The 121700-nt window shown below is 48.3% G+C and overlaps 2 protein-coding genes, 1 long non-coding RNA gene and 1 pseudogene across 4 annotated transcripts; 3 read left to right on the top strand and 1 right to left on the bottom strand.

The window, feature by feature from the left end:
- The first annotated feature begins 6579 nt into the window (after positions 1-6579).
- ARFGAP3 (ADP ribosylation factor GTPase activating protein 3) lies at positions 6580-68698 on the top strand. 2 transcript variants are annotated; one of them, XM_054542944.2, is made up of 16 exons: positions 6580-6755; positions 16290-16408; positions 22945-23017; positions 28471-28602; positions 29641-29724; positions 32310-32397; positions 38315-38374; positions 41735-41781; positions 43001-43140; positions 47559-47687; positions 48149-48271; positions 54517-54648; positions 56532-56655; positions 58262-58352; positions 66102-66223; positions 67203-68698. In XM_054542944.2, the coding sequence occupies exons 1-16, from the start codon at positions 6687-6689 to the stop codon at positions 67254-67256; spliced, it is 1587 nt and encodes a 528-aa protein (XP_054398919.2). In that variant the 5' UTR covers positions 6580-6686; the 3' UTR covers positions 67257-68698.
- LOC129052772 (cytochrome c oxidase assembly factor 1 homolog) lies at positions 7133-11848 on the top strand (annotated as a pseudogene).
- An 8552-nt stretch (positions 68699-77250) lies between the features above and the next one.
- On the bottom strand, positions 77251-78457 carry LOC134761173 (uncharacterized). The gene is made up of 2 exons (XR_010139477.1): positions 78334-78457; positions 77251-77687 (listed from the first exon to the last, which is right to left on the bottom strand). It is a non-coding gene; the product is annotated as an uncharacterized LOC134761173 (long non-coding RNA).
- Positions 78458-88393: 9936 nt separating this feature from the next.
- LOC100431484 (large ribosomal subunit protein uL18-like) lies at positions 88394-89335 on the top strand. The gene has a single exon (XM_063723100.1). It carries the CDS (start codon positions 88412-88414, stop codon positions 89303-89305), a length of 894 nt encoding a protein of 297 aa, XP_063579170.1. The 5' UTR covers positions 88394-88411; the 3' UTR covers positions 89306-89335.
- The last annotated feature ends 32365 nt before the right edge of the window (positions 89336-121700 follow it).

Below are 121700 nucleotides of genomic sequence, written 5' to 3'. Positions count from 1 at the left end.
AGCCTCTTGAGTAGCTGGGACTACAGGCGCCCACCACCATGCCCAGCTAATTTTTGTATTTTTAGTAGAGAGGGGGTTTCACCATGTTGGTCAGGCTGGTCTCGAACTCCTGACCTCGCGATCCACCCACCTCAGCCTCCCAAAATGCTGGGATTACAGGCGTGAGCCACTGCGCCAGGCCAAATACACTCCTTTTAGTGTACAGTTCTTGAAGTTTTGATGAATGTATACAGTTATGTAATGTACTAGTCCATTCTCATGCTGCCATAAAGAACTGCTCAAGACTGGGTAATTTATAAAGGAAAAAGGTTTAATTGACTCACACATCTGCATGGCTGGGGAAGCCTCAGGAAACTTATAATCATGGCAGAAGGGACAGCAAACACATCCTTCTTCACATGGCAGCAGGAAAGAGACATGCTGAGCAAAGGGGGGAAACCCCCTTATAAAACCATAAGAACTCATGAGAATTTACTCACTATCATGAGAATAGCATGGGGGTAACTGCCCCCATGATTCAGTTACCTCCCACCAGGTTCCTTTCATGACACATGAGGATTATGGGAACTATAATTCAAGATGAGATTTGAGTGACAAATGAGGATTATGGGAACTATAATTCAAGATGAGATTTGAGTGGGACACAGCCAAACCGTATCACATAACCATCACCACAATCAACATATAGAACTCTTCCATCACCTCCCCAACAGGTGGATCTTTGTAGTCAACCCCTCCTTACACCCCCAGTCCCTAGAAACCACTTATATGTTTTCTGTTTCTACCTTTTCCAGAATGCCATATGAATGCAACCGTGCAATATGTAGCCTTGTCTTTTTTCACTTCACGTGACTCATTTGACATTCATCTGTGTGGTTTCATATGTCAGTATTTTGTTTCTTCTTCTTCCTTCTTCTTTCTTCTCCTTTCTTCTTTCTTCTTCTTTCCTCCTCCTCCTTCTTCTTTCTTCTTCTTTTTTTTTTTTTTTTTTGAGACAGAGTCTCGCTCTGTTGCCCAGGCTGGAGTGCAGTGGCACGATCTTGGCTCACTGCAAGCTCCGCCTCTCGGGTTCATGCCATTCTCCTGCCTCAGCCTCCCGAGTAGCTGGGACTACAGGCATCCGCTAATTTTTTGAATTTTTAGTACAGATGGGGTTTCACCGTGTTAGCCAGGATGGTCTCAATCTCCCATGTTGGCCGGGCTGGTCTCAAACTCCTGGCTTCAAGTGATCCGCCCACTTTGGTCTCCCAAAGTGCTGGGATTCCAGGTGTGAGCCACTGTGCCTGGCCTTCTTTTTTTATTTTTTTGCTGATAGTGTCTCGTTCTGTCACCCAGGCTGGAGTGCAGTGATGTAATCATAGCTCACTGCAGCCTTGAACTCCTGGGCTCAAGTGATCCTCCTGCCTCAGCCTCCTGAGTACCTGGGACTACAGGCACGTGCCATCATGCCCCGCTAATTTTTTAATTTTTTGTAGAAATGGGATCTTGCTATGTTGCCCAGGGTGGTCTCAAACTCCTGGCCAGAAGCCATCCTTCTGCCTCAGCCTCCCAAAGTGCCGAGATTACAGGCATGAGCCACCACGCCTGGCCCCAGTAAGTTCATTTCAAGTGTATCTGGCCTATACAGAAAGAACATGTCAAAGAGATAGCATTCACTTGTTTTCGCTTGGCACTAAGCAAAGTCCACAGGTGTTGTCTTCCAGGGGCAAGGGACAGGATCTGTGCGTATTCTCACTTGTGATTCATCATATGACTATGTAGCTATGTCTGGTTTCTCTTTAGGGTGGGATCTGGCTTTCAGCAAGCTCCTATTAAACAGTAAATGAACTAAATAAACACAATGCTGCTTCACTCGGCCATAGCTATGCCAGGATCTCTTCATGAAAGACGAACAGCAAAGAGAGTTAGAATGCAAATACTCTACAAGAGGGACAATACTGGGCTGGGTGGTGGCTCACTCCTGTAATCCCAGCACAGTGGGAGGCCGAGGCAGGCGGATCACTTGAGGTCAGGAGTTCGAGACCAGCCTGACATGGTGAAACCCCATCTCTACTAAAAACACAAAAATCAGCTGGGTGTGGTGGCGGGTGCCTGTTAATCCCAGCTACTTGGGAGGCTGAAGCAGGAGAATTGCTTGAACCCGGGAGGCAGAGGTTGCCGTGAGCCGAGATCATACCACTGCACTGGGTGACACAGCCAGACTCCGTCTCGAGAAAAAAACAAAAAAATGTGTAGCCCAGGATGCTCAAGGGTGGGGCTTTCTCAACATTCCTGCCATCCTGATGGTAAACCCCCGGATTGTAGAGGGATTCTGCTTCTCTTTCCCCTCCTTTTTTGCATTTGAATTTGGATTACTGGGTTTTGTTTCTTCCTCTCCCCTGGCAGCAACAGATCTTTGCCCATTCCCTGAGACAGACAGAATTTACTGCTTTTGCTCTTTTTCTTTCTCTTTTCTTTTTCTTTTTTTTCTTTTTTCTTTTTTTTTTTTTTTTTTTTTTTGCGACGAGTCTCCCTCTGTCGCCCAGGCTGGAGTGCACTGGCTTGATCCTGGCTCACTGCAGCCTTCACCTCCCGGGTTCAAGCAATTCTCCTGCCTCAGCCCCCAAGTAGCTGGGACTACAGGTGTGTGCCACCACGCCGAGCTAATTTTGTATTTTTAGTAGAGACAGAGTTTCACCATGATGGCCAGGCTGGTCTCGAATTCCTGACCTCACATGATCTGCCTGCCTTGGCCTCCCAAAGTGCTGGGATTACAGCCATGAGCCACTGCGCCTGGCCTGCTTTTTCAGAAGAGTCCAGAGGAAGCAGGTGGGGTCTGTGCCTGTTCCTGAGCAGCTGGATGCCTACCCCACGGAAAGGTCTCTCTCCAGGCTCTTTGTCAGTCCCCATCTTCCTTGTGAAGTATGGTTTCTGATGGAGGTTTATTCAAAAGGGCTTATGAATGAATGTGAACTCCCTTTGTATCTGAGGCCCCCAGCTAGTCCAAACTCACATGCCAACCTACACTTGGCCTTTAAGACTTAATTAAAATTACAGCTGATTTCCTGTTGCCAACTAGTTTGGCAGTAACCTCTTTCTCCTGCGCTCTGCCAAAGGTGAAGGGGTTCTCGTGTTCTGTCTTTGGAGAGGCTTCTGTTGTCTCTCTTTGGTGTTGAGGTTACTTGGTTGCCTTGCAACCTCAGCGTTCTGATGGGCTCAACAGAAGTTACAATTTGGTAGATTATCCAGCTTTTCTCATTATGATATTGGGAGGGATAGCCTTTGTAGCTTTCTACATTCTAAGCCCATTCCACAAATCTTTATTGAATGCATACTATCTGCCAGGCATTATTCTAGGTGCTGGGGATAAAGAAATAGAAAAAACAGGCTGAGCACAGTGGCTCACACCTGTAATCCCAGCACACTGGGAGGCCAAGGGGGCGGATCACTTGAAGGAGTTTGACACCAGCCTGGCCAGCATGGTAAAACCCCATCTCTACTAAAAATACAAAAATTAGCCAGGCGTGGCGGCAGCTGCCTGTAGTTCCAGCTACTCGGGAGGCTGAGGTAGGATAATTGCTTGAATCCACGAGGCAGAGGTTGCAGTGAGCTGAGATTGCACCACTGTACTCCAGCCTGGGTGACAAAGCAAGACTCTGCCTCCAAAAAAAAAAAAAAAAGTAGAAAAAATAGATCTGATTTCAAGAAATGTATATTCAATTGAGGAGAGGCAGATACAGATAGATAGAATATTATATATTATAATATTAGATGCCAATAAGCTCTATGAAAAACACTTAAGCAACTGACAGATAAGACAACCATAGTATATTGGCCAGGTGCTGTGGCTCACGCCTGTAATCCCAGCTCTTTGGGAGGCCGAGGTGGGCAGACCAGCTGAGGTCAGAAGTTCGAGACCAGCCTGGACAACATGGTGAAACTCCGTCTCTACTAAAAGTATAAAAATTAGCCAGGTGTGGTGGCATGCGCCTGTAATCCCAGCTACTCGGGAGGCTGAGGCAGGAGACTCACCCGAACCTGGGAGGCAGAGGTTGCAGTGCATCAGGATCGCACCACTGCACTCCAGCGAGACTCCACAAAAAAAAAAAAAAAAGGAGAAAAAACATTTGATTTCAAGAAACATATATATATATATATATATATATTTTTTTTTTTTTTTTTTTTTTTTGAGACAGAGTCCTGCTCTGTCACCTAGGCTGGAGTGCAGTGGTATGATCTCGGCTCACTGCAACCTCTGCTTCCTGGGTTCAAGCAATTCTCCTGCCTCAGCCTCCTCAGTACTTGGGATTACAGGTGCCCACCACCACGCCTGGCTAATTTTTGTATTTTTAGTAGAGATGGGGTTTCACCATGTTGGTCAGGCTGGTCTCGAACTCCTGACCTCGTGATCCACCCACCTCAGCTTCCCAAAGTGCTGGGATTATAGGTGTGAGGCACTGCCCCCGGCCAGAAATATATATTTCTGTATTCAATTACAGCCAGGTACATAAAGATAGAATATTATATATTATAGTATTTAGATGCTAAGTTCTATGAAGAACACTTAAGCAACCATAGTGTATAAATGGTACCTCCTACCCCTTCCTCCCCTATTCGTGTAGATACTGTCTATAATTTACTGCTATTCGTGTAGATACTGTCTATAATTTACTGCTTTTGTTTCCCTCTCTTCAATCTCTATGGTGGAGAATGGGCTAGACTGCCCTACTCTGATAATATAACTTAGTAAGATTTCAGCTCCAAGTAGTAAATGGGACCATCATTCCCATTCCCATCAGGAAGGATAGAATTGCTGCTCATAAACATGCCAGTCATCCTGCATAAGGCCAAACTAGTACCTGGTGGACACAAAGCACAGATGTTATACTTTGACTCAATACATGAAGAACTTTTAAACCATCAGAGCTGCCTGCAAAAGTAATGTACTTTTCTGGAAGGTAATCAATTTTCCTTTCTTGGAAAAGTTGCAGCTTTGGGTTGATAAGTTACATTGTCTGCAAGCTCCCAACTGCCCCCGAGGGTCTCTAAGCAGATAGGGGGAGTGTACATTTCCTGACTTCTAACAGTAGAAAGCCTCCACCAAAGGCTCTTCAGGATATCCCTAGGAAGCTGCTCGCCTGTGCTACTCAGCACTGATTCTTTAATTTCTTTGTACAGATGAATAAACCATGGTTTATTTCATTTTACTTTTTGAGACAGGGTCTTGCTCTGTCGCCCATGCTGGAGTGCAGTGGTGCGATCTTGGCTCACTGCAGCCTCGACCTCCTGGGCTAAAGCGATCCTCCCACCTCAGCCTCCCGAGTAGCTAGGACTACAGGCCTATGCCAGCATGCCCAGCTAATTTTTGCATTTTTTGTAGAGACGGGGTTTCACCATATTATCCAGTCTGATCTTGAACTCCTGAGCTCAAGTGATCCTCCCGCCTCAGCCTCCCAAAGTGCTGGGATCACAGGCATGAGCCACTGAGACTGCAAATAAACCATGCTTTAGAGAAGGCAAGTGTCTTGACCAACGCCACAGAGCGAGGAAGCAGCTGGCTGAACTGGAATTGAGGCCAAGGTAGTGCCTTTGATGCCAAAACCTGCTATCCCTTCCTCACTATCACCCAACCTCTTTCCAGTGGCTCCACACCCATTGTGGTGACAGAGGCACCTTCTGCTGAGTGTAAACTCTTCTGGCTGGAATTGTTTCCCAGAGGGTAGGGTGCAGCCCCAAGGGCTGCGGTTAAAAGTCAAGTTTCTCATCTGGACTCATCAGTTCTGACTGAGCACTTCTGCCTCAACCCGCACTGCCATCTCTCCATGAACGTGACACAGAAACCCTTGGTTTCAGAAAGCCAGTTTCCGGGCAAAGAAAGCTTTCCACCCAGGGCCTGGCGTGAGCTGCGGGCAAGAATAAAAAAAGTCGAGCACAGCGGCTCACGTCTGTAATCCCAGCAATTTGGAAGGCCGAGGTGGGTGGATCACCTGAAGTCAGGAGTTCGAGACCAGCTTGGGCAACATGGTCTCTACTAAAAATACAAAAATTAGCCGGGCGTGGTGGTGTGCGCCTGTAATCCCAGCTACTCGGGAGGCTGAGGCAGGAGAATCGCTTGAACCAGGGAGGTTGCAGGGAGCCGCAATCGCGCCATTACATTCCAGCCTGGGGGACAAAGCGAGGCTCCGTCTCAAAAAAAAAAACAAAAAAGGAAGGCAACCAGCTAAGGTCCGGCGTCGAGGCGCGGGCCCTCCGTCCGTCTCGTGCCGAAGGAGGGCACGTGGGCCCCTTCCCCTGCCCCTGAGCTTTCCATGGAAGCAGCCCGTTAGGCGAAATGGCGATCGACCAGGCGAAAGGTTGGTGGATCCTACGGCAGTGCGCGTGGCAGCCAGCCACACCCGGGCCCGGCTTCGCCCAGCGCTAAGGGCGTGGAGACGCGCCGCAAATGGCGCGCGAGCCTCCTGCGCACGCGCGTGCAGTGTCCGCGGTCGGGCCAGCGGCGCAGCTGAAGCGAGGGCGGGGAGGGAAAGCGAGCGGCGCCTGCGCCCCGGCGGTGGGCGGGCCCGGCCGTGGGCGGGGCTTGGGGCGGAGCCTGACCATCACGCGCAGCCCCGCCCCCGCGGCCTCGTCGCTCCTGGTGAGGCGGTAGCCGCTTTTCGTCGGCTCTTACCGGCTGGCTGGGCCAGCTGCGCCGCGGCTCACAGCTGACGATGGGGGACCCCAGCAAGCAGGACATCTTGACCATCTTCAAGCGCCTCCGCTCGGTGCCCACTAACAAGGTAGCGGCCGCGGGCGAGTGCGGGCCTGCCTGGCATCCCTGCGGGAACCGGCGGGAGGCCCCTGCGGGCGCCAGTGGCCGTGGCGTGGGAGGCGGGGCCGGCGCGGCCTGTGACACGTCGCACTGTGGGGCCGCGGCAGCCTGGCCGGGACGGGGCGGGCGGGGCCGGGCAGCTGAGAGGCCCGGGCGGGAGGCCGGAGCGCGGGGGTCTTCACGCGGGTCGGGGAGCGTTCCCTGGGGCGGCGGCGCGGGCACACCCCCCAGCGAGCTCTTGGGGCGGGGGGCGAGCACCGGCGGCTCTGAGCGGGGGCGGGGACATCCTCGGGGGCGCTGCGAGGAGGGTGCTCCCGGCTCGGAAATCCCGGCTGCTGGCGCCGGATGCGGGGAAAGCGCGGCTCCCCCAGCGCCACCTGGAGCTCGACCCCGCCTGTTGGAGCCGGCTTGGCTCCTCGGGCCTTGCGGTGCCTGCCTCAGTTTTTCTTCTGATAAAGTTGCCGAGTAGTCTACGCTCTGGCTTCCAGCTTTTGTCGCTTTGGCCAGGGAGGCTCACCACAGCCTCCTCCCTCTCCTCGGTTCTCTTTGGAGATGGAGGTTTCCTTTTTTTTTTTTTTTTTTTTTGTCTCCAGAGGCTGTTCTCTCCCTGGAACTTTTACAGCTTTGCGCAGCTGGCTGGAGGTGTTGGGGTGACGCAGGGGGCTAAGCTGACACGTCGGGTCGGAGAGGGACCTGGAGAGTGCAAAGGGCTGTCGCGTCAGCGTGGACTCTCCCCGCCCCTCCTGTGACACGAGTTTTTTCTGGTCCCCACTGTCACTTCCCGAAGGGAACAGCTGTTATTGAGCGTGGTCATGAACCTCGACATGCTGGCATAGAAAGTTCCCGAGTGTTACAAAATAGGTGTTTCTGTTGGTTTTAAGTCTTGATGGTTCAGGGGAGCCCATATTTTTTCCAGCCTAGGTGAGGAAGGAAACAGTTTATTGGAGGTGATGTCTGATGGATGTGGGAAAGTTAAGAGAAAGGCTCCAGGAATTCTCCAGTGCCCGTTTCTTTACTGTTTTCTTGATTTTCACATTTTTATTTATTTATTTTTTTAGAGACAGGGTCTCACCCCGTCACCCAGGCTGAAGTGTAGTGCCTTGATCCTAGCTCAGTGCAGCCTTGACCTACCCAGCCCAAGCCATCCTTCCTTCGCAGCCTCCTGATGAGGCTGACACCACAGGTCTGCACCACCACGCCCAGCTAATTGTTATTATTAATTAATTTATTTATTTATTTTTGTAGAGACAGGGTCTTGCTATGTTGCCCAGGCTGGTGTCAAATTCCTAGGCTCAAGCAGTCCTCCTGCCTCCTCCTGCCTTGGCCTCCCAGAGTGCTAGGATTACAGGCATGAGCCGCCATGCTGGCCTTAATGTTCTTTCTTTTTTTTTTTTTAAAGTTTTAATTTTAATTTTTTTGAGACAGAGCCTTGCTCTGTCGCCCAGGCTGGAGTGCAGTGATGCGATCTCAGCTCACTGCAACCTCTGCCTCCTGGGTTCGAGCAATTCTGCCTCAGCCTCCTGAGTTGCCAGGATTACAGGCTTCCACCACTACACTCAGGTAATTTTTATATTTTTAGTAGAGACGAGGTTTCACCATGTCAGTCAGTCTGGTCTCGAACTCCTGGCCTCAAGTGATCCGCCCACCTCGGCCTCCTAAAGTGCTGGGATTACAGGCGTGAGCCACCGCTCCCAGCCTTGGTTTTTAAATTTAGATTGATGTGTTTATAAAGAGTGGGTCCTGTATAACTAGTCAAGATTAGGATCTGCGGTTAGCAATGTGTAAACTATATTTTTTTGTCACCTTTATCTCAGAAACATCAACATGTATTCTCTTTGATTTAATTCAAATATAATTTTAAATAAATCAATGTCTTTATATCAAGAGGCTTTTGAGAGACAGGCTTGTATTGTCCAAACTGCTGCTTTCTAGGTATGTCACCGTTGGACAGGTTACTTGACCACTTTGTCCCTTTTTTCCTCGTCTGAAAATGGGGCATGAACTGGACCTGACTCAGAGGGTTATTGTGAAGATTAAATGGAATAATCCAAGAAAAACACTTAGAGTAGGAACTGCATATAATAGTCTTCAATAAATGGCAGCTGTTTTTATGATGAAGAACACACCTGTGAAAAATTTTATATTCTGTAATAAGATTAATGAAAGCAATGAGCAAAAATGTTTCCTGGTAATGTTTCACAGTAATGTGCTATATTTCTTGGTTGAGACCTTTTATTTGATCATTGGTTTGAAACTCTTACCTAAACAAAGATAACAATAGCATTTTAAAATTGGGGTCATAAAAGAGAGCTCTAAGATACATGAGCCAGGAAAGGTAATCAAAGAAAAACAAGTCGGCTTACTTTTAGAACGTGGTATCCAATTTCTTCCTCTCATGTATGATGATTTACTCTAGATCAAAGGTCATGAGGATCAATTCTCTTTTTTCTTTTTCTTTTTTTGAGACGGTCTAGCTCTGTTGTCCAGTCTGGAGTGCAGTGGTGCGATCTTGGCACACTGCAACCTCCTCCTCCCAGGTTCAAGCAATTCTCTTGCATCAGCCTCCTGAGTAGCTGGGACTACAGGCGTGTGCCATCACGCATGGCTAATTTTTGTATTTTTAGTAGTAATAGAGTTTCACCATATTGGCCAGGCTGGTCTCAAACTCCTGACCTAAAGTGATCCGCCTGTCTCAGCCTCCCAAAGTTTTGTGATTACAGGCGTGAGCCACCACACCTGGCCAAGGGTGAATTTTCTTGTTTGTGAAATCCTTCTTTGTTGCTATACCATTCCTTACTTTTATATAGATTGGGTTATTCATTCAACAAGTATTCATTAAGCACCTATGGTGTGCTGGGCACTGTGTAGAGCATTAAAGGTATGTACACTGATGGTATGTTCCTGTCCTCAGGGAACTTATAGTCTAGTGGACAGATGAAGGGCAGATGCAGGACAGCAGGTGGTATGTTTTCTGCTCTGAAGCACAGTGTGGTGGAGTGGGAAGAGTGGCTCTGGGAACAGACTGCATGGGATCCAGTCCCCATTGTGGACATTTCCACTAAGGAATTACTAAGAAGTGGCCACTTCTTATCTGTCATACTTAATTCAGTAATTCCTTAGTTTTCTTTAAAATGGAGATCAAGATTTACCGCCGCCATCCCACGCCGGGAAGGACTCCTCATGCTCTCTGCAGCATGGTGCTTCTGTTGCTTACAGAACAACTTGCCTTTGATGATTTTCAAGAGAGTTGTGCTGTGAGGTGGCAAAAGTATCCAGGAAGCAGGATGCCAGTGCCTCAAGGAAAAAATGCCCCTTTTCGGCAATGTGTTCGGTACTAGGGGCTTGGCCCTTGTGTATTACCTCATACAAAAGACTTTTTCCAGGGCTTTGTATTACCGGTTGGCATTGGAGCAGGTGCATAGCCATCCCAAGGCACAGGGAGCTCTGGGCCCTCCTCTCAACATTCACTGTCTCAAACTCACCAACAAGCACAACTTTGTGGACATTGCTGATGCCAAGTTGAAGATTCCTAGCTCTGGATCCAAGTCAGAGGGCCATCTCCACGTCAGCTCATCCAGAAGTGCCCCTTTCAGAGGTGGCACCTTGATGAGGTCTTCCTAGAGCCCAAGGATGGCCAGCAGATTCCCATGTTCAAGCTCAGTGGGCAGAATGGTGAAGAAGTGAAAAAGCAGTAGAGACGATCCAAAAGACCAGCTTTCTTCTAGTCTGGCCTTCCCTTATCTCCACCATGTGCCCACCAGGGGTGATGGCCCATCTGAGTGACAGACACTCCTGTAAGCCAATTTTCCAGCCACCAGTGGAATGATTGTATGTGCTGGCATATGGTAATTTTGGTATAATTCTAACTTGGGCACAACGAATGCTATTGTCATTTTTAAACTGAATCAGAAAGAAACTCTTATTATAAGATAATTCATGTGAAAGTTCTTTGTATAAGAAAGCACATGATAAAAGGAATCAGAATTAAGAAAACATTCGTTGATTTAAAAAACAAATAAATAGGCCGGGTGCGGTGGCTCACGCCTGTAATCTCAGCACCTTGGGAGGCCAAGGCGGGTGGATCACCTGAGGTCAGGTGTTCAAGACCAGCCTGGCCAACATGATGAAACCCCGTCTCTACAAAAATACAAAAATTAGCTGGGCATGATGGTGAGTGCCTATAATCTCAGCTGTTCGGGAGGCTGAGGCAGGAGAATCGCTTGAACCCAGGAAGCAGAGGTTGCAGTGAACCAAGATCACGCCACTGCACTCCAGCCTGGGCAACAGAGAGTGACTCCATCTCACACACACACAAAAATAAAATAAAATTAAATAAATAAAAATAAATAAATAAATAAATAAAATGGAGATCAAGACTAGCTACATAATTTGTGAAATGTACAAAATGAAAATGTAGGGCCCTTGTTTGAACAGTATTAAGAATTTCGGCCAGACACAGTGGCTCACGCCTGTAATCCTAGCACTTTGGGAGGCCGAGGTGGGTGGATCATCTGAGCTCAGGAGTTCGAGACCAGCCTGGGCAACATGGTGAAACCCCATCTCTACTAAAAATACAAAGAATTAGCCGGGCGTGGTGGCATGTGCCTGTAATCCCAACTACTCAGGAGGCAGAGACAGGAGAGTTGCTTGAACCCAGGAGGCGGAGGTTGCAGTGCACCAAGATCACGCCACTGCACTCAAGCCTGGGCGACAGAGCGAGACCCTATCTAAAAAAAAAAGAATTTCAAGATGAGGCTGGGCACGGTGGCGCCTGTAATCCCAGCACTTTGGGAGGCCGAGGCAGATGAATAGCTTGAGCTCAGGAGTTTGACACCAGCCTGGGCAACATGGTGAAACCTCATCTCTACCAAAAAAAAATAAAATTAGCCATGCATGGTGGCTCATGCCTGTGGTCCCAGCTGCTCGGGAGGCTGAGGTGGGAGGATTGCTTGAGCTCGGGAGGCAGAGGTTGAAGTGAGTCGAGATCATATCATATACTCCAGCATGAGACCCAGTCTCAAAAAAAAAAAAAAAGAAGAATTTCAAGATGAGACAGCAGAGCGTTAAGCCAATCACACACTCTTTTATTCTAAGTGTGGGGCCCTCTGTGACTGCATAGATCACACACACGCCCAGGAAGCTGGCCCTGATGGGGATGATCGTAGTACCTTCTACTAGTACCCTACTAACGAAAGCGTTGTTAGGAAGATGGAATTGACTAAAGTGCCAACAATAGTGCCTGACTTAAACACTCAATATTAGCTGTTATTATTATTTGTATACTAATTATTCTCATCATTAAACAAAACAAATTGCCAGTCAAAAGCTATTTCTTACTCATCACCATAAGAACTGATGTTCTGCTTCAAAAGCCACATCTTGACTTTGGTTTGGGATTGTATATCAAATCAAAGCGCAGTCCCTGCTTCCAAAGCATAGCCTCCTGGTATAGCAGGAGGATCAAGGCAGCATTTATGGGAGCCAGACCTGTATCTCTCACAACTTCTGACCTCCACATGTCCCAGTCTCCACTTGTTAGCTCCTCTGTCCCTGTAAACTGCTCCACCATGTGCATTCGCATTTAGTGAGCACCTGTGTTGTGCCAGGCATGGTGCCAAGCTCAGGTAAATAAGGTAGACATGGCTACCCCTCATGGGGCTACGTTTTAGCAATCCCTTAGCTTAGGTGATGGGTCAGGAGGATGCCAAAGCTGCCTCCCTCATTAGGAACCTCACTGCTCTCTTCTTGTAGCCAGTCTGGTGACCACCTCAGAAGTGATTCTCAAACTTGGCCTGCTCTGGGCTGTGTACCCAAAATCTCTGCCATCACCTCTACCAAAAACCCTTTGCATCCTGTCCTTGCTTACTAGGAAACAATCTTGTAACTAATTGTTTTGCCCACTGGACTGCTAGACTGTGGGCTCCATGTGGGCAGACTTCCTGAACCACGCTGGTCTGTCCACTTGGTATGTGCCAGGTACACTTGATAGTAAGTGCACAGTAACTGGTAGTTGAGTGACTAGGTGAGAAATTACAAACAGCCTGACGGGGAAGAACAGCACCTTTTGGCAGAGTCTGTCATTTTGTTTGATGCCCCACAGAAGAGGGTTCCCCAATGGCCATCACCACAGGGCATTTGAATTTGCATGTCTGTCTTCCCCACTTCTCAGTGAGCTCTTTAAAGACTAGCACCAATAAGGGTTCAGCTAGTGTTTGTGCTGCTACCTTTTCATACCTCATCACCTGTCACATGTCTGACATACAGCAGGTGATCAGTAAACACCGAAGTGAATCCCCGGCCTCTTTTTGTGTCAGTTGTCACTCCACCCCCATTATTCAGTGTGTGATCAGTGTGAGCGTATCGTGGTGAGGGGCTTTGGAAAACCCACTCGTGTTTACTCTCTTGTATTGCCCTCAAAAGACCAGAAGCCAGATCTTGCTTGATAATGATAGGTTGGACAACCTTCACATAAGTAGCTCTGCCTATAAAGTATATCTTTTTTTTTTTTTTTTTTTTAATAGCAGGGTCTCACTGTTGCTGAGGCTGGAGTGCAGTGGAGTGGCCTCTGCTCATTGCATCCTCCGCCTCCCAGGCTCAAGCGATCCTCTCACCTCAAACTCCTGAGTAGCTGGGACTACAGGCACGTTCCACCACGCGGGCTAATTTTTTTTATTTTTTGGTAGAGACAGGGTTTCGCCATGTTGCCCAGGCTGGTCTCAAACTCCTGAGCTCAAACGATCTACCTGCCTTGGCCTCCCAAAGTGCTAGGATTACAGGTGTGAGCCACTGCACCCAGCCTATATATCTAATATGTATTTTTTTTTCCTGCAAAAAGATTAAAAACAATTCTATTAGAGGAATTTTTTTCCTATTTGGAGTTTAATGAGTTATAAATACTACTTTACACAACAAGCACTGTATATTTTACGGGCCCAGCACACTTCTGATGTGTGACTCTGCTAGTTAGCACTGTGTATTTTAAAGTACTTTTATGCTCCTGTTGATGAAGAATGTTGGGCTTCAGTGTCAGTGTTGAAGGGGCTAGTAATAATTTTTGAGCTGGCAATACGTGTTTAAAGTTATTCTTTTGATTAACAAATATTTACTGAATGCTTACCATGGGTAAGCCTATTTTTCAGGCTGTGTGTGAGATTAAAAAGTACACAACTATTCAGCAAACACTTATTGTGCATTTACCATGTGCACATTCTGTACTAGTGGACAGGAAAGCAAGGTGACAGGAGCCGGACATGGTGGCTCACACCTGTAATCCTAGCATTTTGGGAGGCCGAGAGGGCCCAAATTGCTTGAGCCCAGGAGTTCAAGACCAGCTTAGGCAAAATAGCAAGACCCCCGTCTCTACAAAAGAAAAAAAAAATATCTGGGCATGGTGGCGTACACTTGTGCTAACTGCTTAGGAGGCTGAAGGGCGAGGATGGCTTGAGCTCAAGAGTTCGAGACTGTAGTGAGCTAGGACCATGCCACTGCATTCCAGCCTCGGTGACACAGCCAGACCTTGTCTCTTTAAAAAAAAAAGCCATAAAGCAGTGAGCTAGGACTGTGCCACTGGCACTCCAGCCTAGGTGAGAGCCAGACCTTGTCTCCTTAAAAAAAAGAAAAAAAGCCATAAAGATTGTCAAAAGGGAAAGATTGTACCCCTGTAAGAGCTCTGAGTGCCCTCAGTGGGCAGGGGACGTAGTCCTCGGTTATGAACGTGCATCTAAGAGTTATCAAAGTGACCTGGACAGAGTGAGGCGGTGGAGGTAGAGAAGGGTACAGCATTTCATAAAGGAATATCTCTCCGTGTTAGTTATCTATTGCTGTGTATCAGATCACCCCCAACTTGGCATCGTAAAACAACAGTTCTGAGGGTCAGGAATTTGGGGGTGACTTAGCTGGCTGCTTCTGACCCAGAGTCTTTCACGAGGCTGCAGTCAAGCTGTTGGCCAGGGCTGAGGTCATCTGGGAGCTTACTCACATGGTGGTTGGCAGGCCTCCTCTCCTCACTGGCGGTTGGACTGAGGGCCTCCGTTCCTCAGCACTTCACCCTCTCCACAGGGCAACCTGAGCGTCCTCAAGACATGGTACCTGGCTTCCCCTAGAGCCAGTGATCCAAGGTGGGGAGGGAGAGAGGGGGAGAGAGAAAAAGAGAGTAGGGGACAGAGGAAAAAGCCATAGTGTCATTTGTAACCCAGTCTCAAAAATGACATGGTCATTTCTGCTATACACACACACAGACACACAGATCACCTTGGTAAACTGAGGGTGGAGATTACACGGGATGCAAATACCAGGAGGTGGGTTTCACTGGGGCCATCTTGGAGTCTGGCTGCCACAACCTCTTCCTCTGGCTGGGGAGAGAAGCAATATGCACAACAGCCTGCCATCTGGTATAGCCACTGCCAGGAAGGATGGTAGGGCTGGAGTGTTTCCAGGCAGGGCTGCTTCCCTCACTAGCATTCCTTTACATGAATGGTAGGATCCCTGCTGATGCTTCAAGGATAAGGCATGTTTGAGATGGTACACAAACCTAAATTCTCTTCACTATGTATAGTGTGCATTATTAAAATATATACATGATAGCCCGGGTGCAGTGGCTCACGCCTGTAATCCCAGCACTTTGGGAGGCCAAGGCAAGTGGATCACAAGGTCAGGAGGTCGAGACTATCCTGGCTAACACGGTGAAACCCCGTCTCTACTAAATATATAAAAAATTAGCCGGGAGTGGTGGCGGGCGCCTGTAGTCCCAGCTACTCAGGAGGCTGGGGCAGGAGAATGGCATGAACCCGGGAGGCGGAGCTTGCAGTGAGACGAAATCGTGCCGCTGCACTCCAGCCTGGGCGACAGAGCGAGACTCCGTCTCAAAAATAAATAAATAAATATATATATATATATATATATATATATATATATATATATGTATATGAGATAATCTGTAATATACTATATAAATCGTATAGTAAACTGGGCACAGTGGCTCGTGCCTGTAATCCCAGCACTATGGGAGGCCGAGGCTGTCGGATCACCTGAGGTCAGAAGTTCGAGACCAGCCTGTCCAACATGGTAAAACCCCGTCTCTACTAAAAATACTAAATTAGTTGGGTATAGTGGTGTGAGCCTGTAGTCCCAGCTACTCCGGAGGCTGAGGCAGGAGAATCAATTGAACCCGGAAAGCGGAGGTTACAGTGAGCCGAGATCACACCATTGCACTCCAGCCTGGGTGACAGAGCGAAACTCTGTCTCAAAATAAAAAAAGTACCTAATATAGTAATTAACTATACTAATTTATAATTAATATAATTATATATAATGTAATAATAAAAGAGCATGAAATTTGAGGCTTTTAAAGAAACCTAGGTAAGATATTTTCTAATAATATTACAATCCCAAAGTTTACATTATAAAGGTTAAACAGTTTTCAAACTAAGTCATTTACTGTATCTTATCGGATAATTTATTTGGCTAACATAAATTAGTAACTGAATTTAACATTTTTTTTCAGGTGTGTTTTGATTGTGGTGCCAAAAATCCCAGCTGGGCAAGCATAACCTATGGAGTGTTCCTTTGCATTGATTGCTCAGGGTCCCACCGGTCACTTGGTGTTCACTTGAGTTTTATTCGGTAAGTGAATCTTCTCTCATTGGGGTGAGATTGATTACATTGTTACATGGGTGTTTTTTTCCCTTTTTTCTTTTCTTTTTTTGAGACAGGGTCTTGCCTTGTCACCTGTCACCTTGGCTGCAGTAGTGCCATCATAGCTCACTGGGCTCAAGCGAACTCAGCCTCTACAAAAAATAAAAAATGTTGTGGTGTGATGATGTATAACTGTAGTCCTAGTTACTCAGGAGGCTGAAGTGGAAGGATCACTTAAGCCCAGGAGTCAAGGCTGCAGTGAACTATGATCTTGCCGCTGCATTCCAGCCTGGGCGACAGAGTAAGACCCTGCTCTTAAAAAAAAAGAAAGAAAGAAATGTGATTTTCAGTGTTGCCATACAGTATTAAAAGGCGAGGCCTTTAAGAATTGATTGAGCCCTCATTGGTATGGATTAATGGGTTATCATGTAAGCAGCTTTATAGGAAGAGGAGGAGAGACCTGAGCTAGCACGCTCAGCGTTCTCACTAGGCGATGCCCTGTGCTGCCTCTGGACTCTACAGAGTCCAGCCAGTAAGAAGATTCTTACCAGATGTGGCCCCTTGACCTTGGACTTCCAGCCTCCTTAACTGTAAGAAATCAACTTCTTTTCTTTATAAATTACCCAGTTTCAGGAATTCTGTTACAAGCAATGAAAAACCGATTTATGACAATCATCTTCTAATAATTCAGCAGTACAAAATACAGACTCATGGGAGAAGGGGAATCAGGTGCTGTGGGTCTGTCCTATGTCCACCAAAGTGGAGAGTTTATGTCGATGATGAGACACTCTCCTTGTATCAGGGCTTCACTTCCAGTGTAATCTTACAGCTCTGGCTTCCAAGGACACTAATATCACAAAGCCTGAGTGAATGATTTTTAGTGGCAGTTTCAAATGTTTATAACATGAAGGTCTTTTTTATCCTTTTATCTGAAGACTTGGGCGCATTAGCCCCTCTGGTGAGTAAACCGTCTTCTACTTCTGATACTCTATGGCAATAGCCCATATGGGGCCTTTTACGTCAGAAGAAGACACCACCTTTGGACTGACAGTCTGATGGGATAACCCCACAGTCCAGTGGGAGGCAGGACTATTTATGAAATGAAATAAAGTGAAATAATAAAAGAAATAATGGAAAGATCCCCAGGGCTTGGAAGCCAAGCAAGGCCTGCATGTCAGCTGCCACAGGCCCTTGCCAGGACAACTTCTGCAGGGCGCCCTCAAACAGCCGTGGCTTAGTCATTGCTGCCTCCCCCAGACAATTTCCAGAGATTTCCCTACTCCATCTTTTCTAGGGAAGGAACCAGCTAGGCTGCCCATTTGGAATTGTGGCAAGCAATCTTATATTATGACTTAAGGAATATTGAAATATTGATAGAACGTGATTATTAAAAAGGAGCATTTGTTTCTATAGGATAAAATCTATTATAATTCTTTGTCTTTTTTTTTTTTTTTTTTTTTTTTTGAGATGGAGTTTCGCTCTTGTCGCCCAAGCTGGAGCGCAATGGCGCAATCTCAGCTCACTGCAACCTCCACCTCCTGGGTTCAAGCGATTCTCCTGCCTCAGCCTCCCGAGTAGCTGGGATTACAAGCGCACACCACCACACCCAGCTAATTTTTGTATTTTTAGTAGAGATAGGCTTTCACCTTGTTGGCCAGGATGGTCTTGATCTCCTGACCTTGTGATCCACCCCCCTCGTCCTCCCAAAGTGTTGGGATTACAGGCGTGAGCCACTGTGCCTGGCCTTGCCTTCTGTTTTCTGCTAAGAGTTTTATAGTTTTAGGTCTTACCTTTAAGTCTTTGATTCATTTTGAATTAATTTTTGTTCATGATGTCAGGTAAGAGTTCAACTTCATTCTTTTGTATGCGGATACCTAGTTTTTCCATCACCATTTGTTGAAAAGACTGTCTTTTCCCCATTGAATCAAACTTGGGTTTTTTTGTTGCTGTTTTAGGTTTTTTTTTTTTTTTTTTTTTGAGGCGGAGTCTTGCTTTGTCACCCAGGCTGGGGTGCAGTGGCACGATCTTGGCTCACCTCAACCTCCGCCTCCCAGGTTCAAGTGATTCTCCTGCCGTCAGTCTCCTAAGTAGCTGGGATTACAGGCATGTGCCACCACGTCTAGCTAATTTTTGTATTTTTAGTAGAGACAGAGTTTCGCCATGTTGGCCAGGTTAGTCTCGAACTCCTGACCTCAGGTGATCCGCCCGCCTCAGCCTCCCAAAGTGCTGGGATTACCCCGGCTAAAGCTTGTTTTTAATGTACTTTGTTTTCCAGATTGATCATTACCAGTTAACTTATGGTAACCTACCCTGCCCAGAGCAGATGAAGACTAGACTCAAGGCAATACCTAGTTGCTTCTCTTCCTTCTGTCTTTACTGTGTTCTTTCCCTCTTTCGTTCTGTTAAGTCTCGCCCATTATAACCTGGCTCTCCTTCTTCCTCATCACTAAAGAATACTTCCAGTTTAAGCCATTCCAGGAAATCGGGTAGTTTTATGATGTGTTCCTCCCTGAGGGAAGGACTGACCTAGAGCCTGAGGGGCGGTACAGCAGGATCTGTTTGGGCCATTGCAGGTTTAATCACTGACCTTTTAAAAGTCGGATAAATAGAACTGTATGAATCACAACACTTGTAAATGATTCAAAAACAACAATTAAAATTCATGATACAACCTTAGGGCAGGAATCCAGGATTTGGGCAAGAGAAAGTCAAGGATGAGAAGGTACTCAGTATTGTTTTTGTTGTTATTTTTAAGGCAGAGAAGAGCTCTTCTTTAAACATTTTTATTCCTTAAAAAAAACTGGGGGGCCAGACACAGTGGTTCACACCTGTAATCCCAGTACTTTGGGAGGCCAAGGTGGAAAGATCACTTGAGCTTGGGAGTTTTTTGGGTTTTTTATTTGCTTTTTTTTTTTCTTTGAGACAGAGTCTCACTCTGTCCCCTTGGCTGGAGTGCAATGGCATGATCTCAGCTCACTGCAACCTCCGCCTCCCGGGTTCAAACGATTCTCCTGCTTCAGCCTCCCAAGTAGCTGGGATTACAGGTGTGTGCCACCACACCCAGCTAATTTTTGTATTTTTAGTAGGGACGGGGTTTCACCATGTTGGCCAGGCTGGTCTTGAACTCCTGACCTCATGTGATCCACCCACCTCAGCTTCCCAAAGTGCTGGGATTACAGGCATGAGCCACAGCACCTGGCCGAGCGTGGGAGTTTGAGGCTGCAGTGAGCTATGATCTCACCACTTCACTTCAGTCTGGGTGACAGAACAAAGACCCTGACTCAAAAAACAACCACCACCAAAAAAAAAAAAAAAAAAAAAAAACCACTAGCTAATTGGGAAAAAATCCAAGCAGTCCCAAAATATATGAAGTCTCTCCTCTAGAATACTTTCCCCTCTTCTTCCCCTCCCACTGCCAGACACACACACACACTGTTTCCTGTGTGGCATGGGTGGTGTGCATATTTAAGTGGAGTTTTTTTTCTTTAACTAGAATTTCAAGTCAATAAATTTACAGAGGAAAAATAATTTATAAGTTATGGCTTTCGCCAAGTGAAAGGGGGAAGGCAGATTAAGAGTATATGGAGAGGGCAAGCTGCATTGGTTGCCGACTGCTCCCAGAGTGGACTTGATTGAACTGACCTCTGCACCTTTTCACCTCCATTGCTGGGATCTCCATGTTTCAGGCTGCTCCTCCCCTCTAGCTCTGTTTCTTCTCAAGTTTGCCGTTACGTATTTTATGAGCTTATTAAAGGTGAATGGGATCCCTGCATCGATCTTGTTGGCCTGGGGTTAGGAACAGGCTTAAATACAATGTAAATAAGAAGATAGACTGCAAAGTTATGCATGAGAGATAGAAACTAAGTCCTGTGCCCACCTATGGTTGGAAAATAAGGCAAAGTTTAAAAGAGGTAACGTTTGCAATGAACTTGGAAGGTTTGGTGAGGTTTTGATAATGGAGACAAGGCCAGGCATGGTGGCTTGCGCCTGTAATCCCAGCACTTGGGAGGCCGGGGTGGGAGGATAGCTTGAGCCCAGGAGTTTAAGACCAGCCTGGGCAACATAGTGAGACCTCATCTCTACAACAACAAAAAAAGATAATGGAGACAAGGGAGGGAAAATTGAGGTCAGCACTCGGACCTTCAGATATAAAAGCAGGAAAAAGCGAAATGCTTCGTAGCGAGTTTTTGTATGCATAGGAAAATAAAAAGAAGTAAGGGTGGAAGGAGAGGATCTGTGTCATATTGTGAAGCGCTTTAGCTGCCAGGCTGGGAGCTAAAAGTTCACTCCTGAGGCCCTGGAGGGGTGAGGCATGTGGGGAGGCTGACTCAGCCTGGGCACAGCAGGAGACAGCATCAGGAAGAGGTGAGGACCGAGGCTGAGGATGCAGGAGTGGGGGTGCGGTGAGGGAGTCAGTGGGGAGGCAAATCTGAGCAGTCCTTTCCTGGCCTTGGGTGTGTTCCTTACCTCTGAATGTCTTACTTTCCTTCTCTTGAAAGTGAGGGTGAGAATACTAGGACCTGCCGTATAGGGTGTTGGCAGGAGCAAGCAAGAGAGCCCCATACAGCCTGGCACATAGTGAGCCCTAGAACATGTTGATGATGACCAGGACAGAATCTGGGCTCCTGCTCGGTGGACACTGGGGAGAACCTTTTTATGATGTTAGTGTAGAAAGGCAACGCTTTTCATGACCTTATAGAGGTAATCAAACAAGATATAAACAAAGGGCTGCTGACAAGTTGTTACTGAGATTGTCTATAAGTAAAACTCTAGATTAATAATGGTATGCACTTTGGGAGGCTGAGATGAGGGGATTGCTTGAGGCCAGGAGTTCGAGACTAGCCTGGCCAACATGGCAAAACCCCGTCTCTACTAAAATTACGAAAATTAGCCAGGTGTGGTTCCGCACGCCTCTAATCCCAGCTACCTCTGGAGGCTGGGGCACAAGAATTGCTTGAATCCAGAAGGCAGAGGTTACCATGAGTTGAGATTGCATCACTGCACCCTAGCCTGGGCAACAGAACCGGGCTCTTGTCTGAAAACAAAAAAAAGGTATGGTTCACTGGGCATGGTGGCTCACACCTGTAATCCCAACACTGAGAGGCTGAGGTGGGAGGATTGCTTGAGCCCAGGAGTTCTAGACCAGCTTGGGCAACATAACAAGACCCTATCTCTATTTAAAAAAAAAAAAAAAATGCCGGGCACGGTGGCTCATGCCTGTAATCACAGTACTTTGGGAGGCCAAGGCAGGTGGATCACCTAAGGTCAGGAGTTTGAGACCAACCTGACCAACATGGAGAAACCCTGTCTCTGCTAAAAATACAAAAATTAGCCGGGCATGGTGACACATGCCTGTTATCCCAGCTACCCAGGAGGCTGAGGCAAGAGAATCACTTGAACCCAGGAGGCAGAGGTTGCGGTGAGCCAAGATTGCACCATTGCACTCCAGCCTGGGCAACAAGAGAAAACTCCGTCTCAAAAAAAAAAAAAAAAAAAAAAAAAAAAAGCCCAGCGTGGTGGCCACCATCTACTTGGGAGGCTGAGACAGGAGGATTGCTTGAGCAATCCTGGTTGAGGCTGCAATGAGCTGTGATCACACCACTCCATTCCTGGGGGGTGATGGAGTGAGACCCTGTCTCAAAAAAAAAAAAAAAAAGAAAGAAAGAAATTAGTAAATATAAGGGCAGCACAAAGGAAAGTTTTGGTGGACCTGAAGCTTCTTTTCTTTTCTTTCTTCCTTGCCCATTTTGTAAAAGGTCTTCTGCCTATACGCATTCTAAAATACCCACATTCCTTTACAGTGAGTGTAGGGCAAGCTATTACCGAATAACAGCCTCTGCTTTTTGCTCATTTCTGTGGATTCAGTATAAAGATTCTAACATTGTTGCTTTACCATCAACCCCTTGGTGAATGTGCATTGTTGAGGCTGTACTCACTGCCTTTACTTGTTTCAGATTTGATCTTACACTGGAGAGAAGTCAGGCATAAGGTCTGGCAGGGGCAGGAAGTGCTTGTAGCTTTCACTTCAGGAGCATGAAATCTTGTGTTTTTTCCTCTCTCTGCTGGTCATGATGTTGGGTAGGTCTCTTCTACCTTGTGATAAGAGAATGAGCATCCTCCAAGCTTCTGGTAGGGATCAAACTGGACAAGTAGATCACCGATCTGAAAACATCCAAACAGTGCATCTGTTTCGAGTAGAGACACATTACCAAATTTTAAATCATATCCAACCAAGGATGGGAGGCAAAGAGTTGGTGTCGTTCCAGCAGCCCGCTGACACTTGTCATGTCCCCATGCGCTGCATTCCGGGAAGGACGAGAGGAGCTAGGGGTTGCTCGCGCCAACCATCATCCACTCTGGAGTCCTAGCATCCCAAAAATGTGGGTCCCAAAAGTGTGGGTCCTTGTTGACACAAACTTAGAATTCTTTAGGATCCTAAAGCCTAAGGAAACCTTGTTCTCAAAAGCTCACTGATTTTGATCCCGGGGATAAAAAATATTAACAGTAATATTCTTTCCATTTAGATCTACAGAGTTGGATTCTAACTGGTCATGGTTTCAGTTGCGATGCATGCAAGTTGGAGGAAACGCTAATGCAGTAAGTTCATCTCAAACTCGTCATTTTCCTTCTTGTTTAAATATTTCTTATGCTATAACAGTAAAGAAGCTCAGGCTAGGTGCAGTGGCTCATGCCTGTAATCTCAGCCATTTGGGAGGCCGAAATTACAGGCGTTTGGGAGGATCACTGGAGCCCAGGAGTTCAAGACCACCCTGGGCAACATGGCCAGACCCTCTATTTATAAAAAACAAACAGGTCGGATGTGGTGGCTCACGCCTGTAATCCCAACACTTTGGGAGACTGAGTCGGGCGAATCACTTGAGGTCAAGAGTTCGAGACCAGCCTGGCCAACAGGGTGGAACCCCATCTCTACTAGAAAAAAAAAAAAATAGCAAAAATTAGCTGGACATAGTGGCACACACCTCTAATCCCAGCTACGCGGGAGGCTGAGGCAGAAGAGTTGCATCAACCTGGGAGGCAGAGGTTGCAGTGAGCCGAGATCACACCACTACACTCCAGCCTGGGTGACAGAGCGAGACTCCATCCCAAAAAACAAACAAACAAAAAGAGTTCAATACTTGAAAGTTTGGGAGGCCCTATGAGAAGAAGCAGAGAGCCTGATGGGTTTTGGAGATGGACAGACCGAGTTGACTTGTTTATTCAAAAATCTGTTAAACACCTAATAAATAGGAAGCGTTGGCTAGCTGCTGGGGATATAGTGACAGACAAGACAAGCAAGATCCCCAGCTGGGCACAGTGGCTCATGCTTGTAATCCTAGAACTTTGGGAGGCTGAGGCAGGCAGATCTCCTTGAGCCCATGAATATAAGACCGACCTGGACAACATGGCAAAACCCCGTTTCTGCAAAAAATGCAAAAATTAGCAAATCATGGTGATGCATACCTGTAGTCCCAGCTACTCGGGAGGCTGAGGTGGGAGTATCTCTTGAGCCTGGGAGGTAGAGGTTGAAGTGAGCTGAGATCGCACCGTTGTGCTCCAGCCTTGGTGACAGAGTGAGACCTTGTCTCAAAATAATAAATAAAAATAACCAAGATCCCCTGTTATAGACAGAGGCAGTCAGAGAGTAATCAAAGAAATATGTTCACAGGAAAATAACAGGAAAATAACAGGCAGTTATAAGTGCTTTAAGAAAATTAAAACAGGAAGTAAGGGTACAGAGAAACTGGAGGCTTCTTTATGACAATAGTTTTTTTTAATAACTGGGGTGACTTTTGTGGTTAGGATGGAATGTTTGTATTTAAATTAATATTTAACTTCTTAAATCTACAAATTAAAAAACCCATTCTTTTTTTTTTTTTTTTTTTCTGAGATAGAGTCTGGCTCTGTTGCCCAGGGTGGAGTGCAGTGGCGCTATCTCGGTTCACTGCAACCTCCACCTCCCGGGTTCAAGAGATTCTCCTGCCTCAGCCTCCTGAGTAGCTGGGACTACAGGCGCACGTCACCATGCCTGGGTTTTTTGGTATTTTTAGTAGAGACGAGGTTTCACCATGTTGGCCAAGCTGATCTCAAACTCCTGACCTCAAGTGATCCGCCTGCCTTGGCCTCCCAAAGTGCTGGAATTACAGGCATGAGCCACCGCGCCCAGCCAAAAAACCTATTCTTCATGTCTTTAAATATAGCAAATGTTGTGTGTTAATTTCTAAACACAAATATAAATATCGTGTGTTAAGTTCTGTGAAAAAATAACCTTAAAATATTCAATTAATTTACAGTTTTGAAGAACTGATTTCCTTAACCCCATTTACAAACCTAATTAAGGATTTTCTTTTTTTTTTTTTGAGATGGAGTCTCGCTCTGTCGCGCAGGCTGGAGTGCAGTGGCACGATCTCAGCTCTCTGCAACCTCCACCTCCCAGGTTCACACCATTCTCCTGCGTCAGCCTCTCGAGTAGCTGGGACTACAGGCACCCGCCACCACGCCCAGCTAATTTTTTGTATTTTTAGTAGAGACGGGGTTTCACCATGTTAGCTAGGGTGGTCTCGATCGCTTGACCTCGTGATCTGCCCGCCTCAGCCTCCCAAAGTGCCGAGATTACAGGCCTGAGCCACCACGCCCGGCCTAATTAAGGATTTTCAAACATTTTAAACTTGATTTACAAATTCAGTATATTTGATTATCTCAAACACTGAACTGGCAGCCTTACAAATCTAGCCAGCCAAATCTTGCACAGCACTGGTAACCTATTCATCAGGCCAAAATGGTGTAGATGGAGTAAATGGAATTCCTTTAGGCGTTTCTTATACGCTAAAGTATAAGAAATCAAATTTGTGTGCATTTCAAATAAAAATTATGGCCAGGCATGGTGGCTCATGCCTGGAATCCCAACACTTTGGGAGGCTGAGGTGAGAGGATCACTTGAGTCCAGGAGTGTAAGACCAGCCTGGGCAACATAGTGAGACCTTATTGTACAAAAGACTTAAAAATTAGCAAGGCATAGTGGAACCTTCCTATAGCCTCAGCTACTCAGGAGGCTGAGGCGGGAGGATCACTTGAGCCCAGGAGTTCAAGGCTGCAGTGAGCTGTGATCATGCCATTACACTCCAGCCTGGGTGACAGAGCAAGACCCTGTCTCAAAAAAAAAAAAAAAAATTATATATATATATATGTGTGTATATATATATATATATATATATATATGTGTGTATATATATATATATGTGTGTATATATATGTGTATATATATATGTGTGTATATATATATGTGTGTATATATATATATATGTATATATATATAGTTGAAGTCAGAGGTCTAAAATAGCAGTTTCCAAAATGCTAGTTTCTCAATCTTTTTCTTCATTGTCCCTAAGCATAAAAATCAATTAATTAGATAATTTTCCATTTAAATTGGATCCAATATTTCCCTAATGAGATAAATTAAATACTAAGAAATACAATTTTGTCAGGTAGAGATGACCTTTGGAAGGCCATAAACCATTGTAATAACTAAGATTTTTTTTTTCACTTTTCAAGAAACAATTTTTGCCCCTCTTAATTAAAAATAGATGCCTGGCCAGGCATGGTCGCTCCCACCTGTAATCCCAGAACTTTGGGAGACCGAGGCAGGAGGACCACTTGAGCCCAAGAGTTCAAGACAAGCCTGGACAACAAAGTCTACAAAAAAAAATTTTAAATTAGCCAGGCATAGTGGTGCATGCCTGTAGTACCAGCCACTTGGGAGTCTGAGGCAGAAGAATCACTTGAGTCCAGGAGGTTGATGCTACAGTGAGCAGTGTTCACCGTGCCACTGTACTCCAGCAGACTGGGTGACTGGGTAATCAAGCAAGACCGTCTCAAAAAAAAAAAAAAAAAAGTATGCCTTAGATGTTTCAAGTTTGTTGTTTTTTTTTGTTTTGTTTTGTTTTGTTTTTGAGATAGAGTCTCACTCCTATTGCCTAGGCTGGAGTGCAGTGGCAAAATCATAGCTTACTGCAGCCTCAACTTCCTGGGCTCAGGTGATTCTCTCACTCAGCCTCCCAAGTAGCTGGGACTACAGGCAAGTACCACCATGCACAAGTTTTTTACATTTTTAGTAGAGACAGAGTTTTGCCGTCTTGCCAGGCTGGTCTCAAACTCCTAGGCTCAAGTGATCTGCCCACCTCTGCCACCCAAAATGCTGGAATTGCAGGCATGGGCCGCCGGGCCCAGCCAGTGTTTCTTACTAATTTTTTATTAATTTTCTGTTTTTTTGTAGAGGCGTGGTCTCACTTTGGTTCCCAGGTTGGTCTCAAATTCCTGGCCTCAAGCAATCCTCCTGCTTTGGCTTCCCAAAGTGCTAGGATTACAGGCATGAGCCACTGTGCCCAGCTCAAGCATCTTTTTAGAAACCTTTGCCCATTATCATGATGTTCACAAACTTGTTCCTAAACTTAGCACTGATGGTTTGACTTACCTCTTCTTATTTCTAAGCCTTCCCAAGTCCAAACTCCAGAAAGGAGCTTTCTCATCTCAAGCCATCAGGGGTCGGGGGACATGGGGAGGGAAGGCTCAGATGAGTGGTCATTCAGTTTACCCAGTGGAGCTGTGAGTTATGTGCTTGGAACCATCCTTTTTGTATTTGAATCCTAACTCTGTCCCTTGCTACCCATGTGACCTGGGGCACGTTGTTGAACCTCTCTGTGCTTCATTTTCCCCATCTGTAAAGTGTAGACAGCAGTAGTGACTGTCTGATAGTGTTACTATGAGGGTTGAATGAGGTGATGCCCATGAAGCATTCACAACAGGATCCGGAACATGCGGGTGACCAATATCATTATCAGTCAAGTTAGGTTCATCAAAGGATCACTTGTATAGGTTTTTAGAAGACCTGTTTTAATTAAGATATGAATTCTATAATTCATGTCTGTACATGGATCCTCATGAAGTGGGTAAAAGCAATTTCTTTTAATTGTTTAAATACTTGTTTTATCATCTTACCTATATTGTAGTCTCTGTTAATGATAAAATAGTGTTGAACGAGGTAAATGTTAATGTAGCCCCTCACTAATTTGTCAAAAATTCTGATTTACTGGAATCCATTTTGAGATTGATTGTGGACGAGGTGTAGTGGTTCATACTTCTAATCCCAGCACTTTGGGAAGCCACGGTGAGAGGACTGCTTGAATCCAGGAGTTGGTGGCTGCAGTGAGCCATGATCATGCCACACTACACTCCAGCCTGGGTGACAGAGTCAGACCATCTCAAAAAACAAAGAAAAGGGCCAGGAGCAGTGGCTCACGCCTGTAATCCAGCACTTTGTGAGGCCAAGGCAAGTGGATTCCTTGAGCTCAGGAGTTCGAGACTAGCAACATAACAAGACCCCATCTCTACAAAAAATACAAAAATTAGCCAGGCGTGGTGGCACACACCTGTAGTCCCAGCTACTTGGGAGGCTGAGGTGGTGGGATCACTTGAGCCCAGGAGGTGGAGGTTGCAGTGAACCGAGATGGAGCCACTGCACTGCAGCCTGGGTAATAGAGCAAGACTCTCTCAAAAAAAAAGAAAAGAAAAGAAATGAATTGCTTATGAATTAAAAGTAGTCCTGAGTAGAAAGCTTCTCCCCAAATAAAGTTCACAATGACAGAGATGGTTTAATGAACAAATGAGGACTAGTTATTTCATTTTGTAATGCAAGTCTCAAAGCTAGTTTTTGTTGTTGTTGTTGTTTTGAGATAGAGTCTTGCTCTGTTGCCCAGGCAGGAGTGCAGTGGCATGATCTCAGCTCACTGCAAGCTCCACCTTCTGGGTTCACCATTCTTCTGCCTCAGCCTCTCCCAAGTAGCTGGGATTACAGGCACCCGCCACCACGCCTGGCTAATTTTTTGTATTTTTAGTAAAGGCAGGATTTCACCATGTTAGCCAGGATGGTCTCGATCTCCCGACCTCGTGATCTGCCCGCCTTGGCCTCCCAGAGTGCTGGGATTACAGGCATGAGCTACTGCGCCTGGCCATAGGTAGTTTTACCAAAATATTAATCTGCATGCTTTTCTCTGTAGTCTTCCTTTTTTCATCAACATGGGTGTTCCACCAACGACACCAATGCCAAGTACAACAGTCGTGCTGCTCAGCTCTATAGGGAGAAAATCAAATCGCTCGCCTCTCAAGCAACACGGAAGCATGGCACTGATGTAAGTCACTGGAGGCTGGATTGTTTCCTTTAGATACATGTTCACTTAGTAGAAAAAGTGATTTTTATCCTGAATAGTAAAACTTTTCTACCTGAGTTGTCTTACAAGGAATTAGTGTACAGTAGATTGTTACTATTTGAAGTAGTTATGTTCTGTGAATTCATCATGAGTACTGGATTAGTGAATACTAAAACATTGCTCCTAGGAGAAATACAGGATTAGGTTCTTATAAGCTCTTGTCTCATTTTCATCAACTGATCAATACATAACCTTATTTAACATGTGTTTCTATTTAAAGACACCTTTTTAAATATATATTGATGGCTCATGAATATTGAACTCACAGCCAAGGACTATAACTCAGCCCAGAATGAAGCTTATTTAATGCCTGGATTTTCTCCATGAGGCACATCACAGCCTTCATGTGCTTCAGAACATTAGATAGCCCTTCAGTACTGCACTTGAGGGCATCTTAAAAAACGACATCCTCAATAAAAAGCATGGGAATATGAAGAACATAGCACGAAATAAACTGCAGAAAGGACATTTGTTATGAGAACTGAAACAAGAAGGCAGAGTAGTGTGTCTTGTTCTTCCTCAGCTGAGAACGTGCTTCTCTGGCAACTCATTTTTCGCTGCACTATTCTCCAAATGACTGAAAACACCACGAGGACTGATTTTGGGTTAAAAGTAAATTTTAGCAAGTAGGCAAATTCATAAATATGGAATCCATGAATAACAAGGATTGATTATCGTTTGGAACCTGCATTTAGATATGAAGTCTTTGATCTTTCCTTTTCAGAAATGGTTTACGTGTTTGAGGTACTTGACTTCCTCAAGGTTTGGAAGCAAAATTTACTGGACGATAGATTACTGAAGTGCATGCAGAGGTCCTCTGTAGGGATGTTACTGATTTTATAAGAATGGAAAGCACCAATCTTTAGGAAACAGGTCGCTATAAGGGAAGTGAAAGGTATCAAATAAAATCCTTTACAGGCCGGATGAAATGCTCAGCCCTACATTGTTTTTTTGTTCTAGCTGTGGCTTGATAGTTGTGTGGTTCCACCTTTGTCCCCTCCACCAAAGGAGGAAGATTTTTTTGCCTCTCACGTTTCTCCTGAGGTATGTATTATGCTTCACATCATTTTAAAGTGTGCTTACTCTGACAGTTAACAAAAGGTACATATTTAAAATGTTAGGATGTAGGCTAAGCTCTTGTAACAAGAAGTCCTGAAACATAACTACTGAAGAGAGAAATGACATTATCAACAATTCCAAGGTTAGGCTGTCTGCCGTTGCCTGATGGACTTCCTTTGCTGTTCTCAGCATGTGGCTTCCATCTCAGGGTCTAACGCAGCTGCTCCAGTTTAAGACTCCCAGCTTAAGAGAAAAGGACAAGCATCCTTGAGAGCTAATGCCCTGTTCTTTTATTTATTTATTTTTGGGGGGACTGAATCTGGCTCTGTTTCCCAGGCTGGAGTGCAGTGGCACGATCTCAGCTTATTACAGCCTCTGCTCCCTGAGTTCAAGTGATTCTCCAGCCTTAGCCTCCCGAGTAGCTGGGACTACAGGTGCGCACCAACACACCCAGCTAATTTTTTTTTTTGAGATGGAGTTTCGCTCTTGTCACCTAGGGTGGAGTGCAATGGCGTGATCTTGGCTCACTGCAATCTCCGCCTCCTGGGTTCAAGCGATTTTCTTGCCTCAGCCTCCCGAGTAGCTGGGACTACAGGTGCTCGCCACCACACCTGGCTAATTTTTGTATTTGTAGTAGAGACGAGGTTTCACCATATTGGCCAGGCTGGTCTCGAACTCCTGACCTCAGGTGATCCCCCTGCCTTGGCCACCCAAAGTTCTGGGATTATAGGTGTGAGCCACCGTACCCCACCACAAATGCCCTATTCTTTTACAGAAAAAGTCTAGAGGTCGCTCCCATCCCTTCTACTTATGTTCTATAAGCTGGAATTTAGTTGCATGTCTTATCTAGCTGCCAGGGAGAACTGAGAATTTATTACTAGTAGTGTGCCACAGTTCAGTTCAGAGCTCTGAAACGGACTAAAAATGAAGACATTTTTAATAGGGGTTTCATTCTCAGTGCCCCAGTTTTGCTGTTTATGTAGTATTATCTCAAAGCTATTGGGTGAATTAATGCAGGTAAAAGTACTTAGTACCTGGCACAAAGCAAGCCTTCAATAAGTGCTCTAAATATTGCTGTCTTCATCTTCGTGAGCTGATAGCGACAGTGACAGCAATCCATAGTACTTCTGTGGCCTCTCCTCGCATCGCTTAGATCTATAGGGAGAGTAAAGCCTAAAAGGCCACGATATTTACTATTTGGCCCTTTCTTTTCTTTTCTTTTTTTAAAGACGGAGTTTTCCCTCTTGTTGCCCAGGCTGTAGCGCAGTGGCGCGATGTCGGCTCGCTGCAACATCCGCCTCCCGGGTTCAAGCGATTCTCCTGCCTCAGCCTCCCGAGTAGCTGGGATTATAGGCATGCGCCACCACACTTGGCTAATTTTGTATTTTTAGTAGAGGCAGGGTTTCGCCATGTTGGTCAGGCTTGTCTCGAACTCCTGACCTCAGGTGATCCACCAGCTTCAGCCTCCTAAAGTGCTGGGATTATAGGCATGAGCCACCACACCGGGCCTACTATTTAGCCCTTTAAGGTAACGTGTGCCTACCTCTGTCTTGGAACGTCATATGTTCTGCCAGCTACTCTAGCTCCGCCCAGTCCCACTGGGTAAGGAGCACGATTTGTTGAACTCTTGCTCAATCTATTGTTTAATTTTCTTTTTTTCTTTCTTTTCTTTTTTTTTTTTGAGATGGAGTCTTACTCTTCTGTCACCCAGGCTGGAGTGCACTGGCACAATCTCGGCTCACTGCAGCCTCTGCCTCCCGGCTTCAGGTGATTCTCCTGCCTCAGCCTCCCAAGTAGTTGGGATTACAGGCCCACGCCACCACGCCCGGCTAATTTTTTTTATAGTTTTAGTAGAGACAGGGTTTCACCATATTGACCAGTCTGGTCTCGAACTCCTGACCTCAGGTGATCTGCCTGCCTCAGCCTCCCAAAGTGCTGGGATTACAGATGTGAGCTACTGTGCCCAGCTTATTCCTTAATTTTCAATTTAAAACTACGTAAAGTTGTACAAGTTGTTAAAGCTTGTTTTTTTTTTTTTTTTTTTGCTATTATAATTTGCACATACTTATTAGCATTGTCACAGTCAGTAGTTACCAAAAATGGTTATCAAGAAAGAGGAGAACAGGCCAGGCATGGTGGCTCATGCCTGTAATCTCAGCAGTTTGGGAGGCCGAGGTGGGAGGATCACTTGAGCCCAGGAGTTTGAGACGAGCCTGGGCAGCATAGTGAGACTCCTTCTCTACAAAAAATTTAAACTTTAGCTGGGCGTGGTGGCACATGCCTGCAATCTCAGCTACTCAGGAGGCTGAAGTGGAAGCACTGCTTGAGCCTGGGAGGTCAAGGCTGCAGTGAGCTATGATTGTGCTTCTATACTCTAGCCTGGGCAACAGAGCAAGATCCCGTTTCTAAAAAAAAAAGAAAGCAAGAAAAAAATAGATATGCCTTCCTTTCCATTAACAGGGACTCAGAACGTGGCTGTTTAAATTGTTAGGTTTTTCCCGTGCTTTGATTTGTTTTTTATGGCTGTTTTCTTGCTTTGTCTGCTAATGACTTTTCTTACCTTGTTTCAGGTGAGTGACACAGCGTGGGCATCAGCAATAGCGGAACCATCTTCTTTAACATCAAGGCCTGCGGAAACCACTTTGGAAAATAATGAAGGTGGAGTCCTTAGAACTGTCATGTAATACTATTCTATGGTTCAGTGGCATGCTATGAAACTATTAAACAGTAAGACGGGCCAGGCACAGTGGCTCATGCCTGTAATCCCAGCACTTTGTGAGGCTGAGGCGGGAGGATCACCTTAGCCCAGCAGTCAGAGACCAGTGTGGGCAACATAGTCCCCATCTCTACCAAAAAAAAAAAAACTGAAACCTAAAAATATTAAAATGTAGACCCCCTTCTGTCTTTTTTTTTTTTTTTTTTTTTTTTTTTGAGACAAAGTCTTGCTCTGTCGCCCAGGCTGGAGTGCGATGGCATGATCTCGGCTCACTGCAACCTCCACCTCCTGGGTTCAAGCAATTCTCCTGCCTCAGCCTCCCTAGAAGCTGGGATTACAGACATGCACCCCACATCTGGCTAATTTTTGCAACATGGTTTCACCATGTTGGCCATGCTGGTCTCGAACTCCTGACCTCAAGTGATCCACCTGCCTTGGCCTCCCAAAGTGCTGGGATTACAGGCGTGAGCCACCACACCTGGCCGACCCTTCTGTCTTAACAGGAAGAAATATTCATAATAGACTATAAAGTGGGGGAACAATATTACTGAACATGGATAATCATTTTTGTAAAAGAAGAAAAACATACCAAAAACATTCTGGAAAGCACATAGCAAATTGTTAAATAGAGAGTGAAATTACTGAGGATTTTTAGTTCTTCTTGATACAGTGTTGAAGTGTCTGAACTTTTATAATGAGTATGGGTTACTTTTATCATCAAAAACAAAATTTCAATTTAAAAACTTATAAAAATAGTTGATACATAATGATTCACATTTGGTGACTTTCTTATAGGATTACATTTATTGTAAATATATCAGTTGCTTACATATTACAAATCACTTGTGACATGAGTAGTCAGCTCTTTCTGTTTTAAAATTGTGCATCCTTTGTTAGGCCAGAATGTTAGTGTAAATTAACAACAAAAATATAACTTTGGACAACTAAGCAGTGAGTTCATGGGTTATGATACCATAAGAAGTGCTGGCTTATATAAACTGAGCCTTGAACAATTCTAAGGAACATAGCGTAACAGGAAAGATGAAGCAGTCACCAACCGTGGGTTGGGGGATAGTATTGAGAAAATTTCTGGCAAGGATTTTGCTGGACGGTAGGAGAGTAAGTGGTACTTATCAAGAAAGTAGTCCTAGGAGAGAGAGGCACTCAGCTCTGTCCCAGAGTGGAGTCATGTTGTAAAGAAAAGGAGTCGCATAGCCAGGCATGGTTGTGCATGCCTGTGATCCCAGCTACTAGGGAGACGGAGGCAGGCAGTTCTCTTAAGCCTATGAGTTTGAGGCTGCAGTGAGCTATGATTGCACCACAGCACTCTCCAGTGTGGGTGACAGAGAGAGACCCTGACTCTAAAAAAAAAAAAATAAGAAAAAGAAAAGGAGTCACTTCCTTTGTATTGAGTTATAGGTGTAAGGGTGGGAATGTCTGAGATTTCCATCAAACAGTAGAATGCTGATTTTTCATTTTACTGGTATAGGAGTAGACATATCAGTGAATCAGGATAAGAACATTTCATATCCTGGGTAACAATGGGTTATTTGATGAACGGAATTTGGACAAGTGTCTGGCATTTTAGAAACAAATAATAAAACAAAGTAGAATTTCTTCTTTATTCTTTACACCAGGCTAAATTCAGGTAGTTCAAAGATTTACATGAAAATATGATTATCCTAGAAGAAAACATGGATAAAGCTTTTTTATTATCCTGAATTGGGGAAGCCCTTCTATGCATATTCAAATCTCATAAAAGGAAGAGGCTAATAAATCTGGTGACATAAAAATGTAACATTTCTGTTTTGAAAAAGTACTTTAAAGTGAAGACAAATGATAAACTTGTATTTGCAATTCATATGTAGACAAAAACGGCTTGTTTCCTTACTATGCAAAGAACTCTGATGTGGTTGTTTTGTGGATGATTTGCACCGTGTGATTTTTTTTCATATTGTTTTTTAAGACATATGACCGTAGATGCCTGCAAAGAAGACATTTATACACCTCTAACTGGAGTTTAGTTTTTTTATTTCTTAGCCTTACACTACACTGCGGCCACATTTGCCCTTGGGTGTTTTTCTGCCTGCGTTTGCTTTTTGTTTTGCTTGGAGTGTGGCTCTGCCTTGATTGGCATGGGCTGCCTCTTTATTGGGGTTCAGCTTTAAGACCAGCCAGCGAGCACTCCCAGTCACAACTGCATTTGTGCATTTTTTCTTCCTCACAGCATAGCAAACACCAGTTCTGGAAATTACTGCGTCTCCTAGTTTGCATGTCCACTGTGTGTCCCCTCTGCTGAGCTGTGAGCTCCTCCAGAGAGAGATTGTTTTTTAAGATGAGAAATCTACCTGAGCCGTTGATTGATTTACCGTTATCAATCAGAGAGAAGAGAAGAAAGAATTCCCACAATCTCCTAACTAACAAACAGGAACAGTGCGTTATATATCTTTTGTGAAAGTACGGATAATTTAACTATTTTCACTATTATAATTTATTAGCATAAAAGGGCTTTGAGGCCAGGCGCAGTGGCTCATGCCTATAATCCCAACACTTTGGATGGCTGAGGCGGGTGGATCACTAGAGGCCAGGGGTTCAAGGCCAGCCTGGCCAACATTGCAAGACCCTATCTCTACTAAAAATACAAAAATTAGCCAGGCATGGTGGTGCATGCCTGTAATCCCAGCTACTCAGGAGGCTGAGGCAGGAGAATCCCATGAACCTGGGAGGCGGAGGTTGCAGTGAGCCGAGTTTGCACCACTACGCCCCAGCCTGGGCAACAGAACAGGACTCTGTCTCAAAAAAAAAAAAAAAAAAAGGCCGGGGGCTTTGAGATTGAGGGTTAGCCACAGGAGATGTGTGTAACCTCTGAAGTCCAGATGTCTCAATTTGTTTTAACAGAAACCCTAGTAACTAACACAGAACAAGAATTTTTTTTTTTTTTTTTTTTTTTTTTGAGACAGTTTCAATTTTTTGTATTTTTAGTGGAGACAGGATTTCACCATGTTGGTCAGGCTGGTCTTGGACTCCTGACCTCTAGTGATCCACCCGCCTTGGCCTCCCAAAGTGCTGGGATTGCAGGTGTGAGCCACCACGCCCAGCCAGAACAGGATTTTTGAAACTTTTAAAAAAAATTTTTATAGGGATGGGGCCTCACTGTGTTGCCCAGGCTGGCCTCAAAGTCCTGGGCTCAAGCAATTCTCCTGCCTCGGCCTAAGATTTTTTTTATTGTAATCGTCATTCATAGCTGAAGAGTTAGTTTATAAAAGTTTATTGTTTAGAATTTCATTTCCTTTTGCACCTGCAACAGTACTTTCATCTTCTGTGCCCAGAAATTTTTTAAGCAATCAGGAAGACCTGTTGCCTGAGGCTTCACCTAGGATTTCATGCTTTAGCACTGGGTGACTTAGTGCAGTCTTGAGTGAACTTAAAGATTACAGAGTGAAAAGGAGAAAACAAAAGAACTTTCACAAATAGAGATATGGGACATGACATGCTCTGCTTGTATGTTCTTGTTCCCTCCTGTTTCCCCAGTGCCCAGAGCAGGTCCTGGCTCCAGTAAACGAACATGTGGTCAGTTGTTTTTCTATAAAATATCATTGTGCTCAGTCATCCTGTTTTGCCTATTTAAATGCCTTAACCAGAGTTTATCTTTTAAATATGTGCAGAAATGAAACAGTAGAGTTTCCTGTAAACCACTGTTGAGCCTGACATTTTAAAAATAATTGTCCTACCATAAAATTCACCCTTTTAAAGTATACAAGTCAGTGGTTTTTAGTATATTCACAAGTTTGTGCCACAGTCACCACTAGCTAAGTTCAGAATATTTTCAGGCTGGGTATGGTGGCTCACACCTGTAGTCTCAGCACTTTGGGAGGCTGAGGCAGGATGATTGCTTGAGCCCAAGGAGTTCAAGACCAGCCTGGGCAACATGACAGGACCCCTCCTCTGAAAAAAAAAAAAGGAGTATTTTCAGCAGCCCAAAGAAACTGCATACCCATTAATAGTCACTTTTTATTTCCCTCTGCCCCTGGCAACCATGAGTCTCCTTTCTGTACCTATGGATTTGCCTATTCTGGATGTTTCATATATATGGAACTATACAATATGTGGTCTTTTGTGAGTGGCTTTTTGAGCTTATAATTGTTTTCAGGGTTCAGTCCTGTTATAATCTCTGTCAGTACTTCATTCCTTTTCATAGTTAAATAGTATTCCGTTGAATGGCTATACTACATTTTGTCTTTTTTTTTTTTTTGAGATAGGAGTCTCACTCTGTTGCTCAGGCTGGAGTGCAGTGGTGCGATCTTGGCTTACTGCAACCTCAGCCTCCCGAGTTCAGTACTCTCCTGCCTCAGCCTCCCAAGTAGCTGGCATTGCAGGCTTGCACCACCATGCCCAGCTAATTTTGTTTTGTTTTGTTTTTTGTTTTTTGTTTTTTCTTGAGATGGAGTCTCGCCCTGTTGCCCAGGCTGGAGTGCAGTGATGCTATCTTGGTTCACTGCAAGCTCCGCCTCCCGGGTTCACGCCATTCTCCTGCCTCAGCCTCCTGAGTAGCTGGGATTACAGGTGCCCGCCACCACGTCCTGCTAATTTTTGTATTTTTAGTAGAGACAGGGTTTTACCATGTTGGCCAGGCTGGTCTTGAACTCTTGACCTCATGATCCGTTCCCCTTGGCCTCCCAAAGTGCTGGGATTACAGGCGTGAGCCACCGCGCCTGGCCCTCATCTTTGTATTTTTTAGTAGAGATGGGGTTTCACCATGTTGGTCAGACTGGTCTCAAACTCCTGACCTCAAGTGATCTGCCTGCCTCGACCTCCCAAAGTGCTGGGATTACAGGCATAAGCCACCACAAGCCCAGCCTACACTTTATCTATTTTTAAAGTAATAAATAAAATAAAAGTAAAATAACAAAGTATGGTTGGGCACGGTAGCTCACGCCTGTAATACCAACACTTTGGGAGGCCAAGGTGGGAGGTCTCGAACTCCTGAGCTCACGCAGCCTGCCCAACTTGGCCTCCCAAAGTTCTGGGATTACAGGTGTGAGCCACTGTGCCTGGCTTTTAATGAAGGCTTCATAGAGTTGCTAACTAGGATCACTTTTTAGGTAAAATAGAATAAACAAGGCAGATTTCTTGGCAACTGAAAATTTAGATTTCTATCATTGATGTAATTGGTATTAGAATTTCCACATATTAGGCTGAGGGCAGTGCCTCACGCCTGTAATCCCAGTACTTTGGGAGGCCAAGGTGGGTGGATCACCTGAGGTCAGGAGTTCAAGACCAGCCTGACCAACATGGAGAAACCCCGTCTCTACTAAAAATACAGAATTAGCTGGGCATGGTGGCTCATGCCTGTAATCCCAGCTACTCGGGTGGCTGAGGCAGGATAATGGCTTGAACCTGGGAGGCGGAGGTTGCAGTGAGCTGAGATCGTGCCATTGCACTCCAGCTTGGGTAAGAAGAGTGAAATTCCGTCTCCAAAAGAAAAACAAAAACAAAAACAAGGATTTCCACATATTAACATACATTGGGTATGTATAGTCCACAGAGGTACTAAGTATCTTTTGACAGGTCACATTAAATCACCAGATCATAAGGGAGAATTTTGAATCATATTAGTTGAAGAGACCACTAACATTTTTATTTGATAAAGCCACTAGATGAAAAATACACTTCTACTTTAATGAACTTTTAAGTCAAAATTCTTATAACGTGAAAATAGAATATACAGCTAAAAAGGTAGGTGATCATTTACAAAATTGGATAAGATATGTAGCACTGAGCAAGTTGAATTATTGTACGTTCAAAAGCAAGTTAGCTGAGTATATTTTCTGCACTAATATCAATGTTTTGAATTTTCAGGTGGACAAGAGCAAGGACCATGTGTGGAAGGTCTTAATGTACCAACAAAGGCTACTTTAGGTAATATGCTTAAAATCCTACATTCTGATTTAAAGTGTATGACTCATTAAGAAAAAAATAAATCGTCTTGCATTTCGCCTAGGCCTCTCACCTGATGGAGTAATATAATCATGACCGAATCTGTTAATAAGATTTTATTAAGCAAAAGATGCTCTCTCTCTCTCTCTCTCTCTCTCTCTCTCTCTCTCTCTATATATATATATATATATATATATATATGTTTTTTATGCTCTCTCTCTCTCTCTCTCTCTCTCTCTCTCTCTCTCTCTCTATATATATATATATATATATATATGTTTTTTATTCATCTCTCAAGCTTCCAACGAAGATGTTACATTTTAACCAGCTTGATAATATAAAATGCAGCATTTGTGGCTGGGGGCAGTGGCTCACACCTGTAATTCTAACACTTTATGAAGCCGAGGTGGTCGGATCGCTTGAGCCCAGGAGTTCGAGACCAGCTTGGGCAACATAGCGAAACCTTAGCTCTACAAAAAAAAAAAAAAACAAACAAGCAAAAAAAAAAAAAAAAAATTAGCTGAGTGTAGTGGCACACACCTGTAGTCCCAGCTACTTGGGAGACTGAGGCAGGAGGATCACTTGAGCCTGGGAGGGTGAGGCTGCAGTGAACCATGATCACACCACTGCACTCTGGCCTGAGTGACAGAGTGATACCTTGTATCAAAAAAAAAAAAAAAAAAAAAAAAGCAGCAATGTGCACATTTAGCCAATATGGCTGCTGATGGTTTTGATTTGTGGGTTTATGTTGGGCTGGCTCACCTTACCGAAATAAGCAGTGGTCAGAACATCTACACCATTCCTTTTTACTCAAGAACTCATTTTCTTCTCTTTCTAATTTTATTACAGGTGAACTTAATCTTAAATTTTTCATTATCAAGGAATTGTAATTTGTAATTGTTATATATTCCATTGCATTAGTTGGAAAGCAGCTGCTTTGGTGAAAAATAACTAAACTGTTAGAAGTGTTCCTGACATTTTCATCATGTATTAGACTCGTCAGAGTTTGGGAGCAGGTTATGTGACTGCTACAATACAAATCTGAAAGAAAGTGATGAAAAGGAAAACTCCCACAAGCATCTTTTTCACACTTGAAATGTAATGACGTTATTCTCTACTCACAGCTAAAGATTGTGATCTTTTGCTGTTTGTGGCTTTATGCTGTCTTTTCCTATCAAAGCACATTCTTATCTTTATATGAAAAAATAAAGACTTTAATTTTGCTGGGTTTCTTAAACATAATTCTAAAGACAATATATAACCTGTAAGTAAAATGTACTTAGAAAATGATTTTTAAGAAACTTTCTCTAAAAGTATTTTTGTGCAATTTAGAAAGTACTGTTATTAAAATAAGAGAATGCTTTATGTTTCTTTTTTTTTTTTTTTGGAGGCAGAGTCTCACTCTGTCACCCAGGCTGGAGTACAGTGGCACGATCTCAGCTCATTGCAACCTCCGCCTCCCGGTGCCTCAGCCTCCCAAGTAGCTGGGATTACAGGTGTGCGCCACCATGCGCAGTAAACTTTTTGTATTTTTAGTGGAGACGGGGTTTCACTATATTGTCCAGGCTGTTCTCAAACTCCTGACCTCAGGTGATCTGCCCGCCTTGGCCTCCCAAGTGCTGGGATTACAGGCATGAGCCACCATGCCTGGCCAAGGATGCTTTATATTTATTTTGGCTAATATGATAAAATCTATATATAAGCCAAGGTGAAAAAGCATGTCACTGGCTGCTTTAGTTGCATACATAATGCCTAGCTAACTTTATTTTTATTATTCTTACTACTTTTTTGAGATAGAGTCTTGCTTTATTGCCCATGCTGGAGTGCAGTGGGTGCAATCACAGTTCACTGCAGCCTGGCCCAAGGGATTCTCCCACCTCAGCCTCCCAAGTAGCTGGGACCACAGGCGCACACCATCACACTGGGCTAATTTTGTTTGTTTGTTTGTTTGTGGAGATAGAGTCTCCCTATTTGTCCAGGCTGCTAACTTTATATTTTCAAATAAGTTTTATGCAGCCATTAAAAAGAACAGTCATGTCCTTTGCAGCAACATGGCTGGAGGCCATTATCCTGAACAAACTAATGCAGAAACAGAAAACCAAATATCACATGTTTTCACTTATAAGCGGGGGCTAAATCTTGGGTTCATACGAACGTAAACATGGGAAGAGTACACACTGAGGACTCCAAAAGGGGGGAGGGAGAGAGGGGAGCAAGAGCTGAAACACTTCCTGTTGGATACTGTGCTCACTATCTGGGCGATGGGATCAAGAGAAGCCCAAACCTCAGCACCACACACAATATACCCTTGTAACAAAACTGCACATGTACTCCCTGAATCTAAAATAAAAATGGAAAATTATAATGATTTTTAAAGTTTTTGGGCTGGGCATGATAGTTCATACCTGTAATGCCAGCACTTTAGAAAGCCAAGGCAGGAGGATCACTTGAGGCCAGGAGTTCAAAACCAGACCGGGCAACATAGTGAGATCCCCTGATCTCTACAAAAAAAAAAAAAGAAAGAAAACCAGGCGTGGTGGCATATGCCTGTAGTCCCAGCTACTAGGGAGGCTGAGACGAGAGGATCACTTGAGTAGAGGAGTTCAATGCTGCAGTGAGCTCTGATCACACTACTACACTCCAGCCTAGGTAATGGAGTGAGACCATCTCTAAAAAAATTGTTAGATTTTTAAAAGTTTTTTAAAGTTTTTGAAGAGTAGAGCTTAATAAAAGAATTGTGGCATGGTGGCTCATACTCATAATTTCAGCACTTTGAGAGGCTGAGGCAGGAGCATCAGTTGAGCCCAGGAGTCCAAGACCAGTCGTGGGCAACATAGTGAGACCCCCATCTCTAAAAAAGAAAAAAAATAGCCAGATGTGGTGGTGCGCACCTGTGATCCCAACTACTCAGGAGGCTGAAGTGGAAGGATCCTTTGATCTGGGAGGTAATGCCACTGCACTCAGCTAAGGTGACAGAACGAGACCCTGTCTCAAAAAAAAAAAAAAAAAACAGTTGTTTTAATATATTTTTTAAAATGCTCCTGAAGAAAGTACTGAGAGGGACAAGTTCAGGCTCTATTTCTCTTCATTGTACTGTTAAAAAAAAAAAAAAAAATGCATTTTCTCTGAGTTTGGAGACTGCATGGAAATACTGAGGACTCCATTTTGACAAAGCTCTGTCAATCTAAAATATGCTTCTCAACTTGAGTCTTCTGGATGACAAACTAGTGTGGAAAATGTTATCATCTCTTAAATAATAAAGTGCAGTATCTTAGAATTTTAAAAGACACATAAAAAAATTACTTCTATTGGTCTTACTTTTTAATTTTTATTTTTTGGCAGAGGTTTCCTCTATCATAAAAAAGAAACCAAATCAAGCTAAAAAAGGCGTGAGTATTATGTACTTTATATATAAAAATCTGGTAGTTAAGCTTTAAAACTAAAAAGCCACTTTGTCATTTTAGTTTTATTCTTTTGAACCATCTTGTAATAAATGTGGCTTTGATATAAGGAGTCTATATTTTGTTCAAAGAGATTAATGTTATACTTACTGAATTTTTTCTAGAATGATTATTTAACATTTTTTCTGTCCGTGACAAGAAAAATTAACAAAGGTCCCCTAGGAATTTATCTCCTGCTTGCGTAGATCAATAAACAATGACATATTGTGAGGCTTAGAGAGTAGCCATCTGGTGAGCTTTCAGATACAGCGATGCATTGCAGAGCACCAGCTCTGGAGGCAGGTGCAGGGTTTGAATTCTGGCCTTGCTATTTATTGGCTGTGTGATCTTGGCCACACTGTTTAACTTGTATGAGCTTTACTTTCCTCAGCCCTCTGTATCCAGGGGTTCTGCATCCATGGATTCAACCAACTGCAGATCAAAAATATTTGGGGGGGGGAAAAAAAACAATAGGCCAGGCGTAGTGACTCACTCCTGTAATCCCAGCACTTTGGGAGGCCAAGGCAGGTGGATCACTTGAGCCCCGGAGTTCAAGGCCAGCCTGGGCAAAATGGCGAAATCTCATCTCTTTAAAAAATACAAAAAGTAGCCGGATTTGGTGGCCCGTGCCTATAGTCCCAGCTACTCGGGATACTAAGGTGGGAGGATCGCTTTACTACAGGAGGCAGAGGTTGCAGTGAGCTGAGATGGTGCCACTGTACTCCAGCCTGGTCAACAGTGTGAGACCCTATCTCAAAAAAAGTAAAAAAAAATGTAAGAATACAACAGTAAAAACAACACAAATAGAAACACAGAATTAGTAACTATTTTCATAGCATTTACATTATTTAGGTATAATAAGTAATCTACAGATGATTGAAAGTATACTGGAGGCTATGCATGGGTTAAATGCAGATATTACGCCATTTTACATAAGGGACTTGATCATCGCAGATTTTGTTATCCACAGGGTCGTGAAACCAATTCCCCCATGCTGAGGGACTCCTGGAATAATACTAACTTCACAGAGTTCTGAGGACTAAGCCAGAGAACAAATGTAAAGTGCTTGTCACAGTGCCTGGCAGGTCCTAACCATTAGGAAATGTTAGCTGTAGTCACAAAAGCTTTCAAACAGCTCGTGTAGACTATAGTCTTATATATCTTTTAGCTTGGGGCCAAAAAACGAAGTTTAGGAGCTCAGAAACTGGCAAACACATGCTTTAATGAAATTGAAAAACAAGCTCAAGCTGCAGATAAAATGAAGGAGCAGGAAGACCTGGCCAAGGCGGCACCTAAAGAAGAATCAATGTAAGTTTAATTTCATTATATTAATACGTTTTCAGGGAATAAAACTATTAACTCCAAGATTTGCTTTCCAAATGCCATGTATTTTTGTGGGGGGGGGGAGGGGAGGGTACTGCAAAATTTAGTTTTATGAAAACTGATATTGCATTGGCATGTGGATTGGAAGGGAAAGAGACGATGGGGGCAGCAACACTTTCTGCTGAGGCTGTAAGGGCAAGACTGGAGTGGCGTCAGTGAGAAGGGAAAGACAGAGATGCATGGAGGTGTTTACACTTGAAACATGCTTCACATTATTAGAGTTAGGGAAATGCAAATCAAAGCCACAATAAGATACCACTGTGTACTCTCTAGGGAAGCTATAATAAAAAAATCAATAACAAGTGTTGGCTAGGATGTGGAGAAATTTGAACCCTTGTACATTGCTGATGGCAGTGTGAAATGGTGCCACTATTGTGAAAAACAGTTTGGCAGTCCTTCAGAAAGTTAAATGTAAAGTTTCTATGTGACCCAGCAAATCTACTCCTAAGTATATACTCAAGAGAAATTAAAACTTACATCTATGCAACCACACACAAACTCGTGCATGAATGTTCATAGTGACGTTAATCCTAATAGCCAAAAAGTAGAAATAACCTAAATGTCCACCAACTGATAAATGAGAAAGAAAATGTGGTATGTCCATACAATGGACTATTACTCAGCCACAAAAAGGAATATAGTCCTGATATGTGCTACAACGTGGATAAACCTTGAAAAGTTTATGCTAAGAAAGAAGCCAGTCATAAAAGATCACATGATATGATTCTGTCTGTATGCAACGTCCAGAATAGGCAAATCGGTAGAGACAGAAAGCAGCTTACTGGTTGCCAGGGCCTAGGGGGAGGAGAGAATGGAGAGTGGCTGCTAATGGTCCAGGCCTGCTTTTTGGACTGCTGAAAATGTTCTGGAGTTAGTGGTGATGATGGTACAACTTTGTGAATGTGCTAAAACCACTGAACCATGTACTTTAACAGGGTGAGTTTTACGGTATGTGAATTATATCTCCATAATGAAAAAAGTATTTATAATCTGAAGCCCTGTTGGACTCTGTGACTAAATTCTAAATACATGATGGAAGACTATGGCTCTGGTGGTGTCTCCAGAGGTTCTGAGCCTGGATCTTGGAGAGGGAGAAAGAAGAGTTTCAGAGAATGAAGAAGGTGGAATGATCGTGTGTGTCGGGGGCCTGCCTGAAGTGGAGGAGTTGGAACGATCATGTGGAGCACCTTAAAGTCAGGCTGTGGTTGTCCACTTACCCGAGAGAAACAGCTCCTTCAGCGGTGCTGTGATGAAGGGGCGTCTCAGGAAAGTGAGTTCGGTAGTGATACCAGGCCAGGAAGAGGGGAGGGAACTGGAAGCCAGGAAGCCAGTGAAGAGACCGGTTTTCTGTAGACATTTGTAAGGCTCTTGAGAGGTTTTCATTTGTGTTGAAATCAGAAGAGAAAGATGGTCTTCTGGAAACTGTGACTGTACCAAAGATCAGGAGAGAAGAAGGGTGGGGGGTGCATGCCACACAGAAAGGAAAAGTAACCTGGATCCCTATTTTTTATGTGTGTGTTTTTTAATGGTGTTTTCTCTTACTTTCATGTGTATTTTATCTGTTTTAGCTTGAGTTACTATAGACTGTATGATGAAGAAAATAACACCTATTTTATGAGGTGGTTTTAAGGATTAGTTTAATAGCTTAAATGCTCATTGAAGTGCATCAAACAGTACCTGGCACATAGTAGGTGCTCAATAAATGCAACTACTTTTCGTACTGTCTTACAGTTCATACTGACAGTTCGCTAAGATGGAGTTTATAAGGTAAACCCAAATAATTTGAAGTTGATAGTTGTTTCTCTTTGTCATTTAATTCACAGAACATAGGGGGCAGCACTGAACTGTATTTAGGTCGAATATGGTTTGAAATGCTTTGTGTAAAAATTTACGTTGACTTGTCACAGACTTTAATTTCTCTTACTAAGCTAAGTTTTTGATCCTGGCAAAGGGAAAGGTTAGATTTGAGTCTTTCGATGGCTTCTCTTGGTATTTGGGAGTAGGCTCTGTCCAGATTACTCATGCTTGAGGTTTTTCCAGAGCGTGTGTAAAATCGGGCCCTGGTCAGCTTCCTTCCTGCAAGTAAGCTGGATGGAGAAGCTGCAGGTAAGCTGGATGGAGTGAAATCTGGTTGTTACTTCTAATATTAACAAGCTAATCTTCCTGAAAACAGGAAGCAACAACCAGACTTTACTTGTATCTTTCATTAGGAGTGTTTAATACATCACAAAAACAAAGATGCAAATCAGAAGATTTATGAATTTGATTTGAGAAGCCAGTTTGGCAACTTTCATGGCCTTGTTCAGAACAGCCACACCACTGTGCCTTAACGACCACCACTGCCACTCAAACCCGTAGAAAGTACAGGTGTTTTATCCTTAATACATGAGTGTTATTTTGCAAGTTAGTTTTTTTAATGGCTGTAAATAAAGTTATTTCAGCTCAGTAAACTGTCAGAACAGTGTTGTTCTTGTACTGTCAGAGTGTGAAACTAAATGGCCCATGCAGCATCCTGGTCTCCTTCTAGCAGTTTCCCAGCCCGTCCTCAGAGGCTCTCTGTGTGCCCATTTGGTAGGAAGGAAGGAAGGAAGAGGCAGAGCTGCCTTGAGCTGCTCCGCTTGTTTGATCTGTGTCCTGCAGTCCTCCTTTGAGCCAGTACCTGTAAGCCCTCCTGAAGTTCTGAGAAACGCGGTGTTCTGACTTCTTAACTCTGTTGGTGCTTCCAGAGAGATGTTCTCGTAAGCATCAAAGTGCATGCTTTTAGTGAGTGACCCAGTCCCATGTCAGATTACCTGGGAAGGAAAACTTTTCCATCTCTTATCTTTCTAGTAGAACCTTTTCATCCCCATGCATCTTCTTCAGAAGAATCTGTTGCTGTAATTACATGTATTCATGATTTTAAACAGAGCTATTGTATTCCTCCAAAAGAAAAAGTAGTATTTATTTGTTAAGGAATAAAATAGCCATAACCTGTTCTGTAGGAAGAGTAAGGAAAACAAACTGCCATGTGAAAACCAAAGAAATCTTGCTTGACTCATTAAAGAAAAGAAACAGCAAAAGCAAGATTACTTTTTCCTAATAAGAAATTCTGGCCGGGCGCGGTGGCTCACGCCTGTAATCCCAGGACTCTTTGAGGCAGAGGCGGGGCAGATCGCCTGAGGTCAGGAGTTCCAGACCAGCCTGGCCAACATGGTGAAACCTCGTCTCTACTAAAAATAGAAAAATTAGCTGGATATGGTGGCAGGTGCCTGTAATCCCAGCTACTTGGGAGACTGAGGCAGGAGAATCGCTTGAACCTGGTGGGTGGAGGTTGCAGTGAGCCGAGATTGCACCACTGCACTCCAGCCTGGGAGACAGAGCAAGACTCCATCTCAAAAAACAGAAAGAAATTCTGTTGTCTTTCCCTGTTACTATGCAGAAATTTATTTATATTACTAGGAATTTATACAATGCCTCTTTTGCTAGGAATTCATGATATTTTACATGTTTTTATAAAGTGGATGATAACTTAGAAATCCTTGTAAGTTAGATAGATCATTTTTCAGGGCCCTGAAATGTGCTGTCTCACTAAAATATGATGCAAACTGCTGTTCTTGCTATATAGGCATAGTTTTCTTTATGAAAAATTAAGTCATTATTGCATTTTTAGAAATCTGAGAGCAAGGACAATGTTTTGTACACCTTTTTACCCCTTTGGTGTCCTGCTTGTAGCAGATATTTGATTTTAAATAGAAGAGTGGTATATGACTGACTAGTAGTGCTAAAGAGTCTATTAGCTGATGAGTGACTATCCCATTTTAAATGCTCTCAGAAGCCTGATTGCATAGAGATGTATCTACAAGAAATTATTTTGTAAATGGAAGGATCCTTTTACAATTAAGTAATAGCCCCTTAGTTGATCTATTTGTAAGGTCAAATTTATATATTTATTTATTTATCTTGACTCAAGATGGACTAGTGAGACTAACCTCATGCTTTGTTATGTCTTGTGGGAGTGTAGTAAAATATTAATCCAAGTAAGAAATCTTGCTTTTCACTATCCCATATGGAAGTGATTTGGGTATACATTATGTTATTATACAATAATAGGTAATGTGAACTAAACTTGAACAGTGGTATAGGTTGAGCAGCAATGAGAAAGTGGCTGTAAGCTCATTCAAATTTTCTTAAACGTCTATTCAAAAAAGGCAGGTAGAAAAAACTCCAACTTGCCTTCATAATTGTTAATTATGGAAAGAATCATGAAGCTAAAAGTATAAATTACATGTTTAATTTTGCTTGCTATTTTAATATAAGAACAAAGGATTAAAGCTAAATTAAGGAGTATTTGGTTTTTCTGGCAGTGTTTCATCATTACGATTAGCCTATAAGGATCTTGAAATTCAAATGAAGAAAGACGAAAAGATGAACATTAGTGGCAAAAAAAATGTTGACTTAGACAGACTCGGCATGGGATTTGGAAACTGCAGAAGGTATGTGAGACTGCTTTCTTGGAGTTAGAATTTAAAACAGTGTGCCAATCATCAGTGGATTTTTCTTGGACTGTGTTAGTTTCAACTTTAGAGATTTTTTTTGTTATTCATTAACTTCTCTAATTATTTTTGCTTTGCTCTGGTATTCAGTATAACATGAAAAATTTCAAATTTGGCTCTTTAAAAGAAGGAAAAAGGTCTGGCTCTTCATGAAGCACCTACCAGAGAGGAAACCATGGACATAACCAATATTTGTGACTGCGTTTTGTGTAGACACAGTCCTCACAAAATTTTAACATTTTTGAAAGCTTGCACCAGAAAAAAAAATTGTTTTATTGCTTATGTTTTTAACCCCTCGAATACATTTGTCTTTGTTCAAAATATAAATTAAAGCTTTGTTTATTTTGGTGAAACAAAAGTTTGTGAACTTACTGATGTATATATTTTTCTGTTTTCTCAAGTGGTATTTCACATTCAGTGACTTCAGATATGCAGACCATAGAGCAGGAATCACCCATCATGGCAAAACCAAGAAAAAAGTATAATGATGACGGTGATGATTCATATTTTACTTCCAGCTCAAGGTACTGTATTACAAATCATCATTAAAGTGTAATTTTGAAAAGCAGTGACTAGTATGGATTTATTAGTTTATTTGCATTAAGAGAAATTACAAATCAATTTACTTCACTGTTTTTAAAAGCTTTGGCTGGAGCCAAAGCTGTTCTTTGGAGTAAAAATTAGAGAAACGTTTGTAAAAGGACAATGTTGGCTAATATTAAAATGTTTGGCAATAAAATCAGCAACTGTGAGTTAAAATTAGAGGTAGGAGAGATGTGCTTATTTAAATTATGAAATTGGAGAAAACTGCAAAATCCTGAAGGTGTGTGTTGTTTAATCCAGCAGTGGGAATATTTCACAGCTCTTTCTCAGGGCTTCAGCAGATTTCTGTGCTTCAGAATGCCAGCTTCAGAAAACTCCAATTGGTACAATAGTGCATTAAATAAACTCTGTGGGTGTGTGTATTTATTAATGAGGAACATGATTGCACTTTGAGGGGATCCCAGAGTAAAGCCTAGGTTTCTCTCCTTCAGCACTCGCTATCTGATTGAGACAAAATGCATAACTCTAGTGTGAAACTGACTGTGGAGAGCAGTGCACGTCAAGTGGCCTGCCAGAGCAAAGAGAACAAGTTTAAACTTGAGTCAGTTCACTTTGTAAGGACCTGCTCGGCCCAGGGAGAGGTCTGCTAAAAAGGCACAAAATGAACCTGTGATTTCACTGGAGAGGGCACAGCTCAGCAACAGAGGGGTAAGAATATGGGCCCAGGGGCCAGATGGCATGGATTTGAATCCTGGCTTTCACTTATTTGTCACCTAGGCCAAGTTATTTAACTTCTTTGTGCTATAGCTTCCTCATCTGTAAATTAGGGACCCTAGTAGTACCTACCCGATAGGGTTGTGTGAGGATCAAATGAGATACTGTGAATGCTATAGCGCGTTTAGAATGGTGCTTGGCTCTTACTATTTTTAGCTGCTGTATGATAAGATAGAAACTCAGTTTAAGAGATGTGATTCAGTCTAAATGTTTTTTGTTTGTTTGTTTGTTTATGAGATAGAGTCTCACTCTGTCACCCAGGCTGGAGTACAGTAGCATGATCTTGGCTCACTGCAACCTCCACCTCCCAGGTTCAAGCAATTCTTGTGCCTCAGCCTCCTGAGTAGCTGGGACTACAGGTGTGTGCCACCATACCCAGCTACTTTTTTGTATTTTTAGTAGAGATGGAGTTTCGCCATGTTGGCCAGGCTGGTCTCAAACCCCTGACTTCAAGTGATCTGCTGGCCTCAGCCTCCCAAAGTGCTGAGATTACAGGCATGAGCCTCCACACCCAGCCTAAATGTTTAATTACTATTGTTAGGTAGTTAAACTAACCACATTGAGGACTACCTTTGGGTTAGCAGTTCATGAAAACTGAAGGAGTTCATGTCAGTAATGGGCGGTGCTTACTGGAAGGCTCCATCACTTGTGTCTCGGAGGGCATTAGAGTTGTCTGGCAATTTATAGGTTTGAAGCGTTTTCATATGTATAAAAGATATATATGTGTGTGTATATATATACACACACACATGCACTTCATATATAGAACAGATATAAATATATTACCTAGGATCTAATTGTGAAATTGTATATTTTCCTATCAATGTTTATAGACAAGGAATTGTATAAAGAATACTATCCTTAAAAATGTCTCTAAGGACCTTTGTTCACGTGTTGATCTGCTGACCTTCTCTCCACTATTATCCTATGACCCTGCCACATCCCCCTCTCCGAGAAACACCCAAGAATGATCAATAAATACTTAAAAAAAAAAAAAAAAAAAGTAGTAGTTTAGTGGTGTTCCATGGTGGTATTTTCAGAAACTTGGGTGGTTTTATATTTGCCCATCCTTTGCAGCCTCTATAATGTACCAAGTTTCACTTTACTCAGAAGTGATACCCAAATCATGCCTTTTAAAGGTATGTAAATAGATTTTACACAGAATAAAATTAAATGTGTAATTTGATTTGGAAACTGCATGCGTGTCAGATCATTTCAGATATGAATATTAAATGGTGGACTAAGTCTGGGTCAGAGGAAACTCTTGGCAGTACGGGTCTGTATTTGCCTGTGTGGCTTCTCACAACATCTTTGATTATTTCACTGCTTATTAGCAACTTCTGCAGATGATAGTGTAGGAAGGTAAAGAAAGTTTAGGCTGGGCACGGTGGCTCACACCTATAATCCCAGCACTTTGGGAAGCCAAGGCAGGAGGATCACTCGAGCCCAGGAATTCAAGACCAGACTGGGAAATATAGTGAGACCTCATCTTTACAAAAAATTTCAAAAATATTAGCCTAGCATGGTGGACATGCCTGTAGTCCCAGCTACTTGGGAGGCTGAGGTGGAGGATCACTTAAGCCTGGGAGGCAGAGGTTGCAGTGAGATTAGATTGCACCACTGCACTCCAGCCTGGGCAACAGAGCAAGATCCTCTCTTAAAAAAAAGAGAAAGTTTCAGTTAAATCAGTACTGTTGCTTGGTAGCCGGGTTGGTAAGAGAGCTCTAAGTGAGGTTGCCTAATGGGAACTTCAGAGACCCTCACTGGCTCCAGGTCACTGACAGGCCCCTGTGGGGCCTTTCTGCCTTGTAAGGGCTTCAGGGATCTTTCAGACTTCCCCTTCTTCAAAGGCTTAATCAAAAGAGTTAGCCCCAGAAGCCACTGTTGCTATGAAACTGTTACTTACGGTTTGAAACCTGGGAGCAGATGGCATATTTATATAGACCATGCCTCCTGGACTCTTGCCAGAGAGACCTTGGTGTATTGTTTATCATGACCTGCAGATTGTCTGATAGGAACATAAATGCCTTCTCTAGTCCTCCTTGGTATGGTGACCACCACTAGTAGAACGAGGATACTATTAGGTACTTTGGCAACTGAGGTAAAATAAACATGGACTCTGAAAGCAAATATATTAGTTCGATGAAGAGCTCTTATTGCTTTCAAATTATTCATTAGCCCATTAGAACTTGAACATTATGAATTATGAAAGAGTTCTGTTTCTGTTAAAAATAAGATAAAACCTGTCCTTTTTTTTTTTATTATTGAGTTCCATTATTTCTAGGATATAAACAGTATAATTATATATTGAGTACAAGAAAATGAAACTAGAACAATTTGCTCAGCCTTATAAAGCCAGCATGGCCTTAATTAGAATAGACAGCTGTCTATAGCTCTAAATCAGAGTAAATGTGATATTAGGGTGCTCTTATCAAGGGATTTTAAGGAATGTTTTCAAGATTGGGTAAAGACAGAGTGGGAGGGGAAAAATAAAAGTAAGAAAGCATTGAGAGCTATACAATCAAAACATTAGAAAGCCAATAAAGGTTTGGAGATGAGGAAGGAAAGTGTGTGTTTCTGAGCAGGGACTAGTGGCCGTTAGTCGTCCCACTCACCCCATCCTTCCAAAGGTCAGCTAGAGGCCTGGCTGGTGGTCTGTCGGTCCTCTTAGTGAGTTGCCGGTCCTCCTACTGAGTTGCTCCTGCTTAGCATGAGCACAGAGAGCCTCTCGTGGATGACTGGAAGACAGAGAAGGCGCCAGCCAGCCCACGCACGGACTGCTGCCTCACAGGCTCATGCTGGTCAGGGGGACCCAAGCCGATGGCTGTCTCTCTTCTTCGACTTCTGAATAGTTCAGTCACTTAAAAGTAATCTGATTCCTCTACATTTCAGGATAAGTACATTGGCTTATAAAAATGAAGAGTGTTATTTCCTTAGAGTGTTGCTAAATCTACAAAATTTAGTATCATAGAGTCATGAAGAACCTGGAAGTTCCAACCCACCCTGCACCAGTCCAGTGCTGACCCCCCTCTTCCCACTCCAGGGCAGTCCAGCCTCTACTGCACCCTTCCTTCTCCTCAAGGCAGCCATTTGGTCCCAGGTCAGCTCCGTGAGAAACTCTGCCTTTCGTTAACACAGCTTCTGAGGCTTCTGCCTTCAAGTCAGCCTCCCTTCCATAAGCCAGTTCACAAGCCTCATGAGGGCAGGAGCTGAATGTGTCTTCTTGCCCTGTGTCTTCCCCTAGCAGAGTGCCTGACTCCTTGTAGGTGCTTATTAAGTCGTTTTAAAATTCCTCACTGAATTGATCTTAGTTCTTTCATGGTGCCTTAAAATAAGTCCCTCAAACATGTGAATATCACCTTCCAGGCCAGCACACATCCCACATCTTTTGAACCTTCCTGTGATGTAACTTCCGGTTCCTTCAGTGTCCTGATCTCTTCTCTGAAAGGGGATCGGTCATCTCTCTTCCTCCAGGCAGAGCCTGGGTGCAGTACAGATCCACTCATCCGCCATAGGGAGAGCCTGGTCAGTTTCTAGCTGAAATCCAGATACACTTTGAACACCGCCTTCCTAAGGAGAAGATGCTAATGTCATGAGATTTGTTCTTAATGACCTTCTTGCCAGAGAAGGCAGAAGCCACATTTAGAAATTCTAGTTTCTGTCTATTAAGGATGTAATATCATACCATCTGCTCCAACAGCAGTTTATCCTCTGTCCCTTTTTTGTTTTGTTTTGTTTTCTGCCAAGAAAGAGTAAATTTGTTCTTAGCATTTCCCCCACCCAGATCTTAGCTCACCGAGGTCCCTGGCCTCTTTGCTCTTACGGGTTCTTGCTTCCCTCTTATATTGGCCTTTGGTTACTGGCCCCTCTGACCTCCTATGATCTGCATCTTCTGTGCAACTCCTTATAGCACGGAGCTTGGTGCTCATCTTATTTCCAGTGTGCTTCCTGTCCTTACTCTCTGGAGAAAACCTGGATGATGTCTGTTAAGGCCTCTGTATTCTCTTCTGTCACCCTTCCTTTCCTGAGACCTCCCTGGGATCTGCCTCTCTCCTCTGAACTTCTTGGACTGCCTTAATGAGGTGTGTATATCTGGCCAGACTGCTTTTCCATCCTAAGCTGTCATGAATTCTGGCACGGCACAGTCCCTTTTTTTTTTTTTTTTTTTTGAGACAGTATCCCACTCTATCACCCAGGCTGGAGTGCAGTGGCATGATCACAGCTCACTGCAGTCTCGCCTCCCAGGCTTAGGTGAGCCTCCCAAGTAGCTGGGACTATAGGCGTGCCACCATGCCCCATTAATTTTTTTTTCTTTTAATCCCCAGAGATGGTCAGGAAACAGTTATTTTATTTGTTTATTTATTTTTTATTTTGCATTTTGTGTAGAGATGGGGCTTTGCCATGTTGCCCAGGCTGGTCTGGAACTCCCAGGCTCAAGCAATCCACCTGCCTTGGCCTCCCAAAGTGCTGGGATTACAGGTGTGAGCCACCGTGCCTGGCTGGTTGATGGTCACTTTTTCTCAAGGCTTTGGCACATCCACCTCGCCTGTCAGTCTCTCCTGTTCCAGGTAGATCTTGCTGCTCTTGGTCAAAGATTTTTCTCTAATCACACAGGACCAAAAGCCAAAACTGAGTGCTGCTCTCTGAGCAATGCCCTGCTCAGTGACAATTGGCTAATTAAAGTGTAAACTGATCTGAAGGCCAGGCTCTCCTGGGATGCTTGCAAATCAGATCAAGTTTACTGCAGGCTCCAGGCTGAAAGACTATCCGCAGAATGGTCCAGTGATCAATGATCCATAGCTTTGTATCCAACTCCAGGAGGAGGTTAATTAGCGTCATTTACATCATTTTCATTGACTGTGCTTAGCACGGAAGGGATTGCCAACAAGAAGCTCCTTGTATGGAGTCAGTTCTCTAGGCCCAGCAGTGTTATTTGTGACTGCCTAACCAGGCGGAATGAGACCTGAAGACAGTGAAATGTGTAACCTGTGGTAGATAACATTTAAAGATGCCCTGTGTTGTCGGGATAGGCCAGGTTATACTAAGGTTATAAACATCCCCCAGATCTCAAGGGCTGAACACAATGGCAGTTGATTTCTTTTTCACATAAAGTCAGCTGAGGGTTCAGGTGGTTCTCTAGAGTACCTGTCTTCCATGTGTCACCTTGATTGTCCAGACTGATGGAGGTTTCACCTACCTGAGACTGTAGCACCTGGAACACAATCTCTTCCATGTAGCTTGGGAAGAGAGGACTGGGCAAGGTTGAACACAGGTACTTGAAAGGCCTTGGAAATGACACACCTCGTGTCTGCTCCTGTCTCATTGGCTAGACCTAGTTATGTGACTGCCATTAACTTCAAGGAGGCATCCCCAACATCCGTGGAAGTGAGAGAGCCCAGGACGAGTGTCAGCAAGGACCTGCAAAGTCACTGTTGTACTCTTGCTCATACAGGTACTTTGACGAGCCAGTGGAGTTAAGGAGCGGTTCTTTCTCTAGCTGGGATGACAGTTCAGATTCCTATTGGAAAAAAGAGACCAGCAAAGATACTGAAACAGTTCTGAAAACCACAGGCTATTCAGACAGGTATGAATGCAAAACTGTGGGGTTGTAGTAGTAAATCCATGCATTTCTGGGAAAAAATTGCTGATAACATGATGACATGAAAACCTTTGTAAGGGGCTGGGCACGGCGGCTCATTCCCATAATCCCAGCACTTTAAGAGGCCGAGGTCGAAGGATCACTTGAGCCCAGGAGTACAAGGCTGCAGTGAGCTATGATCGCGCCAGTGTACTCCAGCCTGGTCAACAGAGTAAGACCTTGTACCCCTCAAAAAGGAAAACCTTTTGAAACCTTTGGTAAGACTAGTAAATGATTTTGTTCTACTATTTCAGGAATATTGTTTTGATTTTGTTTTGTTTTGTTTTGTTTTTGAGACAGTCTCACTCTGTTGCCCAGGCTGGAGTGCAGTGGTGCAATCTCAGCTTACTGCAGCCTCCGTCTCCCAGGTTCAAGTGATTCTCCTGCCTCAGCCTCCCGAGTAGCTGGGACTACAAGTGCACACCATCATGCCAGGCTAATTTTTGTATTTTTAGTAGAGACGGTGGTCTCACCAGCCAGGCTGGTCTCAAACTCCTGACCTCAAATGATCTGCCTGCCTCGGCCTCCCAAAGTGCTGGGATTACAGTTGTGAGCCACCGTGCCCAGCCTGTTTTGATTTTAAATTACTGATTCTAAATAGGAAGTGTACATCAGCATCCTCTGTGGACCTTGAAAGAAATGTGTGTGTGGAGGCCTCTTCCCTGAAGATTCTGATCCATGGGTCAGGGGTGGCCTAGGTCAGGAAGATTTCACCATTTTCCCCAATTTTTTTTTTTTTTTTTTAGATGGAATCTCGCTCTGTCACCCAGGCTGGAGTGCAGTGGTGCAATCTCAGCTCACTGCAAGCTCAATCTCCTGGGTTCACACCATTCTCCTGCCTCAGCCTCCCGAGTAGCTGGGACTACAGGCACCCGCCACCACGCCCGGCTAATTTTTTTGTATTTTTAGTAGAGATGGGATTTCATTATGTTAGCAAGGATGGTCTCAATCTCCTGACCTCATGATCCACCTGTCTTGGCCTCCCACAGTGCTGGAATTACAGGCGTGAGCCACTGCACCCAGCCTTTTTTCCCCCAATTTTAAGGTATTATTTACATACAGTAAAATTCAACTTTTTAAACTTACGGTTCTGACAAGCACATACATTCATGTAATTACCACCAAAACCAAGAAACAGAACAGTTTCCATCACCCCCAAATTTCCCCATGCCCTTTGTAGTCCCCCCTCCCCTGCCCCTGGCCCCTGGTCACCCCAAATCTGTTTTCTGGCCTTACAATTTTGCCTTTCCCAGATATCATATAAATGGAGTCATGTAGCAATTGGCCTTCCTACTCTGGTTTAACTTTTCTTAGTACACTTGGTTAAGACTCATTCATTCTTGTGTTCATTCCTCTTACTTGCCAAGTTTATCCGTTCACCTACTGAAGGACTGTCTCCAGTTTTTGGTGATTATGAATGAATTTATTTTCCAACCAGAGAACTTCTGAGAGTGCAAGGGGGCACTACTAATATGTTGGGACAACAGGTGTGACTTGAAATTGTCCCAGGTAACTGGGACATTTTATAACCTATACAATGTAGAGAGAACAGTGTCCTATGGACATTCCAAACAATGTGTTCGGTGTTTACCCAGTTGATCTGAAATGTGAAATAACAGACCCCATTTTAAACGGAAATTCCTTCAAATGTTGTATCGTTTGGATATTTATTCTTTTTTTTTTAATTAGAATTTTCAGGCTTTTAAAAATGGCCTAAAATCCTTTTATAAAATTTATTGCTATCGGCATTTTAAAAAATAAAATGAGTATGAAACACATTTGCTTCACCTCAAATTAGTTTAACCTAATTTGGCTGTTTTTAATTGCAGACCTACTGCTCGCCACAAGCCAGATTATGAGCCAGTTGAAAATACAGATGAGGCCCAGAAGAAGTTTGGCAATGTCAAAGCCATTTCATCAGATATGTATTTTGGAAGACAAGCCCAGGCTGATGTAAGGGTCCGGAGAGTTTCTTTGGGTGCCCCATAATGCAGGAAGGAAGTGTGGGTGTGGGCATTGTTGGGGAGGAGATCCTGAGTGAGCTGGGCTCAGGCTGCCAGATGCCCTCCGGCCTGAAAGTGCTGGAGTCAGGACTTGAACCCAGGTCTGTATAACTGATCATGTGCTTGCTGCCTCAGCAAGAGGAGTGTTTACAAGACAAGGACTTATCTCACAGTTCTCTTCTTCTTCTCTAGCCATTATCCAGTATCTTTTGAATATATTTCAATTATTGATGCAGCTGTAATTTACTTAATAACTTTTAAACATAGTGAAATGAAGCATATAGATATGTTTCTTTTTTTTTTTTTTTTTTTTTTTTTGAGACGGAGCCTCCCTCTGTCACCCAGGCTGGAATGCAGTGGCATGATTTCAGCTTACTGCAACCTCCGCCTCCCAGGTTTAAGCGATTCTCCTGCCTCAGCCTCCCAAGTAGCTGGGACTACGGCCGTGCACCACTACACCTGGCTAATTTTTGTATTTTTAGTAGAGATGAGGTTTCACCATATTGGCTAGGCTGGTCTTGAACTCCTGACCTCAGGTGATATGGCTGCCTCGGCCTCCCAAAGTGCTGGTATTACAGGCGTGAGCCACCACGCCCAGCCAGATATGTTTCTGAGGAGTGCATATATTTATTTTCAGGTTGTTGGCTTTTCTCAGAAATGTTAATGAACTTGGCCAGGCACTGTGGCTCACACCTATAATCCTAGCACTTTGGGAGGCTGAGGCAGGTGGATCACTTGAGGCCAGAAGTTCGAGACCAGCCTGGCCAACATGATGAAACTCCGTCTCTACAAAAAATACAAAAATTAGCTTGGTATGGTGGTACGCGCTTGTAGTCCAGCTACTTGGGAGGCTGAGGCAGAGAATCGCTTGAACCCAGAAGCAGAGTGAGACTCTGTCTCAAAAAAGAAAGAAAGAAAGAAAGAAATGTTAATGAACTCATCATAGTGAAGTCTTGGTAAGCTGTAAGACTCAAGTGGAAGTGGGGAGGTTTACGTCTTCCCTCTCATCATGAACTGCTAGTGTGCCTCTGACTATTTGGATGATGGTTTCCTAAAATGTGCTGAATGTATTTTGCAGAAGTTTAAACTTCTGCAAGTGTAACATTTCGCCATCATTTCGAAAGTAGAATTGCCCCTTGCTGTTCCCACAGTCCATAAAATCTGCCTTGCTTCAAAGTTGACATTCAAGTTCAGTTTTAAAATAGTGTCATGGGGCTTGGAAAAGAGACTCTTAGAGTGGCCTTTGCTGACAGCTGGCTAGAAGCAGCACCAGGAGAGAGATGCCGCTCTCCCTCCCTCACTCCGACTGCCTCCGCACTGGCCATCTTGGCTGAGGTGTTGTATGTTGATCAGTCTGCCTGTGACCTGCCTCCCATGCAGAACGTGAGCTTTGTGCTGTCCCACAGGACCCGGCCTTGGCAGTGGCATTCAGTAACTGTTGAAAAGAAAGAGCCTGGGGGGCAAACACTTTCAAATGACAGCTCTTTAGTGATTCTTTTTGCAAAACTACCCACGATCTTTGGAGCCTAACGTTTCCTTTTCCTTGTCTTCTCTAGTATGAGACCAGGGCCCGCCTAGAGAGGCTGTCGGCAAGTTCCTCCATAAGCTCAGCTGATCTGTTCGAGGAGCAGAGGAAGCAGGCAGCAGGTAGGGGGCGTTGAATAAGAGCTGGTCTCTGTCATGTCTATGGTATGAACACATTTCATCTGGATAGGACTGTTTCCTTTTCCAAGATATTTTAGCAACCATTATTCGATGCTCTGATCTCTGCTATAAGTCAGGTAGAGCAGAAGTTACTATTCCAGGCTTCACACATAAGGAGAGCAAGTCATGAAATTAAAGCAACATCCCCAACATTGCCTGGCAAGTCATCCTTCTAAACACTGTCATAGAGGAATGTTTTCTAGCTGAGTACAGATGTGCTATGAAATACCATGTGGTATCTTAGCCTTAGAGGTGAACAGTGCCGGGCTCCTGTGTGATCCTAACCACCCTCTAGCTGTGAGCCCTTGAGAATGTCATGGTGTCTTTAGCCTCAGTCTCCTCCTCTGTAACATGGGTGGGTAAAACCACCTCACAAGGTTGTCTTGAGGCTTAAAGGAGAAATGTGAAGTGCCACCAAGTGTCTGGCACACAGCAGGCCCCAGGGGTAGGCAGAGGCAGATAGAAACATGTGGCTCTAACAGCATCTGTCTTCCAGGGAAGACAGAACACAGCTTTGGGAGTGAGCAGGTGGAGAGGAATTGCCTGTCTCCCCATATCCCTCTTCAGGGTTCAGACCCCAGCAAGGAGGTGTCTGGTCCTCCCAGGGCTGGGATGGCCTAGGATGGGGCGGCCTGTGAGCCCAGTGGTGGGCCTCAGAGCGCCGACCCCTCTGCTTCGACTTCCGCATCCCCCTGACTGAGGGATGCCTTGCGAGAGTACCCTACAAAGGCCTCTGCCAGGCCACAGTGGGGAGGAGGGGCCCTGTGGTTAACATGAAAGGGGCAGCGTCCTCTGAGGTCATTTCAGGAACCCATTTATCAGCAGGAGAGCCAAGGGGAGGGACGACTCTCAGGACCCAGGCATTCCAGGCCTGGCACCCTCAGCACCCCTCATTTCTAGGCCTAGAGGAGCTGGGTGTGGCTCTAAGTGACCAACCTGGGCAACCACTTGGCCTTATAGCCACAGAGAACAGCTGTTTTCAGAGTCCAAAGAGAAACAGCTCGAGAGAGGTCTGAGTGTCGGACATTCTGGGTTGCGGTTTGAGGATGTTATAGAGATACACTGTGGCCCTCGGGGTGCAGTGGGCACTGCCAAGTTGCTGTGCTGCAGTGGAGGGAGAGTCCTAGCCAGGTGGCAGCAAGTGAGCCAAGGGTTGTGCTGGCAGAGCAGCTGGCAGAGAGCCAGGCAGCCCAAGGAGCCAGAGGCCAGGGCCAGAGTGGACAAGCCCCAGCACATCCGCTGCCAGTGAGGGTGTGGGGGTGCCTGGGGGTGCGCAGCCAGGGCCACGGCTCCCCTGAGCCACTCTCTGGGCAGGAGCACACCCTGTGCCTCACCCCAGACTTGAGCAGAGGGGCCTCGTTTCCCTCGGGCAGTCAGTTACTTGCTGACTGGGCATTTCCTGGCAGTGAGTCTTGGTGGGGGCAGGTGAGGCTCATTGGCTTGTTCCATCTCCAAACTTTCAGTGTCCTGGCCTTTTGTCAGGGCAACTTCCTTTTGTGACCACCCCTGGCAGAGAGGCACTCCGGCCACCTTTGGAGACCTCCAGCAGCCCCACAGGTCAGTGCTGGGTCGCCTTGTAGGGGCCCTGGCACAGCCAGCAGGCCAGTCCAGAGACCTGCATTGTTCAGTCCCCCGACTCCCTGCAATGGATGCCTTTGTAATTTAAATCAATAGAAGTTTTACTCTGAAGCATTGTTTGTTTTTAAAAAAAAATATTTGGAGATCAAATAAGAGCAGCCTTTCCAGTTAATGAAAATAGTGGCAGCCTGTGTTTACCTTCCTGTTCCCTTTCAGAGAACAAAGATCCATTAAATTTTTTTGACCCTATGTGGGTGCCAAACCAACCCTGGTTCCTGGCACCTCATGGTCATTGTAAGGTGCACCCTGGGGTGAGAGGCCACCCAGAAACTTCACTCCCCTGCCCCCGCTGGGGTCTCACTGTGTTGTCCAGGCTGGTCTCAAACTCCGGGCCTTGAGCAAACCTCCCTCCTAAGCCTCCCAAGAAGCTGGGATTACAGGCACCAGCAACTTTTATTAAATATTTACTTTTTATTATTTAGAGCATATTTCAACAAAGAGCTTTATGTGTTCTGCCTCCATAAAGCTTGTTTTCTTTTATAAATTTTTTTTCTTTTGTCTTTAATACTTTCCTATTGAAGTAAAAGCTTGTTTTAAGAAAACAAGTTCTTAAAACTTGTTCTGGGCAAGTCACGGTGACTCACACCTGTAATCCCAACACTTTGGGAGGCTGAGGTAGATGGATCACCTGAGGTCGAGAGTTCAAGAGCAGCCTGGCTAACATGGTGAAACCCCATCCCTTCTAAAAATACAAAAATTAGGCCGGTCACAGTGGCTCATGCCTGTAGTCCCAGCACTTTGGGAGGCCGAGACAGGTGGATCACGAGGTCAAGAGATCGAGACGAGCCTGGCCAACATGGTGAAACCCCATCTCTATTAAAAATACAAAAACTAGCTGGGCGTGGTGGCATGTGCCTGTAGTCCCAGCTACTCCAGAGGCTGAGGCAGGAGTATCGCTTGAACCTGGGAGGTAGGGGTTGCAGTGTGCTGAGATCACGCCGCTGCACTCCAGCCTGGAGACAGAGCGAGACTCCGTCTCAAAAAAAAAAAAAAAAAAAAAAAAAATTAGCCGGGCGTGGTGGTGGGCGCCTGTAATCCCAGCCACTCAGGCAGCTAAGGCACAAGAATTGCTTGAACCTGGGAGGGGGAAGTTGCAGTGGCCGAGATCGCACCACTGCACTCCAGCCTGGGCAATAGAATGAGATTCTGTTTCAAAAAAAAGAAAAGAAAAGAAAAAAAGAAACTATTCTGCGTGGTGGCTAACCCCTATAATCCAGCACTTTGGGAGGCTAAGGAGGACGTATCGCTTGAGCTCAGGAGTTCCAGACCAGCCTGGGCAACGTGGCAAAACCGTGTCTCTACAAAAAATACAAAAATTAGCCAGGCATGGTGGTGCATGCCTGTAGTCCCAGCTACTCCGGAGGCTAAGGTGGGAGGATGACTTGAGCCCAGGAGGCAGAGGTTGCAGTGATCTGAGATCGTGCCACTGTACTCCAGCCTGGGCAATAGAGCCAGGCCTTGTATCAAAAAAAAAAAAAAAAAGAAGGAGGGAGGGAGGGAAGGAAGGAAGGAAAGAAAGAAACAAGGAAACAATTCTGTGTTCCTTATCTTAATTTCCAAATTTGAAATGCTTCTGGTGAGCTAAGCTGCTTTCTGGGGGTGTTTGTAGCCCAAGAGCCCTGCGGCTCTTCTTACCGGCACTCTCTTTCACTATAGCTGAAGGATTGAGTGGGAAGCACATGTAAGTGCCCGCAGCCAACCTGACCTGGCACAGCAGCAGTCCCTGTGGTCACACCCATGGGACAGGGTCATTGGAGCTGGGGGACTGCCATCAACTGGGCACTGCCTCAGGCAGGTGTGAGGCACTCAGACACCAGATGACAGAGCGGAGGCAGCTGTGTGAGAGCCAGGATACAACAAAAAGCTTAAACCCAGCTGCCCCCTCAGCATGTTTCCTTCCAAAAAGCCAATTCTGATTGTTTGAATGAGAGCACGTCTGCATGGAAGTGCAGACACCTGCACCCCTTCCTTGTGTGCATCGTGGGGTCAAATGGTAGGTTGTTTGTGGGGTCCCTTGACCACTGTCTCCTTTTCTCCTTGCTCCGGCCCAGGGTCTAGGAGTGTGGCCCCGAAAGCACTGCCCTCAGCCTGCATCAGGCAGTCTGGTATGGTTATTGCCACGTGTGCTTGTCAGACAGTATAGCTGTGCAGTGGCATTGCCAACAGAGATTCAGTTAAAAAACCAGAGTGGCATGTATTTAGCAAATTGGCATCTGTTACACCTGTCTGAGAAGTAGCCATTGGAGCAATTTTTGTTGTTAAACTCGTTGTTTGGCTAGGCACAGTGATAGACACCTATAATCCCAACACTTTGGGAGGCCAAAGTAGGAGGATTACTTGAGCCCAGGAGTTCCAGACCAGCCTGGACAACATAGTGGGACCCCCATCTCTACAAAAAATTTAAAAAATAAAAAAATTAGCTAGGTACGATGGCTAACGCCTATAGTCCCAATTACTCGGAGGCTAAGGCAGAAGGATCACTTGAGCCCGAAAGAGTGAGGCTGCAGTCAGCCGTGATCACACCACTGTACTCCAGCCTAGGCGACAGAGTGAGTCCCTGTCTCAAACAAACAAACAAACAATGCCCAAACTTGTTCTTATAATCTTGGAAATACTTTTTCTCTTCATTTGTCTACACGAAGCAGAGAAATTAAAACATGGTATTCTATTAAAAATTCTTATTTTGGGTCAGGCGTGGTGGCTCACGCCTGTAATCCCAGCATTTTGGGAGGCCAAGGCGGGCAGATCACAAGGTCAGGAGATCGAGACCATCCTGGCTAACACGGTGAAACCCCATCTCTACTAAAAAATACAAAAAACAAAAAATCATCTGGGCGTGGTGGCAGGCACCTGTAGTCCCAGCTACTCGAGAGGCTGAGGCAGGAGAATGGCGTGAACCTGGGAGGCGGAGCTTGCTGTGAGCTAAGATCGCGCCACTGCAGTCCAGTCTGGGCAACACAGCAAGACTCTGTCTCAAAAAAAAAAAAAAAAAAAAAAAAAAAAAAAATTGTTATTTTCAGGAGCCTGGGAGTTGTCCTGGAACCTTCCACCTCCCTCGTCACACCATAGACTCATATGATCGGAGTCTCTCCTGGGTGACTCCAGACCTGAAGCGTGGCCACAACCCCCTGCTCGGTCCTCCTGCCTCCAGTCTTGGCTGCTGCTCACCCCTCTCCTCTCTCCTCCCACAGGGATCTTTCAGAACACAGTCATCCGTGCTGAAAATCCTGCCCTCAGCTTGAAGCACAGCTCCCCACCCAATGCCCACCTCCAGGACCATGGTTCCCATTGACATTTCCAGCCTCATTTCTCATGATTCACTGTTGTGGCCCACTCCAGCTGTGTTGAGCCTGTGGAGCCCGCAACCCAGAATGCTCTTCTTCCCCATTCCCCCAGACAGCCCCCCAACCCGTATTTACCCTGGGGGCCTGGTTAGGCCCCCCTGCACCACTCTTGTGCCTTACACTGAGGGCAAGACCATGCGAAGACCATCTGCCCCAGTGGACCGTCAGTTCTCATTTCTTTACCCTTGGCGCCTGACAGAGCCTGGCAGAGGAAGCCCTCTGCAGGTGTTTGAGGATGAATGGGTGGAGGGGCGATGAATGACCCCGGGAGCTTGCTGAGCCTGAGCGCCTGCCCACCGGCCAACATAGGCTGAAACACGCCTCCCCCTACCTCCCATGTCCCATGGCCAGTGCCAGGCTGCAGTGGCGATGTGTTCTGCCTCCAGCACAAGCCTTAAGAGCTGTGTGCATGTTGCCATGTTTCTTTCCCTGTCATAGTAGGCAAGGAAGCTGGAATTAAGAGGGGGCCCCATGGGCTTGGACCGCAAGTGACTGTGATGCACAGAACCCCCTGCCCACCTGCACTGGGCACAAAGAACATTAGTTGTGGGTGGTTGTTAGCTCAGAGTCACCTGGCCTGTCCTGACTCATCCGGGGCATTTGCCCCAACCACAGACCACTGTGTAGCTCAGTGTCCCCTCTGTCTCAGAGAGGGGAGCGGCTGTCTTCTTCCTGGCTGCTCAAGCAGAAACCTGGGAAACATCCTTAATCCGCCTGCCTTGGCCAGTCAGTCTGTGTGCCCCTTGACACCTGCCTCCTGAGGACACTCAGCCCGTTCCCGCCTGATCCACACTGCCGCCTACTCATGCTCAGGCACCGCCCCATGCACCTGGACCCCTGCAGCCACCTCCCAGCTGTCCACCAGAGTTTGCTCTGTGTCCCCTCCAGATGACACAGGTCACACTTTAGTGATGTTATCAGTTAATTGTCTGCTTTCCCCAGTAGGTGGTGAGCTGTGGAAAAGCAGGTCTGTGGCGGTGTCCTCAGTACACACTGTGGGTGTTCTGGGAACAGATAGGGAGGAGATATTCCCTGGGTCAAGGACGCTCTTCCTGAGCAGGTGGCTGGAACTGTCATTTCCTGGAGCTCATTGTGTAACCTGAGCACACTAGGGCTGTCTTTGACCATAGCCACCCGGCCCCTCCATCCTGCCCAGGCAGCCCTCAGAGGAGACACAGCACCCCAGTCCCATCACTGTGTTGGAATTCCACTCTGTCATTGGTGAAGGCCTACAAGATTTTACAGTCAGCTGGAGGTGGAGATGGGAGGACCTGCATCTGTGGTGGGCATGTGTCTCTTCCAAGGGACACATTGCAGGGTAACTTGTGAGTTCTGTTTTGTTCTCAGAGAGGGACTTGACCAAGGCTGTTTTGTTTTTTGAGATGGGGTCTCGCTCTGTCACCCAGGTTGGAGTGGGGTGGCACAATCTTGGCTCACTGCAACCTCCACCTCCCAGGTTCAAGTGATTCTCCTGCCTCAGCCTCCCAAGTAGCTAGGGTTACAGGTGTGTGCCACCATGCCCAGCTAATTTTTTGTATTTTTAGTGGAGACGAGGTTTCACCATGTTGGCCAGGCTGGTCTTGAACTCCTGACCTCAAGTGATCCTCCCACCTCAGCCTCCCAAAGTGCTGGGATTACAGGCGTGAGCCACTGCGTCTGGTGGGTTTCTGTTTTGTAAGGAGCAGGTGGTGTCGTGTGGGGCTTAGGGAGTAGCTGGGTGTGGCTACTCCTGAGGACCTGCAGGGTTTGCGTCGAGCTCACTGAGCCCCTCCAACGACTTATTACAATTGTGACACAGAAGTTTATGAACCCCTGATTGTCAGCTCTAGGAGTGTGGTCAGACCTCCTTTGTGTGTGAAAACCCTGATGAACTTCACCCACATTGGTAGCAATTATGGTGATGTTTACGTCAGGGCAACCAAAACTTAACAGTAACCCACTAACACTGGCCCTAGGAAAGAGGGTGGAAGTGTGAACTTCTGTACCTGGGAAGACTGGCAGTGGAGCTTGGCTTCTAAGTCAGTCAGACAGCATCATTGATGCATCCATTTGGCTCACTTCCTTGCGGGAGGTAACAAGCTTCCTCCATACCCCAAGCGAGTGGGAGGGGCAATTGTAGTCACAGATGGCTGCTGCTTTGCTTTGTCCCTGCCAATAACCCCAGAGCAAGCAAATGGCTCCTCTCATCTGAGGAGACTTGAATCCCAGGGAAGGCTCTGATTGGTCAGGCCTGGGTCATGTGCCTATGCCTGTGGACAGGGTAGAAGGGAGAGGTGGTTCCCAGAGGAAGGGAGGAGTACTGTTACCAAAAGAGGGAGGAGGTGATGCTAAACAGGCCATCCGTGTTGGCCCGTCTGCCTTTTGCTGGGTACTTACCTGCCAGGGCTATGTTAAGCACCTTGAGGAAATGGGCCTAGAGAGAGCAAGGAACTTCTCTAGAGGCACACAGCCTAGAAGTACAGTGCCAGGATTTGAACTCATAGTGGTGTTAAGTCCCCCATACTACATTTTCTGTCATGTGGATTCTCTCATGTGGATCATGGCAGGGCTGCCACTTCAGCCCGAGTCTCCATCCCACTGCTGGGCCCCTTGTGAGGCAGCAGGAGGGGAGAGATCCGGGTTCTCTGGAGCTGTTGAGCACTCTGGGCACTGGGTTTGCCGCAGCTGTGGCCAGGGCAGTGATGAGACAGTGTCTGCTGTGTGTGTGCAGGGAACTACAGCCTGTCCAGCGTGCTGCCCAACGCCCCTGACATGGCGCAGTTCAAGCAGGGAGTGAGGTCCGTTGCTGGAAAACTCTCCGTCTTTGCTAATGGAGTCGTGACTTCAATTCAGGTCAGTGGAATGGGGCAGTGCTCACTGGCTATGACGGTAGGTTCAGCAGTTTGAAAATGAGACCTGCTTCAATCTTCAACTGCTGGAAAATTCAATTATATATTATTGGATCGATATGTTTGCTACACTATAACCCGGAACGTTATGAAAACCAGAAATTATAATTTTAATATTTTCTAATGTATGACTCTAGGGGAATTGTTAGAGGAATTGTCATGACCATTGTCCAGTTTTTTTCCTAGATTGGAACAGAGAAGTATTAAGAAAATTGAAATTATCTGTAATGCTACATCACAGGGATAACCTCTGTTAATATTTTGGTATATTTTTAGCTCTAGATTTCTAAGGATATTTTTCTATACATAGATAAAAAAGATATACAATCTTTTTAAAATTAAAAAGGTATTATATCGTATAGAGGGTTTTATATCTTGCTTTTCTCTGTGATGTTAGGAACATTTCCTTGTAATGAAAAGTTTTCCTAAAACCACATTGTATTGAGTGAAAACATAAGCCAAGGATGGCGCATACTTGCGCATAAGAGTCGAGGCCATCTCTGACGATATGAATGGCTCGTTTCTTTGTACCTTGTTGTTTACATCAGGCTATTGAAGAAGGATTCTATTAATGTAAAATGCTGCTAAAAGAAGTAGGACTGAAACCGTGTGGACTCTGGTGCCTCTGAAGGAGATTCTTGGCCCCCAGGCAGACGCTGCTCTGGCTGCAGTTTAAGGAGGGCATGGAGGTGCCTCCCATTCTGGAGAGTTCCCTTAGCCCCAGGACTCTGGATGTAGCCATTTTCATGCTGTGAATAGCACAGTCTTCCCTTTCATTTGGCACTGAAGTTAAAATGCGTAGAGCTCTTTCATGTCCCTTAGGTCAGCTAAGCCCACATCAGTATCCAAATAGGTAACATCCCTATTTTATAGATGGTCATCCCCGTTTTAGAGATGACTCCCTTTTATATCCCATTTTACAGGTGAAGGAATTGAGGCACAGAACGTTAGGTCACTTCTGCAAGATGACCAGCTGAACCAAAATTTCAGGGCTTCAAACACCAAATGTGTTCCTGTCTTCCCTATCCCACTTGCTTCCCAGAGGGCTCAGCAAGTAGCCTCTGGCCCACTGAGCATCCTCCTGCCCACTTTGCTCCCTGCCTCCTGATCCCAGGACTGTGGCCGTGGCTGCCAGAGGCAGGATGTGAATCCTGTTGGCTTCTGAAGCCCACACCTACCCTCAGCCTCGAAGCTGCAGCAATGGCTGCTTCCAGATGAGCGCACCCTCGGGGTGCAGTGTCCCTGTCACGTGCCTGACACGGGTCGCAGTGGCAGTTTTGGTGATGCTGAATATTCAGGGCGCAGGAGTCAGGGATCGCTGCTGAATGGTCATAAACTTCCATTTTGGTTCTCTCTTCAGGATCGCTACGGTTCTTAATACTGAAGTCATGATGTGTATTTCCTGGAGAAATTCCTCTTTAAATGAACAAGTAACCACATCTCAGGTGGCAGTGAAGACCAGATAGTTTTGCAGATTGTTTTGCTACTTTTTCATATGGTATATGTTTCTGATTTTTAATATTTCTTTTGAGAAATTCTGAGTTCTGATGTAGGAGCTTTCCTGTGATTTCTGTTTCGTGTTCCTTCTTGTCACACCCTCCTTTTGGCGTCTCCGTGTATATCCTTGCTTTATTTTCTTAGAACCTTTGGTTTTCAACACTGAGGGCCTGGAGACATCGGCTCCTCCTGCTCCTGAACCAGGAGACTTCATGTGGGGGAGGAGGAGAGGTCTCCATGTGACACATGGGCTCAGGGCTGCCAGAATCAGCGGATGCTGGATGGGCCTGCAGAAACAACACTCACCACACACACTTCCTTCAAAAGACCAAAAGTGACTGGTGTCTCATGTGACAGATTGCTTCATTTATGTTTCTACATAGTAAGGTGACTGCCAAATAATATTTGAAGTCATCTGTCTCTTTGTAAATTATTTTATATGACCTATAAATTTAAAAATATTTTTCAGTGAGGGCTTTTAACAAACTTAAGCTTCTGCCCTGCCAAGGGAATTAATGTTATCTTGTGAAAGGTGTTGCTGTTTGAATTGATGAGAACTCCCTAAGGGTTCTCATAAGAAATCATCTCATCACAGATCAATACGGTATACAGAGTTAAAGTGGAATGAGATAAGAAGATACAGCTACAGAAAATAGTTCTGTGTATGGGAGAACAGTCATTGTAATTGGGTAGTTTTGTTAATATTTTTAAATCTTGCTTTTCAAAAATTACAGAATATGTATAAACGAATAAAGAAAAATAATTTAGCTGTTTTAGACAGCATTAGAATATATTGTTAAGCACAGTAAAATATATTTGAAATTTGATAAGCCAAAAATGTGGTTTTGAATGACTATTTTGTGAATCTTTCTTAAAAGCTCAAATTTGTAGACTTCTAAATAGAATAAACACTTGCAGCAGATGGCGTTGCCTACATTTTTCCCTGAAAGCTTTTGTAATAAGTCATCATAAGTCGGGGTTTTTGGTGTAACATTGATGAACATTTGAATTGTGGTAACGGTAGACGGACATGGGTTTAGTGTGCGTTTGGGGCCTGCTGTGCAGTTGTGATGAATTGGGATATTGTTCGTAGCACAGGAGCAAGGTGGGGTGTCCTGCTTGAAAATGGGGATGTTGGGCCAGGTGAGGCAGCTCACACCTGTAATCCTAGCACCTTAGGAGGCTGGGGTGGGAGGATTGCCTGAGCCCAGGAGTTTGAAACCAGCCTGGACAACACAGCAAGACCCTGCCTCTACCAAAAAAGAAAAAATTCAGCCGGGTGCAGTGTCATGTGCCTGTAATTCCAGCTACTCAGGAAGCTGCAGCAGGAGGATCCCTTGAGCCCAGGAGGTCAAGGCTGCAATGAGCTATGATCTGGACACTGCACTGCAGCCCGGATGACAGAGCAAGACCCTGTCTCCAAAAAAAAAAAAAAAAAGGGAGGGAGGGGATTGACTCCCCACTCCCAGAGCCTTAGCTGAAGGTGCCTGTCATGTGCCTTCCATGCCTCTCCCCCCTGCCCCTCGGCCTCCTCCTCCCCCTTCCCCCCGCCCCTCAGTCTCCCCACGTGCCTCTCGATCTCCCCCACCCCATCTTAGTCCTCCCCTTTTCCCCTCAGTCCTCCCATCTTTGACACTCAGTATCCTCAGGGTCTCAGAATCAGGAATCTGATTTGAGCATTCCTTAAAATGCTATTAAGATGGCAAAATGGAAACTGGAGAACTCGGCAGATACCTTCCAGAGAGCTAGGAAACCCATTTCATCTACTCCCGGTGTCTTTAAATAGACGTGAAGACTGACAGATACGTTGGAAGCGCCAGGCATTTTGGGAGTCATCTTTGAGCAAATTGGCGGCTTCACAGGCGGACCACTGAAGAGTGTATGCAGAGGCCAGTTCCCATGGGGGCCGGAACAGACAGGGGTTATTGTCGCAGGTAGGAAGTCCCAGGTATACCATCCAAGCTGGCGGGACTGGAGCTGACTCGCTCGCCCTCAGCCACACTGTCCTTGCCACACCAGCCCCTCCCCTCCTGCTTGTCACAGATGGCGTCCTCCCTTCCGGGCCTCTGGGCAAGAACAAGGAGAGGAGAAAGGGCTGACTCCCAGCGAGGGACTTGTGCCTTTTTTTCCCCAGCCAGAACTGTGTCCCAGAACCCCCTAGTTGCAAGGGAGTGGCAGTGGGGTGTGTTTTCAGCAGGTCCCATTGCTGCCTTGAACAAAATCAGGATCTGTTGGTGAGGAGAGGGGGATGGGAGTGGGACTGGCAGCCTGGGGGGGGACAACTTACTTCAGGACCACACGGGGAACAGAGAACCAGAGGGGAGCAAAGAAGGCAGAGCCACCAGCAGAGGGAGTCCTGCAGCTGGGCCTGGACAGGCAGTATGGAAGTGAGTGTCCGAGGTGAGGAGCGTGGCCGTGCAGAGGCCCCGGGGTGGGCAGTGGCAGAGGGAGCAAAGGACAGGAGCAGTGGCGAGACTGGTGCCAGGGGCAGGGAGCGGGGGCTGCCCGTTGATTCATTTTCTCGTCCAGGCTTTTCCTGAGCCTGCTGGGAAGGGTGTGGACGGTAGGACAGCCTTGATGCCATGGTTGGGTTTGCAAGCTAGCAGCAGCTGGCACTTGGTGAGCTCTGAGGATGTGTGGGGCACAGGCTGAGCCTGCACACGTAAGAGCACACGCAGTCCTCACACCAGCACTTAGAGGCAGGCAGGATTGTTGCTCCCACTTCACAGAGGAGGACGCTGAGGTTCAGAGAGGCCAAATGAGCCACCCAAGGCCTCTCAGTCAGGAAGCAGAGGATCTGGGCACCCAACCCGCTAAACTGCCACACTCTGCCACCCTCCAGGGGCAGTCAGAGGGGAGGCTACATTGAAGAGGAAGGGGGTGAGGGCCAGGAGGACAGCGAGGAGGTGGTGGTGGAGGCCTGCCTTTCTCCTGACACAGGCAGTGTGGCGCTGTTCTGGGAGGGTTCTGGCAGAAAGGGTGTCTTTGGGTCTTGGGTGGTGGGCACCTGGGTGCCAGGCCCAAATGGACCCCATGGCCCCTAGGTGTGCAGAGGCAGAGTGTGTACTGCTCGGAGTGGCAGGCAGAGCCACTGGACGAGGAGCTCTATGACGCCCTGGCCCAGGGATGGCGGCCAGAGGGGGCAGCGAGGAGTCCTGCCCTGCCAGGTGAACCCACCCTGACCACACCCCCACCAACTCCCCACCCCTAGGAGTCCTGGGTCTGCCACAGGCCCCTACATCTGGGTTCCCGGAGGCCCTGGGGAGGAGCAGAGGGAGCCGGGCTTTCACTCTCTTCCTAAGGCTGAAGCCCCAGCCCCGGGTTGCTGCCCACCCCAGCCTGGGACAGCCCGGACACCTGTGCTCCTCCTCTTTGGGTCCCTGGATGTGGAAATAGGCCTCTGGTCACCCTCAGTTACCCTGAGGGGAGGGTTGTGGGAGTGGAGGGGCTGTGCCGTCTAACCAGGCTTTGGGGGTGGGACACTGACCTGGGCTTGGAGCTCTGGAGAATCGTCCACTGGCCTCAGTCCCGGCTCTGCCCAAACCCTGAGGGTCTGGGAGCCCCGCCTGGCCCTCCCTGCTGGTCAGCCTGCCGATGCCACCCATCTGACACCACGCTGATGCCACCTGTGTGCCCTCGCCAGGTGGTGGGCAGGGGCCTCTCCCGCTGGGCAGTGCTCTGCATCCCAGTATGGGGCTGGATGAGGAGAGGCCCCTGGAGCCGCCCGCCTGTGAACACCATCCCCAGTCCCCCACTGGAACCCCTTGCAACTGCCGTGTGCCCCGTCTGTCCACCTGGGCTTCGGGGAACTGGTCTCGGGATGGGAAGGGGCCTGCCTCCAGTTCCACCCTTGGTCTTAGGCTGCAGGGAGGTAGACGGCCTTCCGGGAGCCCTTATTGCCTGGTACCATGGGTGGGAGGGAGCCTGGGGGATTCCAGGGTCCAGACCCTGACTCCAAAGCCTCAGGGATCAGGAAGCCCCCGGCAAGCTGTGGCCACAGCCATGGCCTTGAGCTGGGCACGGCCAAAGAGGGCTGGCTGGGGTCTCTGCCACTCTGACATCGGGCAGTGGACAGGTTACCCAGCCTTGCCCCAGCATCCCCTGGCAGCCTGCCTCCCAGCCTGAGCCCCTGCCTTGGCTTCCCTGCAGTACTCAGTGACATGCAGGGAGGGCACTCAGCACCGAAGTGTCCTCTGCACTGATAACACCAGTGTCCCTGTGACAAGGCCCAGCAGCCAGCCAGCACAGTCACCTGCTCTCTGCCACCCTGTTGGCGATTCCTGGACACACTGGGCCCTGAAGGCTCAGGCAGCGGCTCCTCCAGCCACGAGCTCTTCAACGAGGCTGACTTCATCTCACACCTCCCGGCCCCAAGCCCTTCACCCGCCTCATCACCTGTGCCAGCCAGCATGGCAATGCCATTGAGGAGGAGGCCCCAGAGCTGGGCCCGCTGGGGCGTGTGTTTGTAGACGACTTCCACTACGACTACAATTTCATTCATCTCCACGAGGATCTGTGCTATGGGCCCTTCGAGGGGCCTGACCTAGACCTGGCAGGGACGGGATCGGACGCCCCCACTGCACAGCCATCCTGCTGCACCCTCCACCGGCAGCCCCGTGCCTGCCACAGGGCCTCCTGCAGCCAAGGAGGAGGGGGTACTGGGACCCTTGGCCCAGCCAGGCCAGCCACTCCCCACTCCCACCTTCAGAGCAGACTCCTGGGAACACTCTGGTTAATTTCCTGTCTGAGGAAGACGCCCCCATAGAGGCTCCAGACCTTGGACTCTCCAGCCCGCCCTGGCCCAGGGTTTCTATTAATGGCACACACACGCCTGCCGCCCTGGGAGCCAAAATGCCTTCCTAGTCGACTAGGACAGCCAGAGCCAGCTGCCCCCTCTGTGGTGGGACAGGACCAATGAGGTTTCCAAGGACAATGAGGAACCCGTGGGCCACGGAGCACCCCACCTGCCCCAGAGACTCAGCCCCATGCTGCCCCCTTTGTCCCCTGTTGACAGCACCCACTCCTCTCCTGGTCCTGACATGGTGGAGTTGTAAACAGGAAGGACTGTAGCCTGGGAGCCAGCTCTGGATGGTGGCCTGGGGCCTGTGGACAGTTAGCTGTGGCCCACTGTGGGGGCGGCTCCTCCCCCTCCTCCAGTAGGCACTCTGCCAGAGATTAAGGGCAGGGACAGCCTCCTGGAGCCAGAGACTCCCACCTTCCCAACCCCAGGACCAGGCTTATGGGACCTGCAGACTGTGGCAGTGCCGGGGACCTTCCTCCCCACAACCCTGATTGGCTGCAGGCACACACCCTGGGTGACTGCCCGGAGCCCGGGACCCAAGGGCCAGCCTGAGCCCCTCAGCCCTGAGGTGCCCCTGAGCTCTGGGCTTCTGTCCACGCCAGCTTGGGACAGCCCCAACAACAGCAACAGAGTCCCTGAGGCCCAGTCCCTGGCCCCCAGTCTGGCTGAGACGGGACCCCACGGACCTGCTGGCTGCCAGGAACTCCAGCTGGCGAGCGGGAAGCGGGAAGCTGGAGCAAGGCAAGTGGTGTGGGCTGTTGGGTGGGCGGGGAGTTTGCACGGGACCTTGGTGACTGTTTCCTCATCTGAAAATGAGCAGAGTGGGACACAGGCGCTGTCTGTCCTGCTTCCCTTGGGGCGGGGGTTCCTAGGATTAGGGGAAACTGACAGCTGTGGTAGGTGGAGGCTCCATGAGGTGAGAGGAGCATTGCTCCAGCTCAGCCTGGCCAACATGGCAAAACTGTCTCTCTACAAAAATTAGCCGGGCGTGGTGGCGGGTGCCTGTAGTCCCACTTACTCAGGAGGCTGAGGCAGGAGAATCGCTTGAACCTGGGAGGCGGAGGTTGCAGTGAGCCGAGATTGTGCCGCCACTGCACTCCAGCCTGGGCAATAGAGCAAGACTCTGTCTCACAAATAAAAATAAAAAATAAAATAAAATATACCTACTAAGCATCTACCTGTGCCCAGCACTATTCTAGGCACAGGATACAGTGGAAAATGAGATAGACAAACTGAGAAAAAAGAAATAGGATCATTCATTCTTCACTCCCCAATATTATAGAACTAGTTCAGGCCTATTAATGAAATAACTTAGGGCTACGAAAATGTAGTGTGCATAGACTAACGCAGGCACGTGACGAGCATTTACTGAAACACACACTTTGGCGTTCCACCACCAGGCTCTGCCGGCAGCACTTGGTAACGAACACGGCTGCTGCACAGGCTCAAAAGAAGCAAGAGAGTCAGGGCTGAGTTAGGGCACATTCAGCCGGCTGTCGTCACAACAGCTGGAGAGACACTACCTCTGGGCAACTTTCTGGAGAAACCTCAACCTGCTTCCTGAAAGGGCAAGCCAGGCTGAACACCTTCAGTAGAGAGTCATTTGTGGGATAATCCATTACCATCTATTCACACTATAGGAAAAGCAGTCTCTTGAGAGAGGAGAACCTAGGACAGGGAAATTTTGCCAGGGAGAGGGACTTTTGAGTTCTGAGGACTTCCCAGTCGCGGGGATGACTTGCAGCTGTGGGTGAATCATGATGGCTGCTGATGTTTATTGCATGTGCACTGAGCCTCCTGGCCACCACACCACACAGATTAACTCTAGAATTACCAAAACCTACCGGGTAGGTACCTTTTGTTTTTTGTTTGTTTGGTTTTTTTTTTTGTTTTTTTTTTGAGACGGAGTCTCGCTCTGTCACCCAGGCTGGAGTGCAGTGGCCCTATCTCAGCTCATTGCAAGCTCCATCTCCCGGGTTCACGCCATTCTCCTGCCTCAGCCTCCCAAGTAGCTGGGACTACAGGCGCCCGCCACCACGCCTGGCTAATTTTTTGTATTTTTGGTAGAGACGGGGTTTCACTGTGTTAGCCAGGGTGGTCTCGATCTACTGACCTTGTGATACACCCGCCTCGGCCTCCCAGAGTGCTGGGATAACAGGCATGAGCCACCGCGCCCAGCCCGGGTAGATACCTTTTCTCCCTTCTATTTTTATAGATGGAGAAACAGACACAGTGAAGTCATAGGGCCAACAAGTAGGGGAGCTGGGATTCTTTTTATTTTCTTTGAGACAGAGTCTCGCTCTTGTCACCCAGGCTGGAATGCAATGGGGCGATCTCGGCTCACTGCAACCTCTGCCTCCTGGAATCAAGCGATTCTCCTGCCTCAGCCTCCTGAGTAGCTGGGATTACAGGTGCGTGCCACCACACCTGGCTAATTTTTTTAATTTTAGTAGAGAGGGTTTTGCCATGTTGGCCAGGCTGGTCTCGAATTCTTGACTTCTTGGCCTCCCAAAATGCTGGGATTACAGGTGTGAACCACAGCGCCCGGCTGGCGAGCTGGGATTCTAAGCCAGTAAGTCGGACTCTAGAGCCTGAAGCCTCTCAGTCCCTCTCCCTGTACCTCTGGGCCCCAGGGTGGAGAAAGCAGGCAGGGCTACCCCGGTGTCCTTTCTATGCCCAGAGCCCAGCACCCAGTAGGCGACCACACGTATCGAAATGAACAACGACACGCAGAGCACTGTCAGGGACAACCCTTTCCTACCCCAACCCTTCTTCACGGAGCTCACCTGGGCCTCACCCCTCCCCAGCCCCACATCTCCACTGAGTATAGAGAGAGACCCCTCCCCTTATTTGCCTGACTTTGGAATCTTCCCCTCTGGCCCACAGCCATCCTGGGATCTACCCCGTTTTGTACACAAAGCCTTTGTCTTCTTAGGAAAATGACCAGATTCTGTCCGTGAAAGTATCCAGCCTGAACGGGAGGTGGAGAGAGAGCACCTCATGGAAAATTATAGCAACGCATTTCTTTGTATTTTAATACTTCCAGGACCTCACTTTGGCAGCAAACCTACTCTGGTTAGATCCCAGCATCCTTAGCCTTTTTGTGCCATGGATCTCTTTGGTATCTGATAAAGCCTATGGACTTTTTTTTTTTTTTTAATGGAGGCTGAGTCTTGCTCTGTTGCCCAGGCTGGAGTACAATGGTACGATCACGGCTCACGGTAACTTCCGCCTCCCAGGTTCAAGCAATTCTCCTACCTCAGCCTCCCGAGTAGCTGGGACTACAGGCACACACCACCATGTCTGGCTAATTTTTTGTATTTTAGTAGAGATGGGGTTTCACTATGTTGTCCAGGCTGGTCTCAAACTGCTGAGATCAGGCAATCTGCCCGCCTCGGCCTCCCAAAGTGCTGGGATTACAGGTGTGAGCCGCTGCACCGAGCCCTATTTTTTCTTTTTTTTTGGAGACAAAGTCTCGCTCTGTCACCCAAGCTGGAGTGCAGTGGCGTGATCTCGACTTACTGCAACCTCTGCCTCCCGAGTTCAAATGATTCTCCTGCCTCAGCCTCCTGAGTAGCTGGGACTACAGGTGCCTGCCACCACACCTGGCTAATTTTTTGTATTTTAGTAGAGATAGTTGGCCAGGCTGGTCTTGAACTCCTGAGCTCAGGCAATCCACCCACCTCAGCCTCCCAAAGTGCTGAGATTACAGGCATAAGCCACTGTGCCTGGCCTCAGATTTCTTTTTTTTTTTGAGACAGAGTCTCACTGTCACCCAGGCTGGAGTGCAGTGGCACACGTCAGATTTCTTTTTTTTTTTTTTGAGACAGAGTCTCACTGTCACCCAGGCTGGAGTGCAGTGGCACAATCTTACCTCACTGCAACCTCCACCTCCCAGGTTCAAGTGATTCTCCTGCCTCAGCCTCCCGAGTATCTGGGATTATAGGCACCCACTGCCACGCCAGGCTAATTTTTGTATTTTTAGTAGAGATGGGGTTTCACCATCTTGGCCAGAATGGTCTCGATCTCCTGACCTTGTGATCCACCCACCTCGGCCTCCCAAAGTGCTGGGATTACAGGCGTGAGTCACCGCACCTGGCCTGGCCTCAGATTTTTATTTTAAGTGCACAAAATAAAATACAGAGAGCAATGTATATAAATCATATAGAGTTTATGAAAATATTTGTGATATTACATGATATGCTTTACTGGCACATTAAATGACAAGATCCAGAGTTGGGTCTAATTACTATAATTTTGAGGTAATAATGAGCAAAAATGATATCTCAAGATGTCTGCAACAGCTGCAGTGTAACATGAAAATATCTGATTTCTATTGGTGACAAGGTAACAGGTGCTGCTAACACTAATGATGTTTGTTCCCAGCAACATCCACCATGGAAGGAAATGCTGAATTTCAATTAAAGTGTAGGGAAAATCAAGATGTAATCTCCCTCCTCCTTGTTTTTTTTTTTTTTTTTTTTTTGAGGCATGGTCTTGCTCTGTTGCCCAGGCTGGAGTGCAGTGGAGCACTCATGGCCCACTGCGGCCTCAACCTCCTGGGCTCAAGCGATCCTCCCACCTCAGCCTCCTAAGTAGTTGGAACCACAGGTGTGCACCACTACACTGGGCTAATTTATCTTCTTTTATTTTTTATTTTTTTTGAGACAGAGTTTTGCTCTTGTTGCCCAGGCTGGAGTGCAATGGCATGATCTCACCTCACTGCAACCTCCGCCTCCCAGGTTCAAGCAATTCTCCTGCCTCAGCCTCCCAAATAGCTGGGATTACAGGCACCTGCCACCATGCCTGGCTAATTTTTCTATCTTTAGTAGAGATGGGGTTTCACCATGTTGGCCAGGCTCGTCTCAAACTCTTGATCTTGTGATCCACCTGCCTCAACTTCCCAAAGTGCTGGGATTACAGGTGTGAGCCATCGTGCCTGTTTTTTTTTTTTTTTTATAGAAGTGGGGTCTTGCCTCCCTCCTGGTACTGACATACCTGCTAGCGTGTGACTGAAGGCACTGTCCCTGGCCCCAGCAGAAGGACTGTAGTCAGATGATGGCTCACACACCTTGACCTGTTGCTCCCAGGAGTTGCCTATGCTATTCAGCTAAGGGGACCACAGTGCCTGCTGGCCCGGCTGAGCTCTGCCCAGTGAGCCCGCCCATTTCCCCGGCCACTGACTCTCGCTCTTCTGCTTTTCCCGGCAACAAGGGCCCAGCCTCACCTGCAGCCCCCCGACCAGCAGAGGCTCCCCCCTTAGACTTACAAGTCTATGGCCACTGGCATCCGGCTGCCTGCCCTTCCTGCTTCCCCAGGGTCCCTTCAGAGGGTCTTGGGGTTTCTGACCCCTTTTAGCTTCACCCTCCTGGTTCAAGCAGTGTTCTTTCTCTATCAGGCCTGGTGGCTGTTGTGTGGGGCTCTTCATGGCGAGGGGTGGCCCTGAGCCAGTGGGTTGGAAGACAGGGTGACCAGAGAAGAGGGAAGCCCGAGGGGGCTGAGATCGGTCTGAACTGTGGGTGCACTGCCTGGGTGCCGTGGGAAAGGCCAGTGTGGGGGGGGTCGGGAGGGCCGCCGCAGCCCCCAGGCGCTACCTGTGAAGCTCCGGATCCTCCCTCTATCATCCTCCCCTTTCTCTTCCAGCCCCTGCTTTCCAGGAACTTTGCCACACCCGCACGTGCACCCTTCCCTCCCCTCCCCTCCCCTCCCGGGCCCTCCCACCACTGCTGCGGCGGCGTGTGCTGCACTTGCCTTACCAGCTCTCCTTGCTTTTTTCTCTGCTTTCTGTCCAACTGCCAGCTGATCGATCGGGTTAAGCAAGTCCCTCCCATCCTGAGAGCCCCAGGCCCTTCGACCTCTAAACAGATCCCTCCTCTTCTCGGCAACCTCCCTTTCCAAGCCTGCCTGGACGGTTGCTCTGTGACTTAACAGTGGCTCCCCCAGCCCCAAAGCCAGCCCCCTTCATCTGTGACTTAGTCTGCTGTCGTGGTGAGCTGACACATCCAGGTGTGACCACTGGTGAAAACTTGTGCCTCTGTTGTACACCCTGCCCTGTTCTATAAATATCAATACTCATATAGACACACCTACACATGGCCGACCGCCTCACCTCTAGCGCTGGGAATCAGTCACCGTGCTGTCCTTGTGGAGTCTTGGGGTCCCACTACAAGAGAACGCTGTCCCCCGACATCCCCCCTCCAAAATGCGCCGCCTCCAGTGATCCTCCCTGCCGTGCCCGGCCTGTTGACAGCCAGCTCCCGCCACCCCTCCTGCCCCCCGCCAAGCATTGGGGTGCTGTGCAGGCAGCCGTGTGGCCTGACAGTCTCTACCAGTCCTGCTGTCCCTCGGCTGGGAATCAAACTCATTTCTTGATAACAGGGAATGTCTCCCCTGCTGGTTGTCTTCTCCGTGGAGCTCAGGGGAGGGGAAGGGCCACGCCATTACTAGGGTGCTGTTGGGAGCGGTGAAAAGGGACACCTTTCACCTTTCCAAGGGACACTTCCTGGAAAGCTCCTGGAGCTTAGCTGGCTCTCATCCTGTGAAGCCGGCTCTGGCCATGATGGGGCAGGGCCACAAACTCAGCCTGGAGGGAGCCTGCGGCACAGCCGGCACTCCGGAGGCACAGACCAGTGAGGCAGGCAGGGGGACTGAACGGAAGACGCCTGGGCTGGATGGAAGTCAGTGCCCTGAGTACTGCTGCAGGTGTCCCAGGTATTGGTCTCCCTGCAGACTCTGAGCCTCTTGGCTCTTCATTTCCACCTGCAGGAAGACCCTGGGCGTAAAGGCAGGTGGTGGCTGGCTTCCACATTCTGGGCCCATAAATAAGGTAGCGAGGGCTCTGTGGGACTCTTTCACCGCCCCTGGCCCCTTGCTCTAGGCCTCAGTGACGGCCTCCCTTGCCTAGAGCTCCATGCCTCCTTCCCCAGCCTCAGATCTGACAGCCTTCTTCCCACCATTTGAACCGTAGGCCACAGACTGGTGGAAACGCAGAGGGAGTCAAGCACCATCTGCTAAAGTGTGCAACATGCCTAATGCTTTCCACGTATTATCCCACTTAATCCTCAGCACCTCTGCGAGGAAGATGCTAACTTCCTTTTTAAACTAATGAAACCAAGACTTAGAGATGCAAAGTAGTTGAATGGTGACCAGTGGAGCCGAAGCCGGGATCCAGTTTGAATCTGAGGAGCCTCTTATACCACTGTCTCTTTCCCTATAACTGGACAGCTCCATGCCCCTATTCAGTATGATGATGTCCACACCCGGGGCTACCCACCTCTAGAAGTCAGAGGGCAGGAAGCGAGAAACAGTCACAGGACTGCCCTGGAGGGTGCTGGGGTCACTGTCCCCCTTGCTAGAGCTGCCTGTGACCTCATACCTCCCCTCCCCAGGGGCTGGTACCCACCTCCTAGCCCTTCTTGGATGGGGCAGGGTTACCGTCTCCTTCAGCCCAGCTTCTCCTGCAGCTCCTTCTTGCCATGCAGCTCCGACTGCAGCAGACTGGCCATCTCCATGTTCTCCTTGTTCTGGACACAGAGAAGCAATCAGTGGCCACCCACTGCAGCTGGAGACCCCAGAACTTGGTGTCTGCCTTCTGCCGCCCATGGCCCCAGGAAGGGTGGAGGCAGGTTAGAGAAAAACCATCCCCCCTACCCCACAGCCATTGGGGCAGGGCTCTGGCTCACAGGTGCCTTCAGAAGTACCATTTCACGTGAGGGCTACAACGCCCTATTTCACAGGTGGGGAAACAAAGACCCAGAGGACTAGGGAGAAGGGGAGGCTCCCCAGGTGGGGCCGAGCACCGGCTCCTCGAAGCCGCTCTGCAACTCGGCCAGCTGCTCCTCGAGCTCATGGTTCTAGGAAAGCACGCAGCTGACGGTGGTGAGCTGGGTCTGCATGCCTCCAGGGTTTGCACGTGCGCCTTCGCCTGCTCCCCCAGAGCTCAGCCTTGTGCCCAGCTCCTGCAGCCTCTTCTCCTCCTCCTGCTCCCGCAGCCTCTCATCCTGAGGTGCATGCAGAGAGGAGGAGGTGGAAGGGGACTGCGGGGACAGGTAGAGCAATCATTAGGGCTGGGGGTTGTGTGGGCTGTCTCAGCTGGCAGAGGGGCACCCAGCCTGCGCTGTGGGAGGAGGCATTAGGGCTGGGGGTTGTGTGGGCTGTCTCAGCTGGCAGAGGGGCACCCAGGCCCTGCTATGGGAGGAGGTTGGAGGGCTGGGCTGCAGGGACACTGGGCTATGGCTCCGGCACTCTCACCTCCAGATCCTTCAGGTTAGCAGACGATGCAGGGCCCTCCCCTTTGACAAATGTTGTTGACTACGAGAGAGGAGATTGCTCCTGAGATGTTCTGTCCCCCAGTGTCTAAGCCCTCTGACTTCCTTTCTTCCCCATCAACTGGCAACATTTTCTTTTCTGCCTAACTTGGACCCTTCGTCCCGTAACCCCTTTGTGCCAACGTCTCTCATGGTTCTTATCTCCCCACCATCCCTCCCTCCTGAGCAACTCTCATCCGGTGCTTCTGCGGCAGCATAAAATGATGAAACCAGTCACGGGGTCCAACTCCTCCCTGTGAACAGCTTCCAGGGAGAAGGCTCAGGGAAGAGGCGACTTCCTCGACACTGCCCAGCAAATCAGCTGGTCCCAGGATCTCCCCTCTCTCTCGTGAATCCCTGCCTCAGTTTCTATCATACTTTCCTTCCCCCCACACCCCCCTCAATTCCTGAGGTACCTCACAAACAAGACTTGAGTTGTTGGGAGAGTTGTCGCAGGCTCTCGGTCGATGAGAAATCCTGGAGGTGGAGACACAGGGGTGAGGAGTGCAGGTGGCTCGATGGAAAAGAGGTCATGGGCAGCGGCTTCCCTGACTCCCTTGGCCTAGACTGCTGCCCCGATAGGAGACACTTGGTTTCATCCATGAGATTGAGGCCAGTGTCAGCATCATGATTCTGTGTGGGAAGAAACATATGAGATGGTCATTCAATTTCTGGTAAGAATCACCCAGGACGGGGTGAGCCAAGCTCCCAAGCTCATTCCAACAATCTTCCATCTCCCCAGACCACAAGGAAAATCCCAGTGTGAGCCTTCCACCAGCCCGGTCCCAGGAAGGGCACTTGGCGCTAGGGAACAAGCTACCTGTGAAAGGAGAGGAGAATCCATAGTAAGTACAGGAGGGCAGTGGGCAGATGGGGAGAAGGCACCCACCTGAGATGCCGCCATGCTGCTGAGACTGGCACCAGGGGAATGGACACTGCCAGGTAACATGGTGTCATCAGATGGCTGCAGAGAAGCAGCATGGTCTTTGGTGTCTGTCATCCGACAGAGCAGGGGGTTAGGGGTCCATGCAGGAGAGAAGGTGCCTCAGTGCCACGGATGCAAGCAATTCTCCTGCCTCAGCCTCCCGAGTAGCTGAGATTACAGGCGCCCACCACTATGCCCGGCTAATTTTTGTATTTTTAGTAGAGACAGGGTTTCGCCATATTATCCAGTCTGGTCTTGAACTCCTGACCTTAGGTGATCTGCTCGCCTTGGCCTCCCAAAGTGCTGGGATTACAGGAGTGAGCCACTGCACCTGGCCTGAGTATGAGTCTTAAGGAATCAGATATGGCAGGCAGGATATTCTAGGCAAGGCAAATACGGCACTAGAAAAGCTAAAGGGTAGAGAAGCAAGTCAGTCATGGCATGAGTCCACACCCAGGTTTAACAGGACTAGATCACTGTTATTAAGCTAAGGGTAGGAGAGGCAACAGAGGAAAAGCTGCAAACACAAGCCAAAGCTGTTCCCAGTTGACATCTGAAGCCCAATGAATGTGATCAAAACAAAGCACTTCGGTTTTGTTTGGGTCTGCTGCCACTAGTACACGGTATAAAGGCAGATATTCACATTCATACCATTTTCTGCATTCTTCAGTATCTGTCAGTGTGTTTAAGTCCTTTTTTTTTTTTTTTTTTTTTGAGACGGAGTCTTGCTCTGTCGCCCAGGCTGGAGTGCAGTGGCGCGATCTCGGCTCACTACAAGCTCTGCCTTACGGGTTCACTCCATTCTCCTGCCTCAGCCTCCCGAGTAGCTGGGACTACAGGCGCCCGCCACCACACCCGGCTAATTTTTTTTGTATTTTTAGTAGAGACGGGGTTTCACCGTGTTAGCCAGGATGGTCTTGATCCTCTGACCTCGTGATCTGCCCGCCTTGGCCTCCCAAAGGGCTGGGATTACAGGAGTGAGCCACCGCGCCCAGCCTGTTTTTGTTTTTTGAGACACAGTCTCACTCTGTCACCCAGACTGGAGTGCAGTGGCGTGATCTTGGCTCACTGCAACTTCTGCCTCCTGGGTTCAAGAGATTCTTGTGCCTCAGTCTCCCAAGTAACTGGAACTACAAGTGTGAGCCACCACAACTGGCTAATTTTTGTATTTTTAGTAGAGCCAGGGTTTTGCCATGTTGGTCAGGCTGGTCTTGAACTCCTGACCTCAGGTGATCCACCCGCATCAGCCTCCGACCTCGCCCGGACATGTTTAAATGCTTTTAATACACAACTTTTTAAAAAGTCAGGACACACTATGAGAAACTTTTTCCGAAGAAAATGATCCAAAAAGCAGAGTGTGAGTCAATGCATGGAGATAGGCAGTATAGAAGTGGTTTTCTAGGCTGGGCGCGGTGGCTCACGCCTGTAATCCCAGCACTTTGGGAGGCCAAGGCAGGCGGATCATGAGGTCAGGAGATCGAGACCATCCTGGCTAACACGGTGAAACCCTGTCTCTACTAAAAATACGAAAAATTAGCTGGGCGTGGTGGCGGGCACCTGTAGTCCCAGCTACTCGGGAGGCTGAGGCAGGAGAATGGCGTGAACCCGGGAAGTGGAGCTTGCAGTGAGCCGAGATCGTGCCACTGCACTCCAGCCTGGGCGACAGAGCGAGACTCCATCTCAAAAAAAAAAAAAAATGGTTTTGTATTCCCTCCTTCTGCACCAGGGAAAAAGAGTATTAATGTGTTTTCACAACAATCTATATGGAGGAGAACAATTTAAATTCCTGCCAAGGATGAATTTGAAATAATATTTTCATGGACTCTTATTTTTTCTTTTCTGGGGTTTTATTTGTTGTTGTTTTTGTTTGTTTGTTTTTGAGACAGAGTCTCACTCTGTCGCCCAGGCTGGAGTGGATAGGAGTCACGTCGCACTTCTCTAGCTGTAAGGACTCTAGGAGAGCAAATATCTGCTCTTTTTGGCTTCCTTAGTTGGGGGCAGAACCTGTTTTTTTTTGCCAAAAGTCATGCAATGGGCCGGGTGCGGTAGCTCATGCCTGTAATCCCAGCACTTTGGGAGACCAAGGTAGGTGGATCACCTGAGGTCGGGAGTTTGAGACCAGCCTGACCAACATGGTGAAACCCCGTCTCCACTAAAAATACAAAAATTAGCCGGGAGTGGTGGCGGGTGCCTGTAATCCCAGCTACTCAGGAGGCTGAGGCAGGAGAATTGCTTGAACCCAGGAGATGGAGGTTGCAGTGAGCCAAGATTGCACCATTGCACTCCAGCCTGGGCAACAGTGAAACTCAGTCTCAAAAAAAAAAAGGTGGGGGGGGCATGCAATGGAGCCGTTCCCAATGTATTCGTCAGTTCTTGAACTGCTATAAAGAAATAACTGAGACTGGGTAATTTATAAGGAAAAGAGCTTTAATTGGCTCATGGTTCTGCAGGCTGTACACACAGCATAGTGGCTTCTGCTTCTGGGGAGGCCTCAAGAGCTTCAAAGCAGAAGGCAGAAGGCAAGTGGGAGCATGAGTCTTCCATGGCAGGTGCAGGACTGAGAGAGAGAGAGAGACAGGAGGTGTTATCTGCTTTTAAACAGCCAGATCTTGTGAGATCTCACTATCCAGTACCAAGAGGGATGGTACTAATCCATTCACGAGAACTCTGCCCCATGATCCAATGGCCTTCCCCCGAGCCCTGCCTCCAACACTGGGGATTACAGTGGATCATGAGACTTGGGTGGGGATACAGATCCAATCCATATCACCCAGACAAAACGTTTACTTGTATCATTAACTGTTAGGCAGCCATGCATGTGCAGAACCTCATAGAGGTCATGACTAGTCTGAAAGGATGTTTAAGAAATGGCCAGTAAATCAGTCAGGATATGATACATTATGCTGCAGTAACAAATGGCTCCAACATCTCATCAGCTTACAGAAATAAAGGTTTACTTCTCATTCAGGTCCACTGTAGATGGCCAATATTTTCACGTTGGGACCCAAGCTGATAAAACAGCCTCTAGAACATGACTGAACTCATAGCAGGGAAAAAGAAAAACAAACCAAAAACCCCACAGCAAGTCACATTCTGGCTCTTGAAGCTTCTGCTTGGAAGTGACAAACATAACTTCTGCCCATATACTATTGGCTAAAACAAATTATGTCTCCAAACCTGGTTTCTGTGGAGCAGGAAGTGTGATATTACCCCAGGGATGGGCAATTAATATTTTTGAAAAAGAATAGGAATATTTTGAATAGAATGCTTCAATAGGCTGGGTGCGGTGGCTCACGCATGTAATCCCAGCACTTTGGGAGGCTGAGGCAGGTGGATCACGTGAGGTCGGGAGTTCGAGACCAACCTCACCAACATGAAGAAACCCTGTCTCTATTAAAAATACAAAATTAGTCGGGCTTAGTAACACACACCTGTAATCCCAGCTACTTGGGAGGCTGAGGCAGGAGGATCACTTGAACCCAGGAGGCAGAGGTTGCAGTGAGCCAAGATTGCGCCACTGCACTCCAGCCTGGGCGACAGAGCTAGACTTTGTCTCAAAAAATAAATTAAAAAATATATAATAATAAAAAAGAGAAAAGTTAAATAGCACAGATATTATGTGAAATAATTAAAAATAAGGCATTAAAATGTATATTCTTCAGAAAAAGACCCTTAACACAGTATCAGAAATAGATATTGCTAAGGAACTGAATAATGTAAGTGGCTAGGAAAGACAGCAACGCTCAGAGATGCATCCCCTGGGGCAACATGGTTCCACAGCAGATATGGCTGTTGGGATCCAGATTACAGCATTCTTGTGAGGCTCTAATCCCTAGTGCCCAGCCCCTTCCTCCAGTGATCCATCAGAAGTAAAAAGAGAAAGGCAGCAATATAACAGAAGACAATATATACGATAAAGTACTCGAAAGCCAGTAAGCGCCATCTAGTGGCAAGGGGATGATTTTTCCCATTTTGTATGTGTTGTCAAATTCAAACTGTGTAGGACAATTTGCCCTCCTATCAGCAGGGTGGGAGAGTTGCCAATGTTTTGTTTTTTGTGTTTTTTTTGTTTTGTTTTGATTTTTGAGATGCAGTTTCACTCTTGTCGCGCAGGCTAGAGTGCAGTGGCGTGATCTCGGCTCACTGCAACCTCCGCCTCCCAGTTTCAAGCGATTCTCCTGCCTCAGCCTCCCAAGTAGCTGAGTTTACAGACACCCACCACCACGCCCAGCTAATTTTTGTATTTTTAGTAGAGACGGGGTTTCACCATGTTGGCCAGGCTGGTTTCAAACTCCTGACCTCAGGTGATCCTCCTGCCTCGGCCTCCCAAAGTACTGGGATTACAGGTGTGAGTGACCGTGCCTGGCAGAGTTTACAGTATTCTACCTTGTCACTAAGTTTGATAAGGTCAGACTCACTAAGTGTTCTCATTTTAATGAATACAGGATAGTATTTCTGATAAACTGATAGTAAGATTTAGAGGCTTATTGCCGGGCATGGTGGCTCACACCTGTAATCCCAGCACTTTGGGAGGCCAAGGCGAACGGATCACATGAGGTCGGGAGTTCGAGACCAGCTGGACCAACATGGAGAAACCTGTCTCTACTGAAAATACAAAATTAGCTGGGTGTTGTGGCGCGTGCCTGTAATCCCAGCTACTCGGGGGGCTGAGGCAGGAGAATCACTTGAACCCAGGAAACAGAGATTGTGGTGAGCTGAAATCATGCCATTGCACTCCAGCATGGGCAACAAGAGCCAAATTCCATCTCAAAAAAAAAAAAAAAAAAAAGAGATTTAGAGGCTTGCTTCTGATTCCATTTTTAAAATGTATTTATTTAGGCTAGGCGCAGTGGCTCACGCCTGTAATCCCAGCACTTTAGGAGGCCGAGGCCGGCGGATCACCTGAGGTCGGGAGTTCGAGACCAGCCTGACCAACATGGTAAAACCTCATCTCTACTAAAAATACAAAAATTAGCCGGGCGTGGTGGCAGGCGCCTGTAATCCCAGATACTTGGGAGACTGAGGCAGGAGAATTGCTTGAACCCAGCAAGCAGAGGTTGTGGTGAGCTGAGATCACACCATTGCACTGCAGCCTGGGCAAAAAGAGTGAAAACTCCATCTCAAAAAAAAAAAAAAAATTATTTATTTAGGTAAGGATATTTTATATATGTATACTGTATTTTTTTTTTTTTTTTTTTTGATACGAGTCTTGCTCTGTTGCCTAGGCTGGAGTCCAATGGCATGATCTCAGCTCACTGCAAACTCTACCTCCTAGATTCAAGTGATTCTCCTGCCGCAGCTTCCTGAGTAGCTGGGACTACAGGTGTGCACTACCACCCCCAGCTAATTTTCTATATTTTTAGTACAGACGGGGTTTCACCATACTGGCCAGGCTGGTCTCGAACCCCTGACTTCAGGTGATCTGCCCGCCTTGGCCTCCCAAAGTGCTGGGATTACAGGTATGAGTCATCGCTTCCAGCCACTTGATATATGTATACTCTATTCTCTATATATTTCCGATGGTACCACATCAAGGGGCACATAATGTCTTGTTATCAATCAAATGTGGTTCAAATGTGGTTGGCCTGATTCATCAATAGATACAGTAATAAGGTTTCTTATCTATCTTTCACCCAATGGCTTTAGAAACCACTGATGATTGGCTGGGCGCAGTGGCTCACGCCTGTAATCCCAGCACTTAAGAGGCCGAGGGGAGCAGATCACGAGGTCAGGAGTTTGAGACCATCCTGGACAACATGGTGAAACCCTGTCTCTACTAAAAATACAAAAATTAGCTAGGTGTTGTGGTGGGTGCCTGTAGTCCCAGCTACTTGGGAGGCTGAGGCAGGAGAACTCCTTAGAACCAGGAGTTGGAGGTTGCAGTGAGCCAAGGTTGCGCCACTGCACTCCAGCCTGGCGACAGAGCAAGACTCCGTCTAAAAAAAAAAAAAACAACACTGATGATTATTACTTAGATTCATCATTTCGTAAAGGATTTGAAAAAAAAGTAATTTTCTAATTTTATTATTCCTTCTGCATTTATTTATTTATTTTGAGATGGAGTTTCATTCTTGTTGCCCAGACTGGAGTGCAATGGCACGATCTCGGCTCACTGCAACCTCCGCCTCCCAGGTTCAAGCGATTCTCCTGCCTCAGCCTCCCGAGTAGCTGGGATTACAAGCATGAGCCACCATAAGCGGCTTATTTTTGTATTTTTAGTACAGACGGGGTTTCACTATGTTGGCCAGGCTGGTCTCGAACTTCTGCCCTCAGGTGATCCACCTGCCTTGGCCTCCCAAAGTGCTGGGATTACAGGCATAAGCCACCATGCCCGGCCAGAAATTGCTCTTAAAGAAGACAGATTTTCTATTTTGGCTTTAGAAGAAATATATCATTTTTATGGATAACTTAACTATTGACTAAAATATAGAATGACCCACAACTAGAGTTGAAAAGAATTTCAGAGACAAAGGATTCTGATCCCATCATATAATAAATTCAGGCTTTTGGGCTCAAAGAAGCCAAGTAGCCTTTTCCCCTCCCTAGCGCCGCTGGGCCTGCAGGTCTCTGTCGAGCCGTGGACGCGGGTCTTTGTTCCAAAGGATGGGGTTCGTTAAAGTTGTTAAGAATAAGGCCTACTTTAACAGATACCAAGTGAAATTTAGAAGACGACAAGCGGGTAAAACTGATTACTATGCTCGGAAACGCTTGGTGATACAGGATAAAAATAAATACAACACACCCAAGTACAGGATGATTGTTTGTGTAACTGACAGAGATATCATTTGTCAGATTGCTTATGCCCATATAGAGGGGTATATGATAGTCTGTGCGGCATATGCACACGAACTGCCAAAATATGGTGTGAAGGTTGGCCCAACAAATTATGCTGCAGCATGTTGTACTGGCCTGCTGCTGGCCCGCAGGCTTCTCGATAGGTTTGGCATGGACAAGATCTATGACGGCCAAGTGGAGGTGACTGGCGATGAATACAACGTGGAAAGCACTGATGGTCAGCCAGGTGCCTTCACCTGCTATATGGATGCAGGCCTTGTCAGAACTACCACTGGCAATAAAGTTTTTGGCGCCCTGAAGGGAGCTGTGGATGGAGGCTTGTCTATCCCCCACAGTACCAAACGATTCCCTGGTTATGATTCTGAAAGCAAGGAATTTAATGCAGAAGTACACCGCAAGCACATCATGGGCCAGAATGTTGCAGGTTACATGCGCTACTTAATGGAAGAAGATGAAGATGCTTACAAGAAACAGTTCTCTCAATACATAAAGAACAGCGTAACTCCAGACATGATGGAGGAGATGTATAAGAAAGCTCATGCTGCTATACTAGAGAATCCAGTCTATGAAAAGAAGTCCAAGAAAGAAGTTAAAAAGGAGAGGTGGAACCTTCCCAAAATGTCCCTTGCTCAGAAGAAGGATCAGGTAGCTCAAAAGAAGGCAAGCTTCCTCAGAGCTCAGGAGCGGGCTGCTGAGAGCTAAATCAAACAATTTTCTATGATGATTTTTCAGATACAGAAAATAAACTTATGGACAGCAAAAAAAAAAAGAAGCCAAGGAATTAACTTGAAGTCACATAGTACATGAGAAACAAGTTTGCCTTTGACTATCACTGGCATTGTAGTCAATGTATAAAACTTACGGAGAACATTATCCAGAAGACTGGGAGGTATAACATTCATCTTTTTTTTTTTTTTTGAAACAGAGTCTCGCATTGTTGCCCAGACTGGAGTACAGTGGCACAATCTTGGCTCACTGCAACCTCCGTCTCCTGGGTTCAAGCAATTCTCCTGCCTCAACCTCCCAAGTAGCTAGGATTACAGGCGCCCACCACCACACCCAGCTAATTTTTTGTATTTTTAGTAGAGACAGGGTTTCACCATGTTGGCCAGGCTGATCTCGAACTCCTGACCTTGTGATTCGCCTGCCTCGGCCTCCCAAAGTGCTGGGATTACAGGTGTGAGCCACCACACCCAGCCTATAACATTAATCTTTATAACAATTCCACTACATTTAAATGATACAGGAAGTTGAATGCATTGCATCAAAGCCAAGTTACTGGGCCAGATGTGGTGGCTCACGCCAGTAATCTCAATACTTTGGGAGGCCAGGGCAGGTGGATCACTTGAGGTCAGGAGTTCGAGACCATCCTGGCCAACATGGCAAAACCCAGTCTCTACTAAAAACACAAAAATTAGCCAGGCATGGTGGCATGTGCCTGTAGTCCCAGCTACTTGGGAGGCTGAGGCAGGAGAATTGCTTGAATTCAGGAGGCGAAGGTTGCAGTGAGCCAGTATCACACCACTGCACTCCAGCCTGGGGGACAGAGTGAGACTGTCTCTCAAAAAATAATGATAAAATAAAAATAAAAATAAACAAATGGTACAGGAAGTAGAATGCATTGCAGCAAAGTCAAGGTACTGGGCTAGGCACAGGGGCTCATGCCTGTAATCCCAGCCTTTGCCTGAGTTCTTGTCCTGTGTCCAGGAAGAATGAGGTACACAGACAAGTGGAGGGTGAGCAAGACAAAGAAAAGCTTTATTGAATCTTAGGACAGCTCAGAGGAGACCCGCAGTGGGCAGCTCCTCTCTGTAAGCAGGTCATCTCCTCCAGTGTTCAGCTCTCCATAGGGAGGAGGCCCTGGAGGCCCTGGAGTGGGTGGCTCCATTCTGCAGGCAGGTCCCTGTTGACTTCCCAGCTCTCAGCAGACAAGGTAGCTCCTCTCTGCAGCTGGTCATCCAGTCTCCAGTTGTTTCTCCACCCTCTGCCTTGCTCTGGCTGAGCCTGGGGTGTTCATGGACCTCAGAGAGGAGGAAATGCAAGCCAACTGGTGCATGGGCACTCAGAAGAGGTACCACAGGTCCCCACTCTGGTCTGTGGATCTGGCAGCCTGGCCTTCAGCCTTCAGGCCCTCCCTGGTCTGAAAGTGGGGTCTTATCGGGTACCCCCCGGCTTCTGCCCAGGAATCTCCCACTGCCATTCATGGCCCCTGCTCAGCCCAGCTTTACTCTGAGATCAGAGTGGGTGTTGACAGCCACCAGCAGGGAGAAGCCAGGCAGTGGGGGCAGCTACTTTTGAGCCTGTGAAGGCAGTGGGGGCCTTCCCAGGCCCCCAAGAGTGGAGGGATGCCTGAAGCTGCAGCCACCAGTTTGAGTGGCTGCAGGTGCGTCTGGAGGAGGCAGGGCTCCTGGCTGTTCTGTGGAGCAGGAGGCCCGGGTCTGCAGCCACAGTTTGGGTGGCTGCAGCGGCACCCAGGAGAACAGGGCTCCTACCTGCTTGCCCCGAAAGAGCACAGGAAGCCTCAGATCTGCAGCCACAACTTGGGTGGCTGCAGAAGTTGCAGGCTTGCAACTCAGAAGGGGCAGGGCTCCTGCCAGCTCCATGGAGCGTGTAGCCCTGGTGGCACCTCCCTGCTGCAGCAGTGGCAGGCTGTCTGGAGCAGCTACTTCCATAAACTAGAGGAATGATATTAAGAAGGCAGTTTTTGAAAAGAAGTATGTTTTCTCATTATAATATAAACATTTGAGAATTGTTATTTCTAAAATTTCTAGTCTGAAACTATAATATAAATTTGAAAATATTTAGATAAATTCATGGATAGTAACATTGATTCCCTTTTTTTTTTTTTTTTTTTTTTTTTCGAGATGGAGTTTCGCTCTGTCACCCAGGCTGGAGAGCAATGGTGCAACCTCAGTTCACTGCAACCTCCGCCTCCTGGGTTCAAATGATTCTCCTGCCTCAGCTCCTGAGTAGCTGGGATTACAGGCACATGCCACACGCCCTGCTAATTTTGTATTTTTAGTAGAGACGGGGTTTCTCTGTGTTGGTCAGGCTGGTCTCGAACTCCTGACCTCAGGTGATCCACCACCTTGGCCTCCCAAAGTGCTGGGATTACAGGCGTGAGCCACCACGCCCAGCCCAATGATTGACTTTTAAAGTTGAGGTTAAATCAATATAATTATTTCACTAACACTTTTTCACGAACTGGATTCATGGTAAATTTTAGATAGCGTAATAATCTGATCCCAAATTATTATATTCTATTGTCCTTACATTCACTCATTCAACATATATAAGTGCTTACCTGTGCCAGAAATTTAAAAATTTCTAGTCTTTTTTTAATAAACAATCTTCCAGTAGCAATTTCATATTCTACATAGCAAGTTCAGAATTTTATGATGCCTGAATTAGAAACAAATACAGAGAGTATTAAACCTTGGATATTTGTGGAGACAAATATGTCTGATGAATGACCTTGGAGGCCCAGAAATGAGAATGGCTAGAACTGGGGATTGCAGCAGGGGCAGCAGCCACAGTAGCCACGCCCGAGGACCGCAGAGTGAGGCAGCGGCAGAAGCAGGTGCCTGCTGGGCTTGGGCCGCCCTCCCCAGGGTCCCCCCACCTCCTGCCTCGTGGTGTTGTGTCTGGGCAGACTTGTCTTCACCACACCGCATCAGCAGGAGTGTGTAGTGGACACAGACGGTGACTGCTCGTGTCTGCCCGATTCCCCGCTGCTGCCAGGCAATGCCAGCAGGAGTAGATAAGGGTGTGACAGAGGCTGGCGCCAGCCCTGCGGGGGATGGGGGGACAGGGGACAGGCACGGCTGCCCCGGGGTTCCCTCCCAGAGGAGGGGCTGCTCTCCAGACCTCATCCTTCCACAGAGATCCGAGGTCTCTGCCTGGGTGGGGCCATCGGAGACTCTCTTGTGTCAACTGTGATGTCATGTTCTCCATATCTTTTTCGGGCCGGGCTCAGGGTCTAGGCTCAGGGACCGAGGCTGCAGGGCCACATGAGGGCTGGCGGTCCAGGAGGCCTGAGGGCGGGGCCCTGGGGTTGCATTTTGGGGAGATGCTGCCACAATAGAGCAGGAGGAGCGGGGATAGGGGTGCCAGGAGATGAGATGAGAGGGGCAGGCGGGCCTCTGCTGATGGGCTGGGGGTGGAGGATTGGCTGAGCCAAGCGGTGAGCCTGGAGTTCTCCTACAATTGTAGGGCCCTGTGCCTACTCCCACCTCTGCTCCTCTCTCAGCCCCACCGAGGTCTCTCCAGAGGATCTCACAGGCTGCTCCCACTCGCCCTATCCTCCTGTCCCATCTCTAGCCTCGGGTAGCCTGTGCCTGGAGAGGAGAGGAGAGGGGAGGGGAGGGGAGGAGAAGGGAAGGAAGGGGAGGGGAGATGGGAGGAGAAGAGAGGGGAGGGGAGGAGAAGGGAGGGGAGGGGAGGAGAAGGGAGATGAGAGGAGGGGAGGAGAGGGGAGTGGAGGGGAAGATGTGCAGGTCAGTCTCTGGGAGGGGTGGCTACTGTGACAAGATCCCACAAACTGGGGCTTCAGCAACAGACTTTTATTTTCTCACAGTTCTGGAGGCTGAAGTCCAAGATGAAGGCGCCATCACAGTTGGTTTCTGGTGAGGCCTCTCTCCGTGTGTGCAGAGGGGAAGAGAGAGCTCTCCGGTATCTGTTCCTCTTCCTGTGGAAGGGCCCTCCCCTGTGGCCTTCTAACACCTTAACGCCAATACAGTCACTCGGCGGATTCCATCTTCAACATAGGAATATTGAAGATGGGGTTGGTGATGTCACAGTTCCATCTGTAGCAGTGTCCGCAGGAAATTCCCACACTGGGGCCAGGCACGGTGACTCACACCTGTAATCCCAGCACTTTGGGAGGCTGGGGCAGGCCAATCACTTGAGCCCAGGAGTTTAAGACCAGCCTGGGCAACATAGTGAGACCTTGTCTCTACAAAAAATGCAAACATTAGCTGGGCATGGTGGCATGTGCCTGTGGTCCCAGTTGCGTGGGAGGCTGAGGTGGGAGAATCACTTGAGCACAGGAAGGCAGAGGTTGCAGTGAGCTGTGATTGTGCCGTTGCACTCCAGCCTGGGCAACAGAGCGAGACCCTGTCTCAGAAAAAAACAACATCAACAAACTTCCCACACTGGGAGAGCCTGCTCCAGGCTGGGGCCTGGACTCAGCCAGTTGTTGTGTGGTCGTTCCCTCTTCCAGAAACCCTCCCAGCAGGTTATATTCCCATTTCACACGGAGGGTGAGTGAAAGGCAGCCCTAGGTGGCTCCCTCTAACTCCGAACGTGTGAATGTGGGTTTCCCCAGCACCGTCCAACCCCGGGCCTCACTGGGACTCCTTCCTGAGCTTTCCATCTGATGCTTTTAGAGCCAGCAGCCACAGGTGTCTCAGGGAGGACGCTGGGCCCAGTGCTGGACCCTGCCGGGCAGGCTCCCTCAGCCGCGGGGCGGGTGGCTGGTCCCGTCTGGTGGGCCCATTCCCCCTGCCTGAGTGCACAGATAGGTGTGTGTGTGAGTTTAGTGTGTGTTCTTGGCCCATTCATCCTTCAGCTTTTGTGTTTTATTATGTAATCATTTTGCATGAGTGCTTAGTATATGAAAAATGTTAGTTAATATTTGTTTAACAAAACACATTTTGGATCTATTGATTAAAAAAGAAAATGGTGATAAGGACAATCCAAGGACCAGGTGGAAACCGGTGAAGGCTGGATGGAGGGCAGTGGTGCGGAAAAGGTGCTTATTGTACTTTTGTTCTTGAGATGAAGCCTGTGAGGGCCAGGGGATGTTTCTGAACCTCTGAGCAAGAGGAATCGGGTCAGCAAAGAGAGAGGAGTGGGAGACGAGGGTTTGTCTTACACACACAGCCTTTCCCAGGAACAAATTCTCTCTTAAAATGCAGCATTAGGAAATCACCTCGGAGCCGGGCACGGTGGCGCACGCCTGTAACCCCAGCACTTTGGGAGGCCAAGGCAGGGGGGTCGCTTGAGCTCAGGAGTTTGAGACCAGCCTGGGCCACGTGGTGAAACCCTGTCTCTACTAAAAATAGAAAAATTAGCCAGGCATGGTGGTGGGTGCCTGTAATCTCAGCTACTTGGGAGGCTGAGGCAAGAGAATCGCTTGAACCCGGGAGGTGGAGGTTGCAGTGAGCCGAGATCATACTCTAGCCTGGGCGATGGAGTGAAACTCCTTCTCAAAAAAATAAAGATAAAAATAAAAATTGCAACCCTCCCCAGCTGAGCATGGTAACTCATGCCTGTAATCCCAGCACTTTGGGAAGCCAAGGAAGGAGGATCTCTTAAGCCCAGAAGTCTAAGACCAGCCTGGGCAACATAGTAAGACCCCATCTCTACAAAAAACTGGAGAAAAAAAAATTAGCTGGGCATGAAAGCATGCACCTATAGTCCCAACTACTCGGGAGGCTGAAGCCAGAGGATGGCTTGAGCCTGGTAGGTCAAGACTGCGGTGAGCTGTGATCGTAACTCTGCACTCCAGCCTGGGCAAGAGGGCGGGACCCTGTCTCAAAAATAAATAATTGCGACCCTCCCCCACACAGCTGCTGCTTGGCTCGGGAAGGAGCTGACTCTCCACACTGATCCTGGAACGTCCCGCTCTCCGTGGTTACGTGGGCTCAGAGACCATTGTTTGCACTGCGTCCTGGGATGAATTTACACAGGACCACGTGCCTTCTGCTCCCTCCGACTCCCGTCCGCGTTCCCTGTTTGTGGTTCTTATCATTCTGCTCGCCTGAGTCATTGGTCTCGCCGAAAACAAGAGCACAGTGGAGGTCACGCCAGCTGCAGCCCAGCACGGACAGACGGATGACGGCAGCCAGACATCAGGGGCTCCTCGGCTTCCCTCTGCCCGACACCTGTGCTGGTCCCACTGGATCGGCGGGGTCCTGAAGGGGTGCTGGGCAGAGAGGGTGCTGCCCAGCCGGGCTGAGAACCCACCTGTGCCCTGTGCCCTGAGGCCCACTCCTGGGCTGTGGGGGCCCCGTTTGCCCCCGCACTAGACATGACCTCTCCCACAAGCTCTCACTTCCTCTCCGCTGCCCTGTGGCTGTCCTCCTTGTCGCACGGTTGGCTGCCCTTGTCTACACCACGACGCCCTGCCTGGGAAGGCCCCTGTTTGTCCAGGCACCCAGGGCTGGAGCCAGGCACAAGTCATCACTGCCTGGATGCCTGAGTCCAGTGGACGCTCCTGTGGGACCCGTGTCCCTCAAACGGGCCCCTGCAGCTCAACACTCCAGCCACCTCCCCCGTCACCTCCTCACCTCACCCCAGGCCCACCCAGCGCCTGCGGCCACCACCAAGCTGCTCAGGCCACTCTGGAGGCCCTCACCTTCCACCCGCAGCCAGTGAGCCTGCAGACCCTCCCGATCCCAGACTCCTGAGCGTCCCAAGCCCACGGTCTCCACATGACTTGAACCACCCCCTCCCTGGCTGGGAGCCCTGAGGGTCCCTTCCTCCTGCCACGGGGGCTCCTACCTCTCCGCAGCGCAGACCCTCCCAGGTGAAGCCCTGAACCCTTCAGAATGGCCCAAGGGGCCCCTGTCCACGCTGCTGCCCCCCACCCTCTGCCCCTCAAGGCCTGGGGCAGCCAGGCTCTATGACCTTTCCAAGGGTTTGCTGGAAGGAGCCTGGGGTTGGGAGCCACTTCTGGAGGCAAACAGGCTCGTGGGCCATGACAGTCCCTTCGCTTCCTCCCTCACACAGAGGAGAGCAGCATCCTCTGTGTCACCTGTGGGAGAGTTGGAGCCACTGGAAACGCAGGGCTCAGGGTGCCCGGCACACAGTGGGCCTGCAGGTGGGTATGGTCGCCCCTCATGGAGCAAGCGGCTGCCTGTGCTTGCGAGGTGTTCAAGTCACACCCCAGTAAACAGTGGGGGAGGGCGCTGCCTCCACCCCACCCTCATCCATTCAGGTTCTCACACACATGCCCGTCACCGTCAGCCAGCGCCCCAGCCGGTTCCATGGCCCTCCCAGTTCCCTGAACGGCGTCACCTCTCAGGCCTCCGTCCTGCCACTGGCCAGGTCACTCGGACTGTGGAGGGGAGGGTCTGACAGGCCCAAGCCTGACCCTGTGCCCCTCTCTGGCTGCAGCCCCGCATGCCTGAGGGTGGCTGGAGGGGGCCCGGTGCCTGCTGGGTGGGTGTCCTTTCCGAAGGCTCTGCAAGTCAGTTTCCTTCTGAGACCATGCAGGTGGTTGGTGGGATCTGGTTTCTGTGGCTGTAGGACTGAAGTCCCTGTTCCCTGGCTGGCTGTCAGCTAGGGCCCAGCCGTAGCAAGTAGAGGCCTGTCTCTGTCCTTGCCCGTGGGCCCCCGTCTCGGAGCCGGCAGTGGCCTGTCCAGTCCTCACACTTGGAAACTCTCTGGCTTCCCATTCGGCCTGGTCTCTCTTCTGCTTCCAGCCAGAGAAAGTCCTTCTCTGCTCTTACAGCTCATGGGACTGGACCAGACCCACTATCCTAGCCATGTCTAGAATAATCTCCCTCTCTATTTTAAGGTTCGTAACCTTAATTACACCTGCGAATGTCCTTTTGTCTTGTAACATAACATCTTCCCAGCTACCAGGGATCAGGGCTGGGGCATCTTTGGGGGCCACTTCCCCTTCCACCAGACCTGGTCTGCCCCCTCAGCTGCCCTCTGTACAGCCTTGTAACATCCTTTTCCAATAATCCAAGCAACTCAAGAGACAAGACCCAAAGATAGTGACATCAGCAGTTCCCCCAGGAAAACCGTCCAGCTGGTCCCCTTATGTGAGTCCCACACGGATGAACCCTGCACATGGCACAGGGTGTCTAAGCCACTGTTTGCTGCCCCTTTCTTAAATAGGAGCAGATGGCTGCGCACAGTGGCTCGTGCCTGTGATCCCAGCACTTTGGGAGGCTGAGGTGGGCAGATCACTTGAGGTCAGGAGATTGAGACCAGCCTGGCCAACATGGTGAAACCCTGTCTCCACTAAAAATGTGAAAAAATTAGCTAGGCGTGGTGGCACACCCCTGTAGTCCCAGCTACTCAGGAGGCTGAGGCAGGAGAATTGCTTGAACCTGGGAGGTGAAAGTTGCAGTGAGCCGAGATCTCACCACTGCACTCTAGCCTGGGCGACAGCAAGACTCTGTCTCAAAAATAAATAAATAATTAATTAAAAAAGAAGGCCATGGAGGGAAACATGTTCCCAAGACCTCTTGGAACTGTGCCGTGGGCAAAAAAAAAACAAAAAAAACAAAAAAAAACAAAAAAAAAAACATATATATATATACACTTTTTTTTTTTTTTTTTTTTGAGACAGAGTCTCTGTCTCCCAGGCTGGAGTGCAATGGCGCGATCTCGGCTCACCGCAACCTCTGCCTCCCGGGTTCAAGCGATTCTCCTGTCTCAGCCTCCTGAGTAGCTAGAATTACAGGCGCCCACCACCACAACCAGCTAATTTTTGTATCTTTAGTAGAGACGGGGTTTCTCCATGTTGGCCAGGCTGGTCTCGAACTCCTGACCTCAGGTGATCCGCCCGCCTCGGCCTCCCAAAGTGCTGGAATTGCAGGCATGGGCTACAGCGCCTGGTCCCCATTATATATATTTAAAAAAAAAGAAGTCTTGGAGGGTGGGTGTGAGCAAAATGAGGGGCAGCCACATAGAGGAAGATGGGGCCCAGGCAGCAGGAGCCAACTGAGAGGAGAGAGTGGGTGCCAGATGACAGAGGCCAGGCACCAGGCCACAGGGGATGCTCAGGAGGCTCCGGGAGGAAACTTCTGATGTATCTGAACACGTGGAGAGGCAGCTTACACAGCGGAAGGAGAGTGCAGAGGTGAAGTCACAGCCCCAGGAAGAAGCTGGGGCACAGGTAGCCTGGGAACCAGATGCCCTCCAGGGAAAATGAGGAACCCCAGGCTGCTGCACGGCTCAGCGTGAGCTGCACCCGCATAGTAAGGTAGACACTGAATGTCTGTCTCACCAAAATTATGTTGGGGGTGGGGACAGTTAGGGGGTTCTATGTGTGAGAGGGAATTAAATCCTTCACCTCCAGGGTGGAGAATCAGGAGACCCTGTCCAACACTGAGAAGCTGAGAAGTGTCCAGCTAAGCACAGTATAATTATTTTGGGTAGAGATGGAGTCTTGCTGTGTTGCCCACGGTGGTCTCCAACTCCTGGGCTCAAGAGATCCTCCCGCCTCAGCCCTCTAAAGTACTGGGATGATAGACATGAGCCCCCATGCCCGGCCTAAGTACATTATTTTTTTTTTATTTTTATTTATTTATTTATTTATTTTTGAGATAGAGTCTTGCTCTGTCACCCAGGCTGGAGTGCAGTGGCTCGATCTCAGCCCACTGCAAACTCTGCATCCTGGGTTCAAGCTATTCTCATGCCTCAGCCTCCCAAGTTGCTGGGATTACAGGTGTGTGCCACCACGCCCAGCTAATTTTTGTATTTTTGGTAGAGATGGGGTTTCACCACGTTGGCCAGGCTGGTCTCGAACTCCTGACCACCACACCTGGCATTTTTAATTTATTTTTTGAGACGGATTATTTATTTTTTGAGACGGAGTCGCACTCTTGCCCAGGCTGGAGTGCAGTGACGCCATCTCAGCTCACTGCAACCTCTGCCTCCCTGGCTCAAGCGATCCTCCCACCTCAGCCTCCCAAGTAGCTGGGATTACAAGCGCTCCCCACTGCGTCTGGCTAATTTTTGTATTTTTAGTAGAGACGGGGTTTCACCATGTTGGCCAGGCTGGTCTCAAACTCCTGACCTCAAGTGATCCACGCACCTCGGTCTCCCAAAGTGCTGGGATGACAGGTGTGAGTCACCATGTCTGGCCTCCTAAGCACATTATTTAAGGATAAAAAGGCAGACATGAAAAGACTGACCTGAAACATAAACACTGGGAAAATAAACACAAGGGCATGGGAGCCTTGTGGACGCACAATGGGCAGAGAGGGGCGGGGACTGTTTTTATAACAGATGCATAAACCACTTGTGTCCTCAAGTCACACGCATGGGTCATTGGTTGACAGAGAGAATGGGGTGGGAGGAGACCTCACACAAGAGTCCCACTGAGAGGGGCTGGGCCTTGTAGGGGACACAGGGAAGGATCCCTGAGCTCCACCTGGGGTGTGGGCAGGGTGAGGGAGCCCCTCTCTCCAGGGGGAAGGGAGGAAATTCCACCGCAGGGAGGCAGGAGCCAGAGCCAGAGAACAGCAAGCCAACTCCTGGTACAGTGGGAACTCAGGGGTGGAGAGGAGGGACGGCGGCGGGGCCGGTGCTGCCAGTCTGCTGGCTGGGACACCCCACGCCCAGCTGTTGGTCCCACGGATACGCCACCTTCCGCGGCACACTGCTTCAAGACTCTGGATCATTGCTTGTCTTCCTGCGGATGACAGGAAGAAAGATGAAGGCATGAGAGAGAGAGCACTTTATAAGGGGTCAGAGAAGGGCCTCTCTGATGAGGCAACACTGAGGCAGAGACACAGGACCTGAGGCACGTGGATAACGGGGCTCCCAGCTATTAAGGAGCCAGCTCGCGTCACACAAGGATGACCTCCTTCCCCACCCAGGCTCTGCCTTGACCAATCCAGAAGCCACGCGGCCTCTGCGCGACTCCCTGCTCTTCTCCCAGGCCGGGGGCCGGGGCATGGGCTCGGGCCACGGGCCACTGTTTCTTGGAGTCTCCAACCAGAACTGAGCTCTTCAGGGGAGCTGGATGACGCACTGGTGCTTGTGTTTGGGGTGAGATGCGGCCACCCTGGAAAGCCCCGGCCTGTCAGCTCTGATCTGCTTCCCTGGGGTTCACCTCCCGCCTCCGTGTCAGAACCTCTTCCTGCCCTTTCCTGCGGACTGGGGGGATCTGAGTGCCTCCCTCCATGTTTCATGAACTGAAACTGAAGCTGGAGAAGATAGGGCTTATCTGGGGTCAAAAGGAGCCCAGGTCCCCGGTTTTTGTGGGGAAACTTGTTCTGGGGGCTGAGTCAGCCTGGCCAGGTTATATGGGCATCGGGGATGAAGTGCAGGAGAGGAGTTTGGGGTCATCCCATGAGTGATCAGAGGCCCTTGGGGGCTTGGCTGGGAGCATAGAGAGTGGGAAGTGCCAGAGCCTTTCTCTGCCTTCAGAAGGAGGATGAGTGAGGAGGTGCGAGGTGAAGAGGAGGCTGAACAGAGAAAGAAATTCAAGAGGAGAGCTCTGGAGAGACAGGCAGGTGCCGATGGAGAAGCTGGCCCATGGGGCGGTGGGTGGGTGGGTGGAACACAGTCCTCCCCACATCTGTCCACAAAACCTTCCAAAAAGTCCCATCTCTTTGCAGAGTAGGTAATAAGAGCAGCTCCCAGGCACCCCTATGTATTTACCAAGCTTTACAGAGCACCAGCCATCACTGGTCCAGTCCATCCTCACAGCTGCTCTGTGGGACAGGTACATTATTCCCTGCTTTCATAAATGGGGAAACCGAGGCACAGGGAGGTGCCTAAGGTCAAGCACAGGAAGGTGGCGGAGTTGGGAGCAGGCAGAGTGACTCAGGGCCCACTCCCACCTCCCCACCCGCCCTGTGTCTCTGGGGTGTAGGGAGTGAGTCCTGCAGCCAGGTGTGGGGGTGGGGGGCGGGGTCCACCCCAGCGAGGCTGGCTGGGCCCAGGTCACAGGGTTGATGGGGTTTTTCAGCTCATGGGCAGTACCCACCTGCATCGTGGATTGAATCAGGCCCTGGGCTCTGAGCCAACGCAAACTCTTCCAGTGACTGCCAATGAGGTGGCAAGGGAGCCCACGTGACCCTGAGGGCCTGGCACACTCTCCATTGCCCAGGGATGCCAGCTCCAGCCTGCAGGGCCACCTCCAGACGAGGCACCGCTGGAGACGATGGATGGCATTCTCAGGGCCTCTTTGTGGAGAAAAATAGGAAACTATGATTATAAAATTAGGCATAAAAGTGAATATTAAGAGTAAATAGGGCCGGGCACGGTGGCTCACGCCTGTAATTCCAGCACTTTGGGAGGCCAAGACAGATCACCCGAGGTCGGGAGTATGAGACCAGACTGGACAACATGGCGAAACCCTCTCTCTACGAAAAATACGAAAATTAGCCGGGTGTGGTGGCAGGCGCCTGTAATCCTAGCTACTCAGGAGGCAGGAGAATCGCTTGAACCCAGGAGGCAGAGGCTGCAGTGAGCCAAGATTGTACCACTGCACTCTAGCCTGGGCAACAGAGTGAGACTCCGTCTCAAAAAAAAAAAAACAAAAGAAGAAGAAGAAGAGTAAATAGACCACGCACAGTGGCTCACAACTGTAATCCCAGCACTTTGGGAATCTGAGGTGGGAGGATCACTTGAGCCCAGGAGTTCAAGACCAGCCTGGCCACAGTATGAGAGCTCATCTCTATTTTTAAAAAAGTAAATAAATCACAACAAACTGCAAAAATGTAAAAAGCCAATAAGCAGCATAAGCATAATAAGATCCAATAAATTAACATAATATTTCTCTTAGAGAACTGCCTGATGCACCCCTGAAGTACGTTGTGTTTGTCTGTTTTTTTGAGACAGAGTCTCGGTCTGTCACCCAGGCTGGAGTACAGTGGTGTGATCTCGGCTCACTGCAACCTCCGCCTCCCGGGTTCAAGCAATTCTCCTGCCTCAGCCTCCCAAGTAGCTAGCCGCCACCACGCCCAGCTGATTTTTGTATTTTTAGTAGAGACGGGATTTCACCATGTTGGCCAGGCTGGTCTCGAACTCCTGACCTCAGACGATCCACCCACCCCAGCCTCCCAAAGTATTGGGATTACAGGTGTGACATTGCGCCCAGCCAGTACTTTGTACTTTATGTTTCTCCCCTAAATACTCTCTGATCATCTTTTGAAAAGACAACAAGTTTTGTAATATCATTTTCCACTGAGAGAATAGAACAATAGCCGGGCGCGGTGGCTCACGCCTGTAATCTCAGCACTTTGGGAGGCCGAGGTGGGCGGATCACAAGGTCAAGAGATCGAGACCATCCTGGCTAACACAGTGAAACCCCGTCTCTACTAAAAAGATACAAAAAATCAGCAGGGCATGGTGGTGGGTGCCTGTAGTCCCAGCTACTCAGGAGGCTGAGGCAGGAGAATGGCATGAACGCAGGAAGTGGAGTTTGCAGTGAGCCGAGATCACGCCACTGCACTCCAGCCTGGGCGACAGAGCAAGACTCCGTCTCAAAAAAAAAAAAAAAAAAAAAAAGAAAGAATAGAAAAATAATTCAGCCTTTCCACTAGCGTTAGCGTGGTTGACTAAAAATTATTATTGGTCCAAAGGTAGCAAGTTATCTCAATCGATTCTTCACAGTCAGTTACAGATCCAACTCCTTCCCCCTTCTTACGACTGCACTTGACTAGTCTTAAAAACACAACAAAAGAAAAATGGCTGGGCACGGTGGCTCATGCCTGTAATCCTAGCACTTTGGGAGGCCGAGATGGGCGGATCATTTGAGGTCAAGAGTTCAAGACCAGCTTGACCAACATGGTGAAACCCTGTCTCTAATAAACATACAAAAAAATTAGCCAGGCATGGTGGCACATGCCTGTAATCCCAGCTACTTGGGAGGCTGAGGCTGGAGAATCACTTGAACCCAGGAGGTGGAGGTTGCAGTGAGCTAAGATCACACCACTGCACTCCAGCCTGGGTCACAGAGCAAGGCTCTGTCTCAAAAAAATAAAAAAGAAAAAAGAAAGAAAAGAAAATTATTATTATTGTTTTTTAAATATTGCGTCAGTATTTTCTTCTTGTTTTTTTTTTTTTTTTTTTTAACAGAGAAAAGGTCTCACTATGTTGCCCAGCCTGGTTTCAAACTCCTGGGTTCAAGCAATCCTCCTGCCTCGGCCTCCTAAAAGTGTTGGGATTACAAGCATGAGCCACTGCACCCGGCCATTGTATCAGTATTTCATCCCTCCATCCCTTTCTCCCTTCCTTCCTTCCTCCCTTCCTTTTTCTCAGTCTCTCCCTGTTACCCAGGCTGGAGTGCAATGGTGCGATCTCAGCTCACTGCCACCTCCACTTCCCAGGTTCAAGCCACTCTCCTGCCTCAGCCTCCTGAGTAGCTGGGATTACAGGTGCATGCCACAATGCCTGGCTAATTTTCATATTTTTAGCAGAGAGAAGATTTTGCCATGTTGGCCAGGCTGGTCTTGAACTCCTGACCTCAGGTGATCCTCCTGCCTTGGCCTCCCAAACTGCTGGGATTACAGGCTTGAGGCACCTGGCCAAGATGGTGAAACCCTGTCTCTACTAAAAATACCAAAAAATTAGCCGAGCGTGGTGGCACGCACCTGTAATCCCAGCTACTCAGGAGGCTGAGGCACAAGAATTGCTTGAACTTTGGAGGCGGAGGCTGCAGTGAGCTGAGACTGCACCACTTCACTCCAGCCTGGGTGACAGACAGACTCCAAGACTCCATCTCAGACAAAAAATAATAATAAAATAAGGAAGCCTGGGGATCTGGCATCTATGGGGACTCAAAGTCACAAAGTCCCTGTCCCTGGGGCCCATTGCCCAGCAGCCCCTGCAAGGGCCATACCAGTGTCAGGAGAGTCACTGGGATTCACAGACTTCTCTCAGACCCGAGAAACTTCTGCACCAAGCCCCACAGCGTGACTGGGGGAGAACTGGGCCAGGCAGGAAGTGGCCGGGGGAGCAGCTGGGGGAGCAGCTGGGGGAGCAGCTGGGAGAGCAGCCTCTCCAGGAAACTGTGGAGGCCCAGCAGCCTCCCCACTCCTCAGCTTCCCTTGCTGATGATGCTAATACAAGAAAAGAAAGTGAGAGGCAGTCAGCTCTCCCTGAGGACAAAACCACATTATCGAGGTGTGGCTGAGGTGGCCTTGGGTGGCACTGAGCAGGCTCAGGCCTAGAGACTGGTCCCCACCCATCAACATCTCAGAGACAGCTGGACCAGTGTTTGAGGCCGCACACCTGCATCCTTTCCCACAGAGAGGGTTTGGCCACAGCAGGCCACCCAGGGGCCACCTGGCGAGCCCTCACAGGCCCCAGCTTTCAGAAGATTCATTCAGAGGCAGAAATATCCTTGAGGTTTGAGGTGAGGGCACCACCCTGTTCCATTCATGATGAGGCAGGGCATTCCCTAAGAGGCCTCCTCCCATCGGAAACAGAATCCTCGGCAGAAACACCAACCTTCTCACCTTTCAGGAACCAGGATGTTGGCCCGAACGAGGGCCCAGGCAGCCACGATGTGGGGTCCAAGACAGGGGTGGGACTGAATCCAACTGCATTTGACCCCAACAGAAGTAAACACCTCAGCCCCAGGGGTGTGGGCGGTCCCCTCTGGCCACGGGCCTTCCCCAGCCAGGCCCAGCCAAAAGCTATGGCCCTAGACATTGGGAGCAGGGCTGGGCCTCAGATCAGAGAAGGTCCCAGTGTCCCCAGGAACACTGCACAGCCCCTCTGGGTGAGGCCTCCCAAATTCCCCCAGTGTTGGGTGTCAGGGGAATAGAGACCCCCAGGTACGTACCTGTTTGCAGAAAAACAAGTGACCACTTCTGGGGGATTCTGGACTTGGTTTTGTGGGGGTTTTTTTTTGTTTTTTGTTTTTTGTTTTGAGTCAGAGTCTCGCTCGGTTGCCCAGGCTGGAGTGCAGTGGTGCTATCTCGACTCATTGCAACCTCCGTCTCCAGGGTTCAAGCGATTCTCCTGCCTCAGCTTCCCGAGTAGCTGGGATTATAGGCGCCTGCCACCACGCCTGGCTAATTTTTGTATTTTTAGTAGAGACGGGGTTTCACCATGTTGACCAGGCATGGATTACAGGCATGAGCCACTGAGCCTGTCCCATGGTTTTGTGGTTTTGTGAAGCTAAATTCCTCCACATTGAAAGAGGAGACAATTTTAACATGAGTTTGGAGGGGAAGAAAAAAACTTAAACATTTTTGGCCAGGTGAGGTGGCTCACGCCTGTAATCCCAGCACTTTGGGAGGCCAAGGCTGGTGGATCACTTGAGGTCAGGAGTTCAAGACCAGCCTGGCCAACATGGTGAAACCCCGTCTCTACTAAAAATACAAAAATTAGCTGGGCATGATGGCGCGTGCCTATAATCCCAGCTACTCAGGAGGCTACGGTAGGAGAATCACTTGAACCCAGGAGGCGGAGGTTGCAGGGAGCTGAGATCACGCCACTGCACCCCAGCCTGGGTGACAGAGTCATAAAAAAAATTTTTTTTTGGAAAAAAAGAGGAGACATTGAACCCTGGCACGGTGGCTCACGCCAGTAATCCCAACACTTTGGGAGGCTTAGGTAGGAGGACCTCTTGAGACCATGAGTTTGAGACCAGTGATCCGGTGTGGATGAGGGGGTGCAGCAGGGGAGCTTAGAGTAAGTAAGAAAAGAAGAAATTGGGGCTGGGTGCAGTGGCTCATGTCTGTAATCCCAGCACTTTGGGAGGCTGAGGCGGGCGGATCACCTAAGGTGGGAAGTTCGAGACCACCCTGACCAACATGGAGAAACCCTGTCTCTAATAAAAATATAAAACTAGCCAGGCGTGGTGGTGCATGCCTGTGATCCCAACTACTTGGGAGGCTGAGGCAGGAGAATCACTTGTACCCGGGAGGCGGAGGTTGCGGTGAGCCGAAATCACGCCATTGCACTCTAGCCTGGGCAACAAGAGCGAAACTCCATCTCAAAAAAAAAAAAAAAAGAAAAGAAAAGAAGAAATTGGAGAAACTGTGCTGGGTGGCGTCCAGCCTCGTGAATCTCTTACAAAACCAACATTACTCACCAAATCTTTTGACGTGTTTTGTTTTGTCTATGGGAGTGGGGAGGAAGATGGGAGAAATGCTGAGGGCGGCCTCCAGGTGAGCAGGGGGGCAGACGCTGCCATGGGGGTCTTGCTAGACTCCACGCTGCTGCACAAGGAAACTATTGCCGAGGATGCGCAGGGATGCAGCGTCGGAGACCGCCCGAAGCAGCACCGCTAACACCCACGGCACCCGCTCCCCACCTCCTGGCTTCCTCCTGTTCCACTCTAGACGGCTTTCTAGCAGGGGAGCAGGGATGCTGACCCTTCCAGCTCCCGCCTGAGCCTCTGAGTGCTGACTCGAGGTTAACTAAAATCCCAGGAAAAGACTCTTGATTGGCACTGGTCAGGGCCTGCCCCCTGACCAATTAAGAGTGGCCAAGCAGTGATGTCACATAACAATGGTTGCTCCTGGGGGTGTCCCACAGTTGCAGGGCAGTTCGGGGAGGGGTGGGGAGGGTTCAGGACAGGCAGAATAGCAGAGGGAGGAGCGCAGCACTGCCCAAGGGACTTTGCGTCTCTGCACCCCGCAAAGTATATTTATCCTCAACTCACAGATGAGGAGTCCACGGCCAGAGAGGGTCTGTGATGACAGCTGCTGAATGGAGGAGTCATGAGTGCCAGTGCCCGGACTCACCTCCTGCAGCACTGCCTGGCCTTGGATCCTGCCTATTCTAGGTGCTCACGTCTTCTTGCAAGATTTTTTTTTTTTTTTTTTTTTTTTTGAGACAGACTTTCGCTCTTGTCGCCCAGGCTGGAGTGTAATGACGGGATCTTGGCTCACTGCAACCTCCACCTCCCGGGTTCAAGTGATTCTCCTGCCTCAGCCTCCCAAGTAGCTGGGATTACAGGTGCCCGCCACCACGCCCGGCTAATTTTTTTGTCTTTTTAGTAGAGACGGTTTCGCCATGTTGGCCAGGCTGGTCTCAAACTCCTGACCTCAGGTGATCCTCCCGCCTTAGCCTCCCAAAGTGCTGGGATTACAGGTGTGAGCCACTGCACCTGGCCTGTCCTTGCCAGATCTTAAGGCCTTGAAGGCAGAAACCACGCTGGATCTTTTCTCCCATCCCCAGAGCTCGTTTCTCTAGGCTGGATCTGGGTAGTCCCTGGCTGCTACCAAGGGGTCCTCTGAAGAGTCTGCAGTGACGGAGAAGGAGCCACAAACCCATTTGTCACCTAAATTTCCCAAACCTGCAATGTCAGAGTGGCCCTGATGATTCACAGAAATCTCTCTATGTTCTTTTATTTTTTGTTTTTGTTTTTAGAGACATATCTCACTCTGTCACCCAGGCTAGAGAGCAGTGGTGTGATAATGGCTCACTGCAGCCTCGAACTCCTGGGCTCAAGTAATCCTCCCAACTCAGCCTTCAGAGTAGCTGTGACTACAGGCGCGCATCATCATACCCGGCTTTTTAGATTTTTTTGTAGAGACAGGGTCTCATTATGTTGCCCAGGCTGGTCTCAATCTCCTGGCCTCCAGTGATCCTCTCGCCTCCCAAAGTGCTGGAATTACAGGCGTGAGCCCGACTTAGCCCCATGTTCTTAACAATCCTTACATCCTCAGGGGCTGAGCGTGAGCCCCAGGACTGCACCAGCCAGCTGCGGTGTTTGCAACTGCGGTGTTTTCATCTGATTTGCCAGTTAAAGTCTCCATGTGTTAAATTTGCATTTCCCTTGTTATTACGGTATTAGGTTTTATTCCCAATACTCAGAGCTAGAATACGTGGCTCAAAGTGATCCACGGAGGCATGCAGGAGTCACGTGATCCCACCACGTGGAATGATCTTGTAAACATAAACAAGGGGCAGGGGAGCCATGCAAATGCAGAGAGGGTCCCCTGCCAGCTAATCCGCAGGTGCAACTGGAAAGACCAAGCAGGCAGGACAGTCAGGAGCCTGACTGGACAAGCAGGACAGCAGGGACTGACTGGCCCCCACCTAACCCCAGCTCCTGGCAGTGACCGTGATGCAGCTGTGAGTGCAGAAGAGGCCAGGAGCTCTTTTTTTTTTTTTTTTTTTTTTCTTTTGAGACAGAGTCTCGCTCTGTCGCCCAGGCTGGAGTACAATGGCGCAATCTCGGCTCACTGCAATCTCTGCCTCCTGGGTTCAAGTGATTCTCCTGCCTCAGCCTCCGGAGTAGCTGGGATTACAGGCATGTGCCACCACGCCTGGGTAATTTTTGTATTTTTAGTAGAGACAGGGTTTCACCATGTTGGTCAGGCTGGTCTCGAACTCCTGATCTCATAATCCACCTGCATTGGACTCCCAAAGTGCTGGGATTACAGGCGTGAGACACCATGCCCGGCCAGGAGCTCTTTTTCGAAGTGGGCGCTTTGTCTTCTCTAAATCCATAGGGTTTGTTTGTTTGTTTGTTTTCCAGAACAAGCAAAAAATAATTATTTGCAGCAGAAAACGGATTAATTTTTAGACTAAAGGCAGAGATGTCCAAATTATAGAGACACCATTCAATGTCCCCTTCCCTCTGGCAATAAAAGAGAAACAGGTCACACTGTGCTGAGAAGGCAGGAAAACCTGCTTGTTGTGACTGAATTATGTCCCTCCAGATCCCCTGGCTGAAACCCTAACTCCCAGTACCTTAGAATAGGACTGTATTTGGGGACAGGGTAAAGGGGTATTTAACTTCAAATAAGGTCATATGGGTGGGTATTTAAGTTTTTTAAAAAAGGCCATACTAGCCTTATGAGAAGAGCATAGGCTGGGCGTGGTGGCTTACTCCTGTAGTCCCAGCACTTTGAGAGGCCAAGGCAGGCATATCACTTGAGCCCTGGAGTTCGAGACCAGCCTGGGCAACATGGCAAGACCTCATCTCTACAAAAAAATACGAAAATTAGGGCTGGGCGCGGTGGCTCACGCCTGTAATACCAGCACTTTGGGAGGCCAAGGCGGGTAGATCACCTGAGGTCAAAAGTTCGAGACCAGCTTAGCCAACATGGTGAAACCCTGTCTTTACTAAAAATACAAAAATTAGCCAGGCGTTGTAGCAGGTGCCTGTAGTCCCAGCTAGTTGGGAGACTGAGGCATGAGAATTGCTTGAACCGGGGAGGCAGAGGTTGCAGTGAGCCAAGATTGCACCACTGCACTCCAGCCTGGGCAACAGAATGAGACTCCATCTCAAAAAAGGAAAAAAAAATTAGCTGGGCACTGTGGCGCGTGCCTATAGTCCCTGCTACTAGGGGAGCTAAGGCGAGAGGGGCTTGAGCCTGGAAGGTCAACGCTGCAGTGAGTCAAGATTGCAACACTGCACTCCAGCCTGGGTGACAGAGCGAGAACCCGTCCCCACAAGAAAAGAAGAAGAAGGGATGAGGACATAAACACACACAGAGGGAAGACCACACGAAGACTGGGGAAGGAGAAGGTGGCCACCTGTAAGTCAAGGACAGAGGCCTCAAAAGACACCAACCCCACTGACACCTTGATCTTAGACTTCGGGCCTCTAGAGTTGTGAGAAAATAAATTTCTATTGTCACCGTGGTGCACACCTGTAGTCCCAGCTACTCAGGAGACTGAGGCAGGAGGATCGCTTGAGCCCGGGAGTTTGAGGCTGTAGGGCTGTATGATCGCATTTATGAATACCCCCACCGCCCTCCTGCCTGGCAAAACAGTAAGACTCTGTCGCTTTAAAAAATAAATAAATAAATAAATAAATAAAAATTAAAGTAAACTGTTGTTTAATCTACCCAGTCTGTGGTATTTTGTTACGTCAGCCTAAGCTGACTCATACAGTGCCCCAGAGTTCATGTCAGATATTATGTTCAGAAAGTATGATGTTCTATTAGCAAATTTTTTTTTTTTTTTTTTTTTTTGAGATGGAGTTTCGCTCTTGTTGCCCAGGCTGGAGTGCAATGGTGTGACCTCGGCTCACTGAAACCTCTGCCTCCCAGGTTCAAGCAATTCTCTTGCCTCAGCCTTCCGAGTAGCTGGGATTACAGACATGCACCACCACGCCCGGCTAATTTTTGTGTTTTATAGTAGAGACGGGGTTTCTCCACGTTGGTCAGGCTGGTCTCGAACTCCCGACCTCAGGTGATCCACCTGTCTCGGCCTCCCAAAGTGCTGAGATTACAGGCGTGAGCCACCGCGCCCTGCAGCAAATTTTCTTTTTGAGACAGGGTCTTGCTATGTTGCCCAGGCCGGTCTCGAACTCCTGGACTCAAGCAATCCTCCTGCTTCAGCTTCCCAAAGTGCTGGGATTTGCCAGGTATGGTGGCTCACGCCTGTAATCCCAGCACTTTGGGAGGTTGAGGCAAGTGGATCACCTGAGGTCAGGAGTTCGAGACCAGCCTGGTCAACATAGTGAAACCCCGTCTCTACTAAAAATACAAAAAAAAATTAGCTGGCCATGGTGGTGGGGCAGGCACCTGTATTCCTATCTACTTGCAAGGCTGAGGCAGGGGGATCACTTGAACCCAGGAGGCGGAGGTTAAGATCGCACCACTGCACTCCAGCCTGGGCAACAGCACAAGACTCTATCGCAAAAAAAAGAAGAAAAAAAAAAAAAAAAGAAAGTCATCAGTCCAAAGTGCTGGGATTACAGCTATGAGCCACAGTGCCCAGACCAATGACTAGCAATATTTTGACATTTGGACAAAGCTACCGATGTCTTGGCTCTCGGCCCCTGTGCAGAGCAGGAGCGAGGGAGGAATGTTTGATGACTTTGTTCTGCTTATCACTGAGCACCCAAGCTCAGGGAAGGGCTGTGCATGCGTGTGTGTGCACGTATGTGTGTTTATCCATGGCCCTGCAAATCAGGAGCCCAGGCCATATGGCCCCTCCAGCACGAGTGCTGCTTCTCGACTTGACCAGGCTGAGGATCAAGTCAATGATTTTTTTTTTTGAGACAGAGTTTTGCTCTTGTCGCCCAGGCTGGAGTGCAATGGTGAGATCTTGGCTCCTAGGTTCAAGTGATTCTCCTGCCTCAGTCTCCCGAGTAGCTGGGATTACAGGTGCCCGCCACCACGCCCGGCTAATTTTTGTATTTTTAGTTTTTGTTGTTTTGTTGTTGTTGTTTGTTTGTTTTGAGACAGAGTCTTGCTCTGTCACCAGGTTGCAGTGCAGTGGCGCGATCTCGGCTCACTGCAACCTCCGACTCCCCAGTTCAAGTGATTATCCTGCCTAAGCCTCCCAAGTAGCTGGGATTACAGGCACACAGCACCACACTCAGCTAATTTTTTTGTAATTTTAGTACAGACAAGGTTTCACCATGTTGGCCAGGATGATCTCGATCTCCTGACCGCGTGATACACCCGCCTCAGCCTCCCAGAGTGCTGGGATTACAGGCATGAGCCACCGCACCCGGCCTTCTTTTTGTATTTTTGGTAGAGACAGGGTTTCGCCATGTTGGCCAGGCTGGTCTTGAACTCCTGACCTCAGGTGATCCACCCACCTCGGACTCCCAGAGTGCTGGGATTACAGGCGTGAGCCGTCGCCAGCCATTTTTAGCTACATCTAAATGCTGTGCCAGAGAAAGAACCTTCTCCAAAGCCAAATGTCACCAGAGAGAGGCTTAAAACTCGGCTAGCCAGGGACATGCCCAGGTCAAGAGGGTGACGTGCTGCTGGTGTGTCTCCGGGACCACACCATGGGCAGCCTCCTGAGGAAACATCACCAGCTTCTGAGGCCAGGTTTTGCCCGAACACCCATAAGGGTCCCGTCTTAGCCCATCTGGGCAGGTGTGACAAATACCCCAGGACCAGGAGGCTTTGAAACAACAGACACTTCGTTCTCAAAGTTCTAGAGGCCGGAAAGTCCAGAAGTCAAGGCACTGGCAGATTCTGTGTCCCGTTCAGAGTTAGTCATTCTATTTATTTATGTATTTTTAGGCCAGGCACGGTGGCTCACGCCTGTAATCCCAACACTTTGGGAGGCCTAGGCGGGTGGATCACCTGAGGTTGGGAGTTCGAGACCAGCCTGACCAACACGAAGAAAACCCATCTCTACTAAAAATACAAAATTAGCCAGGCGTGGTGCCACATGCCTGTAATCCCAGCTACTCAGGAAGCTGAGGGAGGAGAATTGCTTGAACCTGGGAGGCGGAGGTTGCGGTGAGCTGAGATCACCCCATTGCACTCCAGCCTGGGCAAGAGCGAAACTGTCTCAAAAAAAAAAAAAATTAGCCGGGCATGGTGGTGGACATGTGTAATCCCAGCTACTTGGGAGGCTGAGACATGAGAATCGCTTGAACCCAGGAGGCAGAGGGTGCAATGAGCCGAGATCATGCCACTGCACTCCAGCCTGGGCGACAGAGCAAGACTCCATCTCAAAAAAAAAAAAAAAAAAAAAAATTAGCTGGACGTGGTGGCCTACACCTGTAACTCTAGCTACTCAGGAGGCCGAGGTGAGAGAATCACTTGAACCCAGGAGATGGAGGTTTCTGTGAGCCGAGATCACTCCATTGCACTCCAGCCTGGGTGACAAAGCAAGACTCCATCTCAAAATAAAATAAAATAAAAAATAAAAATAAAAATTTTTTTAGAGACAGGGTCTTGCTCTGTCCAGAGTGGCAGAAACAGAAACTTTCCTGGGCCTTCCTGTAGCAGGCAGCTGTCAGGGCCTGGGGGACACAGAAATTCTCCCTGGAATTCTTCCTGAACCCCAAAGGTACTTTGATAACAGCCGGGGTCCACTCCTTGACTTCTTCCTCGCTCTTAGAAAAGTCCTCCATCAGAACCAGGCACGGTGCCTCGTGCCTGCAATCCCAGCATTTTGGGAGGCCAAGGTGGGCAGATCGCTTGAGCCCAGGAGTTCAAGACCAGCCTGAGTAACATAGTAAGACCTCATCTCCACAAAAAAATCAAAAAAATTAGCCAGGCGTGGTGGCATGTGCCTGTAGTCCCAGCTACTTGGAAGGCTGAGGCGGGAATTTCACCTGAGCCCGGGAGGTTGAGGCTGCAGTGAGCCGTGATTGCAACACTGCACTCTAGCCAGGGCAACAGAGGGAGACGCTGTTTCAAAAAAAATGTAAAGAAAAAAGAAAAAACCCTAAAAATGCCCTATCAGTCCAGAACCCCCGAGCCATGTGTCATGGGGCTGTGGCTGATTTTTAATCTGCTGGTCTTGTGTGTTTGCAGAGGGACTTTGCCAGAACTGGAGTAATTTGGTTAAGGCCGAAGCTGAGTGGACACAGACAGCTTGTCCTGGGTCCTGGGAGGGTGACAGGAGGAGGCTGCAGGTTCCCAAAACCACAGCCCTCACAGCTGGAAGGGACTGGGAGAGACCCCTCCCTGCACAGCCCCCAGTAACCAGTGTGTCACCCAAGCCTGGGAGGGAAGGATGATTACTCTTCCTAGTTTACAGACGAGGAAACTGAGGCTCTGAATGGTCCACGGTCTCACAGAGAATGAGCACCTGAAAGATGCTAACCAGGCCTGTTGGAGTCCACAGCCTCATCTGCCTCTCGGGACAGGTGCTGCCACTGAACGAGGTGGCTGAGCTGATCCGGGGTGCCCTCTCCCCAATACCCCTTTCCCATGGGTCCCTCACATGCCAGGAAGCTCCCTTTCCAGAGCCAGCCTTTGGAGTCCGGCAAAGGATCTGCCCAGGTCACTTCCTGGGGACTTGCCTTAGCTGACCCCCCAGCTGGACAGCAGGGAGGGGGCTTGGGAAATGTCGAGGAGGAGGACCACGGGGTTGGGGGGGTCTTCACGGCGTCTGCCCCCTCCTCACTTCCCCTTCCAGCCTGGCCCTGGCCTTTCCGCCCCACCTTCTGCTCCCCATGGGCACCCAGGGACAGATGTGGCCTGTTAGTGCTATCCGAGAGCTGTGGGGGATGCCTGTCACCTGTGTCCATGACTCAAGGGACAATTCAAAGTCCTCTCTCAGCTCCCAAAAGGCTGACCCCACCCTGGGCAGCACGGTCCTTTGTCCTGCTTTCCTGGGGGAACCACTTGTAAGTTGATTTGGGGACTCGTCCTAGCTCCAGATTGTTTTGCTTTATTTCAAATAACAGGTCAATGCAGCTTGAACGGGGGCGTGAGAGGAAGTCAGAGGCAATCCTGGGGCAGCGGCCCTGCAGGGTGGCCCCCCACCCTGAGGTCTCCCACAGACTGGCTAGGTTTCAGAGCCATCTGAGGACACGGCTGGGACAGGCCCCCACCCCTCGTCACCTGGCCTTGCATTGTGTTTCAGCGTCTGGTGTGGGGGTGTTCCATGGACAGATACGAAGTCTCACCGTTTCCTAACAGGAAACACGGGGCGTGGAGGCCTCCTTCAGGTCCCAGTCCACTGGGGTTAAGAAGAAGGGCTTGGGGTCAGGCGCAGTGGTTCATGCTTGTAATCCCAGCACTTTGGGAGGCCAAGGCAGGCAGATCATTTGAGGTTAGGAGTTCGAGACCAGCCTGACCAACATGGTGAAACCATGTCTCTACTAAATTACAAAAAAAATTAGCCAGGCGTGGCCAGGCGCGGTGGCTCACACCTGTAATACTAGCACTTTGGGAGGCAGAGGCAGGCAGATCACGAGATCAGGAGTTCAAGACCAGCACGGCCAACGTGGTGAAACCCCGTCTCTGCTAAAAATTCAAAAATTAGCAGGGCGTAGCCAGGCATGGTGGCTCACGCCTGTAATCCCAGCACTTTGGGAAGCCAAGGTGGGTGGATCACTTGAGGTCAGGGGTTCAAGACCAGCCTGGCCAACATGGTGAAACTGACTCTACTAAAAATACAAAAATTAGCTGGGCATGGTGGCATGCGCCTGTAATCCCACCTACTCAGGAGGCTGAGGCAGGAGAATCACTTGAACACGGGAGGCGGAGGCTGCACCACACAGAGCCTTGGGGTCCCAGCACCCTGCTCCCCAGCCCCACCCTGGACCCCAAGGCCTTGCAGCCCCATTGCCTCCCGGGCCACGCAGCCCAGGCCCCAAGTCATCGCCTATGAATGGAGATAGCACCCCGCCCACCTGGCCACACAGGGAGAGGGCAAAACGACCTGGTCATCATACTCCCCCAGTGTCACCTTCCTGGTTTCCCCTCCCAGAGACTCCTCCACTCATTGAACGAACACAGAGGCCTTGGCCTTGGCAGGGAGCCAGTCCCTGTGGGTGGGCAGCGCCGACAGCCATCACTGGGAGTGGGGTAGGAGGGGGGTACAGGGATCACTGAGCAGAGTGGCAAGGGGCCAGCTCTCTGGGCAACTGGCTGAAGTCAGCAGTCACTGGTCATGGGCCTACACCCTCGAGAGGCCTGGCCGGGTCTGTGCCCACCCTCTGATGGGGGCAGTTGGGCACCAGGGGAGACCACCCCAGTTAGACAGACACAATGGGACATACTCCTCTTCCCAAAGAGAGACGACAAGCTTTCTCGAGAGAAGGGCTGGATGCAACACGGGCAGGAACACGGACGGGGCAGGAACACAGGCCGGATATTCACCATTGGCCCTTGCCTGAGGCCACCTCTACATGGGGGACCCAAACGTGATAACCACGGTGAAGGCTTGGGGTCGCCCTTGAGCTGTACAAGAAGATCCTGTTTCATCTTAAGAACAACTCGGCCAAGGCCAGGTGCGGTGGCTCACGCCTGTAATCCCAGCACTTTGGGAGGCCTAGGCGGGCAGATCACCTGAGTTCAGGAGTTCGAGACCAGCCTGGCCAACATGGTGAAACCCCGTTTCTATTAAGATACGAAAATTAGCCGGGTGTGGTAGTGTGCACCTGTAATCCCAGCTACTCGGGAGGGTGAGGCAGGAGAATCGCTTGAACCTGGGAGGCAGAGGTTGCAGTGAGCCGAGTTTGTGCCACTGCACTCCAGCCTGGGTGACAGAGCGAGACTCCATCAAAAAAAAAACAAAACCAACTCTATGAGGCCCACACTGTAAGGAAGCACAGAAGTAGCAAAGGCTTTGCTGAGTATTGGGAACCTACCCTGGGCAACAAGCTCAGACCTGCCTGGGAAGGAGCTGTGCCCAGCAATGATGCAATGATGCTTTATTTATTTATTTATTTATTTTTTTGAAAGGCATGTGCCACCACACCTGGCTAATTTTCTATTTTTAGTAGAGACAGGGGTTCTCCATGTTGGCCAGGCTGGTCTCGAACTCCTGACCTCAGGTGATCCACCCGCCTCAGCCTCCCAAAGTGCTGGTATTACAGGCGTGAGCCACCGCGCCCAGCCAGTGATGCTTATTTTTTCTGCCAGTGGTGAGGCTGGGAACACAGGGACCATAGGAGTGGGAACAGCCAGCCTGAGGACAGACAGTAGTGCAGGGGCCCCCCCACCTGGCATGGGAGGTTAAGAGCCAGCCGCCGGGCCTACGTGGCTGGGAGGGTGGATCCGTAGCTGCCAGGAGAGGGTGGTGCCCCTGGAGAGGCTGCAGAATGTCCTCTTCGAGTCCCTGAGCCTGCATCCTGCAGGCTGCAAAGCGCAGTTGCCTGGAGTGGCCGGTGCTGACTGGGATAATAACCAAGTGCTTCTCATTGCTGCGGGGGCATCTCTCTTTCCCATCCCAACAAAGAGGCCAGGCCTCCGGCTTGCTGGTCTCTGGGAAAGCAGACAGAGCGGGCAACCAGATCACAGCCTCCCTGGCCAGCACCCACACACCCTGGGGTGGCGGAAACTGGGGCTCCCTGAGAGCATTAGGCTGGGGCAAGCAGGAGGGCAGTGGGTTAGAGGCAGGTGCAGGCGGAGAGGAGGGGTTGGCAGCCTCCCCACCTAAGCCTCGGAAGGGATGAGGCCCCTCCTAGCCTCAGATGGTAGGACCCTGGGAAAGTGGCTGCAGGGGAGCCCAGGACAGGCAAACCCTGGAGACAGGGGTCCCAGGGAAACTCCTTACAAAATGTATAAAATTAATCAGGGGCTGGGTGCAGTGCTCATACCTGTCATCCCAGCACTTTGGGAGGCTGAGGCAGGCAAATCACTTGAGGTTAGGAGTTCGAGACCAGCCTGGTCAACATGGCGAAACCCTGTCTCTACTAAAAACACAAAAATTAGCTGGGTGTGGTGATGGGCGCCTGTAATTGCAGCTACTCGGTAGGCTGAGGAAGGAGAATCGCTTTAACCCGAGAGGCGGAGGTTGCAGTGAGCTGAGATTGCGCCACTGCACTCCAGCCTGGGTGACAAGAGTGAGACTCCATCTCCCAAAAAAAAAAAAAAAAAAAAAGTAATCAGGGAAGAGGAGGGAAAAACGGAAACAAGCCAAGCTTGCAAGCTACTCAGCATGAACTGTGAGAGCAGCCTGCTCTCTGACCAGCTGCCTCACAGCCATGCAGTGCCTGTGGCCTCAGAATCACACAGACCCTGTCGCAGGATGCTAACACCCCTTAACTGCTCTGTAGACAGCCACTACAGAGCAGTTGAAATGTTCACTTTTGCATTTGAGATATTCTTTCAGGTCCTGCATCTGGATGAAACTACTGATGCCAGCTAGTCTGAAAGATCCCACAAAGAACTGACTCACAAAAAAAAAAAAAAAAAAAAAGCCATTTCCACATCCTGACGAATTCATCTCCCTGCCCCCACCAATCAATGACTCCAGTTTTCCAACCCCTTGACTTCTTTATAGGATCCCCATAAAAGCCCCAGCCCGGAACTCCTCTGGAGGTGGATGTGAGGGTCTCCTCCCAATTCCTCGCTCTGTGCTCTGCAATCATTAAACTCTTTCTTTGCTGCAAACCCTGCTGTCTCAGTGTCCTGGTCTGCTACTGAGCAACGGGCATGCAAACATCTCGGTCCTATGACACCAGCCTTAGCCAAACCCTAGGCCCAGGAGAGTCACACCCTAGAGGTCTAGACAAGAAGAGTGTCAGCAGGGACCACTTTGCATTGTAGACTACAGGCCCAGCTAATTTTTGTACTGTTAGTAGAGACGGGGTTTCACCATGTTGGCCAGGTTGGTCTCTGGTCTCGAACCCCTGACCTCAGGTGACCCGCCCGCCTTAGCCTCCCAAAGTGCTGGAGTTACAGGCCAGGAAGTTCCTTTTAATGAGTATAATAAAATATTTACATCTTGTTTTTTTGAAAATGCTATATTTAAGCTTTGTTCTTAAAAGACTGTTTTCCTTGGTACACATTACAAATTAATAGTTATTTTCTCTCCACATTTTGGAAATATTATTCCACTGTCTTCCAGCTTCCATTGTCATTGAAAGCCTCCCTATTGTCCTCTACGTTTGGTGGTTTTGTGTTTTTGTTTTGTTTTGTTTTTTTAAATTGGTCAGGCGTGGTGGCTCATGCCTGTAATCCCAGCACTTTGGGAGGCTGAGGCTGGCGGATCGCGAGGTCAGGAGTTCGAGACCAGCCTGGCCAACATGGTGAAACCCGTCTCTACTAAAAAATACAAACGTTAGCCAGACATGGTGGTGTGTGCCTGTAATCCCAGCTACTCAGGAGGCTGAGGCAGGAGAACTGCTTGAACCTGGGAGGCAGAGGTTGCAGTGAGACGAGATCACGCCACTGCACTCTAGCCTGGGCAACAGAGCAAGACTCCATCTCAAGACTCCAGCTGCGGTGGCTCATGCCTGTAATCCCAACACTTTGGGAGGCCAAGGCTGGCAGATTGCTTGAGTTCAGGAATTCGAGACCAGCCTGGGCAATGTGGTGAAACCCCGTTGTCACCGGTGGAGGTTCTTGGCATCTTCAACAAAGAATTGGACAAAATGCACAAACAAAGCAAGGAAGGAATAAAGGGATTTATTGAGAATGAAAATACGCTCTGCAGTGTGGGAGCTGGCCTGAGCATAGGGGCTCAAGGGCCCCATTACAGAATTTTTGGGAATTTAAATACCCTCTAGGGGATTCCATTGTTTACTTAAGGTATGCCCTATGTAAATGAAGATGATGAAGTAAAGTTATAAGGTTATTTACTTGGCCTGTGCCCTGTGGAGAGGATACTTCCTGTCATAGCTGAAATGTGAATTGGCCTTATGTGCCCTGCCTCCGGACCCTATTTTCCTGCCTCATCATCTCTCTAAAAGTACAAAAGAATTAGCCAGACGTGGTGGCACGTGCCTGTAGTCCCAGCTACCGGGGAGGCTGAAGTGGGAAGACTGCTTGAACCCTGGAGGCAGAGGCTGCAGTAAGTGGAAATCATGCCACTGTACACCAGCCTGGGTGACAGAGCCTGTCTCAAAAAAAAAAGTCTCCCGTTCATCACGCTGCCATGATCTGCAGCTTTCCAAAAGCATACCTAGGTTTAGATTCTTTTTATTTATCCTGCTCAATATATGTTGTGACTCTGTTTATAGATTCCTGACTTGCACCATTTCTAGAAAATTCTCAGTCATTAGAGGTTTTTTTGTTTGTTTTTGAGATGGCGTCTTGCTCTATTGCCCAGGCTGGAGTGCAATGGTGAGATCTCTGCTCACCGCAACCTCCGCCTCCCAGGTTCAAGCGATTCTCCTGCCTCAGCCTCCCGAGTAGCTGGGATTACAGGCACCTGCCACCAAGCCTGGCTAATTTTTGTATTTTTAGTAGAGATGGGGTTTCACCATATTGGCCAGGCTGGTCTCGAACTCCTGACCTTGTGATCCGCCTGCCTCAACCTCCCAAAGTGCTGAGATTACAGGCATGAGCCACCACCTCCAGCAGCTTTTTTTTTTTTTTTTTTTTTTTGGAGAGGGAGTTTAGCTCTTGTTGCCTAGGGTTCAAGCAATTCTCCTGCCCCAACCTCCCAAGTAGCTGGGATTACAGGCATGTGCCACTACACTGGCTACTTTTGGATTTTTATTTTTTATTTTTTGAGACCGTGTCTCCCTCTGTTGCTCAGGCTGGAGTGCAGTGGTGCGATCTCAGCCCACTACAACCTCTGCCTCCGGGGTTCGAGCGATTCTCCTGCCCCAGCCTCCCAAGTAGCTGGGATTACAGACGCCTGCTACCAGGCTGGTTAATTTTTTTATTTTTAGTAGAGATGGGGTTTCACCATGCTGGCCAGAATGGTCTCAAACTCCTGACCTCAGGCGATCCGCCTGCCTCAGCCTCCCAAATTGCTGGTATTACAGGCGTGAGCCACCACACCCGGCCATTAGCTCTTTATTTGCTGCCTCTCCTCCCTCAACTCCCGGGACTCAAGATTAGACTCTGTGAATGTCCCCTGGTGGGTGGTGGGCAGGTCTAGACAAACCTGTCCCCAAAGTCTGAGGAAGCTAAGAGGCTGAAAAAAGAGGCTGACAAATCTGGCTTCTCAGAAAAAACATTTAATAGGGCCTTATGAACAGAAGCCATGTCTGTGTGTAAGGCAGCAAGACAAGAGGTGGATCCCCACACTCTCACTCCCAGACCCAGGGCTTACATAGCCTGGGAAAGGGTGAGTCAGAGGGACGAGCAGGCCACTTGAGGTACCTTAACATTAAGGTTGTTTGACCTTAGGGCAGGATTTACAGTAAGTGTGTGCTCTTACCCAAGGAACAATAGAGAAACTGGAAATCTTTTTGGTTTTGAGTCGAAGTCTCACTTTGTCGCCCCGGCTGGAGTGCAGTGACATGATCTCGGCTCGCTGCAACCTCTGCCACCCGGTTTCAAGGGATTCTCCTGCCTCAGCCTCCTGAGTAGCAGGCACAGCCCACCATGCCCGGCTTATTTTTGTATTTTTAGTAGAGACGGGGTTTCGCCATGTTGCCCAGGCTGGTGTCCAACTCCTGACCTCAGGTGATCCACCTGCCTCGGCCTCCCAAATTAAAGGTTCTCCTGTCGGTTCAAACCCTGAGAGCGTGCCAACAGACAACACGAGGCAACGTGGAGCAACAGGCTGTTTTAATGAGCGATTACATGCAGGCGGGCTGAGGCCTAAAATGGCGTCAGCACCAAATGAAGACGGAGCAGGGGTTTTATACTCTCCTGTAAACAGGAAGTGTCCCAGTCTGACGTGACTGCTACATAGTACCCGGAAGGCCTCCCTCTCAATCTTCAGCGAGTATGTCTCTTCCGGCCAGGGTAGGTGTCTTCCGGCCAGGGTGGGTGTTTTCCTCCTGGCTTTCTTCCTGCTTCTGCCATGCTGCTGGCGCAAGTAGCCTTGCGCCTTGGGACTGGGCCTGAGAAGGGAGGAGTTACCCATCCCTTCAAGCTTTCAGGCCCCGGGGAGAATCACCAAAGTGCTGGGATTACAGGGGTGAGCTACCGCGCCTGGCCAAACTGGAAATCTTAGAGGCCTCCCAGAACTGGGATTATTCAGAAGTCAACATGGCAGATTAGCGTCTAAGATGGAGCTGCTTTGACAGCCTCGACCTCCCCAGCTCAAGCGATCCTCCCACTGGGACTACAGGCATGCACCACCATGCCCGTCTAATTTTTTATTTTATTTTTAAATTTTATTTATTTATCTTTTTTGAGATGGAGTCTTGCTCTGTTGCCCAGGCTGGAGTGCAGTGGCGCAATCTCGGCTCACTGCA

Source organism: Pongo abelii, chromosome 23 (genome assembly GCF_028885655.2).
Source record: "Pongo abelii isolate AG06213 chromosome 23, NHGRI_mPonAbe1-v2.0_pri, whole genome shotgun sequence".
NCBI lineage: Eukaryota > Metazoa > Chordata > Mammalia > Primates > Hominidae > Pongo > Pongo abelii.
The sequence above is the reverse complement of the archived record's forward strand: the minus strand, read 5'-3'. Positions and strand labels throughout refer to the sequence as shown.

What these genes read in the sequence shown, in the direction of transcription:
- ARFGAP3 (XM_054542944.2), top strand. Translation starts at nt 6,687, where the DNA reads ATGGGGGACCCCAGCAAGCAGGACATCTTGACCATCTTCAAGCGCCTC. An exon ending in GTTCACTTGAGTTTTATTCG is followed by an intron (nt 16,409 to 22,944) that starts GTAAGTGAATCT and finishes CTTTCCATTTAG; the next exon opens with ATCTACAGAGTTGGATTCTA. An exon ending in GCAGAGGAAGCAGGCAGCAG is followed by an intron (nt 58,353 to 66,101) that starts GTAGGGGGCGTT and finishes GTGTGTGTGCAG; the next exon opens with GGAACTACAGCCTGTCCAGC.
- LOC100431484 (XM_063723100.1), top strand. Translation starts at nt 88,412, where the DNA reads ATGGGGTTCGTTAAAGTTGTTAAGAATAAGGCCTACTTTAACAGATAC.